Below are 144,179 nucleotides of genomic sequence, written 5' to 3'. Positions count from 1 at the left end.
AAGGCAGGCCTTGGCAAAGTGTCTGTTTGTCAAAGAATTGTTTTAAAACATGGCTATTGATGCATATCAATCACTTCAGTGGTTGTTCTGTATTTGTCACATTGTCTTTGCTTTGGATATACTAGAGAAAGGAGTGGGAACATTATGATTGGCAGAGGCTGAAGACTGAATAGATGGAGCTAAGCTGCTGAAAGGGCACTGGAGTCTGTCCTTTCCCCAAACTCAGGCTAAATTTTATTTATGGTTGGACTGAATACTTTTATAAAGTGTGTAACGCCTTCATTAATGCACGTCCTTGCATCCTTAAGAGGCAACGACCTGGGGAATGGAGACTGTTGCACCTGAATTTTTTATAGTTATTATTTTGCATTTTCTTGAAATACAATCCCTACTAAAATACCCTCCTGTTTAAAGATTGCCTCTCTCTCTTTTCTCAGTAGAAATTCTTCTGCCAAACTTTATTAAACAGGCTTCTGAAGGTCGGGAGAGATTTAATCTAGAGACATCAGAAAAGCCAAAGTAGAGATGTTAAATTCCTAAGCAACAAATCTGACTAGAAACCAAAACAAAAATACACCCAGAAGGACTGAATAAACTTAAGGGCTTAGTAATGGATTTGAACATCTGAATCAGTGGCTCAAACCCAGCACAGGTGAATAACAAGGGGAGTTCCACCCTTCAGTCAGTGCCTAAATACATGCAGTCTCTTCTGTAGGGATGTTGTTATGAAACTTCATTTAGTAAGACACCTGGGCACTAATCCCTTTAAGACTCCATGCATTTTTAACATTTCTTCATAAAGTCCACTGTGTAAATCCCATCTGTGACTCTTTCTGCTGTTACCTCACTACATCTTAGTTCACCTAATTTAAGCAAGCTCAACTACAGCATGACAGCATCCTACACCCTCTGACGTGTGAAATAGCACCACTGGGATCACACGGCCACAGAGAGAATTACGGAGACCCACTGACTTCTCTGGGACCAGAGTTGAGCTCTAAAAGGAGAAAATGAACAACAGCATCACCAGCGGAGAAAAAACCTCACCTACCTTCCCTCAAGGTTGTGCAGAGGTTGATTAGACAATGGATCAAATTCCAAATACCTTCATTTCTCACCGAGTTCAGTGTTTACAAAGCTCTGTGAGTACCATTTGTGCTAAGTTGTGAGAGTACATACCTGTCACAGCTGGGGAGGTTGTTAAGTAAAGTGATCAGACAGAATTGCTGGAGATGTTAATGGACCTGGCTAGATAATTGAAGACTTTTTTTCTGCTAGAAAATACCACCTTATCGAAACCCAAGCAGTCTACAGAAACATATGCTTTCCAGTATAAGTGTCGTCAGAATGTAAGACAGAGGCTGATCTACTTAACGTAAAGATCTGGAGCGTTTTGTATGGAGCTGAAGAAGGCACTTTGCTTTTTTTCGGTGTTCATCCGCCTATAATGCCTCTCCCAGCTGATGGCAAATGACTGATTGGAGTCTGCATTTTTTTGCAGAGCAAAATTTGTAATGGTTCATTTTTTGGAAAGTATATTGGAAAAACATCAGGGTAAGGATTATCTTTTTTTTTTTTTTTTCCCCACTAAATAGTTTCTTTTCTCTACAGGCCCAATTATTACCCAGAATCAGATTTTCTCCCAAAAGAACAGTTAGAAGCTTTGAAATATTTCTACTAGAAATAAGATCCCCCTCAGCTAATGCTCAGTAGGCCAAACCGTGCAGTCCTTTGTCACTCTCATGCATTTCAACAGAAATTTTACAAGGAAGACGGTTGCAGAAAAGGGTGTCATGAGGATGTTTCAAGCTGGATCAGTTGCATGTCTTGGGCTGTTTTGCACTCTTTCTGATGGCTTTCAACATAGTATATGTTATTTTGTGGGAAGAGAATTAAGCCCATTTGGGCTGAGTACCCAAGGGACTGGACTGCCTGAGACAGATAATTATATAGGATGGTCTCCAAATAAAGGAAGTTCTATATTTACGTTGGACCAGATGAATACACGAGGGCCTTTATTTTGATTTCAATAGGCTTTGGAAGATGCTTCTGCTTTGGAAATCTGCCTAGTACAGTTGATCAGTCAGCTTTTCAGAAAGGTCTTATTGTATTTCAGAGAAGCAAGAAAACAAACAAAGCCCCCTGAAAACAAACAAACAAACAAACAAAAATGAATAGCGGAATCACTTTCCAGAGCAAGGAATCTGGATTTCTGAGTCTTACCTCACTGTGGTGCCTTTTGCTCTATTATGCCAGAAGTAGTAACTCAGATATTTGTATTTTTACTTTCCAAGATTTAATATGTTTTACTTTATTTTTTTTGTTTTCCAAATATATTCAGTTACCCAAATATGAAAGTTTTTTGTCTTAGCCCCTTGTAAATGCCAACTAGGGCAATTATCCTAAGCTTGCATTGATGTGCGATGTTTCACTTGTAAGGAGACTAATCTAAGCCTGCCAGACTCTGCATCTAGAAGCATTTATAGCTGTCAAATCTAATGAAAGTCAAGTGATTGATCTTCTAGGTAGCAGCTGCAGCATCCTCCAGAAACTAATTTAATATGAGACCTGTGGCAAATCCATAGAATTAATGTTGCTTAGATGCTCATTTTACTTCTCATTTTTCCTTTGGTTTGTTTAAACACAATGGGCCAAAAGAGGATAATAAGGTTGCAGAAGCAGACGCGAGAGGAGGATTTGTCCCAATAGGTGTAAGTCTAATCAGGAAGAGCTGGAATGGATTGGCCATTCAAACAACCTCATATATTTTGAGGATTTTGTGTGTGTGTGTGTCCCCTCCCCCAGTTTGCAAATACTTGCCTGAGAGTGTCTTGGCCGTTTGTCTCATGCATAAGGGGTGCTGCAAACAATTGTATTGTTAGTAGGTCATGGATTCAGTGCTCCTGTAACTCCTGAAGAGATCACTAGTAAAAATATCTTGTTATTCGTCTTGTCATGTGGCTGATCACAGTTTTGGTTTCTTAAAATATCCAATATAACAAATCATCTGTCAGGTTGCAGGGGCATTTCCCATGATGTGGTCTGAACTGCCTCCTGCGCATGCCAGAGTGTAGGTGATACACTATAAATCACCAGCCCAGACCACAGGACTTGGGTTCTGTATGAGAAACGGGTCCTAAAAGTATCTCATTCCTTTCACACACAAAATCGTCCTGCCTGTGACCCTGTATCACGCTAGAGCATCATTTATATTATCAGTGTATGACAAGAATACAATTTAAATGTCAGTTCTAAGCGATTTAAGTCCTTTGTTCTGTTGAAATTTGCTTGCATATTAATGGCTTGTAGAGTAAGGCTAACGAGCCAAAAAAGGGGTCATTTAAATTAGGGGTTTCTCCAATATAACCCTGCTGCTTTGAAAAATGAAACAATGTATTTGTCAATGTTTCTTATTCTCCCGGGTTTTTATAATGGTCCCCAAATCTAAGACATTCATCATTTTATTATTTACTGAATAGTTACCTCTACATATTTGGGACAGTACCAATATAATGACATTCAAAAAGAGTGAAGCTGTATGGATATGTCTATGCAAAATGCTCGCATACCAATACACTGTCCTACATATGTGCAGGAAGAGTTTTTGAGACGGTTTCTAGAAAGCTGTTTTCCACGTGATTTGAATAGTCCAAAGGGCTGTGTTGTGTTATCAAATCTAAACTGCACTGGACAACATTAACCTGAGAGTGACAGGTAGAAACCAAAAAAAGAAAGCCACCGTTGGTATTATTTGAGAGGGTAAGAAATGCTCTCAGGTGCAGGTGCCTTCAACTATGCAAAATCTGAAGTACGTTTTAAAGAATAAAAATTGCACTGGTGAACTCTTGTTGACAAAAGCTTCAGGAGAATAGCCGCAGATTACAAGTACCGCGGCTAGCCAGAGATTGAGAGCGGAGGCGGTATGGAGGGGTTGATGTGGACATGACAGTGAGTGGACACTGGTGATACAGCGAGGGATCTGAAAGGGGGATCCCGCATGAGCTGGTGGGGAGGGAGACAGTGACTGGAAGCATCTCTCCATGGTGTGATCATGGCTGACCAGTCTTCTCCCTTCCTCTGCTGATCAGAAATCTGGAGGACTCCTGGCTAGAAAGCGGCCAGACTGATCATCTTTCATGGCCCACAGCGCACGTCCTGGTGTCTAGAGAAGCCTGCAGTCTGGGTGTGGGAAACTGGCCTGCAGGCCAGGGGAGACCTTCGCCTGCGCTGAACCTGCTCATATACAGCAGGACTTAGCTATAAGTCCTGGAGGACTTATATAGGACTTAGCCTCGGGGTCTTGGACATCTCTCCAAGACCTCCAAATTATAATCGCCTTTGGTTCTTGCACCTCTCATTACCTCCCCGCATGAGAAACAGTACGGGTCTTTTATCTTTCACAGGTATTGAGGGAAGGGAAAGAGAGAGAGTCAGCAGAAGGGGAGATGTATCAGCTATTAAGGGCCTGATTTGACGTCCTTTAATAAACTGCTGGCTGTGATGTGCCTACACAGCAGCAAGAACTGTCAGTCAGCAAAGATCGTCTTTTTTTGTAAAGTCTTTACCACTAGTACTAATAGCTCAATAGCACATCATGGCGAGGGAGTGGTGGAAGCGCTGGAAGGGGGAGGAGAAGGAGAAGGACATGTAGAGGGGAAATTACTGTACAACAAGAGAGAAATACCAGCTTCCCCCACTTAGCTACCAGGGTCCCTGCTGATATGTCTGTCAAGATCAGAGAGTGTTGACCGAGGCTGTACCTGTACAGTTACGTACGGCTAGACCTGAGCTCGGTCTGCAACCTGCTCCAGAGCAGAGCAGACCTCATTCCGCAGCACTTTTCACGGCAGAGCTCAGGTGCCTTTGCACAGACTTTCATCCTCCCCTTTCCCTGAGAGAGGACGAGGCTCGAGAGAAGAGGCCCTGCGATTCCCCCCGACGCATGCCAGAGGGCTTGGGGCAAGCTGGTTTGCTGCTCTGCGCCTGAGACCGAGTTGTGAAACTCAAGTCTACCAACGTACTGTAAGAGAGCTACCAGCATCAGGCAGCCAGAATGAATCTTGTCAGTCAGCTAAAAGGGCACCTTCAGACCAGAGGGAGAACTTCATTTGCCCAGCTTCAGACGTTAATAGCACGCGTTACTATCAATCTATGAATTTTAGACTGACTAGAATTGGTATTTATATTATTATTATCTAAAAGCAGGATCTTCACATTCCGGAGCTCAAAACTGAGAGATCTGGAACAGCATTCAAGCACTCTTGTTTGCCACACCTTAATTTATACATTTATAACAGAAGGAATATATTTTACACTGACTTCTCTTTGCTGCTGGTCAGTAGAAACATGCCTTAATGGTAGAACTGGCTTCTGTTCACTAAGTGGATAAATAAATACCGCAAAACTAATTTTGCGGTTATTTAGAAATTAATTTGGATCAATCAAAATGTTATCTGCTGATTTAAAACTAACCAGTGGCACAATGCCCAGCACAAAAAGTACACCTCTAGGCTTCTGTCTCCAAAATTACTAAGCATTATTTCTGCATTAAGGTGCATGGTACTGGCTGGCTGCATTGTTTTTTCTGTTGCTCTTCTCTTTCACATTTCATCAAAAGAGCAGCAGAAGTAATTGAAAAATAGCTTGGAGATTTTAATATATCTTCACCAAATGCGAGTGATGTAGTCACTGCTTATTGTGCTGCCTGACAATGAGGGCAGAACTCTGATGCTAAATCTTCCAACCCAGCAGGATAAATCATTTTACAAGCTTAAAGAAAAAAAAAAAATAGACCTAATAACTGTGTAAGATGTTTGCACAAATCATAAATATTAATTTGAAGATCTCTCTGATTTCAAGAATAAAAGAAAATCCAGATTACATTTACATATATTCATTTCATATATATTCATATATTCATTTCCACATTCTAAAGCCATGTCCTCCAGACATGTGCGTGACTTTCGCGTACACGTTTAAAGAAGCCATGCGCATAACTATTTCACTGTATATTCAGCCATCAAGAGCCATCGCAAAGTGACATTCTTGCAGCTGGTAACATTTAATATCTTTATTTCCGTTCTCCGAAAAAAAATTTTTCCCATCAGTCAGACCTAGTGAAAAATCCAGATCCTGCCATCCGTGCATGAACATACTGCTCCCACTAAACTCAATGTTTTTTCCTATTTTCTGAATAATAAACACTGTACTGAGTTACAATCATGCAAAAAAGAAAGAAAGAAACATTTTTTAATTAAGTGTATGGATTTGAGGCAAAACGCTGGATATACTTGAAACCTTTAAGAAATATGAGTCTGGAGTTCAATATTTGTATTTGGTATCTGTATTTTATTTTATTTTCAAGATCGTTTTTAGGAATTTGACTGCCATTCAGTGTGCAGAAATGAACTGCATGTTCTTTCTCTTCCATTAACTTTTCTTTTTATCTCTGAGCCAGCTACTTTTTCTTCTTTTTTGTACAATAATAACAGGATGGTACAAGCATAAGAAATAATGATCTGAAAATGCAGGAAATTGAGGGCAATTTTGTGAAAAGCAGCTGGAATTCTAGGTCGGCAATGCCGGTGCTAATTTGCTCGGTTTTGCATTTAACCTGTCGGTCTTCAGAAGCGTTTGCTTTCCTTTAGAGAAAAATAAAATAGCTCATACTAAGCTGACAGCATGAGAGAATTTTGAAAAAGTCTGCTGATTAAAGTGCATCTGAAGAAATTATGCGCTCAGCCAGTTAATAAAGGTGCTGCTATTGTGAACGGAAGCTACTGAAGCTGGCTGGCCCTGATGCAGTGTGGAACCCAGTGAGTTGACAAATAGAATGAAAAACCCGAACTAATAGATCGCCCTGTATTACACCTTAATCAGGGACTTCACTATATCTTCTGGAAAGATAACTCCGAAAAGAGAGAGACAGCCAATATGAAAAGTTAAGCCTGGCGACTTGGATGACATTTAAGAGGTCTTAATGTGGATCCACGAACTTAAAAATCAATGAGGATGTCGGCCCAGCAGCCTTTAAAGGCTCTCAGGCTAGTTAGTCTGGATTGGATTCTGATTTTTTAGTCCTGTAAGACAAGGATAACTATTTCAGCTGTTACACCATGGGTTTTACGATGTCATTACATATAATATATGATTCCTCAATTATATTCTAAAAGCTGCAAAGAACTTGGAGGCCTTACCCAACACTTTTAGGACAGAAAAGGATCATTCACTACTAGTGATGAGGAACACACTTCCACTCTGCATCAGTTAAGTTTTGGATTTTCTGGTACTTCGATAAATTGCAGAAAAAAAGTAGTTGCTAGTGAAGAGAAAAACAGACCTAAGTAGAACACTAGTTGGATTTGAGGTGGTCGTTCTTTCATTGCTTATTTAGGTGGAAGTTTCACTTTTAAGATCTGACTTGGAAAGATATGAACTTGCACTGGCAGTTATCCCATCAATATCTTAACTCCATTTATTTTAATTAAGTTTTACATTTACACTATCTTTCTATCCACAGAACACTATATATATATCAAGACAACATTCATCAGATGAAAATACCTTCCTCAAATTCGTGCAAATGAGGATTGTGTTTCAACAGTGGTCCTATCATTCAATTCTGAAATACAGAACCACAGAGCAATCCAGGTAGGAAGGAAATTCAGGAGACTATCTATCTGTTCCCACCCCTACTCAGAGCAACCAAAGTGACAAGTTAGATCGGTTTGCTCAGGGCCTTCTCCACTCTAGTCTTGAACCATTTCAAGGATGGAGGTTACATAGCCTCTCTGGGCAACCTATTCCAATGTTTGACTACTCCCATGGTGAAAAAGTTTTCCTAATATTTAACTGGAATCTCCCTTGTCGAAGCTTGTGTTTGTTGCCCCACGTCCTGTTGCTGTGCACTTCTTGCTAAGAGTTTGTCTCCACCTTCTGTACAAGCACCCACTGGGTGGTTGCAAACAGCATTAAAGACTCTCCTTGACCTTCTCCAGGTTAAGCAGACCCAGGTCTCTCAGCCTCTCCTTGTTACAATGCGTGCTCCAGCCCTGGCCAGCTTGGTGGCCCTCTGCTGGACTTACCCCAGTTTGCCAATACCTCTTGTTTCTGGGAGTCCAAAACTGGGTATGGTACTCCAGGTGTGGCTTCAGAAGTGCCCCACAGAAGGGAATAATCACTTTTCTTAGCCTGCTGGCTACAGTCTTTCTTATGCAGCCCAATATGCAGTTCACCACTGCTGACTCATATTCATATCTGCATAAAGATCACATATAGCCAGGCTTGTTTTCAGCAGTGCATTCAAGAGTAGTTCATCTGTGCATGTTTTGCACAGATCTGTGTTCACCCCAGCGTCATTACAAAATCAGCTGGACAGGAAACATCTCTCTTTGCAAGCCCTGTCTGTATTTTCAGCAATGTGACTGTACTAGCCTTTGAGCACAATGCCTTTGAGAGCTTGTTTGGATTGTCCTAGTGACACGTAGGCAGATCTGTGTGGCTCTTAATGAAGGGCTGTGCATAGACCTCCAACACAAAGGGAAGAGACTCCATACCCTGTAAGCAGGTAAGAAGCTGAGAATTTTTCTTCCTTCTTCTTTTGAGGGAAAAAGTTGCAGCAACTTGAATGCACAAAATAGCTACTGCAATTGGTGTTTACGTGTGTGTGTATATTCCATAAATATACGTTAATAAACACAAGCAGAATCTAATAACTAGACTATGTGTATATTCCATAAATATACGTTAATAAATAGAAGCAGAATCTAATAACTAGACTAAAGTGGTTAATTGATTTGATTGAGCCAATATCCCTACCCGATTTTGAACATCTGTTAGAGAACAAGGGCTATTAAACCTGCAGATTACAACCATCATCATGTCAAGCCAGAAAGGAACTAGAGAGGCCTGAAATCAGCTTGCTTGCCAGTTTCATGAATTTTTGGGGCTATCCGAGCAGAGAGAGTGAGCACTCAGGAGCACAGGAAGATTGCTGCAAGTCCCAGTTTGTGCGCTGCATTAGCCCAACGGGATCCTCGTCACACCTGGGATATCTGAGTGTGTCATGGTTTGGGCTGGATCAGCCACTGAATGAATGACAGATGCTCTTTGACCTCTCTCCCTTCAGAGAAGGAAGAGCATCTCCCTTCAGAGGAGAGAGAATGAGAGGAAGAGAGAACTTATGGGTCAAAAGACAATAATATTAGTAAGAAAATAATGAAATATATACAATATATATAAAACTGTATCGAGCTCACAGGATGATGATCATGTCACCAGCAGGCACTGGGAAAGTTCCAGACTGGACTCAGTGACGTACGGGAACTGGATTCCGAATCTGGATTCAGGAACGCAGAGATTGGGATCAAAGGCAGACAAACAGAGAGCATCCTTCTCGGATGCCGGCCATTGAATAAAGATCCTGACCCCTTTGATCCCTCAGCTTTTATACTGAGGATGATGCAGATGGGATGGAATAGCCTGTTGATCAGTTTCAAGTCACCTGTCCTGTCCATTCCTTCCCACAGGGGCGACCGCTCTGTGCTCTTGCACTCCCGACCCTCCAAGCTCCAAGTTGGTGCATAACAAAGTTAGCTGACCTTGGTTGTTATGGCAATAAGCTATAACAGCCTTTCTGTATACCATTCCTTGGCACTAACTATAAACATCGGGCCTTATCCCCCTGGCAGCAGAGACTGTCTGAAGAATATGACATTAATTTCACAGAGCTTAACTGAAAAGTAGAATTACTAAAAAAAAATTGGTTCTGTTTTACCTCGAACCAGGACAGAGAGCAACAGAGCTTTAGCCCCCAGCCCAGAGCAATTAGTGGCCAGCTCCCCATGGCATTTTGCTGCCCACACCCAGAGACATCCTCCTCCTTTGTCTCTGCTTTGTGCAAGTGTTATAATAGAAATAAAATCCCGAAGAGACTGGAACCCATTCAGTCTTCGGCACTGTATGTTTTAAGTCTTGGTTGTAATACTTTCTCTTAGGACAATGGTGTGTATGGAAAATCCAGGCAAAAAAAAGGTTTTTTTATTCATTTATCTTTCAGCACCTCCCAGAAAAGTGGTAGAAAAAACAATGTAGAGTGATATGTGGTTATTTACGTTTGGAAAAATTTCTTTCCTAAGTTAGCAGTTAGACACAGGTATAACAGCGACAGTAATTATCTACCAGGAAAGGAAAGCCTGAAGCAGCTTATCTGTTATTTTGAACTATTATATTTCAAATAAGACTAGATGGATAACACACCTGTTTGCAACAGGCTGTTGAGATCTGACCAGACATGCCACATTTGCATTTACCACTGACTCCTCTCAGGTGCTACGGAGGTGTCCCTTCTTAAGAACAAGATGTTCCCTCTGACCTTTCTACTGCAGATAGGAGCCATGCTGCAATGTGAGGTCTGTACTGCTGATATGGGTCCTGCAGCAAAGCCACTATCAGGTCTCAATGTCGATGTCCTGAATGGAACCACCCAACTGATAGGGTGCAGACCTGGAGTCTGCGGGTCGGCCTCCTTAGGTCAGGGAGAGGTAACGCCGAGGTTGGCAGTGGTGGATGGCTGCGTTGCTTCCTCATGGGAGAAGAGATGTTCTTGCAGAGTAGTCATAGTGGGCTGGACGGAGGGACAGCAAAACCAGAGATGCATGCTCCTGGCCACCAGACCTATGCTGCAACACGTTAGCTGGTCCTTTGACTGTCATAAGGACATGGGCAAATGAGACATGGTGCAATGGGGCTGTCAGCTGTCCTGTGTGAGGGTCTGCAAGCTCTGTGTGCAGCTTGGGGACCTGGAGGCCTCTGAGCCCTCATGGCCAAGGTTTGCTCCCCTCTGGCATTTGCCCAAGGTTTCCAGTCAGTCCCCTCAAATGTAAACTGTATTGTCTCTTACCTCAGGATCACCCCGCTCATTTGGATTGGAGCCACCAGAAAGGTGGCGCAGAGTGCAACCACCTGCACGCTGGGCACTGTCTCACTGTGCGTATGGACACAAGGCCTCCTCTTCCCCTTGGTGTCCTTTCACTGGTTGTGGCCCACAAGCCGTCCCAAGAGTAGTTGTGGTTATCTGGACTGCTGGTTTCCCCAGTTGCTGGATTTAAAGGCAGTGTGCGAACCGACAGGGTAGCATTCACTGTCCAACTTGTTTGCTCTGATTTTCCTGTGTGCAGTGATGCTCCACAGGGTGTAGATCTCTGAAGGACACACAGGTCAAAAAGGTTTATTTTCTGGAACTTATCTGGATCCCTATAGAATACTTTAGCCTAGTACTGTACACATGCTTCAAAATATCAGATAATTTATATGCAGTTATGCTAACAAACGAAACCAAGGTGGAACCATTAAGTCACTAGTGTAGTTACTGACATCACTTGAAGTGCTCATGCACTAGCAATAACAGGGTGACTCATTAATTTCTTACAATTAATCTTACTCTAGTAAGCTTCCACATTAGTTATGACAATAAAGATAAGCAGAAAATAAACCAGGCCTCCAAGGCCTCTCCTCTCACCCTCAGGACTTGGGAATGTCTCCAGGCAATCCCAACTTGATGGACATGCACTTGTCAGAGAGAGATCTCACCTGGCTGAGCCCTCCTGCACATACACAGCCTCATCTTTTTTACCCAAATGAAAGTTAAAACCCTTGTTTGCTTTTCTTTTTTGCCCCCTCTCCCCTGAATGTCTTCATTACGTGTGTGTTCACGCCTTGAAGTGCTGTTGCACAGTAGGAGCTGGGGGAGTGGTGGTAACCTAACAGCCATGGCATTCGCATGTGAACTCTCCAAAGGGCACAGGTCTTCTGAGAGCAATGGAGTTGTTATGATCAGCTGTCACAAAATGTCCTCAGGCAATGATTTGTTGTGAGAGGGATAAAAGAAGGTCAAGGAAATTTATAATCTGACATGCCATAAATGCAACATGACGCGGCACATACAGTTGACTTCCTTCACAGTATACACCTAATTGCAGGCATAGCTGCTACAGACAGCAATGCCTATGAAATCAGAGACTTCTGCAATCAGCTGTTAAATCACTGTAGTTCATTACTCCTGAACTATGAGACAATGAGGGAGGGTTCTCTGTAAGAGTACAGGCACTGCAAGGAAGCCTACTAGGTAGAGGACTGCTGTTAGAAGTGTAAAGTAATGCAATTTCTATCCTAATTAAGTGGTTTGGGCTAAGTCACACTACCTTACAGGCAGGACCAGCTCACATCGCACCAAGGGACAGTTACTACAGCTCAACCGAGTCGTCTTGTTTTGTGGACAGCCCTACACCCACCTTGCAACTGGGGGTTTTTTAGAACCACATAGAAGCCCAGGGTTAGGTTCCTAAACTGTTAACATGTAGGCACTGAGGTGCCCTAATTTCCCAATCAATCTGAGCACTCGTACTCTATTTAACATTTTGCAGGCTGTCTCTATTAAGTAGTCATTCACCACGAACTTAAAGGAGGGATGTCATTCTGCGCAAAGGATGGACAGAGTGATCCGTACAGAAATGACTCTGGGCACCATTGTGGAGAGAAGTTGGAGCTGTGGAAGGGACTACCCAGCTTGTCCATAACAGTGGATTTTCTGGCCGAAGCTGTGTATTGGAGATCAGCCTTGCACGCTTTGTAATAGCAGCTGTGTCTGATATTCTGCACTGAAATAGTCTTGGAAGATTTCGCTCCTTCGTCACTGTTGCAGAGCCTGTGTACAAATTTTACGTAGAGGCACAAGGACAATCTTTATGGACATAACTTCTACTAATCTCAGGTGGCTGGTGTATCTGGTGGAGAATCACAGCAACAAAACCTTATGACCAGCAGTGTCAGTTTCACCTCTCCATTTATTAGTCAATATGACCAGACTCTTATATTTCATGGCTTTAGGGCACTTCAAAAAATGAGAAACTTGATGCTTGACAGCGCTAGCTAAAAACATTCAGAACCGTGTGGATGTACATCCCAATTCTGACTCATGTAACCAACACATATGATGTCATCTGCATATTTTCCACATTGTCACTATTTCTTTTAGTACGTGCTGCCTGAGATGTGTTTGGAGGGGAACAGTATTGTCATTGGCCTCAGTTGAGAAATCTTCAGTTGAAGGAGGTGTAAATGGTACTGTCTTTTATCAAGCAGAGAAGAGAACGTCAAGCCTGGAGTGGGGGTGGCAGGGTAGAGGCAGGAACAGAACAGTCGGGTTTTTTGAGTCATTTAAAGCAACAGAAAGAAGTAACTCGCCCAGACAAGGATATAGATGGGAGAAGGTAAGTCAGACACGGAGGCAGAAGGAGCTGGACTGAAGCAGCCCAGGAGTGCAGTGTCCAGCTACCAAGCTGCGTTTACCTCAAACCACAGAGAAACCCCAAACTCCCGGTTTAACATCGCTCTCTTGCTAGCAAGTATCTGTGAAACCTGCTGGTAAAATGTGCACTCCATCTGCCCTGATAGCAGGGCCAGAGACCAGGACAAGGACAACCTGCTGTTGGGAGAAGCTGCTCAGAGCCTGTGGCAGAGATGTAGACAATAGGTACAGGAATTGAACAGCAGCAGCTCCCCGCGCCTGTGTTCAGCCGGTTCAAAGTGCATCAGTTGCAGTCTACGTTCTGCGTTGTAGTACTGATGAGGGAGAAAATTAAAGTCGGATGGAGGATTTGGCATGGCATATTTAAACCCGTGCTCTCTTTGTATAATGTAGCTATAATAGTGTTATGCTAATGTAGTTTTTAAAACAACTTTTTCCTGCAAGGTGCTGAATACTCTCTTTTTCCTTCAGTCATTGCAATTCAAGATACTGTAGCCTTGCAGGGCTGGGTCTTTTTTTCCAAGTAGAGGTAGCATTTGAGGAGGAGCAATTTCAGTTTGATTCCCCCGGATTAACATTATGCACGATGAACAGAGAAGTTAATATAAAAAGCAATTGAGATGAGTTAAGAGAATCGGAATTTTCTTTGCTAGTGTATTGCTTCTGTTTTACACCTTGGCCATTTCATTTGTGAAAGATTAATTAAGGTTCAAGTGATTAAATTAGGCTAATGTGATGACTCAAACACAATAGGAATGCAGGAAGAAACGAAAGGGAAAAGGCGTAGTAAGTATGCAACGCATATTGCAATAAGATTATTTTTGCTAGGTTATGATAATACAGTTTTATTACCTTGCGCTAAATGCATATGGCTGGAATGATGACTGCAAAATACATCTTAGAAATCTCTGTATTCAGACTAATAAAGATCTTCAGAATAACACAGAAACAGATGTCTTTATGTCTCCACACTTACTTTGTATACATGAAGTAACCAAAGCGAAATCTGTTGACACAGGATAGATTTTTAAGGATTTACACCTTGAGACATGAAGCGATGGCCTAGGTCTTCAGACTGGGAGTACAAGAAAAATGTTGAGCTCCTCATCACTGAGAGATCCCCCAGCTCCTACCTGAGCATCAGTATCCATGTGTTTCTTGTACTCTCACTGACTCTCTTGATTACCTTCTGGAAAGACTCCCCCATCTCCTCTCATCCCTAGTGATAGGGAACGTCTCTCCAGAGCAGATTTCCCATGATTTTGATCCCACTTGGCCCTGCATAACTGGAACGTGGAGTTTACTGGTGGCACACTGCACATTTTGCAGAGGACAGTGATTTAAGGGCAATTTTATAGGCAAAGTGGGGGGCAGGAAGGAATCCGTTTTACTATGCTGTTTTTTCTGGAGATTGAATTAGAAAGAAGTACAGAAGCTGGTAACTTCCTGTAAGTAACCTTGACTGCTCAGTTGTTTCTTGGGAGGGCAACTCTAATCATTAACTTCTTACCATGGGTCATGGGAGGCAAATTTGGTAGTCAGCTCCCATGACCAGGCTTAAGTCATTATAAATAATAAAACAAGAACTGGGACCTCAATAAACTTGGGAAATTCCTGAAGGACTGCTTTATTTTAAAACAAGATTGGCATGCAAGTTCTCAAGTTGAAGACGTTGAAAGGCCTCAGCTCAATATATTGTAGGAGGTTTTCAATAGGAATAGTGAAGACACTGGATGTTTGAGGAAAAGAATGTCAAAATGAGCAAATTAATTTGTGGCCATGGAAAGGAAAATGGAAAATATTAAGCATTCCAAAACATTTTGATTCAAAACTGAGTTAGTTATTTTACTGTGGTGCATTCACATTGCGTCAAGTCACTTTAAACAAAAGTGGAGCTTTCAGTTTGAAAAACATTAATGATGATTTCCACAGATTCAAATTTTTTTTAAAAATACATTTCAAAACAGGTAATTAATTGAGAACTGCCTTTTTTATGCGAGCGACACTTATTTTGATGAATCTGCATATTCTGTGGCAAGATTTAAAATTTTTCAACCACTTCTAGTCATGAAACGTGTAGGGTTCAAGCCAATGTTAAATATCTATTTTAAATTTGTGATTTCTGTTGTTTGTACTCCTCTTACGGAGACATATAACAGCTTAAAAAAATGATTGTGCCTCTAAGTGTCTCTGTTTTTAAGATTCCTCAGGCTGAAATTCTAAAATGTTCAAAAAGCTAGTTCCTTAACATCACAAAATTCAAGCATTTGGAATGGATTTGCACTTTTGAAAATTCAGGCTGTTGTATATTTTGTAAAAAGAAACCAAAAATATTTTATTCACATAAAATAAGACATTGGTTTTGTATTCACAGAAGTATTTTAAGATACAGCTTTTTCCTTGGAAGGTAAACCAACTTCCAAGAAAGTATAACTTATCGAATAATCATATTAAGCATATTTTAAGGCAACGTATAACGTTCATTCTTGTAATTTTCCACAATTAATACATTTTGACTATCACCTCATTACTTTATCTGAAGACCTAATAAATGACAAACAACATGCAATTTGTCATGACTCTGCATTTCAGTTATTTATCAAGTTTCCTCTAATATTTCATTTGACTTTATCAACTACCTGGAAGAATCAATATCTGATAGGACTCCATGGTATTTAGCAAAGTATATAAGCATGAGGTTTGTGTTGCTTCATCTCAATTTGTCACTGCAAACCATCTGACTCAGAAGTGACTCTTAAATCCTTCTGTCATTTCACTGTTATCTGATTTGCAGGAATCCAAGACTTAAGCAACCATGTCCAGTGAGGCAGAACTCATTCATATGTTTAAGGGGATTCCCTTTACCACCAGGTCTTCTCCAGAGCTTTTAAAATCCTTGGATACTTTTGATGCTAGAGAAGACGACGTCCTTTTAGTTTCCTATCCCAAATCTGGTAAGTTCTACTTGTAAATATTCATTGCAAGAAGTCTCAATTGTTTGTTTTATGTTCCCTGCTTAAACTAGTTGGGGAATGTCTGTGTACAAGAACCAGGTAAGGATGCTTGAGTATGGGAGTGTATTATTCTGTTGGTAAGTGTTCAAATTACAGAAAAATACGGGTCTTTTATCTAAATTTTGATTCTTTACTTGCAAATAATCTCAGGTGTTTTCATATTGGAAAGCAAGTAAGTATTTATTTCTTGTAAGCAAAATCTGTACTTGAAGGATTTTTCTGAGGACTTTCTACATTCAATTATGAGCAAGTCAAGAGTTGTATTGAGTTATTTGTATGGCTCTTGGCTCTATATTTATTAATTTCTTATTCCCTTTCCCCCCGCCTCACTCACACACAGAAGCACACACCAATGAGGAAGCTCAATCAGTACTTTCTAAATTTACAGACTCAAGTCTGTATGAGGAAAAAAATCCCAGGTTATTCTGAAATAAATGATTAAAATAATATAACCATAAAAAGAATATAACCACCTCTCGACTGACAAGTAATACGTCTAATGAGATTGTTTTGTTACCAATATTAACACTTCTCACAGAGTTACTTTGTACTTCAGCTATAGCCCTAATTTTTCCAATATTTATACATTTGGAGCCAACAGGATTATTCGGTTATGTAAAGTTTCTTGAATCTGGGGGATTAGAAGTGACCCTTGTGCACTAGCAAGCTGTTTCCATACACAAAATGCATGTTCCACAGATTTTCTCAGTAACAAGTTTTCCTTTTTTCCTTTTTTTTTTTTTTCCTTAAAATTACTTTTCTGCAGGCACTCACTGGCTTGCAGGAGTCATAACAAAGCTTTACAATACTCAAGTGACACTAACATCTCCCATTGAATTTGGAGATATTTCCAAACTGGAGGAACTGAATAAACTCTCATCAAAGAGAATCATCCCAACGCACTTAGACTACAACATGTTACCTCCAAATTTTAAGAATAAAAAATGCAAGGTAAGGCAAAAAAAAAGATACAAAAGCGATAAAATATGCTAAGTGTCTACTAAGAATCTATTTTGTCTCGTTGTTCCTTAATAACTGTTAAATGATTTACAGTTCCCAGAAGTGCTTTGCTGTGAATTTTGGAGACACAGCTGACCAGCAGTTGAAGGCAGCACGAAAAGAGATTTAGGCTAGGGATTGGGTTCTTCTGCTCCTGCCCCACAGCTCCCACGGGGTGATTTGTATACCAGGCACCACACAAAACACAACATCAACGTATTTCAATCAGAAATATATTATTAGGGGTGGTGGGTGTTCTCATGGCCCCATTTCCTAGTGGTTGTAGCACTGGCTTACAAAATAGTTATGGGTACTTATAGGCTGTTCTGGGGGTGGCAGTACCCTGCCCCTCCTCTTGAAGCTTTCTGAAGACCCAAAGAGATACTGGGCAAACAGAGGAGAACTGAAATGCAGGAGACAGATTCAGATCACAGTTTTGGGTGCCTCCCATGCTAGTGTAGGAGGTCTTTAAAAAATCAGCTCTGGGCATCAGATCTTAGGTTAGAAGCTCAGATCCAGACTTTTGGGACAAGGTTAATTTGGACAAAAGCCAAAAATTTAATGGTTTACACCTGTCCTGTGAATGTTAATTAGTTAAATGGTTTCATATGTTAGATATATGAGATAGTATAATGACTCATGAGTTAAAATGAACGTAGCCTCTTTGATAAAACATAAACATTAACCAGCTGTAGCAAACACACCTCTGTCCACATGGAAGTGTTTACTAACCACTACTGACTTCTGCCTAAGCAGGGACAAATACATTTCTATTTGAATGGCATGGTCACTGATGGAGGAATCCAAAAAGAAAGGGTTTTGACACTGCAAACTGCCTAAGAAAATGCTACATTTATGCGCAGAGCTCCTCTGAAATAAAGGAAGGATATTGTCATTAATAACCACGTCGTCCTCATTTACAGATGATCTACATCAGCAGAAATCCAAAAGATACCGCAGTTTCCATGTATCATTACTACAGAGAAAACCCAAACCTTCCCACCGTCGACACCTGGACGGCCTTCTTTGACTTGTTCTTAAAAGGAGACGGTAAGGATAAAGGTTATGTTTTCTCCTTGCAGCTTACATTAGCTTATTACGCACAGAAAGAGTTAAGGAATGTGAACTGTGTGAAAAATCCTCATTCATGTCGCTTTAGTTGGGTTTGGGTTTTTTTAAGGATAAATTCTAATGCCAAACTAAACAAGAGCAAATAATAGGATGCTATCTTCAGCCCTGCAAGAGACAGGAGACAATTTGATAAGCGGCTGCATTATTTCAGCACAACTGCTCTTTGCAGGTTTTTGCTGTTCTTTGACATATCTGTTGAAAAACATGTTCTCACAGACAACTTACTGATTTCATTCCTTTCCCCAAATGCTCTAAAACCCCTGACAGTGTGTTGATTCTGATGCAGATTTGCCTCTGTTAAAATATTTCCAACCTTGTCTTGCGAACCACAGTAAGGGGCTGCTTCCTACCAAGAATTCATAGATTGATAGAGGAGGTATGCGTATACAGATCCTCCCAAGCAGACGTAAGGGCAGCTGGGTTCACCGCAGCCAGCTCCTGCTCTCGGCGAGCAGGCTGGTGGGGCACGTGCTCTGTTTGAAGGTGCCCAGCCAGCTCTACGTGGCTCGCTGCTGTGACAAAGTGCGGGCAATGGGGCAGACGAGGAGACCGTCCCCAGGCTGAACTGAGACCTACGCTTGCAGGGGTGTGCCTTCTCCAATCTTGAAGGCAGCCTTGGGTGGCCCTTCCAAGGGAGTCTACATGCTTTCATAAAGCCCTCCTGCACACACTCCACCTGACGTGTTGTCTTAGTAGCAGGGTCCAAAGACCAAGGACAAGAGTGAGATTTTTTATGAGTGGCCGTGGCGGCATGGAAGTTGACAACAGGGCTCAGATACCCACTCCCATTTTTAGTGTTTTATTACTCCTTTGAGGACATGTGTTCCTGCTACACAACCATAGTGATGGTAACAGGAACGATGATAGATCATCTTGAAAACTTTGAAAGAAAAGTGCCATTGCAGTCATTATGGGCTCATATCAGAGCTCCAGAAGACAATTTGTCTACTGGCTTGTGTGGGCTTTGGCTCAGATCTTGTGTTCCTAGTTCAGAGCAGCCCTAAGGCACGTACTTCAGTGATTTGCAGGATCTTGGTTTGTTTAGTATCAACTCCGAACATACAATAGTGAAAAAAGGAAAAGAGAATTATATTAAATTTAAAAAGTATCTCCCACTTATCTGTAAATTAGTAGCCACCTTCTATTTTGTGTGTGCTTACGCATGGCATAAAAAGATAACTATGTTGGTTACAACAGAAATTTATGTAAGAGGTGATGCAGAGAGAGAGGCTGTCATTTTTGCTCCTAGTAGAAACATATGAAGGTTGTGCTGCTTGATTCAGACCTTGTAGTATTCTTGCAGAGCTAATCTCAGTTGAGAACAAGGATGAGGACACACAGAGACAGCAGTGATGCTGCCCCTGGAGTCTCTGAGGCTATACGCTGTACCCCTGAAGCCAACAGGACTATTCCATGCTATTGTTGGCCACACCACCAGCGTGTTTGACCAGTTCAGCAGGGTTTAATTGCATACCATGGAGCACACATGCCTTACAGTGCAGGAGGCAGCTACAGACTGGAGCATTCAACAAAATACTTCATTATAACTCAAAGTTTGCAACCAAAATGATGTCCGTTACAATATTATACTTTTCTGCGGGCGGTTATTAAAGCAAAGTCACAGTTCTGGAGAATGCTGGCTGTGATTGCTCTGTCCAGGCCTCTTCTTGTGGCCCTACAGGAGTCCTTCAACTCATCTTTCAATGCAGTCCACCTTGTCTTTCAACAAGAAGGGTCAGAATTTTGTTTTTTAAAAGAAAGCTGAAATTTAGCTCTCCTCCCATGGTTCCGCAAAAGAAGTATTCAGACAAAATAAGTACTATGAGTCAACCATGTTATCTGTGTTGTTGGCCAAATGATGCATTTGCATAGTAACCTCTTTACATAATTCTTCTTTGACTTTTAAAAATAATACAGACTCCCCTCTGCTGGGACAAAAATAGAGCTAACGACAGTGTGCTCCATTTAACAGACTCCTTATTGCACTTCCTAGTGAAGTGACCATATTTCTAGTGGTGATCACATTTCTAGCTGTGATCACAGACATGCAGATGTTTGTTGAGATGCTCACATCTTGTTAGGCCAGCACGTTTTCCTTCATTACTGGCCTTTCCTTAGATTTGGAGCCTATTTGTGCTGCAGAATCATATCTCAGAACAGTATCTGCACCTCTGATACAAAACCAAATTCCAACAAGAATGGTAACCTCTTTGGTCTGCAAGTTTGAGTCACTTCACAAAAAGAATTTAACCCATTTTAGAGGAATACAGGGTACACACTAAGAAGGGATCATTGCCCTAAATTTGTGAGATACAGTTGGAGTTATTGATGAATAAAATTTACATGAATCTCTTTTACACGGGCTTTCTTTTCAGTTGTCTGCGGATCCTGGTTTGATCATTTCCTAAGTTGGGAAGAACATGAAAATGACAAAAACATCCTGTTTTTGTTCTACGAAGACATGAAGAAGGTAAATATGCTCTCTTATTTCAGAATGCATTACTTGTAAATTAACATCATTAAAATATCAAAGAGCAAATTATCATGAAGAAGGAGAAAGAACAAAAATGTGAATGTATGTCTTTGGGCATATTTTATATTTGCATATTTTGCATATTTTATATCAGTGAGCTAATTCTGACTGCACTAGTTATATAAATATCAAATCCCGTGAGAGCTGCATTTCGTAGACGCAGCAGTGGGACACATATTACATGATTTTCCCCAGGCTACAGGAAGAATTTTAAGTTCCTTCTTCTTGGTCCTATGGAAAGAGCAACCAAGGTCATCTCCTGACGGCCACACATTAACCTGCTATGCCTGACATTTCAGGTGAAATTTTCAAAAAGCGATGTGAGACAACAGAACTACTCATGGTCAGCAGGACTTGTGCTCCCAGTAAAGAAGAAAATTAGAGGCAGGGGGGGTAGGAAAAAAGTTTTTATGAAAGGAAATTACTACGCAGAAAACTCAAACACCAACATACCTTAGCTTAAAGAGAATGAATCTTTCGGTACATAGAACACTTTCTCGTGTTTGCGTTAAAATAGTTCTGTTCAGTTTTGGGAAAAATAAAATCAAATCCACTACGAGGAATATAAACAAGCCATTTTGGATCCTGAGTCACTTGTTGGATCTCTAGATATAGCACCTCCAAAGAAATAAGCTACTTACACAGAAACTGAGCTTTGAGTATTTCTCTATTCCCAGTAAAATAATTCTGAGACAGGAGAATATTTTGCCTGAACTGGGAGTAAAATTGGCAGTGTAACTGTATTTGATATCACATACTCAGCATTTACTCAGTTCTGTGAGTATGGATAAGAGGGGAATCAGGTTCACTGTACCTGTCATCTACACAGTCTAATGACATGTTTAGCTTTGCTTGAAAGCAAACAAATGTATGATAACCTCGATATGTAATAAAAAGGATCCTTTTTGTATCAACTGAAAGGCTGATGATCAGCTCAGAGATATAAAAGCTTTATTTGCCTTGTACCTCAGGATCTCCCTAAGATTGTAAATGAAATTAGTCTGTTCCTGGGCTTAAACGTCAGCGACAATGATATCGAAGACATCTGCAAGAAGTCCTCATTCTCAGAGATGAAAAGCGACACAGAAAAGGAGAACAGCGATCCCAGTCACACCGTTTGCGCGCTGACATCCAACAGGAAGCTGATTTTCCGAAAAGGTAAGTTCCCTGTGCCAGGCTTAACTCAGCAGGAGTGGGAATCCAGCCAGAGGCCACAGTCCAGTCTTTCCCAGACTGTAGTGATGCTTTGGGTCAGTGCTTCAATTTGAAACCATCTTAAAAAAATCACTTTCTTTCTAAGTTCTCTGGTTGCAAATGCAAACTTATACCAGAGAAACACGGAGGAGCCTGAACAACAGTCTGACTAATATTGCTCTGTGGGAACTTTTGAGCTAAAAGGAAAGGTTCGTGAAGCATTAGTCTTTATTACTCTTTATCTGTCTCTTTTTATCTAAAAGTTGACCACCTCAGTCTTTTACAACATGTCCCCGCTGATATCACCTGCGAAGGTCACTTAGTTGACTAGAATGAGAGCAAGCGAGACACATTCCATCCGAAGGAGACTGCTTGTAGCCTTTATCCTCCATACCACCTCTTATCTTACTGAAATGTTCCCGCAAAAAGAATATGCTGACAATGACAACAACGAAAAAATGGGTGACTCAATCCCTGATGGCCTCATAGGTAGCCTTCAGACCTTGGCCAAGCTGGAATCTGCAGTAAAATCTTCAACAGTGCTTGGCTCACATGTAACTTCAAAACACCTGCAGAAGCTGTTTTCTTGCTCCTGACATTTCAGACGTTTCCTCACATTTGGATAATAAGTAAATCAAAAACCGTCATGTTTAGATGGAGTTTGATTATTTTTCCTTATTAATTTTTGAACAATAATTGATAGTTTAAGAGTTGTTTCAATTAATAAAGAGGGAAATGGTACCTTTTGCTCCTTCAGAATGTTTTTACCAATGAGCTGAAGCAAATGCCAAAATACAATGTCAGTAAAAACCAAACAAAAAAACTCAGATACACTTTTCTAAATCAGTGAACTTTGACGAAGATACGTTGAATAATTTGAAAAATCCCAACAGTTTCACTTCCAAGTAGTTCCTATGCAAAGCCCAGGGGTTTAGCTAGTTTCAACCAGTTTACAGAAGATTTGTTTGTATATATTATTCTTCAGGCTCTCTTTTCTTGTCCTTACTGTCTGGAATGCTATTTTATTCAGCAGTTTTAGGATGCAGGGTCTTTAGAGGATGTACATGTGAGCACAATTTCCTGTTTGCTCAAACTGGCTAACAGTTGAAACACTCTGTGGAACATCAGTGTGCATGGTCACCCACAAGCAGTTAACTGCCCGCTTAAGTAGTGGGACATCTCATCCGTAGAAAGCCCTAGAGATTAGGAGCAGGTGTGAGGATGGGATTCATCTATCAGGTCGCTCTGGGCTCCTTTTTTAGAAGTCTCCTTTAGCCAACGGAGACATATGGCTGTTTTTGGGGCACCATTCATTTGAGGAGTTTTAGATGGTGACTAGGAGGTAACCATTTCCTCTACTGACTATGAAAGAGCCCAGGTGGAGACCTTAACTGCACACATCTAAGGTGCGGCAAGAGGCCTCTCTGCTGAGATGACCAAGAGCTCTAATTCCACCTAGGAAACCTACTGCCCTTCGTGTACCGCTTAGTGGTGTTGGCACTAACCAAGTCTGAGGCTGAGGGTCCAACAGCCTTTATGGCTGATGGTCCAGCTACTTCCATCAGAGTCTCACCAGACCGATAAAACAATTATGCATGATCATGACCTACCGCAGAGACTATGGTTAATGATGTATTAGTAATTTGTGCCAAATGCAACATTCACAAAACTGGTCTGCCTTTAAATCATTTTCTTCACCATATATAGCTAGCCTCACTGTTCTTTTTCTGCTCCTGCTCTCCTAGGCACTGTTGGTGACTGGAAGAACCATTTCACTCCAAAACAGAATCGAAGGTTTGAGGAGATATTTAATGAGAAAATGAAACTCAGCAAAATGGCAAAAAGTCTCACCTATGAATTTTGACTCCGTGTGAAGAACAACATCCAGTTATCAACAAACACAGACAGAGCAATTGCTGGGAGATTCTAAAAATGGGGGCTCCCATTCAGCTTACGGGCTTCCCAATAGAAAGGACTGTAAACATGAGATTTTGAGGACAGGAAAATTCTGACACGATGCCAGAGATGAACTCAGTTTTCAGCGGGCAGATGTATACGGTTTTACAGAGTCAGGTGTCAGATCCATTTTTCTACAACCAAATCTACTTTATCATTTATTTATTTTTTTCTCTAGTAAGCACAAAAATGGACTTCTTAGATTTGATTTAGGAATTTTACCTAAGACGTTAAGAAAAAAAAACCAAAACAAAAACCAAATCGGTAAGAATCTAGATATGTAAAAAGTCTAAAAACACATAAGAAAATGACCAAGGATTTGACCCCAGACTTGCTCCATCCCTGATCTACCATGATTTGGAAAGTGCCTGTCTTACCGGACTTTGTTATTGATGCTGAAGTTGAAAACCACAGCTGTACATTTGAAGATCTGAAGTGAAGTTTGTTTATATAATGTCTTTTCTTTTTTTTTACAACATGTAGTTCTTCGATGTAACTTATTTCTGGGTTAAGTACTGTATAGCGTTTGTGTTTTAAATGCAATTGATATAAATCCGTGTAAATTTCTGCGTATCGTATGTTAAGGAACTATAAACATGCTTTTTTGTTTCGTTTGACTTTCTTCCTGCAGAATGCTTGTTTCCAGTGTTTTGATGAGAACCATTTTATTTCCCAGTCCTTGTGCAATAGAACTCCACAGTTCCACTGCGGCAAACAAGCCGCTGCTCAGAGACAGTTTAATCTGAACACCACTTATTTATTTACCCTGCCCTGATAAGACAGATTTTCCAAGAATCAGCTGTCTGTGTTCAAATTCGAGGGACTATTCTAGGCACTCCGCGAAGATTTTTCTTCTGATTTATTCCGTGGTGTGTTTTCTGCCCTCACCTTCCATTTGCTTTGTAGGCTAGCTTTAAGGACTCTTCTCCCCAAACTAGTTCTCCCCATCCACCAGCAGGCAGAAAAAAACATAGCAAAAGCTGATTGAAAAGAAACGCACGCAGACAAGCACGATTACTCTGCTTTGACTCCTGTGTGCTCCGAAGGTACGCACCTGTAAGGCAAGCTCATCTTCTGGGCGGGTGGTTTCTGAAGAGCTGAGGTATGGCCTTACGTACAGTGACCACCAGTGCTCTCTCTCTAGCTGCACGTTTCACTCTGGCCACACGGCCCTTTCATTTCATACTTTGCTTGTGCAAGCCGACGTCAATACCTACCAATTTTGCACCTGCGCAAATGATACAGAAGTTACATGCTGAAGAAATCAGCGCGAGAAATGCCTGCTTGACTGCAGGCCCTTGCCATTTGCCGCTTCAACACAATTTAAGGGAGATGCCGCCCTGAGCACTGTTTTATGCAAATGACCCATTTGGAAAACAGAAATCAGTCGGTGTCGCTTTGCTCTTCTGACACTAAAATCACTCACTCTTTCTCTAAAATGCCACGAACCACTGTTGCCCTCCTTTCAGGTGTCATTCTTCCACTATTAACAAATGACCAGAGATGAACTAATGAAGATGCTCGAACATTTCACTTAAAGACTTATTTTTTCTAGCCCTTTGATTATGGAAAAAAGCCAAAGGGTCCTTGGGCAAGTGAAGTTTATTAACTGTATTAAGAAGACTGCTGTAAGCATTTATACGTATATCCACAATATGAAACTGTGCGTGAAGGGACAGGGTGAGGACGTGTCACATGGATCAATGAGGGGGTTAAGGCACACAGTCCTGAGCCGGCTGAAGGGCTAGCGTTAGAATATATGGTAGCGAGTGTTTTGCCAGCTCTCCGCACTGCACTGCGGAGTTAAAAGGTCTTTCAAAATAAAGCTCCTCTCAGTCACACTTTGTACTCACACGGCGCTTTTAATCTCCGCATACAGCTTTACTCAAGCTTTACGCAATGCAGCCACACCTGAGGTATACGGCCGCAACCGGATGGCAGCGAGTAATAGCCCGAGGAAGAAAGCGGCTTCTGCCAGTACAACTCTGGGGTAGCAGGTCCATCCTAAACCCAGGGCAGTTGCGGACAGCGTAGCAAAACTCGCCTACGTCAGGGGTCCGGAAAGCTACGCTGGGCACTGTTACTAAAGGACGGGGGTGTGCGACGGTAGCTCCTGGCAACCAGGGTCTCCCAGCAGCTGCTGCGCCTACCATTTCTTTCACCATCTTTCCTCCTGCTCTCCCCACTGGGCTGCTACTTCCCCTCCCCCTCCTGACTGCAGCAGGGGGATTCAAACTGAATTTTTCGAAGAATTGCCAGCCCGGCTCCACAAGTCATTTTGGCAGATCATGGAGATGTTCAAAAATTTTCAAAACTTCCATAGTGAGGTGTAAAAATGTCTCTTCCCCTCGCTGTTTTTCTTTCTTTTTTCCTATGGCAGTTAAAACTTTCAGAGAGAGAGAAATTTCAGCCCTACAAAATGTTAAAATACTGGTCCAAAATGTACCTACACCACAACAATACTAGATTTGGAAGAAACAAAGCCCTGTGAAATCTCTATTACATGTAAGTGGTTACAATACTGCTTTCCTTTTCGGATCATATAGTCCACCATCCTGAATAAGTGTTCTTCTGAAGATTGACTGAGGTATAGAGAGGTCAGCATTAAACATTTACGCCATCAGAGGTGAGATGTGAGGTTTCTACCTGCTCTTGTTGAAGTTAGCCTGCATTGCTTGCTACCCAGGATTACCTGGCCTTTGGGTCAGATGAAAAAGAGAGCAAGAGCATTTGGAAGGCCAGAACTCTTGTGAGAGGAACAAGTGAATTCCAGGCCTTGCTTCAAGGACCTTTTCCCTGAAAACACCACACAGCTATCTTCTAAAGTAGCTCTCAGAGAAGAAAAGGTGCTCAGGTAAACATCCCAGCAACCTGACTTAAAATCACGTTAGTTCTGACACAATGGGTTTGATGCCTAAAGCAGTTTCTTGGAGGAAAACAATTGACTGGTGAAAAAAATCTCTCCAAATAGCTTCAGGAACGCCTTGTAAAAGATGCAAGTGAGTCTGGAGAAGCGAGGGGGGAAGAGCAGGCGGGGGAAAAAATCTGAAGCCAGGAGTCATAGGAAAATAGAGAAGACTCGGGGCAGGAGATCAACTGGTGGGTTTCTGCACTGGGTCTAAGTAGAACAGAGATGCACAGGGGATCCAGACAGGGCTTTACTTGTAACCATCTGTCAGCTGAAAAAGTAAATGTGGAGGACCAGAGGGAATTTCCGTGGGGCTTGCTTCACAACCAGCCGATAAGAAAGACAGTGACAGACCACAGACAAAGAGCAAAGGGCACTCCTGCTGCTAAGACCCAGTGGGGACGAGACAGGAGGAATTAAGCCTGACAGAAAGGGCTGAGCGTGAGGGTGAAGGCAATTGCTGAAGGGCCAATTTCAGAAAGGGGGAAAAAGGACCGAGTGGCCCTATCACTCTTTCACCAGTTCCAGCCTCGCAGGTGGCCACAATCCACCTTCTTTCAAGGGACCAGCAACCACGAGAGACAATTCTGCAGCAACTTCTCTATTAACTTCGATAGGAGACAGTCCTCCCTTTTCCTCAATCTGTCTACCTGTCCTGCATACCACCGACGATAAACTGTAGGAAAGCACAATGAAAGACGGTGGGTGTGCGTGGTCAGACATTGCCCTTCCTGGGCTCCTGAAGCTTCTCCTTGGCCAAGAAGAGAAGCATGGTGGCACCTTGTGGCCCCAAACAGGGAGTAAGCAGGAGCACCTGACAGCTGCTCGAGTGAAAAAGCCAGCAACAAAAAAGCATGAAGCCACAAATTACATTACTGTGCCTCCTTTCGGCCTCTTTCCAAACTGGTCCCACAGGCCGACACTAAGTGGAGAAATAGCTGTCTTGTGAATGACCAACACCCCACGGCACCAGAGACATGTCCACCCTGGTGCGGGCTCCGCAGCCATCCAGGCTTTCTGCCAGCAAGAAGGGAAGCAGCACTGCCTCCAAAAGGAATAGAAATGTTTGTTCTTCACTGACATCTATTGACCGCAGTGTTTTAACTGCAAAGCTCTGTGCAAGAATTGGGCATTCGTTTTTGCAAGATGCTGCGGGGCTCAAAAGCAGAAGCAGACTCTGAAGGGAGTCAGACATGGGTTTGAGGGTGGTAGGTCTGTCTCTGCGTACTTAGGGACAGTCCTGATGCACAGCCGGCGTATGAAGTCCTTCCTTTCTGATTGCCAATGTCTGCAAGAAGGTACCCGGGAACAATCAGTCCACACCACTGAGAATCTACTAGCAGCCACAGTAGAGACAGGATGATGGGACAGATGATGGCATTCACGCGTATGCAAATATTGACGCTTAGGAGTAATAAAAGCAGATTCTGCCTGCAAGGCCTTTCACTAAAACAAAGGATAACTGTGGTGTATTGTTCTCTGTCATTTGTGACCTTGGTAAGCTACTTAGACCTAATCCAACAGCCAGGTAGGTATCACTGTGCTGTTCAAACTGCACTTGGTTGCCTAGCTACTTAAGAAGGATGAGAAATTCATCAGACTACAGCATTGCCTACTGTCTAAGTTAAGGATTTACCTATACTACAATTAAAAAAAAAAAAAAAAAGCAACAAACCAAAAAGGTACAGCAGGACTTCACTGGCACGTAAATGAAATGCAATATAAAGCTAGATCATCTATCTCTGTACTGTCCAAGCTCAGACACCAACGACAGCCGCTTAATTGAAGCAGGCCAGACTTGAGCTCCCCTGCTTCTTGGCAGGGGCATCAGCACAGACGCACTGCAAGGCACGCGTCCAGTTAGCTCGTTGTTCTCTACATTGCCATGCACTGCCTGCAACTTCACCCTGAAACCCCCTGAAATCTCTTGGCTCTCATTATAAATCAAAGTTGTGCTTCCTTTAAACAAACAAAGAGGAAACTTGGGGAGCCTCGCTCTTACGAGCTCCAAGGTGCTCAACGACATGATGGTAAAAACCTGGCGGTGTATGAAGCATAGAAGAGCAAGAAGTAAAAAGCAGCATGGCTTGCAGACAGCCCAGGTTTTTTTTTACAGTGGGAGTGCACAAAGACACAAGGATGTTAATATACTGATGTGGCGAGTCAGAACTAGGGCTTGGTTGTATTCTGCCCGTAAAACCCCTTCATACTCCAGTCTAGCGCAAGTGTAGCTCCAACTCCTTTAAGAAAACACATGGCAGCATTCATAGAATTGAGTGAATCCAAAGGCAGATCATGATAAACATTCTGAAGAAATCTTTAAGTTCATTAAGTCAAGTGAATGGGGGTGTTTCACGTTTGTCTAGATCAGATTACTTCATCCCATTCTCAAGCTTTTTAGCCCAGGCTTCACCTAATCAGTGGCAACACTTCAGTCGGGCATCACTGATCAGAAGGGTCAGTGTCTGGGGATGCTTGCCCTGCCAACTTCACGCTCCATTGCACTGGACAAGATGGAAAAAAAGGTAGGAGAATAAAGGTAGTCAAACTCTTACGCGGACTGTACAGGCAATAAAAAATTGTGCAACTACAGCCTTAGTTAAAAGTTACATCCCTGGGGAGACTATCTCCATGTTTAATACAAGAGAGCAGCCATGCTAGCTCATTTATACATCAATTTAGCCTAGAAACTTGCCTGCAAAAGTATGTGAACAAATAGGACAAGCATGCGATACTTTTCCTGAATATTTTCCCAACCTCCAATTAGATTTTGTCCAAGAACTTCCTAAACAACATACCATTGGTATTTATGACCAATGGATGACGATTCAGCTGATGTCATCATACTCTTACAGAGTTCTGCCCTATTTTCAATGAGTTCTTAAGATTAGATGATTAATTCCTATCGGTAACAGTAATGCCGTGTCAGAGCTACACATTAACATTTTAGAATGAACCATAGATGTAAGGTTAAGTATCATGAAGTAAGGATAAAAATGCACTTGGGTATTTCCCATACAAGAAACAGGAGGAAGAAACCAAGGTTCAGAACCAGAGGAACCACATCAGGTGTCAGACTCACGGAACACATGGCCAAAGGCTGTTTGAAGTGTGCTGAGGTTTATTAAACGTCTGTAATTGGAAATCCATGAGCTGCAAATGTTTTGAGGCCACAGGAAAACTGAACTGTAAAGCTCTGCCAAACCAAACCTGGCAAATTACATTCCTCAGGCATCTGCTTTCGGTCACTGCTAGTTTCTTCAGTAATCTTTCCCTAGCTCCCTGTCCCTTAGTCTTACAGATAGCTAACACAACATACTTCTTCCAAAGTGAAGGATTCTTACTTGGTTATTGCTTACACTGAACCTGAGTCTTTCCTTTCAACATCCATTTTATCCTCCCACAAACCTTTTGAGTGCTGCAACCTTTTTAACATGTAAGAAACAAAACACGCTGTATTCAAGACACATGCAAATCACTGATTTATACAGTGGAATACTTACTTTTATCCTTTTTGTTCTATGTCCTTTTCCTAATAATTTCTGAACTTCAGTTCGTTTTTTTAACTGCTAGCACACACTTCAGACCAACAGTTACTTTTCTGGATTATAACTGGTCGGTAGAAATGGCTATCTTTTATATACATTAGGATTGTTGTTTCTATTAAGCTCATCTTATTATAGATATCTGCAGGAAAATAACAGAAGATTGGTGAGGAAGACTGCACACACACTCAAGTGACTTGCAGCTGGGGTGTCGAAAAACACATATACCATACTAATTGTTGTTTGGCCTTGTGTGTTGGACAAGTAGAACATGTGTTTAGATAACACAGTCTTGTGATAGACTTAGAGGCACCCTATCGAACACACTTGAGATTCCTGCCCTGCTGTGGGAAAGATCAAAGAACAACAGTAAACTACGCCTGCGCGAATCCCTGAAATACAGGCAAAACCAGGAGGTTTGTTGATCCTCTAGCGTGGACCGAGCTCCATGGTGCTTGTGTCTACATCCCCACTTGTGTGCCTCTGCCAGGGTGCTGCTTCAGGGATCCCTGGATTGGCAAGGTAACAAAAATAAATTTACTCTTCGCATTTCATCCGTGTTTTTGTGTTTGTTCCTGCATCTTGCCTGTGCCAGTTCCCACAATATCTATTCAGTTTCATCAGCCCTGCTTTTTACTAACCTGAATAATTTGGTATCATTGCCTCCATACTGCTCACTGCTTATTCCCTTTAACACACTTTTTACGAAAAATTAAAAAATCCTTCCATCTGCAAAAAGAAAATAAAGGCAACCCTTTTAGGGGGAAGCGGTCTGTAATGCTACAGAGGTGAGGGAGACAGCTATAGAATGGGAGCGCTCCCAAATGTTTCTCCTTCCTCCAGTATCTCTAGCAGTGGGAAAACTCTATTAAACCAGAGCCATACACATAAATGTACCTAGGATCAAAAATGGGGATAGGCAAATCTGTCTTAAGAATGAGAAATAAACTTACCATCCAAGGATTTTTCGGACAAGTACATTAGTGACAAGTTTTTCTAACTCATTTATGCAACAGGTTCACAGATAATAAGTGTTTTTCTTCCACAGACATACCTTATTATTGCTCTTATAATGGTGACATTTAGGATAATTAGTCCTGCTGGGTGTAACTACACTCATTTGGAGTTATTTCTGGAAAGAGGAAATCGTGTTTTAAGAGAATACTAATAGAAAATATAATTAAAAAAAAAAAACACAACAAACTTCCTACATAGGCTCTGGAAAAGCTATGTGCTCAAAGTTTAAAAGTAATAAGAACTTGAAATGATCAAGTATTATAAAATCTCTCTGATCTCAAAAGGCTGAGTTCTATATGATTCATTTTGATTTGAAATGAACTAAGGTCAGAACACGTTGGATCACCCTACAGCAAATAGCACAGAACTGGAGAGTAATATATATTGAATAGGACAAAGATCAGATAAAAATAAATTAATAGAGTCAGAAGTAGGTGAAGGGCTAACCCCTACCTCTTGTGCCAAAGTTAGCAAACGTGATGACAATACGCTACCATCCATCCTTCTCCCCTCTCTTCAACTCTCCTGGCAAGCACCACCAAACAGCCCAAAGCAGTAGAGATCTCAAGGCCTAATCAAAAAGGGAACTCTATGAAAGAAGATCCTGCCAAATAATCCTCTAGATGTTCTGCTCAATTTACAAGATTATCCTTCTATAGAAACTCTGAGGTGGCTTTGACAGCTCAGAAAAGAGAGAGATGAATCCTACTTTTTTACAAACACAGGCAGAAAGCACATAGTGCTGTGAAACCAGCTACTTGAAAACATGAAACATAGGCAAGTGAAGAAGTTTATTTAAGGGCGTATAACCACACACACAAACCACTTAAGATTTGCCTCCAAGACCAGATCAAGACGAAGATTTTGAGCAACTGACTCTGTGTGCATGTGATCAAGTTGGGCATTAAATTTGTCCACTTTCATGAGGTATGATCCTTTCGTGTGGCACATGAACTTGGAAGTGTATGATTTGCAGTATACAAATTCATCGTAAGTCACCCCATAAGCATTCTCTACTCAAAAGACTAAAGAAAACTTTATTTCAAATTTCAGGCAATCAGCTATTTTCCATAATAGCTTATTAAAATTTATTACATAGTTTACTTCTTTCAGTTTCACAAAATCATGATACACCAGCCCACATTATCTAGTATCTTTTTTGGAGTACACCTGGCAGTTTTAAGTGGAAAAAATAGGTGCTCAGGTGACCAAAAGAGATTATTCCAAAGTTAGCCCAGTGTAACAAAAAAGACCACTGAAACCTACTCTGAGTGAACTACACACCACTAATGAAAGGCAATCATGGTGTAAGGATATGTACTGAAACAACAGGCATTGGCAAGAGATACTACACTTTTGAAGCCTGCCTGGGACCTCGGATTTCCCCTTTAAGATGACTGTTAGTGATCTTCACTATCTCTGCCTCTGTGACCTCTAAATCCTTCAAATGATTGAGGATCTTATATAAAATCAAGGGGAGTAAATCAAGACATCCCTCATCCTCCTCTAGTTTATAGTTAGGCACTCCCTTGGCCTTTGGGCAATACAAATCTGAACCTTTCAGGCAGTGGATCACACATCTCCCATATTCTCAAACAGGCTTTATTTTGTAAATAGTCTCTAGAGCTCTTTTATCCTTCATATTCTTCCTATAGGCCCAATGCAAGATTATACCACATTTTTCTAAACAAGAACTTGTCAAAGGGGAAACACTTACATATCAGCTACCATTTCTTTCTGCTCATTACCAACGCTCACAAAAGTGCTTCTGCATTTATTTTTGATACATGTAGAAATTTTGGGTAGAGATCCAATGTATGTGCAGCACATTCATCAAGCAGATGAAACATTAGAAGAGTTCTTGATTCAAGCAGTAAGCTATAAACAGTGCTGTGCTGCCAACTCTTACTTCTATTAAAATTGCACTTACTCATATTTTTGCTTTCTCGTTAGAAAAAGCGGAATGGGAATCAAGTTCATCACAGTCAACTTGTTTAAAGTTATCTACTCACGGGAAACCGTTCCTGAAATCAAAGTCAGCAAGTTACTTGATGATGAGGTGAAGTAACCAAAAACGTGGCCAGTTCTATATGACATCATCAAACCTGAACTGTTCATCCAATCTGGACTTCTGAAGCTTTACCACGTAGTCTATACAACTAAAATAATTCATCTACTTATACCAAAGTCTGTAGTTCTGTCCAAAATGTGGCTCTCGTGTTACCAAAGTCCATGAGATTTATCCAGCACAGAACCCTAAAACCTCACTGAAAGGAAATACTTAAATGATAACTGAGAGCTGATTACTACAGGAAATTATGCATCCGTTAACCTTGTTACTGTAGATAGGTGGTAAAAGAATTTCAGTTTAAAATTTCGCTTTGTAAGAGGAAGTAAACACAAAGTTATAAAGCAATATATCAGGTGGTACTACATTGGGAGTGTCTATTTAGGAGAGAAATAAAAATAAAATGACAAGTCATTATTGTTCACCTCGGTCGTAATAGCCTGTGTACCACAGAAGTAAATAAAAAGTTAATCAGAGGGCAATATACCAGGTGATACTCTATTGGGAGTGTCTGTTTTACCAGAGAAACAAAATAAAATGACAATCCATTATTATTCAACTCTGTACTAATTGCCTGTGTACCATAGGTAATTTTTATTTTTAGCATAACCCAAGGCAGAACTTGACTCACTGATAAACACTACAATTGAGAACTGATGCATATTTTTAGTGTCAGTTTTAAAAATTTTTACAGATACTGAGTTCTTTAAATCAAGACACAGTAAAAATTGTATTTGCCATAAACAAACACACATGTTCACCAGCTTTAAATTAAGATGCTAAAAATAGTTTGAATATATATTTATATAAACTCACAATCAACAACTACATTTTGGTTTTTTTTAAAAACAGCAGTTACTTTTCCATACAATAAACATGAAAGATTTTATTATTTTTTTTTAAACTTATTAGTGGTTGTAATAAAGCTTTCATAGAAAGAAACAGAGTTTCTGCAAAGTAAATATCTCAAATTTAGCAAAGCATTTGGGTATGTTAATTTAAGCATTTCATTAAACCACATTATAAACAGATTCAAAGATAAGAGGCACAATTCCAAATGCCATTTAATTATTTATGAGCTTAAAACTGAACACAAACTTTAGTGCTTTTCTTAACTACTATTAATATTAACTGGTTTTACAGTAACTGTGCTGTCTTTTAAAAATACAGGAAGAAGTTTGACAGTTATTGTAAAATAACTGACCTCTCCAGCATATGCTAAAACTCTTCCTTACTAGGGACAAATCCTGTAAAAAGCGAGCACACAACTACAGAATCATGTTGACATTTGATGGAGGAAATCTTTGATTTTTTTTGATAGGCAAAACTGACAAGAGTATTTTTTTGAAAGCATGAATTACAAATCCCCAAGTCATGCAAAATTATTGTTCCCTGAAAATATTCAGATTATGAAATAAAGACACATCATTCCTGTAGGACAGGTGTAATGATTAAGAGTAGACTTACAGGACACTACCTTTTGTAGCATTCCTTCCATTGTGCTTAAATGGCTTTTAAAATAATCATGAATATGATCATGATTACCAGCATACAATCATGACTATCAGCACTTAATCAAAGTGGGGCATTACATTAGAGGAAAACATCTTTTTAACTCTACTGCAACTTGAAAGATAAGCTATCCTTTGGGATACAGACTTACTGAGGAAGAGGAGAAGAAAAGCAGGACAGACCAAATGTGTTACACTTTTTTCATTAGTTCCTTATTTCCTCTCCTGCTGTTCTCATTTCCCTCCGTTTTCTTTCCTGCTGAACTCATTTCTTCCATTTGCTTTCTTGCAGAGTTCGCTTTTTCTAACAACAGGAATATGTGCTCTGCAAACTCCCGGATAGCTCCGCAGCCACCACTGCTTTTACAAATATAACCAGCAGCCTTCTGAGCAACTGCACAAGCATCGGCAGGCACACCACTCACGCCAGCTTTCTTCAGGCATTCCACATCAGACTCTTCATTTCCTATTGAGGAAGATGACAGACAAGGCAAAACATCACAGAGGGGAAAAACTAAGCAAGCTTAATATTTTTCTATGTACATATTAATCTATTTTTTAAAAACCTGTATTCTGGCCACAATTTTCACCTCAGCAGCTCAACAGTACGTGTGAGCCAGTTCTCAGAAAATTTTAGTGATATGTGTAAATGCTGATCACGCTTCACACAATCTTCGGGCAAAAGAATGGTATGTTTAAGAGTAGTAAAATTATTTCAGCAACTGAAAAAGCATTTGCAGGACTATATACTTTTCAACTGTCACTGAAATGTAGTTTTCTACATAATCACATGGCTTTCAGTTTTAATTCTGTCCATTTCTTGTTTCCATTTCAGAATATAATCTATACAATATCCATCTGAAATGAACTAGAATCAGTTCAAAATTGTGAGCTGTAACTGTATGCTTGTGTAATATAAAAAGCTTTCCTAAATCTCATTATAAAAACAGCTAAGACTTCCCTTGCCAAATTAGACACTGATTCATCAATGCCTTTAATATTTAGATGGTACTCTAATAAGCCTTAAAATATGTCCCTGCTTTTGTTGATTGTGTCCTGTAATTTGCACATCAATCCCATTAAGCTTAGTGTATTAACAAAGAGCAAAGTATTCTGAAGTTGAGAGCAGCACTAAGAAGTTTGTATTTGTGTATGGTGTACAGATTTTAATACCCCAAAAAAAGACAACAAAGGAACTGACCTAAGTAAGCAACTTCTTTCCAGCTCAAACCTATGTCTTTTTGCCAGTCCTCCAGGACTTGCAATTTATTTGTTGCACTAACTTTTGCTACACATCCCAGCTGCATGGCTGACAGCGTTTTTGAACAATCTCTATCAGAGATGAGGCGTACCTATTAAAATAAAGTCAAGTTAGAGTAAATTCTACATACAAAGATCTAAGACGTGTAAGTTGATTTATTTATTTAAAAAAAAAACAAAACACAGAAGTCTTGCTCATAGAAGCTCTCTCAGATATCAGAAGAATGTTGAATAACTAGTTTCTTCAATCAAAACTCAGAGCAGAAGCGATTAACATCCAAAACCCCATTAAAGTCTTGAAGCTGTTTTGGGAAAGTGAAACACTATTTTCTAGGCTTCCCTGAGGTTCAAAAAAAAAAAAAAGAAATTTATATTTGTCTTTTTAAATGCAACATGTACCAAATAAAATACTGGATATCACAGTACAGTGGCATGCTGACTATCCATCTAGTGCAATATTGGCTAATTAAGTTATAGTAGGGAATAAGAGAATTCCCAAGGAAGATTTCTGTAATATTTGTAGACTATTATGAAGTATTTTCCATTATGCCTCTAATAACATCACTTTATTTACAGAGCATTTATTTCAGAGCATCAACAGAATGCTAAACAGACTGAAGGAATATAGCACGCTAATCTCCGAAAGATCATCCCAGATTTTAAATTTCAGAAACTATGTACAATGTAGGCTAAAAAGAAGATAATTACAGCAGGATTTTTTAAATCTGACACAATCCCTCCAGTCTGCATGCCCAAGATGTGGACAAGCTTATCTTCCCTAATTGCTTTTAAATACTAACAAATACTTGGTACTGATTTTAAGTACAGAATGGACAGGAGTGCTGCACAACGCAAGAATGTATCAGCAATATATACTAGAAATACACAATGTGCAGCACAAAGACCAGGAGGTTTTTAATGAAAGATTCCAAGTCACGGAAAATATGGAAACGGGCTCCCACGGGCAACAAAACAGCGATTACAAGGTTCCTTCGCCTTTTGCCTCACAGAAAACGAAACAGAGGGAGTTTTGAAAAACCATCTACTCCATTTCACTGCCCCAAGGCAGCAACAGCTGCATCGAAGTATGTCACGAATGTCTTGTCTAACCTGTTATAAAAAAACCCTCTACAATAGAGACTGCAAAAATATATCTGGAGAAGTCTACTTGGGCTATAGCTGCCTTTGTCTTATCCATGCCTATCTCTATCTGCAACAGGACTGAGTTACAGTTCTTCGAAGGCAGCCTAAATCTGTACTTAGTTCTTACCCCAAAAAATTCTTATAGCTATATCAAAGGCAGCAGCACAGACAGAAAATAGCCAGCAGGCTAATTTTACATAAATGCAAGCAAATATTCAGATCAGAATTTATTAGCAGAAATAATAATAATAGCAGCCGTGTTAAAATCTGTGTAGTTTCAGTTTTTCGTTTACACTGAATTCTTACAACTTCAAAGCATGTAAATTATGGTTGAAACAAATATGCAGACTAAAGTGTTTGGGCAACAATCATGGGTAATCTAGGATGAACCGATTAATTTGCCTGGGTATTTCTTCCTCTTCTATAGCCAAGAGGTAACAACACATCCCTGCTTGATAAAGCTGACTTCTAATAAATGAGTGTCTAGACTACACAGAATGCTATGACTGGTGCTAGCAAAACACCATCAAAATTTCTTTGCACATTCTTCTCTGACAAAAAGAGAAGATGCTATAGCCACTACGAATGAGACTGAGAAATTTCTCAAAACACTTGTATTCCTCTAAAGGATCCAAGAACAGTATTTGTCTCAACCCTAAACCAATGTATTATGCCACTCCGTATTACGTACTCTGAAGAAACTTTAACTTCTACGCTGCAGGGTTTTAGAATCTTTTAATGTTCAGGTTACATCAGAAATAAAGTCTCACACTTCAGAACAACACTTACCTGGATTCCTCTTTTCTTTAATAGATCGATACCAACAAGATCTCTATAATCGTAGGAGACCATTTCCTTCTGATCTTCTGTCACATAAATGCGACCATTTGTCAGGCATCCATCAATACTGCAAACCAATAGCTTCACCTCTTTTAATGGCTCTTTGCCAAAATATCCAAAGCTAGACAAAGAAGTCATCTTTTTAGGGTGGAAGTTTTTGCACGCTCCAAACCAAATATTTCAAATACAATTGTGATCTTCAGATGGAATAATCAGCTTTGAAATATTTTTTTTTCTAATGTCTTTTCTCATCATCTTCCCTCTCCAACTATATTCTCCCTCTTCAAAGAAAAAAACCAGAACAATCCAAAAGACAGTTCGGTTATGCTCTCCTTTTAAAAATTAGGATGAGATTTTTTTCCTTAGCATAAGAGGTTATTTTCTGTATTGTTTATTTGGGGCAAAATCAAAACGGAGTAAAGGATGAAAAAGGCACAGAAAACATATTCCATTCCACCCATGACTTGCTTAAAGAGGTGCAGAGTAGCTGGAAAGAAAAAGGCAGCTGGCAAGATGTAATCAGTTCATGTCTTCTACATGTGCATCAGTAAATGTGTTCCAGAACATGGAAGCCTAGGACAACTCAGTTGGAAAAGCCAGAGATGATGCTAACACATTGCTATGGTATAGTGGGGCTTACGCTTTTCCCCGAGTTGAACTTTTTTTAAAAAAACAAAACAAAACCAAAATATATAGCAAAGGTGATTCAGATGATTTCAATAGAGATCGGAAAAAATGATGGGCAGAAATAAAGTTGTTCAATTATCTTTGATCTCGATTACTTACACTATGAACTCACATGACTGTACTTTGAAACAGTGAGCGATACCAAAGAAATATAGGAATAAAAAGTGCTTTTACCTCAATACTCTCTGCTCTGCAATAGGCCAGTCAATGTCTATATCAATATCCACGCTGTGCTCTGCACGCATTTCATAGTAGGCCATTTTACCACCCTAAATAAAATAGAACCCATTAAAACATTCTGCTTGCGTTAATACAAATACAAAACTGTACAATTTAGTACCATGTAGCTAAGTATCTGGTTACACAGTGGTCACAGTAGCTTAAATACAAGTGAACTATCAATAATGATGTTTTTGCCAGTGACACAGAACCAAGCATTTGAAACAGCTTTCTATACGCAGTGGTTAATAAGTATTTTCATTTTATAACTAGAGAAAGCATGCAAGAAGGATGTTATGCATTATAGTCATTATGCCACACTGATTTCACTAGGTCTTTTAATACAGTAGAATAGTAATATCTTTAGCATTTCCTTATTAAGAATACGCTTATTTTGTGTTTGCTAGCTACACAGAGACTTAATTTCCATTGGAAAAATATCTGCCACACTTCAATGTAATTAAAAAAAACTAAAAACCCTGATCCTCAGAGGGCCCAACCTTCATAAAATGTAGAATTCAGCACAATTGTACTATCCAGATCAACGCTTGCAAGTCCACACAGCACCAGCTGACAATGCGTGGGTCTGTGCAAACTACACACACCTAAAGCTAGTATCGCTGCATTAGCGAGGTGCCTGGAAAAGAGAGAAATAAGAATCTGGTATTCTTACATACCTAGTAAGGCATTCCCATTAGAAATATGGAAATACCTACATTAGGCTTTTTTCCAGTTCTGCTGACAAATACTGGAAATGCTCTGCAAGATTGAGAACTTGTCTTGCATGTGAAAACTAAGAGATTATACTTGTAGACAAACGAAGTGAAAGCTGAGGTAAATACATTTGTTCTGCATTACTACATTGGGACGTAAACATCAGAAAAGAGAAAAAGAATGTTTAAGTTACAGTACAAAATTGGCATAAGACTAAACTAGCCAAGAATACAAGTTTGTAGATTATATGAAAGGCCTATGACACTGCATGAAGGTCAGTTTCACACCACTAAAATGAATTATAAGATACACACTTAGATCGTGGCAAACTGATGTGAAATTCAGTGTTGTATTGTTTTAGGCTTATAGCTATATAGTGCTCAATATTATTTGTATAAATTTGTTTGCCGTGGAGGATGCTGTTACTGGAGCTGCCCTAGGTACAGCTAGCCCTCTTAAGTTACACATAATAAGCAAACTGTCCTGAGGTCAAAGTGCTGTTACTTCATACTGACTGCATCAGAAATAGAAATACATTATTGAATTCAGAACCCTCTATAACAAGACTAAAAGATGTATTATTCTAAAGAGCATGAAAAACAGCAGCACTAACCTGCAGGTAGCCTTTCTCAATCAAATGCCTCTTGGCAAAATAAAATGAACCATTTTCATACAGCTCCCCAGGCCAATCTTGCCTCCGGTATCGTTTTGCTGGATTCAGGTTTTGTGGCTCTGTCATCTTGTTTTCTGTGAACAGAGAAAAATGACAAAATAAGTTTTCCAGAATCCCTCTTCAAAGTCACTTAACTTTCTTGAAATAGTTGAAAAATTACGGATACAATTCAGTCACCAACTTCTTTCATTATTGCCTCTCATTGCTTAGCTTTATAAAGAATCACTGAATTGCTTGCTCTTTCTTGGAACTGTAGATAACAAATTCGATTGCTAGCAGACGAAAAGGAAATTTTTCATTCCAACTTAAAAAAACCCACAACCCTCCCCCACCCCGAGAAGTTGTCAGCTGCAGAACTGGTTACTAAAAGGAGTAGGGGGGGACATTCTTCAGACTGTCTTTGCCAGTATGAAAGAAACACTATACTCTTTCCGTACTCTCCTAGTACACAACAGGAAGGGGTTTAACTCTCAGTGAGGGTAAACACCAAGAAAAGCGTTCAGCTACCTACGCCTAAACCCAGGAATGCCCTGAATGAACTTCGAGAGCTGAGAGGACCAACCTGAAACCTGGAAGGTGAAAAAAAGAGAATATAAGAAGAAATTTGGTCTGTGAAAACATCTTGGCCACTTCCCCAAAATACTTCCTATTTAAGGATACACATTTTATTAACTTTTCATAAGGGCTTTAATCAGTGTCCACAAATAAACAAACAAGTGTCTTTGAACAAACACAATCTCAGAAGATCCCATATTGTTGTCAATGCCAGTAGTGCAACCAGCAGAAAATGAACGAAGACTTCTGCCCTTGCGGCACCCAAATTCACGTGCACAAAGGAGCTAAAATTCACCAGGTCGCATGGTCTAGTAACCACGAAAAAGTTAGAGGGCATTCTCAAACACCCAAAACATCCTGAGGCTTTAGTATATATATACACCTTGTATTTCATAAATACACTAGAGCTTTGTGCTCAATGAAGTAAACATTTCCAGTCAGAGACACACGCACCTTTCGCTTTCAGCTTGCATCAATATTAAACCTTAATGCAGAAGGAACAATAGAAATACACAGGAAAAGATATAAAATTCTTTTAACATAATCAGTACTTTGAAGCCATCTGAAAAAAAACAAAAAAGGAAAAAAAAAATGGAAAAGAGTACAATACTAAACTGTATAAAGCTCCTGCGAATCACTGTCGCCTGAAACACCGCACTCCTGAAAGGCCATTTGCTTTTACCCTTAAGCTACTAATGTTTGCACACTATGTTCCTTGTTCTCCTCGCATATACTCCTTGCAACTCAATGATTCTTTCTCTCTCGCCACATTAAAAGACTTAGATGTCATTTTATACTATGGAATTATTTGCTCTTCTAGGTAGGCCTTGAGGCTTTATTTTAATAATCAACTTACAGAGACTAGGTGGCACACAATCACTTCAGAAAGCCACACAGTACATCTAAATAACGTTTAGTCTTTCACAGATGTCCATTCTAGCATCTCAGGATGTGGAATTTCACTTGGTTTCACTAAAGTGCAATCCACAGAACCCAAAACTGACGTCCACAATTTCAATACTCCTCTTATACAGTGTCACATTATTTCTCCTCTTATGAGGAACAATGAGAATGTTCAAGTTATCTATTTATTCTAAACAAAGGCCTAACTTTTATTCCAACTTATCTCTAATATCAAGCTTCATTTATTTCACATGGTCTTTTACAGCAAGATGTTTAGTAAACTCATATAAAATGTTTCAGATGAGTTTTTTTTTCATCTCAGCAGAATAATTGTAAGGTCTGAGCAACACATTCATTTTTTAAATGTGGCAGTATCTCCACTAAACGTTTTGAGAAGAAGCAGCAAACATTTCTGCCTTAATCACAGAAACAAAACCAACACAGATAATGTGTGAAGTAGTTCTTTGTACAAGGACGAAAGGTACTTCTACAGCTACAACAAGGTACAATCTTTATTTGTAAGTAAAGACTTCAGTCTTTAGTCATCTTAGCAATTGTAGCTTAGAGGCATATTTTCTTGGCAAAAAATAGTCATATTCTTATGTATGAGCTCATTAACATGAGTTCAGCCTTCATGACTCAAAGACAGCTTGCAATCTAACATAAGCCAAATTAGCAGGCTGAAACAAAAACTAAGTCTCCAGGCTAAGAGGTTGCCATCCCATCTTCACTAAGACTTTACCTCACATTATTTGTCATTTGCTAGTTATTGCATAGTGAAAAAAAACACCTTCCTAGTTAAGACAGGACCTCAGCGTCATGTCTACATGCACATGAATACTCGCCAAGCAGAAGTTAACATGTAAAATTTTGGGGAGCTATATTTTGAGCCTAGACAAATTAATAACATTTTTATTTTCAATATCTTATCACTTTCACAAAACAATTACAGAAAGGCTGAGCAATGTAATATCAGTAATATCAAAACAGCACTACTGAAAAGGAATTTCTAATCCATCTCATGCCTCTCCAAGAACTCAGCCCCTGCCTCTGGTATAATTTCCTAATGTAAATACCGTGGGTACGAAAATAAACCATTTGAAAAAAAATTTTATTAAATGTAACTGTAACCAGAAACAGCTAAGTATTACCTCCTTTTTTTACCTCGCTCCATCTAAATTGATGGCGTCTCACAACAGAGAAGACAGAATCAAACCCCTCCTTCTGGATCAGATCTGCCACTTTTATAAGATCACTGGGATGTAAACAGGGCGATGTTGCTTGAATATTTCCTACAATATCAACCTCTAAAGAAAAACAAACAAACATTTATGAAACAATGAATATTTTTAATTGACACAACCACAAAGTCTGGTATGAGTGGATGCCACCAAAGAAAAGGAGAATCTTTTAGTCTTTACTAATTAAAGGCTTTACTTATTTTTCTAGATAATAAGTACATCATCCCTCTGGGGCTAAAACATAAAAGCTCAGCACATTTCACTACTGATTTACCATGATGATGATTAAGAAACTCTCTGATAGCTTCTAGAGAAGTTGAGGAGTCTTGAGAAACTTCAGGGCTTCTGCGATGAACTTGAGCGCCAAACTGCTTTGCAACCTTCTCAATTTCATCGTGGTCTGTAGAAACCCATACACTGTTGGCAGACAGTGACAGAAATTAATATAAAGGATTGTGACGAATAAATCTCAGCATTGTTGACTTGCCTGCCATAATCTAACCTGAACAATACCCTGGCTTATGTATGTACTACACCTTTCAATGAAATGAACTAGTTCTTATATTTGCGTTAGTAAAACTATCCCTGCCAGTCCAACAAGCAACTTTTAACAATAGGGGTAACATACACACATTCACTAGATTGTAAAATCTCAATCCTGGGCTGCATTTCAATGTAATACTGTAGGGTGCTTGATCTACCTTCCATGTAGGAAGCTTAAGCAACATAAAATTCAGAACTGTTCCCAGAAAAATCCAGTGTCAGCACACCACAATTTGTTAGGCATGCTAACAAATCAATGAATTGTGAAAGGGTTGAATGAGGCATTCAAAACCATTTAAGATCTCAGAAACAAGGCTGACAACAAGTAAAACTGCCACATACTTAGAAGATTAGCTTATTCTGCAGGTGTTTTAAAATGTGTTAATTAGGCTCCATATAATCCCAGAGAAAGAGCTGTTTAAGTTACAATCACATATGTTTTTGGCACAGAAAACCTTCAATATTGGTAAGGCAAGACTGCGATTGTTCAGGGATAATAAACACTTACAAAAGGAAGGGCTAAGTCTGAATATTATGTGATGATAAACACTGGATGAGCACTATGAAGCCACTGCTGCCATCATTGTGACAAAAAAGCATGTGAGATATAAAAACAAAAACTATGAAAAATAACCCTTCTCTCAGCAACACTGGCATTCTCACAGATAGCAAATGGTGTTTCAGTTAAGTTTTTTCATCCAAAGACATCATGAGACCATCAGAATAAAAATATGTATGACAGAGACAGCAATGTCAAGTCACACCCATGTGAACAAACGCAAAGAGATATTTTCCATAAACTGCTCAGGCTAGTTAGCTTAAACATACACTCCCCATTCAACCAACAGGGCTTTATTGTGTAACATGTAGCCTGTCAGCACAGCTGTTTCAAAGGTGACTAGAAAACCCAGCGTACTTCCTTCTAATACACCTGTTATGCCCCAAAGTTAAGCTACATAACCCCAACTGGCTTCCTGTTGGGCAAAATCAGATGCCAAATAGAAAATGAGGAGGTTGCTCCAACCACCATATCCACCATAGGTCATCAAGCAATATGGATTCACATGCATTAAGTAATTATCAGTAATCTAGGTCAGAACTGGTTTTGACTGCTTCTTTATTAAAAATAAAACCAAGTCAGTGATGCTTCCTCTGCTTTTCAGCTACAGTAAGAAAGATTTTCCAGAACAGACAATGGTACAGCAGCTATGAGATACAGAAGGCTAGCACTTACTTCCAGCTCTGAATCTAGCTGAGCTACGCTTCTACTTGAGTACATCAAGTCCCTGCTCTGAACATAATGCAACAGGTTTGCATCGGGAACCTGCATCTAGGTATGCTACATACCAAGTGCATCCTAGCTGTGCACTGGTTTTAACTTTCTACACGGATACTGATAAACTTAATTATCAGTGTTGTTCCGTCAGAAAAAAAAATAATTTGTAACGCTCATATTCTTAACACTAACAACATACTTGTTTCTATCTAGGTCTAACTATTGCTACCAAAGTTTTGTGCACTTTGACACAAACCGAGCTTCTGTTCTGCGTCACACGGGCACACACGATTATTTCTTTCCACTTTCCACATTTACGAGGCTGCCTCTGATGGGCTGTGCCCAGCTGCGGGCTCCCCGATACAAGGAAGGAGAACAGGAGGAAGCCCAGCAGAGCGCCGGCACAACGACTGGGGCCTGGGAGCCCACGCGTGCCAGGAGAGGCTGAGAGCACCATCTTGATTCAGTCCTACCAAGAGGAGGCAAGGGGGTGACTTTATTGCTGTCTTCAAGTACCTGGTGGGCAGGTAGAGAGGAAAAAGAGAAACTTTTCCTGAACGAGTGTAATAAGATGACACAGACGGCAAGAACAAAAGTGCTGATTAGATATCGCGAAACAAGTTTTCAGTCATAAGGGTTACCAATCACTGGAACCGGTGCCCGGAAAAGCTCTGGGGTCTCCCATCCTGGGGTCTCCATCCTTGGGGATACCCAAACTCAGCTGCACACGGTCCCAGCAACCCCAACCAGCCCAGCTCTGGCGGGTCCCACCAACCGACCACCAACCAAACTCATCCTGGGATTCAGCCATTCACGGGAGACTACCGACACCCTGGCAGTTTCATTTAACGCAGCCACCTTCATAAAGTAACAACGTTAACGCCTACTGGCGGACATCGTCAACTAGTGACTCCCAACCACGAACAACTGAATAACTTTAATTTCAAACTACTGTTTCGTGGAAGACTTTGGCTCCTTCGCAGCTCACCCTCACCAGGAAGGGAGAGCGGCGGGCGCCCATGGCAAGGCGCAGGCCGCTTGTCCCGCACCGCGCTGGGGCCTGACCCTTGCCTGGGCGCCATGCTAAGGTCCCCCGCGCCTTCAGGGGGGATCTCCCACCGCACAGCCACCTCACTCCCCGGCCCGGGGGAGACCACCAGTTCCCCCTCAGGAAGAAGCCAGGTGGGAAGGGAAGGGCTGCCCCGGGGAACCCTCTGCAGGCCGGGGCAGCTCCCCGGGACCCCTCGGCGACCCCCTCCCGGGCTGTGACACCCCCCCACCCCCGCCATGTCACGCAGCCCACCCTCCCGCATGCGCACCTGTGGAAGACGCCGGCGTCGCTGGCGGCGCGCAGCACCCAGCCGATGAGCGGCACCCCCGCCAGCAGCTTGATATTCTTCAGCGGGATCCCCTTGCTGCCGCCGCGGGCCAGCACCAGAGCGGCCAGGTGGGGGCGCGGGCCCCCCGCCCCCGCCGGCAGCGCGCCCGAGCAGCCCGCCCCCGCCTCCATAGCCGCCGGCCGGCCTGAGCGCCCCGCGCCGCTCCCGGCTCACCCGCCCTTCCCCTGCGCCCAGCGGGTATGCTGGGAAGTGTAGTCCTCCTCCGGCGGGGCGGGGCGGGGCGGCCGCTCGGGCTGCTGGAAGAGATGAGAGGGGAGAAGCTTTTTGGGGGGATGAGAGGCTCTTGTGAGGTGTTGTGGCGGGTGTGGGGGTCCGGCACCGAGGGATACCTGGGTTTGTGGGAGGCGGGAGTGAGGCGCCCTTCCTCCTGCCCGTGGAGGGAGGCCGCCTTTTTGGCGGGGGGTGCCCCGCAAAGCCCTGTCCCGGGGGTGGGGGCTCCCTGTCTTCTCTGGTAGTGGCTTCCGAGGCGGGATGGAGGGTCCCTGGCGCCCTACGGTACGAATGGGGGCCGGGTATTTCTGCATTAATACTCGATGTAGGTTAAAAAAAAAAAAAAAGCTAGTCAAAGGTGCGGCTGCGTTTCCTGCCGGCGCTAGCGGAGGTGGTCGGCTCCGGTGCAGCGCGGAGCTGGGCCTGTGGCCGGAGAGCTGCACGGGCACCGGTGTTTCGGAGATCTAGGGTTGTTTTTTTTTTCGTCAGCCACCAGCGTAAATCCTCAAAACTATAGTGGCTTCAGCTGCGTGGCGGCCTCCCCGCCCGAGGAGTGCCGGCAGAGGGCAGGGTAGTCACGCCGGAGCCTTTTTGCGTGGGAGGGGAAACCTTCCCTCCTTCCTCCCCGCTAAAAAGCGTGTTAAAGCATGGGGACACCCGATGTAAAGTGACGCGAATTTACCTATAGCAACCGGATGGGTAAGTTGAAGTAATACACTACCAGTACGAGTCTGCACAGGGATTTGGTTTTTAATATAATTCGGAAAACGGAAAGTAGAGGCATCATAGCATAGGCACCGTAAAGTCACTCCTGGGGAGTCACGGTGTCAGTCTGTAATGGAAATGTGTCACATGCGGTTCACTGTCCTCATCTACCACTGCCAAGGGAAACACTCCCAGGTATATTCAGCTGTAGGCAGGCGTTTAAGAAGGATAATCATTGGGGGTTTTGTGTTTGCTTTCTGAAGTGGGCACCTGTTCAGAGAAACCCAGCAGAGATAGACAGCTTGCTCTTCTACCATGCAGATCAAGGGAGCACCTTTCAGGCCTCTTTTTTTTTAATGTGAGATTGAAACTAGTAGCTGTAAGGTGCTAAGTACCATACTTCTTGCGGGCCACTTCCCATGCACCTAATTTTGAATTATTTTTTTTTACCTCTAGAGTTTCAAGCCTTTGTCCCATCTAAGTTCCTACCTGTTTAACACTACGCTTCTGTCAGAGGCTGCTGTGCCCACAACAGACCGAGTTCAACAAAACGTGTGCCTGAACAAGGCTGACCTCAGTGCAAAGTCTGGTGGTCTTGCTGAGAGCTGCCAACTCTGCTGGACAGGCAGGTATCTCCAAGAGGGTCTAAAGAAAAGTGCTGTCGGTGCTAACTTTGTAGCCTGGCACAACTAGTTTGCTAGATCCTACCTGTCAACCCTTTTAGACATAGACATAACAAAAAGGAATATCAAATCTCTTCCAAATTTCTGAACAAACACAACAGCTACAGGGTATGCTTCTGTTGAAACACAGGTCATTTTTGTTGAGAAGAAAAATATAAGTCCGTTTGAGGTCAGTTTTACGGACTCGCTTTTACTTTAAATCATATGACTTTATGCAGTTCTCTGAGAAATTCCTTTAAAGTAGCCAGAGGTAGCACCTGTCTAGTGTATTATCTTACAAAGGAAATATACAAGGCTTTAACTGAAGAATGAGAAATCATATGCTATATTAAGTCTCTTTCAGAGTTTCTTAGATAATTGTTAATACAATATTCAAAATACCTACTTGTTAAGTAGCAATGGGTTAAAAATATGTATTTTGCTTCATCACATTGTGAAAATTGGATTGTTTATCAATAATAATATTTCAGCTACATAGTTCAGTACTTTCTCATAGTCCAGGAATAACACAAGCAGGGAGCTGAGTTTGGATTCAACTTTCATTTACAGAGAAAAGAAATTACATTAGAAGATCTGGCATACATCATAGATCCAGATGGGGTTCATCTAGGAAGAATTTTTGTACAAGTCTGGGCATAACTAAAAGCTGTTTATTCTTTTTTTTTTCCTCTTCGCATCAAAAGCAAATCTTTCACTCACAGGGCTGAAATGGTCCTCAAGCAAGTATCTTAAATACCTCTGTCCTTCTTCATAGGCATGTATCTAACCCAGTCCTAAAGACTATCAGCAATCACTATCAGTATCAGTATAACTTCCATCCCTGGAAGCGTTGAAGGCCGTTAATTCCTGTCTTATCTGACACAGATCTGGATAATAGATTATTTCCTGTCTTTCTTCAGCAGGCATATGCATATTTGAAAACAGGAACCATCTCAACTCTTAGACGTTTCCTTTTCAGGATCATACCTGTTAGTTCAGTCTTTCTCCTAGTTCATATCTTCCAAACTTATGATAATCACCATTATTCTCCTGTGGACTGCTTATAATGTAGTACTCAGAATTAAGCAGAATATTGCAAGTGAGTGAAGCAGAAGGATTACTATTTCATATACCCTGAAGGCTGTACTCTCATTTATACATCTGTATGTAATTTTCTTGCACAATATTGACATAATTCAGACAGTGGTTCACTATGACCTAAGATTTGTTTCTGCAAGAGCTGTTGCATAGCCAGATACTTCCAACCTCTGTCTTTGCCTCTGACTGTATCTGCCTAAATGCAGTATCTTGCATTTATTCCTACAGCAACCAGATCTGTCCCCAGCTTAAAATATTTTCACATAAATGGCTTTCCCCTCGTTTATTTACATGAAAGCCACGTGAGACGTTGTCAGGAGTTTTACTAAGCTGAAGATACCTGGTATCTACTCCATCTTCCTCTAGCCACAGGCCTGGTTTCGTAGATTGGAATTACACTGACTTGACTTGTTCTAGGTAAGTTATTATTGACTGCTATTCATAGAATCATAGAATAGTTTGGGTTGGAAGGGACCTTTAACAGTCATCTGTGCCCTCCTTCCCCCCTGCAATGCGCAGGGACATCTTCAGCTAGATCAGGTTGCTCAGAGCCCCATCCAACCTGACCTTGAATGTTTCCGGGGATGGGGCATCTGCCACCTCTCTGGGCTATGTGTTCAGTGTTTCACCACCCTCATTGTAAAACATTTCTTCCTTATATCTAGTCTAAATCTACCCTCTTTTAGTTTAAAACCATTACGCCTTGTTCTGTCACTACAGGCGCTACTAAAAAGTTTGTCATGATCCTTCTTATAAGCCCCCTTTAAGTATTGAAAGGCTGCAATAAGGTCTCCCCAGAACCTTCTCTTTTCCAGCCTGAAGAACCCCAACTCTCTCAGCCTGTCTTCGTAGGAGAGGCGCTCCAGCCCTCTGATCATTTTTGTGGCCTTCTTCTGGACCCACTCCAACAGGTCCATGTCCTTCTTGTGCTGAGGGCTCCAGAGCTGGACGCAGTACTCCAGGTGGGGTCTCACCAGAGCGGAGTAGAAGGGGAGAATCACCTCCCTCGACCTGCCGTCCACACTTTCTTTTGATGCAGCCCAGCATATGGTTGGCTTTCTGGGCTGCGAGTGCGCATTTTCAGCTCATGTCCAGCTTTTCACCAGTACCCTCAAGTCCTTCTTGGCAGGGCTGCTCTCAGTCCCTTTGTCCCCCAGCCTGTATTGATACCGGGGATTGCCCTGACCCAGGTGCAGGACTGCTAATAATTGCTTTGATTTCTTTTATGTGCTTACCAAAAATGTTGATTATTTATTCCAGCATTTTTTTCACAGGATCAAGCGTTCAACTAATGGCCCAAATGCATCTCTATCAAAATTTTAGTTCAGATCAAGAGTGCATTTCTGAACTGAATCTCAAATCATGTAAACTGTTACTGTGTCACAGCAGTTGCTAAAGCAGACAGAGTGGATAGTTCTCAGGCTCTTCCTTTCTATCCAGTTTTAACATAGGGGACATTTTGTGCTTTCTAGTCTCAATAATTCTACCAGGTTCTGAGATTTCGTCAGCCAGCTGCTTCAGTATCCAAGGATGAAACTCAGCTCTGAGCTACTTTGTGTGCATATTACTCACCTAAATACATTCTGACTCGTTTCTTCCATATTTGTACTGACGTTTTGCTCCTGAAGGGACCGTGTGGGTAACAGCACTCAGGGAGATAAGAGCATTTGCTATTCTAATAATAGAACAGAGGAGAACAAAACAAAGAATATACTACTTTCTGCTTCTTTGGAACATGTACCCTGTTTTATGTAATCATGAAGTGGCCTGCAGGCACAGGTTTCCCAGCACAGGGGAAAGGGTTTCAGCTCTGTCATCACCACTAGCAAGTGCAGCACACATTCCCACATCATGTAACGTGGTCAAGGTCTTGTGACTGCGCAGCCTGCCTGCCCCTCGGCTTATCATGCCCAACTCTCCCTGAACAAGTAGGGCCAAACTGGCTCATTTCAAGGAAATACTGGTATACTAGTAAAATTAATGGGAATAAATCTATTTTCAAAACATGTTCCATGCCATATGATTCCATTGGGGATAATAAAATCTGTGAATTTCCTTTCTGGCCACTGTTCAATTGCTATAAAGTACCACATTTTAGTTGCTCTTTTAAGTCTGTTCATTCAAGTCTGTGCAAGAGCAAATGAAGAAAACTGGAGGCATTCAGTAGGTCTGAGCCGAGGTGTTACTGTGATCACTGTTCAAAGGTTATAATCTACTAACAGGGAGCGCATCGTGGAACTTTGGCTATTAATTGGGGAAGTGTTTTGTTCTGCAGTGTGTAACTGTTATTAACGTGTATCAGGCATGGCTGAACAAAGAACCTCACTAGTAATGATGGCTCGGGTCTGCTTTCAAACTAACACCCTCTGAATTGCCGGTGAGGAGATCTACCCTGCCCTTTCATCTTCTGAATTGCCAGTATTGAGACCGGCTTTGCCCTTTCTGACATTCGCACTGGTTGTAGCACTCTCTGTAGGCTCAAGACAGGAAAAGTATGGAAGAGCGATTCTCTGAAGCTCACGTTGAAGCTTCTTGAGCAGAGCCTTCAGGTGTGTTGGTCACAGCCAAATGCCTTAAAAACAATGGCCAAACTGCTGCTGACCTAACTGGGGCCAGGATTTAATTTTGTGTGCATGGAGTCTAATTTGGTTTACGTTAGCAGGGCTCCATAAGTAACAGGTGGGTCTAGTTGAAGGGTCCTGTCTTTTTCTAGGACATACCTAACTTAATGAATACTACAGAAACAGATAAGAAAGACTCAATGGAAGCATGTAGTGGAAGCCTCAGGGATACCCTGCATCTGGGTAAACTGGGAGTAACTCTTTCTTGGCCTCTCTACAGCAACAGGAAAGTTCAGGGATCCGGATCTCCCTTCCTGGCTCTGAACCATGGATAGCTCCAGGGAAATCCGTGGAGTTATGCCGGAGTCAAACCAGCGTAGAGGAAATAAGGAGTGGGCCTGGGAATGTCTAGCAAATTACCTGTTCCTGTTACTGGGAGCTTCATGCAAGTGTTGGGCTAGTATAGTCTGTCCATATGTGAGAGTTAGGTGAAGAAAGGTTAACATATGTTTATAAACAAGGCCAAGGAAGTGTTCAAGGGTCTGAGATTTCTTAAAAGCAGACAGGAAGGAATATGATTACTTGGAGCTTGCATTTGGCCTGGTGTATTACTTGGACTTTGCAGAAATGAAATGAAGCAAACTACTTCCTGCTGTAGTACTGCAGCGTACTAAAATGCACTGTGTTTAATTCAATGCCTGCTGACAGGATTGTGTTCCCTTTTGGCAATCTCATGTACACAGAAGAAATCAGAGAGAACTGAAAAATGTATATTTAAGAGTCATTTCAAACTGCTGAAGTGATGTCTTTATTATTATTACCAAGACTATTACATTATTTGACAAATGGTGTTGACATTACCTGTCTGGCTATAAAATAATTGTTAATTCTTGTAATAACAACACTGATTTATATTTAATTTTTACCATAAAAGAATCCAAACAACTTTGTAAATCAAGTCAATGTTTCAGATGTCTACACTTATACATAATTTTTGACTTAGATTCATCCTACCTAAATCCAGGTGTCTAAATGAAGCAATAATCCAGAAGCTTGAATACCTCAGGTTCTTTGTGTAGCCAAAGTATATTGTTGAAGTATCCTTCGAAGGTACCTTTAGAGAACAGTTGAAGGCACCTAAACTCAGACAGGGTAAATCAGCAGCTTTCCACAGCTGGAAAATTAGTTTTAGCGGTGCTAGTTATCCCACGATACTCAACTTTTTCCAATGCCAGGTTAGTGTGTCCTGATCACAGGGAGTTAAGCCTTTAGCTAGATGTGCAAGCAGAAGGAAATTTTCCCCTAGTTCAGACTTGCAAAGACCTTTGTCACCTTGTTTGTTTTTATTTTTTTAAATTTTCTTCCCTGATCCTCCCAAAAACCTTCCTCAGAAGTTCCCTCCTTCTTAAGGGACTTAGTACATGAATGATATTTACTTCCTGTAGTTGGTGGCTTTTCACTCTTTTGATTCTAAGATGTATCTCTTGTTACAGTGTCAGGAAATTTCATGGTTTGGCATTTTGTGATTTTTGGACTAACCCTCTATCACACTCGTGAGCAGGTGATTTTTTCTAGCCTATTGTTCTTACTTCTTCCCTCCAGAGAAGTGGAGGGAAGTGGGAGAGTAGCTGAGTCACAAAAATATGAGATAGTTGTTGCCAGCTGGTAAAGCAAAGGACAACAAATCCTGCCTGGTTTTCCTTCTTAGGCTGAAACCGCAAAGAAATGTTGAGGGAAATGGAGCCCTTTAATCAAAAGAAGGACGAACTGAAAGGGGACATGATAGTAACCCTCACATAAGATTGCTGCAAGAAAAAATCTTTGTCATGTCAGTGTACTTAGGACAAGAAGTTACAAGCTTGAGTTACACCACAGGATATTCAGGCCAGCTATTAGAAATGGTAATCAGAAGGGCAATTACCCACCCCTGCATTGCTTAGGGAGGATGTGGCATCTCCCTCATTGGCAGCTGACACTGGCACGGTGTTAGGATTTGTTCTAGGTATCATTGGGTGACCTAAATGATTTCTTTAATTCTTTTGCACCTCCCTTTCTTTTTACTTTATTAAAATTATGATTTGCAAGGAAGACAACCTATCGAAGAAAAGCGAGAGAGAAGAAAACCCCAAACCCACTGTCATACACAAGTGTCAGAGAAGATTACAGTAGAGAGGAGTTAAAAGAGGTGAAGGAGTCAATGGAAATGTGAATATATGTAAAAAAAAAAAAGGAAAGTTCATCATAATGAAACCTAGTGATAGATCTTAGAGAAAGAGAACTTTTTATCTATTTACAGAATTTCTATGTAAGTCGATGTTATGCACTAACATTCCCTCAAATATTTCACTCACTCGCAGTCCCATATCACAGTTACAAGCACGTACATGTGTGTTTTTCTGGCAAGGATCACTTGTGTGCAACACAGATAGCAAAGGACACCGTCTGTCACGTGTTCATCATTTCTCTGGGGTTCTTCTTGATTGACAACAATGGATTTGTGTTTTGGCAGATCTTTGATACCCTTTAGGAATCAATGGTTGTTATAGGGCAGTCCTTTGTTTCTGGCTCTTGCTTACTTCGGCCTCCATAAATCTTAGGCAAAGTTGCTGGTTTTGCCCATTTTTTCTTGTTTGTTTGAAACGTATGTCCGTTTTTCCAACAGGTCAATGGGAAAAGAAATGCTCTGTGTCATATGTTGCAGCCTTGTTGCCATCATCCTGTTGTGAGGATGCAGCATCTTCTGCTGACAAGTCATCTTGTCCTGTGGTCTTAGAGTGTGGGTCTTGTGGACTTGAGGGCAGGCCTTTTGGGCTTGACCTAAACATCGCATTACTCAATTTTACTGCTGAGAACAATGTTCTGGGAACGGTGTCAAGGGAATGGTGTTCTTCATTATCAGTACAGGCTATTCCTTTACCCCTTGTCCTGCTGTCTCATCTGGTACTTTCACACACATATGTTTCCATTCATCTTGTGTTCATAAGACTCTTAATGGTTTTTTTGTTACAAATCTCTACAACTTTAGCAGCCAGCTCACTCATTTTATCTGCACACTGGGTCATTAAACAGTTTATCTGCCAGAGTCCATAAACATCCTCAATCTGCTGCCGCTGTTTGCCCACAATATATGTCAAAACTATTTATGAAATTCATGTTTATTTTACACATTAACAAATTCTTTCACTTGAAGCACAGGAATGTGTATATAGTGCCTCCTTTTTGCCTGACACTGAACATCCCTGACTGCTGCTAATGGTTTTGGTCTGCCAAGTGCAAGGCTTTGCATGTTGCTTCTCAGTAGAAGAGAAATCCACAATTTGAAATTGTGGCCTAATCAGAACAGAGCTTGCTTTATTTATACCTAGACTAAAGCAATTTATACCTTCCCCTATCTAAAGTAGCAGATTTAATTATAGATTCACACAGCTCATATCTCTTCTGAAATTGCTCCTGTAACATAGCCTGGTATAACCCCACATAAGTCAGAATTAGCAACCCGAAGTAGTATTCACGTGCCATTCTGGCAGCTGTTGGGAACAGTGCCATTTAGTGCCATTATTATAACAGCGTTAACACCATGCGGTGCAGAAGCAAGTAATAATCAACTGAGAAAAACATCGTCAGAGGTGCAATAAGAACTCCGCTTAAATTTCCCTTCTTACTCTAACAATGATGTCGAAACGCGTCCGTGGAGAACTCAGAAAAATCACCAACTATTTTTACTGTAGACAGATTTCCAGGCAGCTATCTGTGATTATTGCACATGAAATAGCTTCTGCAGATGCCATTATGCTATTACTGCTTGCAGTTTCTAATTACGGTATTTTTTAATTCTTTTACAGTGGTGTTGAACTGGAATTCCTATTCCTTACAGGGTAATAGTTACAGGTATAGAGCAGATGGTAGTTTCCCTTTAAGTGAAATGAATTTCTTGTGCACGCATGTTGCTCGTCTTCCTTTTAATGTAAACACCCTCCCTCTCTCTAGGCCTCAAGTTGGATGGGAAACAAGTACAGTAAAGTGTTGTTGATTGGACCAGTTCCTATTTCCAGTCTCATTGCTGGCTGATGACCCACGGAGCAAGCCCTAGATAGAAAGTACATGCGCAGCCTGAACATAATCATGTGGGGTCAGATAAATAGTCCTCTTATGAATCGTAGAAGACTGTACAAAAGATCAGGCAAGAGATCAGGGTCTCCTGATACTACCTTTGTAATCCACACTGTTAGGAAATCTACTTTCCACTCCTCAGTTGCTTGCGCAACAGCCCATAGAGTCAGAAAGTTCTTGTTGCTCTCGTGCCCCCGTGTTTAGCTAACCGTCTTCACAGACCCAGAGATATTTTGTGTCACATTTCCGTTGGGTCACTTGCCTCATCGCAGCTGCTGAGAGTATTACAGAGCTCAGGTCTGCACGTACAATCTTCCTGTTTCACTACAAGGGAAATTTTTGGAAGATGGTTCTCACACTCTTAACTAATGAGTTAGTGAACAGTCATTTCGAACTACCCATACAAGCACAGGAGCCACATTTCACTAGTAGTTGTTGCTGGAAAGGCAAGTCATTGAATCTGTCTGTATTTGTAGCACGTGCAGCTGTAGAACATTTGTGATAAATTTTGATTTTTCATTAACCCTCCCCAGAAGTAGTACTGTGCTGATTGTGGAGTAAAGAATTATTTTATTTTGCTAATGAAGACATAGAACATTCAAAATATCTGCACTATAAAACAATTTAAAAAAAAAAAAAAGCAGCTAAAATTATGCAAATTTTGATTGTTTTAACCCTGACTTGTAGTGATAACTGGTTCCCTGAGGTTCCTGCTGAGAGAAAACAGGTAGCTGAGGTGACCAGTATGGCCAAGAGGTGACTGAAGTGACCCCAGGTGACTCATGTGCACTGGACTTTTTGCATGCTGTGTACTGAAAAGAAGTTGGGCACAGAAACCTCTGCTTTATACAGACAGACATTATCTAGCTGTCTTATTGTCTTCAGTCTTAACGATACAGTTTTCGTACTCTTTCCATTGCAAGTTTTTTGTCATTTTTCAATAAAATCTCTGAAAAACATTCAGGCATTTTTCGTCATGTTGGACTAAAGCCTCAGTCTGTCCTAGGACATAACCTCAAATCATATTCCAAACCACAGTCCAAGCCTAGTTCAGAGCTGGCCTTTTAAATATTCTACCATTCAGACCTACTTTGTGGTCTGCTTTCAGCTCTTTGGGTTACAACATGCATGTATTACATATCATGTGTTGTATAACACGTCTTAAAACAATTTAGGAGATTCACAATAGCTTGTTCTAAGCGATCTGAAAAAAAGACCTCTGTTCAAGCACAGGACTGAGCTTTCTTGGGACGTCTAAGGCAAATCAGACATCACTTCTGTACTTTTTCTCTAAGGAAAGGACTTGATGCAGTGAAACCCTACTTCGGAGTCCTGGAAAACATTAGTAACTATTGGCAACACAGCACTTGCAAGAGCTTGTCCAATTAAATCTCTTACCTGTTACAGTATTTGAAATGCATCACAGCTCCTTTAGCTGTCACTAACTGAAAACTACCTGAAAATATATCTTTGACGTGGAAATAAGTATTTTTCTTAGGCTGGATGAATTATGTTCAGGCAGAAAGTGTAGAGATAGCTGCAAGGAGATGCTGTTCTGGAGCCAGAGTTCCTCCTGGTGCTGACAACAGCCAAGCTGACCATGAACATCCAGACATAATAAAGTATTTTCGTAAATTAAGTAACTGCATCATCCAGTACATTCCCCGTCTTCTTTTACTTCAATTAATCTATATCTCTCTTTTTAGCTCTGGAAGTTTCCTCAGAAAATTTGATTCTCAGGGGTGTCAGGAATCTGCATCTCCTCCCAGCTTCAGTGGGAGTGTACTTAACAGTGTTAGTAGTAGCTCTCAAGAAGGTAAGTTAAGATTTTCAAAATATGAGGCCTAAAGTTAGCATCTTGCGTTTTGAAAATGCTAAAACAAATGTCACAGGAATTAGAAAGATAATTTTTTCATGCATAAGACTTTTCACAATTTTATCATAATTTTCATCTCAACAAATATGAGATACTAAAGACTCTCAAAATGCCAGAAAAAAGGTTTTTCAACTTCTTCCTCTGTGTTTTGCTATTAAAAAGAGGGAGGAAATAAAAGGAGAATAAGATAGAAAGAAAAAAAAAGCCAAACTCTATTTTTCATAAGTAAAAAGTAGAAACATTACAAAAATACTTTGTTGGTTTTTTTTTAAAATGAGTAAAACAAAAGCTTCTCAAACCAAAATTCCAACCAGCTCTACTAGTCACCAATTTCCTGTCCAGTGGTATTGGAACAGCTTAATTAAACCTGGGCTGGGTGGTAAGGGTTAGGCAGCGTACCAATCTGAGAAACTTTACAACACGGCTGCTCCACAATGGACCTGCTCATCTTTATCCTTCCTGAAAGTGACCAGATTCCTCTCTCTGTTTTCCTTGGATTTCACCTTTTGAGTTACTTTAACCAAATATCCAGTTCAAGTGAAGCCACGTTGTCCTACAAGAGGGTGTGCTCAATGAAGGTAAGAAGGATGCACATCTGTATTTTTCTTCAAAGACGCAAATGTTCCTGGAGACATCCTCAAAAGCATCTCTTCCTTTCTCTTCCCCTGGCTTTCTCTCACAGTTTCTTTCTCTGTTCTGTGGAATAACACAAATCAGAATATCATTATCTACTTTTTCCACCAACATAGTATTGCCATAGCAACAGATAAAGGGAGTTTGGGTGGGTTTTTTTTACTCTAAATAAAAGAATGCACATGCACATCAGACACAATACAACGTATGAAATGCGTATTGGACAAACCGCATTCGGATTTCATAAATTCATATATCCATCTAGGATTTTCTGAAGAGGGAAATGGGAGTTTGACCTCCTGAAGATATCATTTCATCTGTTTAGACATAACATGTCATATGTATATGATTCTTATCACTAGTGGCTGTTGCCTTATCTTTCAAATCTAAAGGCAATTATACTCGACTACTCTCAGGCATCCCTCAGCCACATTCTAGCAGTTAGTTGCTGCATGTTGGCTCACAGAATCTGTCTCACTGTAGATAAAAACCCACCCTTTAGTTTGAAACATCTGCTGGATGATGATGCATCTACAGACCAGATTTGGATCTGAGTTGTACAGCTGGAGTGATAAGCAACGCATTACTTAACATATAACACACTCATGCACATATGCGAGCTTGGTCTTCCTGTCCCTGAGATAGCTGGGAGAAGGGATAAATTAGTTCATCAGAATAGCTGTATGCAGGAACACGTGCAGTCAATTTACATACCAATTCACAAACTGAAAATTTGGATAGAGTGATTCTGGTCATATTTGTTCGATGATCTCCAGATTGCCTCAGCATGTCAGCGTTTCATATGCAAAGTTACAAAAGAATCAGTTGGTCCATTTGCAATGAGATAGTGCTCCCTATCAAGCCCATGGCTGCTACAGGGACGAGATATAAAACAGAGAAAGAACACTGATGAAAGTCTGTTTAATTCCCTTTTACATTTCTCAGACCATTTGCTTTATTACAGTAGATAGAATGTAAATCTCCCTTAAATCATATTAATAAATCTTATATTGTTCTGCCAAGAGTCTGCCTTGAAGCATTATACACTTCAGGGTGGTGTTCTACTGCTACTGTTCTACAGGAACTGCTATTTTCACCCCCAAAGACTGTTTTATTTTCTATAATTTTGTACCATATGGTATTATCTTGTTGCTGTCTTGGAACCAGACCAATTTGTGTAGTAACAATTTGTCCCACTTTTTCTTTACTTATATTAAAACCCTTTGACCATGCTATCAAACTGTTGTCACAGGCTCATGATGAAGTATTGTAGAAGTACCTTAGATATATCCTACTGAGGAGCTTCAGAAAGTGTTTTGGGAGAGCCTGTGGGGGCACCATTCCTTGTGACATAATGTCTCTGCAGTGTGCTTAATGCTGGATAATTTAGGAAGTTTTTACTTGTTTTCATTAATGGTCTTTTGTGTCTTCTGCTAAGACATTGCCTTCCACTGCTGTGCCATTGACATGTCGTGCTGTAAAGAAGTGGTTATTTGAAATTAATCCTTTTGACTAACTTTTATTTGAGATTTTAATCCATATAAGCATGGGATTTAATAAAGTTCTGTGTGCCGTAAGATGGACTTTAGACTTACATTACCGTTTCCTGATTTCCAGGACGGGTCACAGATGACATCAGCAAGAAGAGAATAAGAAAAGATCAGAGATCCAGGGCATCAGTATTTAGTACCCACTAAATACAGAGGTAGCTAATAATGCAAAGAATACGGCAGTGCATATTAAAGCCTCAATTACTACACTTGTACTGCAGCAGTTAAAATACCCAGATGACATATATTATTAACTGAAATACAACATAAAGCGTGACCACAATGATTTTAAATATATTCGGGATTTGCCTTTTTTATTAAAGTAAATTCTAATAGAAGTTCTTTTTTTTTTGTTCCTGGAAACCTGAACAGAGACTTTGTTAAAAAGCTTCCAGCTTTGGGATATGCAACTTCAGAGACTGGAGTATGAGGATTTTGATAAAAGGCAGATGTGGGACCCTTTACAGTTGAATGTTTTTTTGAAAAGCAAGGCAACTGCCCTACATATCTTGCCTGAAAAAGAAGATATGGATCTTCTTAAGGATTGAATGCATCCTCTTATGGTAGAGGCCTTTTGAAACGTATATTATATATGGTGCAAATAACAACAAAAAAAAGCAGCTGTATTTTGTATACAGTGGATGTCAGGTTTCAGGGTTAGTATAGGCAAATGAACTTAATCTTTTGCTGTAAAAGAGATTTCTTGTAGTTTTGATGATTCATCTTTCCTTATGCTATACATTTATCTCAGCATAGAAAAAGCAGTGCTAAAGCATGACAGCTTCTGGAATTACAATCAGAGACGGTAAGGGATGTGGGAGAAGGACTGTGTGGGTTCTACCAGGTCTAATAAAAGTGCTGGGGATGACTTCTACAAGACACTTGTCATGATTATTACCCTTTTATCGTATTCTCTTGCTGTACGCAATGAAGTATATACATGCCAAGATATTTCAGGCTGAACATTTATTTCCATACCTCAAAGAAGAAGAAAAGAACAAGATACAGGGTAAAATTTTCAAAAGTGCTCCAGTGATTTAGGTTCATTTCCAAATGTAGCACAGCATGAGCAGCAGCAGGAGTCCACTTCCTTAATTCTACCTGCGTGAGAGTTACTTAAGCCTGTAACAATCATGTAGACTCTCTCCTTTTCTATGGGGTGAGACAGTCATAACCAGAGGTGAGTGAGTTCCCACTACCTTATGTACCTGTTTTGGGATGAAAAGAATTGTCACCTGAAAATGTGTTTTTCTCTCCAAATGCCATATAGAGAGTGTAGGCAATGGGCAGAGACATAACCGATCAAATATCTGCCATCTAACCTTGGGCGCGGCAAGTTCTGTGTTTAGTATCTAACTCCTCTTTCAGGCATTCACACTGAAATTAGACACCTAAACATCTTTTTCTCTCTGACTACTATGTAACTAAAAGCCAAAATTTGTAAATGGGACTAAACAATGTAGGTGCCTTGGTGAGTTCAGTGGGAGAAAACGAACCTGTTCCTAGTTTAGTCCTGTCTTGTTTGCAGAGAGGATAAAATCCAACTGGTAGGTTTGCTGATTTAGAAATAAGCAAAGATTTTCTGGGCAACGCACAAAAATAGTCCAAATTGTCCAGTATCAGCCTAGTAGGCACAAATTCAATAAAGTGCAGATAAAAACAAAGACAACCCTCTCTTCCAACTCCACACACAGAGACACATAGGCAAAATCCACAATATCATTGCAATTTGTAATACAAGTGGGTCTATGGGTTTGGTAGAATTTAAATTATAGTATAAAAAGTCTCCTTAATGATATTTAGGATGAAACTCCTCTACCCTTAGGGGATATGAAAATCTTACATTGTTCTTGACAACTCTGAAAAGCCCTCCAATACCAAAAGAATAGCTCTCAGGTTTTGTGGTGTTTTTGAAGAAAAAAAAAAGAGCGTAATACAAACCATATGTATTTTGGTTGCCAATGTGACTGATATTTTTTTTTTTTTTTAAATCAAAACCAACCTTTATCAAACAGAACAAATAAAAGCGGAGATCTGAGAAGTTATATTGTGTGTAGCATCTAAGCTGCAACTTAGCATGCAGATTCAGCCAAGATTAAGAGCTACCAAGACAAATTGTAGCATTGCGTTCGGTGCCTCTGACTCTACCATTGCGCCACTAATGCGCGGTTGTCCATCAAAGATCAGAAGGTTTGTAAATCCCTGTTCAAGTCCTGGAGCTTTACACACCTTTTATAGTGATGAACTCTTGAGGTCTGGGCTTTTCTTGTAGTTCTCCATATAGAGTTCTTCTCTACTTAGGTCACTCTGTTGAACTTTTGCTGTATATATTTTCCAAAACAGTTTTCCCCATAGAAACCAGGAATAATAACTTTAAAAAAAGCTGTGGAAAATATTTCAAATAGTACTAAGCTTCTACTGCTTCCCCCCTCCAAGCTTAATCACAGTGAATATTTAAAAGGGACAGAGAAGTTATCCAAAGACCAGGCTGCATTTTCCATTACATTAAAAAAAATAAAATAGAAAATGGAGTCTTTGCTACTTCATTAACATTTTCTTGGTAGATCCTTTTTTTTTTTTTTAGATAAAATGAGCAATGTGTAATTAAAACAAATAGAGCGAACATTTATTTTTTTTTAAATAGGGTTGTAAGCGTAAATAAAATCAGTCTTGAAGCTGTGTCAATCTGATCTTTTTATATCATGGTACGAGTTTTATGACACAGCACTGTGGGGATTCTGTCACTGTGACAACTTTTTAGAAGTGAAATAAAGACTTGATAGACCACAACATATGAGTTACTCCAAACATTTGCTGTATCTTGCTATATTAGCATAAAGCCCTGGTATAAATTATATACGTAGGTTTAAAGTAAGTCAAGGAATTTATCCCCACTTGCTCAGCAAAATATCCAAGAGAGATTTTCTCCGAAACAGCTACTTTAAGTGTCAAGACCACACAGGAGTGAAATGATGGGTGATTTCAGCTCTTCACTTAAAAAATGGGAGAGACTAGGAGACTGCATGCAGTTACCCGAGTTCGGCTAATGAGTGGTAGCGGCTAGTGTTAATTGTGACTTGATTGCTAGTGTTGGTGTGCCATAAATGTACACATAGAGGGAGGGACTGCTCTGCACTATGGAAAATGGCAGAGAGAGCTGTTGTCAGCTGAAAACCAGAGTAGCTTGTTATGCGAAGACTGCCCAGCGTACAGATACCCTTCCCTTCCCGTGTAGTGAGTTAAATAAACCAAGACAGTTTGAGTGGAGAGTGCTCAGCTGGGAGCTATGGCAAATGAGCCCATACCCACGGCAGCTGTTGGGTCATTTTCCTCACATTGGTGAGTCCTAATTTATTAAAACCTTTTTTTTTTTTTTTTTCCCCCGCTCCCGCTATTCCTCCACCATTTGGGTTCCTTTGGGTTTAGCCGGTCAAGCCGACGGAAGCCCACCCCAGCGTGGAAATCACTGCCAGCTGGGCCGTGGATTTCGACCTGCCTCGGAGCGAGGAGCCAAACCCCAGCGGGTTCCTTAAGATGCGCTTGGAATTTTTTGCACTCCCCCCCTTTCTCCCTCCCGCCCCCCCCCCCCCAAGCCATGAGGTAAAGCAGCTTCTGTCCTTAAGCTGCCCATCCGCCACGCTCACGTACGCTCGCTCCCCTGTCCCCGGGGGGGGAGGGCGGGCGGACCGGTCGGTGCCCGCCCCGCGGGGGTGACCCCTCCGCGCCGCCCTGATCCTCCCGGGCCGCCGAGGGAGCCCCGCCGCCGCGCAGTGAGTGGGCGCCCGGCGGGGGGGAGCGGCCGGGGCCGGGGCGGGCGGCGGGAGGGGGGGCGGCGCATCCCTCCCCTCGCCCCGCCGCCGGGAGGGCCGTGTGGCCGAGCGTCGCTTCCCGGTGCAGCCGCCTCCGCGCCGGGGTCGCCGCCCCCGTTGCCGGCGGTGGTGGTGGTGGTGGCCGGTTCGGTTCCGCAGCGCTGGCGCCTCAACCTGCGCCCCCGGAGCGGCTGCGGCTTCGGGAGGTGGCGGTGGCAGAGCGCTCCTCTGCTGGAAACGGGGTGACATATTGTACGTGGGGGATACCTGAGAATCGGCCTGTGGTTTTTTTTTCCCATTCGCTTTTTCCATTCACTTACAGGCCCAAACAGACCCTGAAACGTTTTGAATTCTCGTTATTGCTTTTTTTTTTTTCTTTTTTTCCTCTCCCCCCTAGCAAATTGAAAAGCCCAGATTGAAAAAAAAAAAAAAAATCGTTTCAGAGCAGGGCAGAATGTGTTCTGGCATTATTTAAAAGCCTTTCGTTTTTCTTAATCCCTTTAAAAACGCATTTCAAAACATTTTAGCTTGTCATGTAGTGGAATGAAAGCACGTTTAGAAACAGCAAAATGAAACATGATGGTTGCTTCCCCATTCATTTTACCTTCTTTTTTTCCTTCCCCATTCATTTTACCTTCTTTTTTTCCTTCCCGTTTAAACAGTTTGGTAGAAATGACAGAGCTGAACGACAATGAACAAATTCTCCTGCTTTGGTAAAAAAGAAATTGTGACCACAAATGCTACTCACTTCTGTCTGAAATCATACATATTTTCAGAAGCATCACGTGACAGTGCTATTTTAGATGATGATTGGATGGGTTAAAGATTTCATTTTATCTTCTTTAATGAAACATAAATATATGGCAGAACGCAGAAGCTTTCAATCCACAATCTTTTTTCTAAAGCATTGAGCATTAATACATGAAAGGGAAGGGGGAAAAAAGCAAAAAAATATAAATGCAAGTGAAAAATTTGAAGCGCCGTAGAGGGCTGTTGAGGACTGTCTCGGTTGCTCGGTGTAATGCGATGTTGATGTTTCAAGTCAATGGGAGATAACAGAAGGTGCTAATTTTCTCTAGATCTGAGGTTTCCACTTTTTTTGTCCCACAAGGTAAGAAATACCAGAGAAAAAGGAACGAGCTGGGTTTGCCAAGACCTTGATGAGTCCTGCCAGTGTTTGGCCTCAGCCATCCAACTACGTTCTCAGCTCAGAGCTCACTGTAATCCCTTTCGTGGCGTGAAAACATCTGTGACCGCAATCCATTGGAAACTATTTGCTCACCAGTGATCGAGGTGCAACCCCAGGATTCTGCAAGGTCTAAGCAAATTCTGTCCCAGGGGCCTCCAGCTCTGCTACCTAATGACTGAACAGCTGTGCTTAAAACCGCCCTGCGCTACCGTCTGTCCCGTGAGGCACCACCAAGTGTCGGATCTTTGCTATTTGTGGCTCAAGTGAAACTCTCCTGATGGAAAATCTGAACCTTGGTATATCTTGGTTCAATGGCACTGCAAGCAAATGAGCAAACCAACCAACTGACTGCATGTATGCTCTCTCAGTACTTCTTTCTCTCTAAGTAAACATAGACAATATATTCTGCAGCTAAAATATATTATCCCTTATAAATAAGGGCTATTCTATCGAAAACAATATTCCTGCTATGAGCATCAAATTAATTTTGAGTTTTATTTCAAGTTTTAAAAAGTCTGTTTCAAAAGAAGCAGATCTGTGAGATCAAAGAGTGGGATTTGGTCTGTATTTTGAGCAGAAGAGTCTGGAGGGATCTAGGGTGAAGTAAAATATCTGAGTAGACTTCTCTTTTCTCTTCTGCTCAAGATGATGGAAGACGTGCAAAATTATGTTGTCAAATTCAAATTATCCAAGATTAATATGGAAGAATTCAAAAGCTGAATCTCTGCAAGCCTGCCAAAAGTTAGACTACCTTGTCTAAATCAATTACTTCAGAATAACCATCTGCTAATAGTCTGTGCGCTGTAACTCAGCCTCTTGGCATCTTACTACTCCAGTGAGGGAAAAATGAAAATAAAAGCAAGCAGAAGAAATCCCAGGGGACTGTAGCTTCAGGAGGCAAAAAATTGGTGCTTTTTGCTTGCCTGTCTCTTCCCAGTTTCCTGCCCCCTTCAGCGTATGAGAAAGACAAGAAGAGTTTGTGCACTTTGGAAACTCGATAGGAGGCAGCAGCTGATCTTCCCATCACCAGCCTAAAAATAATCCACTCCAGGGCTTGGAGCGGCTTCACTAAGTGGAGGAAAATCCTGCCATCGGGATGATATTGATCACATAGCACAACCGAGTGACAATTTGGGTTGGTATTTTGTGTTTGTGTTTACAAAGGTAAGCTGCAGAGTTTGATCTAACATTCAGCAACCAAACGGGGCATGCGATGACCCTCCCCCATTATCTCCCACTAACCACCTCCTCCTCCTTCCCTTTATATCTGTGGGACAGGGCTGCTCCTTGTTCTTTCCTGGGATTACAACTCCAATCTCTTTTTTTCCTTTTCCTTTGCCATTCGCAGGCATTCTCAGCCTTTACCGTCCCCTCCTGCTGATGTTTTCTTTGCTGCTGTTCACAGGGTTACGTTTCTTTTTTTAAACTGTCCTGTCTTGGCATGTGAAGTCGAAGGTTTTACAGCAGGCAGTGTAGCACGCTGATGTTGGAAATCGCATTGTGTTAAGAGGCTTACCAAAAAGGAAAAAAGCAATGTATTAGATGTGTGTGAGACTGCTGCAGATGTTTGTGTGAAATGCTTTTCAGCGCCAGCAGCCTGTTTAGCACCACTGCCGTTGTGATTCTCTCGGTGTTCGGAGCCTGATCCAAAAACCTACCGAAGTCAATGGGATTCTTTGCATTGACTTCAGTAGCATTTGGATCAGGCTGCTGGTATATGCCAGTTAGTAGTGCGGATGCTGACAAGTCTCAGAGGTAGTTCATCACCTTAAGGCCCGAGGTAACTGGGACAGCCAGGAAGCAGGGGCTATCTAGAATAGGTGGTCACAGCTTAAATAGGAATAAAAAGGAAAGTGATTGTTTTGTACAGGATCATTTTTGATAAAATAGATTTTAAAGGGGCAGCACTTTTTGCCATTACCATAGTGGAACTCTTTGCAAATAATGCATAGACTGTAGATCACATAGACTGTATGATGTCCAGGGCTTTTAGGAAGGTAAGAAGAACAAACTAGTGGGTTTATAGCTGGAAAGAAAAATGATTCAGAGCACTAACCTCAAATCTGTGGCAAAACTGAGTTAGGCCTTCCATTGTGCTTATCCGAACCTATAAATTCGTAATTTGACCTTCGTTAAAATTTTCTCTGTGAAATTCGAGGAAAGACAAATCCTTGCTTTTGTAATGACTTAATTATTCAGAAGATAAGAACTAAGTAGTTTTGTAAAACCATGTACTTTCTCCATTCTGCATCTGTATGCATACACATATCTATATATATGTGTATAGATATACATGTATATGTGCATATATGGGCATATAATGCACATTATATGTAAGACCCAAAAAAAAAAAAGAATCTGAACCGAGACCCAGGTATGCTTTGTAAAATTATGTATTTTAATTAGGAAGTGCAGCTATTGACTTTATTTTATTTTTTTTTAAATATAGCAAGAGAACTACTGAAATAAATGTTTTTCAAAATATCCTTATTTCCCCCAAACAAGGTCCACCTGAGGAGTGTATTTATACTCTTTTGTTTATAGTCATAAGTATCTTGCAGAGCATGCTGAACAGAATGATAATTCAGGTAAGATGAAACTCTTGAATATGAAGACTTTTAAGTGCACTTTAAAAGACCCTAAGGTAATTAAAATGTCTTTCATAAGAATTCTTACAGTTTTGCACTTGGGGAGGATGTTCTCATCGTTTTCATGGAAATTTAAATTATCTGCTATTTTCCCATTGTCTTCTTCACAACTGCTTATGGAAAATATATCTCAGGAACTGGCTTGGTGCCCTGAGAATCCCCATTTATGCTTGTTAAAATGAGATTTGTAAGTGTTGGGTTCAATGCTACATCATATTAATGTTTACAACTTTGGCCTTTTTTTTTTTCTTCCAAAAACCATTTTCTTATTCACAGCGAATATTTATTCTGGAACCTCTTTTGTACTGATTTCTGTTTATTATATTATGACAATGTCAGTACACCTTAACCCAAAATCAGAAAGTCTCAACTTGCCAGTGATGGGGGTTTTAGGGTGAACATTTAAATGGTTAAAGGACGTAAGTTTTTTTAGCTGTTTCATTACAGGATGATATACTGTTCAGATAGTTCACATCCTCATTAAAGTAAACCAACAGGGAATTGGATTCCCAAGTGATGTAAAGGACAACTGAAACTTGCCTTCCACTGGCACCATCATGGGCCCGTCCTCCTGATTGTTCTTTCCATTCCCCTCCTCTGTGAAGTTTTGCTTGTGCCTTTAGCCTGTAGCTGCCTGTTCAGCAAAGGCTATTTTCAAAGGGAGAAAGAAAAAATGCGTCTGAAAATTTCTGTCCGGTTCTAGAGTTTGTAAAGACTGAAGTTAAAGTGAGAAATTTGTCAATAACTTTGAAGGGCAAAGGCCTTCCAGCCTACAAGTGTTAAAATGAAAAACTACCTGGTATTTGGCAGCCCTGTTAGGGTGCTGAATGTGGCTGGTACCTTCCGATACCATGTGCTTTTTATTGGAAGGTCTTGATCATGTCACTGCATTTGCTCTGACTGAAATGCTAGGTTAAACCTAGTATCCTTGGCAACCTTATTATAAAGTTTAAAATTCCTGCTGTAATAAGTAGTGACGCAAATATATTATGATGTACTCACTTTGGTGTAATCACCCCACTATAATTTCTTGTCCTACTATTCAACAGAAAGGGAAATTATCTCTGGGAAATACATTTTTTTGTAGTGACTATGAATAGCATTGTCTTCTTAAATGAGTGTATGACGATCTCAACACTTGTTCTGAAAGACTGCTACTACCTGCTGAGAAATAGTGGTCAATAACTTCAGATGACCAACAAATTTCAAAACAACTTGCTACCCTTTCATCTGTTCTCTCCTGAATATTCATGTTTAGGTTATGAATTTGTGGGGGCAGTCGGACTGCTCCCATTTTTTGCAGACATTGCTGTTCACTAGACAAAGCCATCTGCCTGTAAAGAAGCCTTCAGCTCCAGAGATTACAGCCTGAACGTGAGCTTAGAGAAAGCGTCTTGGCAATCCATATGAGAAGAAGAAGCCTTTGCTTTCCAGTGAATATCCCTTTCACATAGATAAAGATTAGCTAAGAAGCTAGTGGGCATTTCTGAGCTGTTACACCCCATGGCTCATGGGTCCCGCATGAGCTAACTTTGAAATTGAAGTATGGCAGCTGCAACAACTCAGCACCTACCTCAAGCTTGCTGTGAGCAGGGCTTCTTATCTTGGGAACAGCACCCTGGTGATACAAGACCATTAACTCTAAGACTGAGCTAATATTTGCGTGGCTCCCCATTAGCCAGTGTAGGCTACGGCAAAGCAGGCAGCTGCGTCCAGCAGGGGACTGCTGAAGATGATAAAACCACCTGGCTTTGCTGCTTAATTCGCCTATGTACAGTTTCAGGAAGCCCAGCTTTGTGCTGCTGCCGGTGTTACCGAGGAAGGGCCCTTGGCAGGTGTAAGAGGGCAACTGCTGCTAAGGAATGTGATAACCTCTCGGAGTCGCAGCAATCACTGCTTTTCTTCAGCACTCGACAACAGAAGTCTCGTCAACTCCCCTTGTGTGGCTCTGCAGCCCAGTTTTTCCTCTTTGATCTCTCCTTGCGTACTTACTGTGGCCTAAAAAGTCTGCCTCCTCCTCTTTGGTAAAGAGAAAATCACCTTTGGCTACACTGTGGGAAACCTCGAGTCAGCTCTCGAGGTTTCCAGCTTGCTTGTATTCCAGCTTGCTTAAGGCTAATTCAAAGGTCTTCAGCACGGCTATTCGCTATAGGGTTAGACTGTTGTCCAGTGTGGTCAGCATTCTGTCTTTGGCCATAATCAACAGCTGGTGCTCGGGAAAAACAGAAAAAGTCTTCAGCGTATTTAATTATGTACTTGTACAATGCTCAGTGCTGAGTGAAACAAACAGCATTTCCTCGCATAGGCAAGATACTTCTCTACAGACCTAGTTCTGACTGAAGCCCCGGACTGGCTTACTAGAAGAATTAAAGCAATGGAAGAAGAGTTTAGTTATTGCTAAGGGAACCAAATTTGTTCAGTGATCAGTCATAAAAGTCTTCCATCTTCCTTTCTAAATCCAGTTGCAGTTTTGATGAGTTACAACAGTAAGCACAACTGCAATTCTTCATGGTTTCTCTAAATGTGTTGCTCTTCCATTTCACGTTTTCATGAAATGAAATCTTATGGCTTTACAGAAGAAGAGGGAATAGTGCCTTTTCACTCTGCCTTTCATTGGTTATTTGCAGTCAAGATCTTTGCTAGCATGGGATCTGAGTGTGGGCACCAGAAATTTTGCTGTTATATTGTCAAATTTTCCTTCGAAGAAGACTGAAAGTTACAGTTTCCGTGGATGAGAAATTTAATCTGGAAACCTGTCATGGTCCAACCCCTGTTAACTTTGGTGGAGGTGCGCAAGCATTGTTGTGAAACGCCCCATACTGTCTAGAGAAATCAAGGACTTGTTCTTCTGCCCTAGGGGCTTTTCTTTCTATCCTTCTTTGGAAATGAACGCAGCTTGTTAAACCTTGAGGCCAATGAAAATGAGCTTCTGGAGGCATGCCCTGATGCAGCAGAAAGTAATGGCTAATTTCAGCTTCGAACCAAGTGGGAGTCTCACTCTCATTGACTGTAAATGCAAAGCATCCTCCCTTACATGTCACTAAAGTTTCATCCAATATATTTTCCCTATCTGTGAAAACTAGAGCAAAGAAGTAGAAAATACATGACACGCTTTACGCCTGAGGTCACGGGCCTGTGCATCAGTGCATCTCCAGAGCCTCCTATGTATGTAAGTTTTCTGAAAAACAGAGCGAGGTCCAGTGGTTTGATTCACATGGGCAGAACTGCGGATGGTCTATTGGATCTGCCTTCTGCACCAGAAACGGATGGGAGGGGAATGATGAGGTGGTTTCTTGCTCCCTGTGAGGCACGCCAGAAATAAAATTATTTCTTAGAGCTCAAATGTACTGCAGTGTATTTTCATACGCCACTCTTGAAGATGCAGAGAACTACCAGTAGCCTGTCTGTCTAAACACCAGAAAGTGTCTATGAAAGTTGGCTTACATCAACAGGTGCAGAGCGTGAGTCCTCCACTTCCAGTCACAGTTCATTTCTAGCACACTGGTGATGGACAAATGGATGGAAGAAAGGAAACAAGGGAGGAAGGAAGGATCACTGGACTATTAATGCTTCCACAGTTCTTACCTCTTCTATTCCCTATTGGTGCCATACTGCACTAGACGTGTGTCCTGAAGTGGGTGCTGCTAAAAAGGGAAGTTCTATCTGGTGAGCATTTTATGAGACCAAATCATAAGCTGCATTGGGTCAACACAGCATCATGACACTGATCAGAATGATAGATTTGAAGCCTGTGGAGGGTTAATGAACATGGTCACAGGATATGCTGATTAATGATGAATTGTTTTCTGATTTAAAATCTTGGGAGTTTATTGTCAATTACCCTATCTTATTTCATTAGCAATGCAATCTTTTTTATTTTCTGGGTTTTTTTTTTTTTTTTACTAACTAACCAACCTAGGCTCATTGATTTTCTCTCTCATTTTAAGAGAAGACAATTAAATTCTACCTCTTTTTTGAAACTGACCTGTAACAAAAGTATTGTGAATAGACTGCTTATACCTACGCTTCAAAATTATCATCAGTATGATGGGCACTGCTCTTTACATCACTATTAACCAGATTCTTTCCTTGGCCCTGCCAACATGCTAAGGACAGTTGGTTTCAAGAGTGTGTTATTGGACATACTGCATCACAAAACTAGGCACAGCACAGATTCTTGTGAAGATTCAGATGTGATTCTTGAAAGATTCGTCTTTTTCGAGAGCTTTTAGAGACTATTGTTTGAAGTGCACTATGAAACCTCTGCAAACTGATGGCACGTCCTAGCTAGCGGATAGCACTCTCCATGCAGTTAATAATCCTTTCTTCCACAGGACCGTCTACTGCCTATATTCCATTTCCCTTCTGGAAAACTGGAAAAACAACAGTTCCCTTAGCTTCTCTTGGACATGATTTTAATCCTTTCTCCCAGATTTATTTTTGACTAGAAGCCAAAAGCTACGCTGGAAGTCAGTGGTTCAGTGTTCATTTGAACCCAGGATCCTCCTGCCTTTCGGTACCAATCCAACCACTAGACCACAACAGCATCTTACGCTGTCTCAGAAAAAAGTCCTCTTTGTGGGAAAGGGAGGAAAATTCCCAGCAGAACTCCCTTGGACTTCTGACCTTCGATAAAAATGAGGAAACAACAGTTTTGATTTTCAAGAGATTATCATTACTATTACGTTTCTCTTAAAGGAGACATGTCAAGCTTTTACGAACTAAAAACAAACATTCTCTGTGTAGTTTTTTGAAAAGTTCCATATTTGTTTTGCTAATAACTCCTCAGTCTATTCAGACAGAATTCATATTAACATAATGTTTCTTTTGTGTTACTAGTCATACGCATTCAGTAATATCCTTTTACATAAATATAAAATGATAGAATGATAGTGGTCATATCACTCTATTCATTATAGAGAATGGGCCAAACTGTCCATCAAATTGTGTTCTACTGAAGATTGAGTGGGTTGCCTGTCAACTTTTTCACCCCAGTAAGTACACGCATGCATTTTTGCAGGGTGTGACCCACCGTATGACTCTGAGTTATGCTTAAATCCTGGCAAACCTCAGCCCATACATTGCTGATACGTTTGGAAAAGGGACTGGATTTATCGCATTCTTTTCAATGAAACTCTGTTACAAATGTCACCGATGTATTTCAGTATGGGTTGTGCTTTTCAGGTCCAGCAAAAAGTTAGTTAAAAGAAAAACGGGGGTTTAGCAGAGGTTCAAAGTGCCTCTTTGAACTCTGTATTCTTTTGAAGGTCTGTGTTTCTGCTCTGTGGAAGGGAGTACTTCAGTGGTTTATGCTTACCTTGTTACGCTTACCTTGTTTAAACAACTATGCTCATAGAACTCATCTAAACTATTTGAGACAAGAAGGAAAGCCTTTTTATCCCCATTCAACTAACTTTTTTTAAACTCTCTTCATGCATTTTTTGCATGTCTGTATTGTTCTGATTCCGCCAAAGTCATTAATGCCAATGTTGTTGTGGAAAGATGCATTCAGCAAAGTATACATATACTTTGCTGAATCAAAGATGTTTTTTTTCCAGCTTAGTATGTAAAATTTAGAAAACATATGTGAGCAAATGAGTTTACACAACCTATTCTACAGCACTATGTTGCTGTGTACAAGCCTTGGGCAAAGAAATCCACAAGGAAACATTTTGGTTGCAATCCTCTTTCATCTTCTTATAAAGACGAATGAATAAATAAACAATGTACAGGTTGATAAAAACCAGAAGCTGGCCATGACTCTGGGTCATACTACGGCCCACACTCTGCAAGCATGAACGCATGAGCTTATCTTGGCACACAAAAATAATCTCATAAGAAATCATGGAGGTCAGAGAACTGCTTAGTTGAGGCTAAGCATGTGCATAAGGATTTACTGCCTTCAATACAGCCTACTTAGAATAAGAGTTTGGCAATTATCTGTAATGACTATTGTATATGACCATTCTTCTATGGAACAATGAAGAAATACGAAATATCAGTGAATGTAAAGCTGGCAAATCACAAATATCAAAGGTTCAGAGATTGCACTGAGAATGTAGTGCAAAAAATCATATGAACGGGGATATTGGCTCATCAGAGAAGCAGTAATACACGGGAATCAGCTTATGTGCATTTGAGTTTTCTTATGAGAAATGGAAATAATTTTTTTTCAAAACTTTCCTGTTCTTTCTCTATATTCTCATAGAGCATTTGCAGCATAACATCTATGCACATAGTGAACACTGGAAGACATAGCATAGTGTAGTTAATAAATAGTACTTATAATAAATAGTAAATATAAATAAATAAAAATAATATTAACTAAATATAAATAATATTTATGTAATATAAACACAGCCTTCATTCTCATGTGCTTATATGTGACGGAGCCCAAAAGAATTTTCAGAATACAACTGAATTATTCTCTGTGGGTTGTTCAATGCGGTCCTTCTTTATTTAATCTCTCTGTATCTCTTTATTTAATTTGTTTTGTGTTTGGCTAAAAGGAACGCTAGCAGTCCTGGTCATCAACTGTGCTCTCTTTTTAGTCGTAGTCAGACCTTCTGGAGGCGATGAGGCTCGCATTTTGTGGTAACGACAATGCTTCAGCCTATAACATCAGTGCTGGTGTCCTAAGAAATGTCTGCTTTGTGGATGCCCTCAACTTGGTTCCCCATGTCTTCTTGCTATTTATCACCTTCCCAATTTTGTTCATCGGTGAGTTATTCAATGGAGCCGTGCAATCCTACAAACACTTAAGCATGTATTTATACTCAGTCATGTTTATATGTGCTTGGAGGCCTGTGGTGCAAACTATTGGATGCTTTGCATTTATTAATTTTTAAATAGAAGAGACAGAATGGCTTGACCCAGAGGACATGACGCCAACCCACTTGAAATGTTGGGAATTTTAGATATAAATCTGAACTAAACAGCATGAAAAATGGATGAGAACCAGAGAAATCATATCCAAATGCTTTGAAACTTCTCTCTGGAGAAGTTTTCTTCAGATTTGAAATTGGCAACTTGCAACCTTTGCTATAATTAGATATTAGAAGACTTAGGGCAGTGGGTCTGAATTCCCTTCAAGTCACGTGTATTTCAGAGAATGTCCAAAATGTGCAACATGGATCTAAGGCTAGGAGAAGCATTGGAAACTTTCAAAACAGAATAATTACTTTTTTTGCCAAAAGAGCTGTCAAACTGTGGCATTCTAACTGGTCGTAGAAGATAAAGACACTGAAGAACCATCAAAAGGCAGTAAGTATTAATAAAAATAAATATTCTCCTGACAACAGCAGGAGAAATGGCATGCCAGTTCTTCCATGTTGCCTTCCTGGTGTCATGTGTATACATAGTAATACATTTCTTCCACGAGGAAGATTTGAATTTGGGACCGCATCCGAACTGGAGTTTTAAGGACTTCCATTGTGCAAAAAAACTCTCAAGTGACTGACCAAGTAATAGGCTACAGGAAGCTGTAGGCTAAGACACCTCGGTACCTACAATCAAAGGTATAACAAGATCCAGTGACTGAAAACTAATTAAGCAAGGGAATAAAAAACAGGTTCTAACAAAAGAATAACTAAAGACTGGGAAAACCCCAAGGGTTATGGAGAACCCTCTCCAACAGCGCTGGATCTTTACATCAGTGCTGGCTCTTTCTTTGAGATGACATGCAAGTCATCCGTGAACTAGAGGGCTTTCTGCAGAAGAGTTTGATGGAAACTCAATGCAAGGTCTGAGGGCAGAGAAAATATTTTACAACATTCTGTGTTATGCATCAAGTGGTAGCAGGCTGCTTTAATTTTTTTACAGGTATTAGCCGATTGATTTTGAAATAGTATTGCAGCCACTGAAAATTCCCTCTATTTTTTTTAACAATGTTAGGAAAAAAACATAATAGCTGAAATTATATGGTATGTATATACGTATGTATGTATGTAATTCTTGTGTTTTCTATTTTCTACCTTGATTATCAGGACAAATAGTTTTTGAGCAGAGCATTAAAAGCCAACTGGAGTCCACAGTATTGACTGACTCCAGAAAACGAAAATTGATGATGAACCGTGTTTGTGCAGATGTGTGGGCAAAGAGGAAATAAAAAGGAAAAGCAGCTTGGGAGAGACAAAGATAGGAGCGAGGTCAAAGAAAGCCACATTAGATCGGGAAAATCTCAGGAAACTATAGAAAATGCTGGAGACAGATGTGGGGAAGAGAGAATATTTTGTTCCTGCAGTACTTTGCATATTAAACAAGGATGAAATGGTGAAATCCTGGCAGTTTCCAAGAAAGGATCAACCCGGACACTGGCTTATGTGTTTCTAAGTCACCTCTAGTCACGATGAGATGCTGCATCCTTTTGTGTCAAAAGCATATCCTGGATTTTAAACTCAGTCGGTTTTGTTTTCTTTTGTTTTGTTTCTTTACTTCCCTGAAATGTGCTGTTCTTGGGATTCTCTACGGGTCAGGAAGTCTGGTCAGGGAATTTCAGGTGTTGTCTTACAGTAAGAGGGACGCGTACAACCATTTGGGCTGACTGACTCAGGACAGCCCCATACCGTGGTGGGAAGGGACAGAAGGCAAAGCAACATGCCAGGACAAGAGTCGCCATCCTGGTCAGTCCCCAGCTCCCCCCAGCACTCTCTCATCCCTCACGTCCTTGGTGTCCTGCTTCTGGCCAGGTTGCTGGCCTCAGAGACAATCTTGCCTGAAAAGGATAGGAGCCATCTGAGGTGATGACATGGAAATAGACTTCAAGATGAATTTGTTGATTAAATCAGCCGAGTCCTGGTGCTGTGCTGGAAGCTTTAATGTGCCAGGAATGTACAGGGCAAGGAGGCTGGGCTGTGCCTGCCTGAGGAGCGGAGACTGCGAAATTGCCACTCAGTATCCCCTGAGACAGCGCTCCCCACTAGGCCTGAGACAGAGAAAATAAATTTTATTGGTTTGAAGTAAATATGTCTCTTTGAGGCCTCATTGGAGGATTTAACTTTTATATCAGTTGAAAACTTTGCCCACTCTTGTCTGTGACTGGGAAAGACACAACGATGCCATCACTTAAGATCTGTTAGTCTCTGTTGTGTGAGGGTGAGACTGAGATGTTTCGTTTGGTTTTGTCATCTTCATTCTTGGCCAGGGACCTCTTCTCTTTGTGATTGTGGGAAATCTGTTGTCCTGTTGTCTACAGGGTTAGATCAAAATTAGGGGGGGCCTACATGGCAGCTCAGATACTCCTGGGTCATTTTATTAGTAACAACAGCCCCCATAGTCTTGTGGGGGTTTTGTGTTGATTCTATATTATTAAGTGTGACATATGGATTAGAATAAGGAATTGATAATGAGATCATTCACTGGCTGGCTCTATGATAACCTTCCTCTTTCATTACTATTATTTCCCAGGCTGGGGAAGCCAAAGCTCCAAAGTCCAAATTCACCACAATACCTGGCTGCACTTCCCTGGACACAACCTGCGGTGGATCCTGACATTCACCCTCCTGTTTGTACATGTGTGTGAAATAGCAGAGGGCATAGTTTCTGATACGTAAGTGATGGCGTTTGGTGGATAACCAAGCTAATTGCATTCGTCATTGTATAGTGTTAATGTGTGATGGGCTGGCTAGTAAGGAGTTTTTCCCCAAAAAAGATGGCATCATTTCACGAACTGTCTGCATTTTAATGGGATGAAGGTGAAACGCTCGTTCTTAGAACTTTGTTATTCTCCTCTCAAGCTATAACAGCAAGTAAATATTGACAAAAATTAAAGCATTCACATAAGAAAAAATATTTTTCTGTCTCTAGGAAAGTCGTATTTGTCCTCTTAAGCAGATTTGCAGAACAGTTAGGAATGTAACAATGGTGAAATAAGACACCAAAGTCACTAATTTATACCTTACTGATTTTCAGACAAATGAAATCTCGCCATCTGCATCTCTTTCTACCAGCTATAATGGGATTTGTGGCTGCCACTGTATCCATAGTCTATTACCATAATATTGAAACATCTAACTTCCCAAAGTTACTGTTGGGTAAGTCTAAGTCTGATATTTATGTACTCTTACAAGACCCAGTAGTTTAGCCAAAGTCAGCTTGCGTAGATTGAAGAGGATGGTGAAATGTGTGAGAATATTAAAAGAGAGAGGAACGATTCTCTGCTTTTAGAACTAGCATTATTGTTGGAGTTATTGCGCCTTTTGTAAGGTACACACCGAAAAATACTTTTTTAAAATGATCACAAAATAAGTTGTATTTCTCGCATGAGCTTGCAGGTATTTTTTAACACTGCTCATTATCTTGAGGCAAAAACCTGTCTTCATTCAAAAGGGCTATTTTAAAAGGCCGCTTTTAATACTAATCAGATCACAAACTGTCCTGTGTGGATGGCTGTTTGCCATCTGTTGCAGTTGATTCTGAGATTACACAGCCTACTGTCTCAGTCAGGAAATGGTCAGAAGAATTTGACTAGACATTGCAGGATAATGTTTCATACAAGCATACTGTCCAACTTACCTATAACTCAACAACCTGAACAAGCTATTAATAGATACAAGCCAGGATGCATGATGTAATTAAACTGTGTGAACTCTTTTTCGAACTGAACACGTTTTCCATATGCTCACCTGGGATGCACCCTGCTTTTTCAAAGAGGCAATATGATATTTGTCAAGTTAAGTGGCTTTTACTTCATTTTAGTAACAAAGTTGGCCTGCAGATGACCTTCAGTGGACTTGTGTAATTCTGTGAAGACCCACCATTGTGGATCTCTTTGAAGGGTGATGGCCCAGGAAAGAAAACAGCGACTTTGGGAAAGGGAGTACAAAGCGATTCTCTTGAACCTGAGTTTCTGACTTTGCCTGACATCACGCATGACCAGCCTGCAGGCTGGTGATATAGAGGATCATCGTGCTGCATTGCACTGCATTGCCTGCACTGCCATCGAATATTTCTGTTTGAAAGAACTAAAACTTCTGCACCACTGGTGTGATTAATTTTTTTATATTTTTTATTTTTTTTTTAATTATGCATGTGCACCTGTTTTACAGCTCTCTTTCTTTACTGGATAATGGCCTTTGTCACTAAAACGATCAAGCTTGTCAGATACTGCCAGGATGGTGTGCCTTTTTCTCAGCTGCGTTTCTGCATTACTGGAATTATGGTCATTCTCTATGGGCTACTGATGGCTGTGGAGATCAACGTCATTCGAGTTAGGGTACGTGGTTTCTTTATCAGGATCTCAAAACATATGAACAGTATCTTGGGGATGAAGATGGGATTTTAGTCCCAGTAACTCTGGCTTGTGTCAAGTTCAGGCTCAAGTTTAGCATAGCCGTAAATGCCTGGTTAATTCTATAGAAATCAGTGGGACCTGGCACCTCCTTAAAATGTATGTCCTTGATGGGTCCCCTGGACTTGGTGTGTATGTGCGCCTGCATATATGTATACACACAGAGGGCACATACGTATTTGTATAGATAGATATACATGCGTATTTGTGCATGTAAGGGTGTATGTGTGTGCATATGTAATCCATGCTGTATATGCTATGTTAATGCACATAAGCTATACGTGTAGTGAATGTAGAAGTTAGCGTACATTCTTACCCGTGATAATTTAAAATCTAATTATATCCTAAGAATTCTTTTCTGTTGGTGGTCTGGTAGAGGTAGGTAGTACTGATAGGGTACAGAGCTGTGTCCTTATCCCGTATTGCTCGATTTCTTGCCAGTTACGCTGTCAAAATGGAAATGCTCCTATTTCCATGCAAATTTATATTTAAATTCAATGTATAATTACCTTTAAATGCAGATTTGACACTGTAGTTGTGTTATACATAACTTCTACTAAAAATTATCATTAATAAGATAATTCCTGAGCACATGCTATCTATTTTCTCCTCTCCAGAGGTATGTATTTTTCATGAACCCTCAGAAAGTAAAGCCACCAGAGGATCTACAGGACCTGGGGGTGAGGTTCCTGCAGCCATTTGTGAATTTGCTCTCAAAGGCGACTTACTGGTGGATGAATACTCTTATTATATCTGCTCACAAGAAACCTGTGGACCTGAAGGCGATCGGAAAGCTCCCGATTGCAATGAGAGCACTGACAAATTACGTTTGTCTCAAGGAAGCATATGAGGAACAAAAGGTAACCAAAGATGCACATGTCACTCTTTGGCCTTAGAAACTATAGCATCAGTTTGAATGGTTCCTGCTTATATGATATCCTAGTTTTATAAATTTTTAACTTAGGACTGTTTGTTCCAAGGTGAAACTTGGCTTAGGAAGTTCCAATCCAATGGTTACTGTTTGGTTTTAAGTGAATTTACAGCCGGGGAGAGTTGCCAGATTGAGAGCAACTGGAAACTAAAACCATAACAGACTGATCACTTGCTAGATTTCATTTTAAAAGTGAAAGCTTTGTTTAAGTCTTAGCTACTCGTAACAGCATCTTAAATTAGAAGGCATTCTGTCCATAGTTTCAGCTGGAAACACTCATCTTCATTTTTTTTTCTCCAGAAAGAGAAATAGCCAAAAACACACGTCAAGAATAGCCAAAACACTGGTGTCTTGACAGTGTTTTACTCACCAATCCAAAACAGCAGCCCAAAACAGGCTGCTATGAAGAAAATTAACTTCATCCCAGCCAAACACACTACAAAAACCACGGTTAGGCAAACTCACTCGGTAGGGCAGGAGTTTCTGCATGCATTTAGGCAAAACTGTGATGTTTCATTTGTGCTTGAAGATGGTGATTTCTGCCAAAAGAAGAAAGGTTCTGTTTTGCAGAAAGGAGGAAGGATTTGAGAGACTGCCTCCCTGGGTTGTACATACGTATCAAATCTCAAGTATAAGCAGAGAGAATACAGGCATTCAGAGGCCACTTACGGAAAATGTAGCATGTAGTACAAAAATCATATAAATCCTGCTCCTGCACACACCAGGTAAACGTGTTGCCACGCGGTGTATGGGTGAGAACTTCAACGCGAGGGGAAGCCGGGAGGAGCAGCGATCTGCTCCCAGCAGCTGTAGGAGCTGCAGGCTCCTTTCTGTGCCTTCTCAAATGAAACCATAATCCATACGATTGTTTCTATTTGAATAGTTGCTTCTCTTTCCTTCTGTAGTCGATGCTTGCAGACACTAAGGGACCAAGACCCTTCTGCTGCTTTAAGCAGAAAACTACTGAGTCATTGGAACTGAGCTTTTCACAGCAAAGGAGAAGTGCATCCCCTAGGCCAGCTCCTTAAAGAAGCATTCAGAGCCTAAATCCTACTTAAAGAGACCAAAGAGTCTTAGGCACCTACATGCCCCAAGGGTCTGTGTCTCGGTGCCATTCTTAACGCCAGGCATGATGACTGGGTGCAAGCATTTGTCTGTCTCTCATTTACATCTGCAGATACTGTGTGTGCCTGCACAAATATGCTGTTCAGATGCCAAAAGGCACGTTCAGAGTGCTGTTGCCCATGTGTGTGAATGCAAACTTTCAGCGGGTAGCTTCTCTCGGTGGGCATCATGCACGAATGAAGACTTGCATAAATGTACCCATGCAGCTACACGCGCCTACGTTTATAAACCTGGCTTACACCAGATATTTCGGTTTCCGTAGCTGTTTAAAGCCTTGAGATTACCACAGCCTCTAGTGCGCTTGTGCTAATATTCAAAAACAGGCTGTAACCGTAAAGTAAACTGATACTTTGTAGATAAAGTTAAAGTAAACCAAAGGGCTAAAGCCAGTCCAAAGAGCCAGGCAGTGGAACTTTCTGCGGTTCACTCCCACGGAAAAATGCATTGCCTTGTGCGTGGTTGGGCCAGAAAACAGAATTAGGAAAATTCTTCAGGCTGGAGCGTGGTCTGCGATCTGGGAGAGATGATATGTCACTGTCTCTGCTACCAGGGTGTCTTTGACGCTAATCTTGCGCAGCTGGTGAGGGGAGCCCCCCCAGCATCCTCTGGATTAAGTGGGGTTACCCCTGCCTGTGCCTGGAGATAGCTGATCTCAGCTGTGCTCCATGGCCCTGCAGAAAGCAAGTTTCTCTTCCTTTCCAAACCCTTCTTATTGCTCCTTGATGGAAGATGCTGAACATGACCGTGAATATTCTGTATTGTAAAATTCCATTGAGACAGCTCATGTGACGTTGTCTTGCTATCCCTTCTACGTGCTATGAACATTTAAATCAGCTGAGGTTCTCTACCAGATAATAGCATGCGGGAATTGAGTCACGTTATATTTTGATGACTGTTTTCTCAGAATCACTGTTTTCCACACGTGTGTCCCAAGCATACAGGAGTGTAAACTAGAGGGTCTGAGATTAACTTTTTATGGCTGCTATGTTCTGCTAAAATAGCATATTGCCAGTTGTGTAACTGTGAAGTCTGTGAACACGGGGTTCAACCTTTTCTTGTTTTCTTTGATGTCAGCGGACAACTCCTGAAATCCATATTCAACTATGTAGACAGAATTCTTCTGGCTCCTAGCATATAAAGGTTTGCCCACTGACACATGAGACCTAAGCTAACACTTCTCAGTGACAAATCTGAATTCGCTGTTCTGTTCTAGGTAATTTTACATTTTCAAATGTTCACCAAGCCGTTCTTAGCATTATGAATACATTCGCTACTCGAAATTCTGTAGTTATAAGTAATTTTTTCAAAGCATCAAGTAATTTAATTTTCATTTCACTTTCATGCTACGTGTTATTTTACAGAATTTTAAAGCCAGTTACCAATAATTTTATTACAATATCAAGTAATATAAACCAACACGATACAAGGCTAAACAACTGGTGATCGACATTCTAATTGGCTATTAGTCTGGTCGTTGTTACTGCAAAAGACATTCCAACTCTTACAGTAAGACATAGGTCACTTGTTACTGGTTTTATAGGTTGTTTGTGTTTGGCAACACAGCGTAACACAGCATAGCATAAGAAAACAACACAGCATATGTTCTTTCAAATTAGAATACACTATAAAACTACAGGTAAAACAAGCTTTTTTGATAATTAAGCTTACTTATATATGCTGTTTGATTTTTCTTTCGAAACAAAGTATTGCCAAAACCCCATATTCCAATAGGCTTTCCTCATCTCATTGTTTCCTGCCATCAGTAAATATTCTAAAAGATAGGACATGCTATATTTGCTTGCTTTTCTGAACAGTCTCCTATAGAAACAGAAATACCTCCTCTTACAGTATTTTTATTGTACCTTTCTAAGAATCCTGAGGAAATTCTAACTGTGGGTAGGAAGGTTGCTTCTGCAGAATAACCAGTGATGCACATCATGCACATAGGGTTAGACCCATGACCTTAAATTCAGATATTCTCTTTAATATACATTCACAGTTCCTACTATATTAATGGACATTTTGGCTGAAGATAAAGAATTCTCTAATAAGTTTAAGAAGATAAAGAAGTCCTTAATGATATGCAATGAAGTTCTCACAGCCAAATTTTTGGACCAATGTACTATGTGTGGGTAGTAATTGTCATATAATCCCCCCTGCCCTCCAAATTTGATCCTTTTTCTGTTATTGCTTGGCATTTATTTTGGTTTCTACACAAGGGGTCTAGGTGTTTTAAACACATACTAATGCATTATACATCTTGTATCCCAAAATAGATTTAGCACATTGATACTACATTTGGTTTACCCCATCAATCAAAATCTGGTGTAATTTGCCCTAACAGTAATAGAAAGTTTTACTTTTTGGATGGTGCAACAGAAAATGCAATTTTTAAAGTCAAGGACCAACCATCAGAATTTCCTATACCTGCTATTCGTGTGCCACTGTGGCTCTTACCTGTTATGGAAAAAAAGAAATGGAAAGAAAGTATGTTAGATAGCTAGAAATTACAGGAACAGAGCATTGCCCTTCAGCATCAGGCTGCCGCATGTACATTTTTTGCCAAAAGACGGCAGATGTGTTTTCCTAATAAGTTAGCTTAGCTCCTATCAAGCTGTTAAAGTGCGGATGGTTTATTTAAGGAGGATGACAGTAGCCCCTGTAGAGCAGTTTAGCCCCTTTTGGCTGGGAGACTCACACGAGGCCCTTGTGCTCTTTCCCTCATCAGAAGAAGCAGTTTCATTCTTACCACTTCCTGAAATGTTAGCTCTTATTTGTCCCCGTGCTGCTCATTTCTCTGTACTAAGCTCCTCGGCATTGGGTATGACCAGCCTGGCATAATCTTTAGAAGCCAGTAAGCAGCTACCTGGCCCTCCTGTACACTCGTACATTTTTGGCACCGTGGACATATTCTATCTCACCGTTGAAGTGGCGTAAAAGGAAAAACAGAGAAAAGCGGAAAAAAAGACATGAGGCAGCCAGGCGGGGTACAGACATAACTTGCTTTTCTTTGGTTAATTTGCTGGGGCAGGGGGTTGTTATTACAGGGCTATACTTAAAATGTCTCTGTGAACACTCAAGAGGGCTTGGCTTGCGTTACAACTTGCAGGCATCTGCGCTACTTGAAAAATGACAGATGTTTTTTTCAAGTGTCAAAAGCTGTTGCCTGAAGCGCAAGGAAGCACTCTGCAGACCATGGATCTGTTAAGTAAAGCACCGCCTCTTCTTCCGATTCAAAGGACCTCAGAAATATCAGAACTCCTTTGACTAGATAGAGAGATATCTGCTGGTTGGTGCTTTAGGGCAAGAGTTGTGATACTGCATAGATTCACAGAACTGAAAGTCAGAAAGGACCCTTAGTTGATTTAATCTTACCTCCCAACATAGCCTGTTACTTTCACCTTTTTGCACCCAGTAATTAGTGATCGACTGAAGTGTGTCTTCCTGGAAGGCATCCAAGAGATAGAAAAAAATCCAGATACGTTAAAGTAAACTATATTGGTTTTGGTGTCTGTCCACATTTTTCCCTTCAATCCCTTTCTCACATCAGAAGCCTTTACTGGATCAAGTGGTTTCACAGCTACTGTGAAAGCCAAGATTACCCAAATGATTAAGAGCTTGAAAGGTCAGACCTTTTCCTGAGCACACATGCGACAAGGAGCAATGGCTGCATGCCAGTACGGTTGATCTGTGTTTGCATTCCTGTGTTCACACGTTTGGAAAAGTGGTAGGATTTAGAGGCGAGGAACCACAGTTACCAAGAGGAGGCAGAATTTGGATTTTGTGTGAAGAACGTCTGAAGTCTGTTGATACATGTACATGTTTGCTCCCTCACCCTTCAGTAACCTTTTGGGCATCCAGACAGGACCAAAATGGAAGTTGCTCTGTACAGCCCGGAGACGTCTTCTTGGTGCATTGATACTTGTTTCTCTGTTTTCCAGAAAAAGGTAGCAGACCAGCCCAATCGGAGTCCCTCCATATGGTTAGCCATGTATAGTGCTTTTGGACGACCAATTCTTCTCAGCAGCACGTTCCGTTACTTGGCTGACTTGCTGGGTTTTGCTGGGCCATTATGCATTTCTGGCATTGTCCAGGGCTTCCAGAATACAACCAATAATACAAACACAACAGAAAAGGTAACCTGACAACATGGATTGAAAAGCTTTATTTGGTATTAGTTTTAGATTCATATCAAGTATTTAATACATCCGGCTGCACGCTTTTATATGGCTATGATCATCATTGTATTATTTCTTTGTTTCTTTCAAGCAAATTGTGTATTTTTTTTTTTGGTGAGAGACTGTCAAATTATAAACCTGAGCAGTGGAAGCCTTTGGTGTAAAAGCAACACAGGTAGTGGACGCTTCCCCCAGTTGCCCAGCTTTCTGCTCCTTGGTGGAGTCATCCCTGCAGTTCTGGGGCGAAGGAACAGCTTTTCTGCTCCTCTTCAACTGTGCCTCCTCGTTTCAGGCAGGGCACTCGCTGGTGGTGCTTCAGTGATGCATCCAGCAAGGATGAGTCTGGGAATTTTGCTTAATTTCTGTCCATCTGTCCGTTTGTAGTTCATTGGCAGGTTTGAGCTCTCTGAAATCTGTTTTCCACTGGGAAGCTGAGCGTAGTCACTCCCTGTTTGCGACTAATTATGCTGCTTGTTGGTGTGATGAAATGCATTGGCACATGTGAGAAGTTGAAAAGCATCCACTTTGCTCAGTGGCATCCTTGATACTAGAGATGCACAAAAGATGCTAGTTCACAGCTCATTTCCATTTTTACCGAGACTGAACTTTTCAGAGATCACCTCTAAGCACCGAGCAAGTCTCTGATACAGAATATTTTCTATCATATGAAAAAGAATTTATTAGTAACTAGTGAAAAGATACAGGTAAAATTATTTTACTAGCTGACAGCAGAGACAATACGATGAAGAAATTTTCCTGTGTCTTTCTTCTGATATGGAAACATCTCCATAAACTTTATGCAGTGACTATTTTGTATTTGAATGAGCAGATAGGTATGTAATGGAATAACGTTTTCCCCTCCAGATAAAGCACTTGACTGTCATCACTATCCAAACATCTTCTCTTTGGCTGCCCACTCCTGACATTAATTTTCTTGATTGATGGTCTGAATTTGGCTTTAGACTCTCATTCAACCATTGCACTGAAGGAGAGTTTAATTGTGCAGCTTATCAAATAAAGTCCTTTATCATCCTTGAACCTCCATGTGTTGGATTTGAGCCACAGAGTTAAAAGGAAAAATGCATATTTTGCCTTCAGAAATGCAGGGGGGGTGGGGTGTGTTTGCATGTTGAACAAATAAGATGTTTTATCTTTAAAATGATCATTTCTGGATCTCAGATTTAGGAATCTGTACCTTGTCTGCTTCCTTTATCTTTTGTATTCTTCAGTGTAGTGGTTTTAATTGTGGGTTTTTTTAAGTTTTAATCAACACTGGCTAAAGGGAAGATTAAAATAATTGGAGAACTTGAAACCACTCCAAGGGCCTGGCCTGGTGACAGTCACTGTTTCTCTTGGATACATTTCAGAATACATTTGCTTTTGATTTATGGATTTTGATAAACTTTCTCTTGGTTCTTCATGCTGTTACGTATTTCTCCTTTAAATTTTTTCTAGTTTCAATGAATATGAACTGATTGAATTTTATGCTTATTCCCCCTTAATTCCTGAGAACTTTATATCCATTTGTAAAGGTATCACAAAGTTATTTTATTATTGATATCCGCACTAAACATGGTGAAATTATATGCATCAGAACATTAAGAGAAGAGCTTTCAAATATATTTATCTAACCAATTGTGCATTTAAGCAACCCTTGTTTCAAGGAGTCTTGGGACGGTTGAGCCACCTAGTCCTATTATTTCAGTGGGATTTGGGTGTCTTACAGACACTGGACCTTTTGAGAACACTGTTAGGTGCTTATTGGGTGCCTTTTGGGTGTCAGCTGCCTGTGGCAGAGGGAGGAGTGTGTGGTGCGGAGAGCCTGGGGTCACTGCAGTGAGGTGAACCTGGATGGCTCGGGGCACCTCTCTCCTGCCTGCAGTCTCATGGTGGATGACAGTACTCCACAGCAATGAAGGAATTTTCAAGAGGGTAGGTGTGTGGCTTACTTTCCAATATTTCCAAAAACTTTAATCTCAGAACCAGGCTGGGTATTCCAGTTGAACACGCATTTTCCTTCTTCTTTTTCTTTTTTTTTTTTTTTTTGGTGTGTGTGTGTGTGTGTAAGAATTCCAGTACATCCTGCTTCCAGCTGGATCGGAAATACCAAAGGAACAGCCTTCCTTGCAGTATTTTTGTACATTTGTTTCCCTTTCTGCCTGAAACAGAGCATCACTGTGAACATAAAAACTAGAAAATGAAAACAAATAAAGTGATTTAAATAAGATTTTTTTTTCCGCTGGTGAGGCATTTAAACCTCTTTTGGTGGGGAATACTGGCATATATATTCTTATTTTATTCGGAACTCACAGGTATCGTAGACTATATTTCTAGAAGGAATTGTTTCCATAATATGCAAATGCAACAGAAGTAGCTAATGCCATAAAATAAAAAATATTTTCTTGCAACTTCTTTGTGATGCGTATGGAATTAGCTTTATTTTCTATTGAGTAGCATTCTATCCTACCAATCACTAGAATCCAATGGAAAAACTAAAGATAAGGCAGACATGGTGATCTCATTGTCCCTTTCCCGCTAAAAACAATTCATTTTAGAACTGCTGAAAGTTAAGATCCTAAGTCTTTGGAACATGAGCAGAGCATCCAATTTGTATCCAAATTATTTTGATTCATAGGACAATAAGAAATCTGATTTCCATAACTTTCCCATAATACCACCAGTATTTTTTATTCTAATGCAATGACTGAATTTCCTTGTTTCCAGTGTCTCAAGAATACGCAATCCCTCCTATGCCACTTTCATTATTTTTTCCTTTCTTTTCAGGTGAAGGATCCATCAAACTCATATCTTTCCTCAGAGGAATTCCTCAGGAATGTTTATGTTTTGGCAGTTCTTCTCTTCCTGGCCCTTATCTTACAGAGGACATTCCTGCAGGCATCCTACTATGTGACTACAGAAACTGGCATCAACCTACGAGGTGCTTTACTGGTGAGCAAAGATGTTCCCATGATCTGCCAAGAAATTCACTAACAATAGCTCCAGCCTTGTACTTTAATTTGCCTTGTTCTTTATCTGAAGACTCAGTTAACAATTGTTTGAGGGAAGATATGCACTGTATTTTCATACAGAAAACTGGAAAAAGTAGTATCACTGACATAGCCAAATTCCTTTTGCCAAAATCTAAACCCATCATACTAACATGTAGAAGTTTAACGCGCACTCCCTGCATGTAAGAACGCATCTTTCCAGATGACGTTAGGTATATGAAGAGAAGCAGTGTCGTTCTGGCTCTGCATCTGCTTCGTTCATTTGCTTATGAGGTTACTTCTGCTGACTGTGAACGGAGTCATCTGCAGAGTATCTTTGGCTGAGCCGTGATGGGAACATTGTCCATGTGTCATGAGTGGTGGTTCTGAATATTTATGCCCTTTTGCACAGAGCCCCGTGGGATGGGACAGGAGTGATTAATCTGCAAAACTGTATCTCTAAAACCGGCATCCATTAACCCCCTGCGAAAGTCATGTTTATGAACTGGGGCCAGCAGCTCCAGCTGAGCACGTGGGTGGGTTGTAGCAGGGATCTCCGCAGACCAGACTCCATGGACAACAGTAGCAGTGTGTGCAAAACAGAAGCTGGAACTGATGTTTCGCCTGATGTAACTCATCATAGGAATATCATCTCAGCGTGGAAGCTCCTTTTTTTTGTGCACACTGTGATCGATGGAGCCGTTTCAAACATTGCCTGCCTTCTCCCACGATAGGCCGTATAAACTTGGTGAAGAAAGAGTACCTGATTATTTCCTTGTGCTTTTGTGACTCCCACTTGACAAAATAGGGACTTTTAGGACCATATGCAGCTGCTGTAATTCACCATGGTCTGTAGGCGTTTCTGATTAATTCATAGAATCATAAAATTGCCTAGGTTGGAAGGGACCTTGCAGATCATCGAGTCCAGCCATCAACCTAACTCTGACAAAACCATCACTAAACCATATCTCTGAGCACTATGTCTACCCATCTTTTAAAAACCTCCAGGTTTTTAAACCTCAATTCTACAGGATCTACCTTGCTCATGGACAAAACAGGGCAAAGAGCACAAATTATTTAAAGAAATTCCTTGAAGATGCAGTGTTTGATATTTGGTCATAACTGTGAACTGGACTCACAATATTTGTCTTTAAAATTCTGGTAGATATAAGCCCTGGTTAATTTTAAACCCTCTTAAGCTGCTACAGATGTTATTAAAATAGATGGCCAGGTAAAGGAGAGAAACCCAAAGAAACACATACCCACCCTGACCAAAACTTCATAACATGAGCTTGACTATCTTACCAGAAACAAGGACCTCTCTGACAAACAGTGTCATAGAAAAGCAGGCTCGCCAAGTGTTTGTTAAAAAAGATCTTCGCCCAGTCTCCTAAATTTTGATGTTTTGTTGTCATTTTGTTCTATTTTAGGTCTGCGTTAAGCAACAAACCTTTAAAGAGGAATTGGAGTTTTTTTAAGTCAGTTCTTTCTCTTGTGCTTTCTCTCACTCTGTCTCCACCTCTCTCTCTGTCTCAGGTGAGAGACTGGGAGAAGGGCTGTCTTAGGTAAAGACTGATACCGCAGTTTGAAACGTCCTGCTGCTACTGTTGTTTTATAATTATATCATTTTCTTACCTTCTGTTTTATTCCTTTCCCACAGGCAATGATATATAATAAGATCCTGAGGCTTTCCACATCCAACCTGTCCATGGGAGAGATGACGCTGGGACAAATCAATAACTTGGTTGCCATAGAAACAAATCAATTAATGTGGTTCCTGTTCCTGTGCCCCAATCTGTGGGCAATGCCTGTTCAGGTAGAGCATCAAAGTAAGGGCCTGATTTCAGAGATCCTCCAACCTGGTTGACAAGAGTATATGTCTGTGAGGCTACTACAAAATCCAGAGGGGAACCTGGACTTCACACTCATTTGCCAGGAGGACTAACAAGCAGAAATGTGGCCCATCATCTCCTTCAAAGGCTGGGAGGCTGTCTCTCCACGGGGCGGTAAAGAGAGAGGATTTTTTTCGAGCAGGGTTTCCATGTCATGGCTGTGATCTGTGACTTTAGAAATGATGACCTGTCATCCTTTCCCTGCTCATATTTCTTCTACTACTGACACAAATCATTGCTTTCATTTCTGCCACTTGGCAGCAGCACAGGCGTCTGACCAGCGCTAAGTATTGCATTTGCAGTTTCCACTTGTAACTACGTTTTGTGGCAGGAGCGAAAATCAATTGAATCCTGTTTAGCGACAGACAGCAGCACCGACAGTGCGCTGCACGAAATGCTCAGAGAAGCTCTCATCTAAACAAGCTTAGTTCCTGTAAACATCTGGTTCTTAACAAGACTGGGAAAGATCTGTAGGCAGATCTGTAGGAAGTAAAGGTAAAAATGATTAACCTGAAAGGAATCTTCAAAAGTGCAAGATGACTTAATGACCCAAGCCATGCTGATTTTCCATAAAGCTTGGCCTCCCGTAGCACCTTCAGAATTTTAGCTTGAGATGGGACTGTCATGATCCTTACCTGTAGGTGATCCCACTGACATTAAACAAGTTTAAAAAGGAACAGAAGCCACTCTTATAGTGAATCTGTTTTGCTGAGGTTCCTGGAACTATATCGGTAATCAATTATATTAGTCAGCAATATTACTACTACTAATGGAAACAAGTATTGGGTTTATGTGTCTATTTTGGGATCGAGTAGGGTTTAGAGACTCACGAAATAATTTATGGAGAAAAAGACAAAAAAGTTTGCATGGTAACTGAACTTAGAAATAACACAGAGGGTTTCAATTTTAAGTCACTAGTTCGTATCCAGGTTTATTTGGAAGTGTTGCTGTTAATACTTTGAATGTTATTAAATTAACAGGTAGTCTGATTCCTGTGGCTAGTGAATAATAATATGTAGCCTAAATTCACCACTCATTTGTCTCTTTAATAAAGTCTCTGTCTCAGCCACTGTGGAAATGTAACGGCCTTCCTCACCGCTACTGTAAAAGGCTGGTTTGAGGAAGTTGTGGTTGATTTTGCTGGTTCCTATAGTTCACCTTCAAGCATTCAGGAGGCAGGGAAGACAGGGTAGCTTGACCGTAGATTTTTCCAGGAACGAGCATAGCATCATGCATGAATTTGCACATTCTGAAGAACTCGGTGAGTTAGCATCTGTGGCCTAGACTATAGAAGGCTCTTTCTGCTCTTAAGCTCTATCAATCACAGTGATTACCTTACACTTTGGCTTCAACGATAAAACTGAAAGGGAATACTTACTTGGGAATACTTACTTACTATTTCATTCTCAAAGTATTATGCAGCTGACACTAATGACACTGGCGGTGCGGTAATATGTCTTTCTGCTTGATTAGCTCAATTGGCTGCCTTTTGGAAAAAAGAGGGAAGAAACCAACTATTGGTAACCATAGACTGGATTGTAACAATACCACTCTGGAAAAGGTGGTGGGACTATCCTGTCTTGCCTTGTGCAAAGGGCTTGAGCTTCAAGGGATGTCCCAAGAAACAGCAATTGTCACGGCTGCTCCCTCCTCAGTAGAAGAGCTTGTAGCAAATACTGAACTGACATCCTTCCAGTGTGAGCCAATATAGCCATAGCGTGCTGAAGATTGTGGTGAATCTTAGAAGATACATGGTGTATCTACCAATTATGGCCTGTTACCAAGAACAAAAACTCATTGCAATATCAGGCCCCCAGGAAGCACTTCAGTTTACCCCAAGTACAAATCGCTACCTGCAACCTTGTATTATTCTGCTAAGAAAATGGCGTGTAGGTATGCTAACTGACATTACAGAAGCCTGAAAAGCTAAATAACACTTTCAAAACATTGAACTCCACTGATTCTTATTGATGATACTGTATAATAAAGAAGGCAAATTTAAGGACAGAAGTGACTCACTGAAGAGGTAGCAAAAATACAAACATACGGAACTAGTCCTGTATGTCCTGTTACTGAGGACATCTCTGTACCATAAAGTGGAGCTTTTAATAAAAATATTTATTTAGTAGAGCTTGTATTTACACGGGAACCGGAATCACGGTATTTGTATCAGAGCCATTCCCAGGTAAACCTCTGTGGGAAGCGTTCCCAAACTCTTTGTAAAGTTAAGGTAGCGTCTTGGTATTTTCCTATAGAGACACATGGTATTGATGCACAAGCTCAGGAAGCTCAGGTTTGTGTCACTCCCAGCACATCTGCATCCTGCTTCAGTGCCTGCCTTAGATGTGCCTCTGTCTGCAGTTGCAAGAGGACCACTACGACAGAATGCAACTGTGATTCATGACCATCCTAAGACCTTTGAATACTTCCAGGGTGATGTAAGGAGCTCTAGCGTAAATAAGACTTGAGGCCAGTGATTCTGTAAAATGCCTCAGGGCAAGCACCATAATTTTAGTGCTCCTTTATTTCTGGGGAAATCTGGTCTGGAATTAGGACTACCAGGCAGGAACACAAACTATGCAGTTAATGTCAAAAATAAAGGCTTCTGGGTTCATTTCCCACACTTTCTAAACGTGACCTTCTGAAGTATGGGCTCAGTTGGTTCCTACGAACCATTTAACTGTTTATTAGAAGAACAAATATTTTTTTTATTGCTATCATTCTGGCATATTGAAATGTACTTTTTTTTTATGTGTTGCTTTTTTCTTCGTAGATAATAATGGGGGTGATCCTACTCTATAATTTACTTGGAGTGAGTGCCTTGGTTGGTGCCGCTGTCATTGTACTGTTAGCTCCAATACAGTACTTCATAGCTACGAAGTTGGCTGAGGCTCAGAAGAGCACTCTTGTAAGTAAATTATTTCAGTGCTTTTGTGATCCAGAAATGAGAACAGGGAACCAGGCATTCTGGATTCTCTTCTTGCTATTCGTGAACATTCATGGCGGAGGTTTGGGCAAGCCAGCACTTAATTCCATCTTCCCTCCCTTTCTGTTTTCTGTGGCTCAGTATCTCCTCCTTCCTAATGTTTGTCAGAGAAGAATCTGATAAAAGTACGTGGGCCTTGACCTGCCTTCTCCACAGAGAGTATTTTTAACCCAACGAGCACAGTTTCATGTGAATTCGGTTACATGAAAGGGTGTTATTCTTACATTCAGATTTTGTATTTCATGGGATGTTAGCAAACAGTACAAATGAGTGATAAATTATAAGGGGACAGTATTAAAGAACGTGTACAACCCCGCTCTGAAATGGCTAGAGACTTTATGCTTTCACCCCAAGCTTTGATATTCTCTAAAAATCAGCTGACATTGCTGGATAATAATCCTAAATTCTTCGGTGCTATAAGTTTATTTTGCTGTTTAATTTAGTTCACCAATTAGAAATGTTTTCTGATACTTTGTTTAATTTTTAACTTTATTCTCATGATCCTTGATGATCCTTGAACTTTTCTAATCCACCTTTGATGTTTGAGACGTCAAATATTTAAAGATCTTTGTTATCTTGCTGTTCAGTAAGCAAGTTATACATACATGGATCTAATTTGCCGCACACTTCAATCCCGTTGAATTGTGCTAATTTATACCAACAGAGGATCTATCTTTGCATAATTTCAGAAATAGTCTGAATCTTTCTTTTTGATCTTTTCTGAATTCTTCTGACTCATAACATCTTTTGGGGTTATGATTTTACCAAAATGATTATTACTGCTTTCTGGTGGGGGGCAATTGGCTAAATATATCAATAAACATGTCATGAATTTTCATGACCAGTCTGTATAAATCCCAGAATGAATCTTGTATCAGCAATTACACACCCGTAGTCTTCTGTCTATTGTCACAGACACCATTGACCTACTAATCCACCTCACTGGGTTTCACCTTCTGTTTGAAGGATTTGGATGTTTTGGTTTATTTTTCTTCTCAGAACAGGATCACTTAATTTCCCCTCATGGTTGTAAGCATTTTAATATCTTCAAAGAATATGGAATTTTATATTGTTTTACTCAGTATGGCAACTGAAAGCCTGTACAAAATCACAGACAAACAAAATTAGAAATCTTTAATGAATTTTGCAACAGAAGTGAAGGGAAAAGAGCATTCTCATTAAAACTACAAACCGATGTCAATTTCTTATCCTTGCTGTTTTTTTTTTTTAAATGAAGGACTATTCTACTGAGAGATTAAAGAAAACCAATGAGATACTAAAAGGCATTAAGTTATTAAAGCTGTATGCCTGGGAGCACATATTTTGTACTAGTGTGGAAGAAACGAGAATGAAGGAACTCACCAGTCTCAAAACCTTTGCGCTTCATACATCTCTTTCCAGTAAGTCACTATGTTTTTAGCACTCGGAAATGGATCCTGTTCTTCATGTCAACATTCCCTCTGACTTCAAGTAAAGCAAGATACAGCTGTGCCTATGACACTTTTTTTCTGTGTGCATGTGGTATGTGATTAAAATACAAAGGCATAACAAATATATAACACAAAATCTTGAAAATATAGAGCATATCTTGTTGATCTTTTTATGCAGTAAGTTTTCTGTCACCTTCATTATGACATGACATTTATGAATTGTTTTACAGTAAGGAAGTTCCAGATAATATTAGCAGCTCCGATAACACAAAGATAAATTAGCGTCTGAAAGAAATAGTATTTTCTGTAATATAGAAGAGCCAAGAGGGTAATGTTTTCATTGTGTTGCATAATAATTGTGCACATAAACCTTTTTATCCTCTTCACTAAAGTATACAAAGGAGATAATGTCTTGGTTTATTTGTTTGTGCGTTTAAGAATTCTCTCTGTCCTGGAAAGAAATTTATTCCTGCAGAGGAATTTTCCTTTGGGAGTTTTAATTACTTGCATTGGAAATAACTGGAGTCTTCTAGTGCCATACAACTACTTGTAAAATTGTTTTTTCTTATTTCGTATAATCTGATGCCTATTTTATTTCTCTTTCACAGTTTTTATGAACGCGGCCATACCAATAGCAGCTGTTCTTGCAGTAAGATACCTTTTTTCCCACTTTTTCATATAAAAGGGGAGAGAAAAAAAGAGGGGGAGAAAGAAAGATAGGACACCATTGTTACTATAGGAAATACTCCTCATAAAACCAGTAGATGAGTGAATGTGCCCCTGCTAACTGTAGGATAGCATGACACTGGAAGTGCCTATTGCCAGAGCTGGTATTTCAACAGCTGTTGTTTGTATTGGTAAAAAAAAAAAAGAAATATAAATTTTTACTGTAAGAAAGAAAGAAAAAAATCACTACAACTTGAAAGAAGATGCATTTTGAGAAGCTTTCATTTTGAAGGGGTTTTGGGTGGCTTTGCTTCTATTGTCTAGCAGCAAAAATCGTCCCTGTTTCAAAATGCATTATAAGCCACCATTTCAGTTTTCAAGAAAGGGTACTCTGCAGTTTAACGAGAAATAAATTTTGCACATCCTCTGGACAGGTTTAAATCTCAACCTAATTAACTAGAGGAACTATGGCATGCCGGTCAGTAAGGAGTCTTCATAGACCAAATTCTGATGTCATTACTCAGAGTATGCTGAGAGTTTGTACCAGAATTGGATTAAATAGGACCATAGTTCTGCATCTGTGAAAAAAACCATAAGGTTCATTAGATTCTTACTGATTTTTCTGGGTTGTGTGTTTCTTCTAAACCCTGAACTAGATTACAGAACTTTACAAAACTAAATGCTTTGATTTGACAAAGATTTTTTTTTTTCATTCTTAAATATGTATGTGTCTTGAAATCACTGGCAAGTTTTAAAAATCTTTTTCACTTTAATAGAAGACAACTTTCTCTTCAGTTTGCTAGGATTCCGAATAAATTGAGGTATATAGTTATTGACCTTAGTTGAGAAAAATATTTTGCTTGCTGTCCTTGTCCATCTTTTTCAAGAGTCCCTATCCTGACATGTTCTTTTACTGATGTGACAGACCTTTGTGACTTACGCATATACCAATGAGAAGCCCCTGCAGCCTGCCCAGGCTTTTGCATCACTGTCCCTATTTCACATCCTGGTCACACCACTGTTCCTGCTCTCCACTGTGGTTCGTTTTGCAGTCAAGGCTATCATAAGGTAAGTGGCCCTTCTAGTTTCTCCAACTCTTGAACACCTACATTCAATAATACAACAGGGAAGGTGCTGGAGAAAAAGGTTGTTTCTCCCTGCTCATCTAGAAGGGGCTTTAGAGGTGGGAGTCCGATGTTCAGAAATGGGAGAGAAATCAGAGTAACCCTTTCTTTTTACTGCATGATACAGAGAAAAATAAGTGTTCTGCTTTTTTTTTTATAATTTCACCAAGTTTGGCAGTCTGTATTTAGAGCCAGATTGTCCTTCCTTGGGATATGCTTCTCTTCTCACAGTGTGGCCGCCCACCATAGCTTTCACCCACTGCTTTTCTGGGCTCTTGTCAACACAGAGGGAGATGAGAGCGGTGTGAAGCTATCTAGCAAGACAGGCCCTGCTGATGCAAGGAAAAGCAACTGGCTTAACTCTATCTCCACAGAGGGTGTATTTGGCTTTAAGTGAAAATTCAGTATTGTCCTGCCTCTCATTGTCTAGCACTAGCATGTACTGTCTTAGGAAAGAGAGTGGATGGAGGAACACTGGACACTGAAGGACTAGTTGCACAAGGGAAACTGAGCCCTACGGGACTCCTCTTATAGAGGAAATTCTGTTCCCCTAAATGGCAGTGAAGAGACGCACGAGAGGAAGCGTGGCAAAGCAGACATGTGGGATTTTAGTCTGTGAGGGTTAGGGATCTGCGTGGCAGGACAGCGAGGAAGTTGGCATGAAATCGAAAAGATTGTTTTAAAAAAAGAAAAGGAACTCAGAAAATGTGTTGTTTCATCAGTAACTTATATGTTCCAGGCATTTATTTCTGCAAATAGCCCAGCAAAACAACTTCCTTTGTCCTGTGCTATAGAGCACTTAATCTCAAGGGAGCTGGTTGGTAGTAAGTCAAATTTCAAGGCTTTTGGCTGTTGCATCAGTGGTCTGTGTGGAAAGACTCATGGGTTAGTTATGTAGACATACACACTGCCAAGATGTCCCAAGAGGCACAAACTGACACCTGACTGGCAGTAACATGTCATATGCCAAGTTCTAGCAGGATGTGAAGACCGGACTAACCTTCCCCCCCAGAAACATAGTTATTTCTTGCCAAAACTGAGGCACATTGGCAAGGTATTGCATTGCTGCTGCCACTGCCTCTTTATGGTGGGTAACGATAACAACAAATAGCAGTCAAGGGGACTTCAGGCTCCACAGCTGTCATTTGCCAGTACCACACTCACCTTAAAAAAAAAAAATATCATTTAATAGGATTTATTTCTACCAAAGCAGCAGCAGGGCCACATGAAAGATTTTCCTGAGGTTGAAAATGATTTCTGACTAGTGGAAAATCTCAAGTCTCCTGTATAAATCATCCCAGCCTCTACATCTCTGCACTATGTTTAGCATAGCCCTAATATCAAAATGGTGTGCACATTTTCCTTAGCACTGCTGGCCACCCCTCAGGACATTATTTAAAGACCATATTTGCCAAAACAAACTTTACCCTTTGGCAAACTTATTTCCTAACATCTTTCTCCCATGAACATCATGTCCCCCAAGTGAAGAATGAAGAATGTGTTCTTGGCCGTTTCACAGCTCTGTCATCAATCAAATACATGTATATGAGTATGCACTCGTTTGTGTTATGTTTAAGTGCTTATACTTTGGTCAGAATCTCCATTTTATTGTAAAGAGCAATTCTAGTACCATGAAAGCTTTTTGAGGGTACCTGTCCTCATTCAAATGCAAGGTAATCGTTGATGTCTTCTTAGGCAGACAATCAGAAACGAGGTCTCTTTTTTTCTACAAGAAGATAAATTCTTCTTATGATGCACTTATGTAAGACTGAAATTCTGATATGGGATTTAGACATGTAAATTTTCCTTTAAAAATAGGATAGGAACAGGTATACTGGCAGGAGGAAATAATGACAATTGCAGTGCTTTCTTGCTAACTCTGGCTTGAACGTGTCTTGATAATTTCATACAAAATGCTCAGACAGGCCTTGAAACAGGACTGCATTCCCATTTGCATATTAATATTCAAATCACTGATCTGAAGTCATATGTCTTTCTGCTGTCTCAGTCTCTGGCACAATGCACCTTGATTTTAGTTTTTGCAAAATAACATAGCTTCACCATGATCGGTGGGTGCTTTTTTTTGTTCATCCCTTCCCCAGAACGATAAAGAGCCAGGTGCTTACGGCACTCTGAAAGAAGTGGGGAAGAAAGAGCATCAAATCCTTCTGCGATGAAGAATGAATTCAACCTGGGTGCTGTATTTCCCAGGGGACAGTTTTAAGAAGTAGGGAAAGAGAACTCTTGCTGTATTTCTCCACGGGTGGCTATGGCTGTGCTCATTTGTGGAGTATTCAGTCCTGTTTGCATGCAGCGTATGCAAAAGCTGTGTTCAAGATGCACCTAGTGCATTGGCATTTTCAGAGAATGTAGACGGGTCAATGACTCGTTTATGCATCCCGACGGTGTGTAGGCATGAGAAAGCCAGCAACAAGAAAAGCCTGCTGAGATTGAAAGCATTCCTTCTCACATGACTAGCTCTTCTCTTCGTTCCCTGCTACCAATGTCCTCTTCCACATAATTTTTCACTTGCCATTGGGGGGACAGGCAGTCCAATAGGAAACCAAAAGTATGCCATGAACTTCTTTTGGAACACTTCTGATACATCCTGCTGGCTGGACTGCACAAAAATGGAAATGTATACACGGAAACTTGGGTTTATTGAACTCACTGTTCTGTTTTCTTTCAAGTGTACAGAAGCTGAATGAGTTTCTCCTGAGTGATGAGATTGGAGATGACAGCTGGAGAGGTGGGGACAGCTCTGTAGCTTATGAATCCTGTAAGAAGCACACGGGACTTGTAAGTTCTGTTTTATGACACTGAATTTCAAAGCAGAGAGGCCGGAGCGGAGAGGCCCCATACAAGGCCAATGGCCTAGCTGATAGGCCTTGGGAGTTTTGGCTTCTAGCCTGACTCTAACATTAACCAGTTTTGCCTCTTCTGGGTGGGGATTTCTGTGTTTCTGTGACATTAAAGGTTCCCAAACACATTTAAGCATTGCTGAAGTGCCAGTAGCAATAAAAACCCTGGAACGCACCAGCACATTTACACAGGGGTCAAATTCAGCCTTCAGTTTTTATAAAAGGCCCAGGTGCATTTACTGTGGTTATGGGGTTTGTACTGTATATTAGCAGTACAACCCATCATATATCGGGCATCTTTAGGTAGGACCGATTCCTGCTCTGGGAAATTCAAAATTGGAGGTGGGAAAAACAACACGAAACTTTGTGAAGTAAGAATGAATTCCAAAATGCTGTAGTCTGGAGCGCTAAGCATATAGTGAATTTGAGTAAAATTTAAAGCGAAAAAAACCCAAGGGAGGGTCTTTGCCCACAAGCTAGCGGGGGTCACTGACAGAGCTTTAAACCAGGCTTGAGGAGGGAGGGGGGCAATATCAGGCTTGCCCATGACAAGCTGTGGGACAACAGGCAACGGTTAGAGGGACAGTGTGCTAGTGAGGGCTTGCAACCTGTTCCTCTGAGACGTGCTGGCTACACTGCAGCACACTTGAAGTCTTATGGAGATGAGACAGGGGCATCTGAGGTAATAGGAGGGATATAGCAGTGAAATACCCCAAAGGAATTAAGGGATGTTCCTCTAAGAATGTGACATGGCTGACAGTCCAGCTGAAGTGCCTCTACACCAATGCAGGCAGCACGGGCAACAAACAGGAGGAGCTGGAAGCCACCATGCTGCTAGAAAGCTACAGCCTAGTTGTCATTATTGAAACCTGTTGGGATGAATCCCATGACTGGAATGAGGCTATCGATGGCTGCAGGCTGTTCAGAAGGGCCAGGGTGAGGAAGGAGGGGTGGAGGTGTTGCCCTCTAATCAAGAAATGGACTGAGTGTGAAGAGCTGTCCCTGAAGAATAGCCATAAGCAGGTTGAAAGTCTATGGATAAGAAAAAGAGATCGAGGCAACAAAGGGAACCTTGTGGTTGGTGTCTACTACAGGCCACCTGATCAAGGGGAGCCTATTAATGAAGCCTTGTTACTCCAGCTACAGGCGGCATCACACTTGCAGGCTTTTGTCCAGCTGGGGGACTTCAACCACCCCGACATCTGCTGGAAAAGTAGCACAGTGAGCTGTAGCAATCCAGGAGACTCCTGGAGTGCATTGAAGATAACTTCTTAAGCCAGGTAATTGACAGCTCCCCCAGAGGAGATGTGATACTGGACCTCATGGTCACCATCACAAGTGAGCTAATTGCTGATATCAAGATTGAGGGTAGGCAGCCTGGCCTACAGTGATCATGCACTGGTGGAGTTCACAGTCCTGAGGGGTATGGATCAGGGGAAGAGTAAAGTCAGAACCCTGAATTTTAGGAAAGCAAACTTCCAGCTCTTCAAGGAGTTAATCAATAGGACCCCCTGAGGAACTGCCTTCAGGGGCAAGGGAGCAGAACAGAGCTGTCAGATCTTTAAGGACGCTTTCCGTAGAGCCCAAGAGCTCTCGATCCCCAGGTGTAAGAAATCAGGAAAGGAGGGCAAGAGACTGGCGTGGCTGAGTTGAGACCTGCTGGTCAAACTAAGGTTAGAGAAAGAGATACACAGGCAGTGAAAGTAGGGACAGGTGTTCTGGAAAGAGTATAGTGACACCGCCCTGTTGTGTAGGGATGGGGTCAGGATGGCCAAGGTGTGGATGGAGCTGAACTTGGCAAGGGACGCAAAGAATAATAAGGGCTTCTGTAATTATGTCAACCAGAAAAGGAAGGTCAAAGAAAGCGCACCCACCTTGATGAGCAAGACTGGCAAACAGGTAACAACAGATGAGGAGAAAGTTGATGTACTTAACCATTTTTTTGCCTCAGTCTTCACTGGCAACCTCTCTCCCCTAACCTCTTGAGTGAATGGAGCGCAAGGCAGGGATGGGGGGAGCAAAGTCCTTCCCGCTGTAAGAGAAGATGAGGAACCTGAATATACATAAGTCTGTGGGACCTGATGAGATGCACCCCAGAGTCCTAAGGGAATTGGCTGATGTAGTTGCCAAGCCACTCTCCATGGCATTTGAAAAGTCATGGCAGTCAGGTGAAGTCCCTGGCGACTGGAAAAAGGGAAACATTGCACCTATTTTTAAAAAGGGTAGAAATGAGGACCCTGGGAACTACCTGTCAGCCTCACCTCTGTGACTGGGCTGATCACGGAACAGATCCTTCTTGAAGCTATACTAAGGCACATGGAGGACAGGGAGGTGATATGAGACAGCTAGCATGGCTTCACAAAGGGCAAGTCCTGCCTTACCAACCTGGCGGCCTTCTATGATGGAGTGACTACATCAGTGGACAAGGGAAGAGCTATGGATGTCTTCCATCTGGATTTCTGTAAGGCCTTTGTCACAATCTCCCACAACATCCTTCTCTCTGAATTGGAGAGATATAGTTTTGATAGGTGGAGTGTTCGGTGGATAAGGAATTGGTTGGATGGTCACATCCAGAGGGTAGTTGTCAACATCTCAATGTCCAGATGGAGATTGGTGACAAGTGGTGTCCCTCAGGGGTCTGTATTGGGACCAGTACTGTTGAATATCTTCATCAATTACATAGACAGTGGGATTGAGTGCACCCTCAGCAAGTTTGTGGATGACACCGAGCTGAGTGGTGTGGTTGACACACCTGAGGGATGGGATGCCATCCAGAGGGACCTGTACAGGCTTGAGAAGTGGCCCTGTGCAAACCTCATGAGGTTCAACAAGGCCAAAAGCAGGGTCCTGCACCTGGGTCATGGCAACCCCCAGTATCAAACTAGGCTGGAGGATGAAGGTATTGAGGGCAGCCCTGCCAAGGACTTGGGGGTACTGGTGTATGAAAAGCTGGACATGAGCTGTCAATGTGCATTTGCAGCCCAGAAAGCCAACCATATCCTGGGCTGCATCAAAAGAAGCGTGGCCAGCAGGTCGAGGGAGGTCATGCTGTCCCTCTACTCCACTCTGGTGAGACTCCACCTGCAGTACTGCATCCAGCTCCAGAGCCTTCAGCACAGGAAAGACATGGACCTGTTGGAGTGGCCACAAAATGATCAGAAGGATGGAACACCTCTCCTATGAGGACAGGCTGAGAGAGTTGGGGTTGTTCAGTCTGGAGAAGAGAAGGCTCCGGGGAGACCTTATAGTGGCCTTCCAGTACCTGAAGGGGGCCTACAGGAAAGATGAGGACAAACTTTTTAGCAGGGCCTGTTGTGACAGAACAAGAGGTAATGATTTTAAACTAAAAGAGTGAAGATTTAAACTAGATATAAGGAAGATTTTTTTTTACAATGAGGGTGGCAAAACACTGGAACAGGTTACCCAGAGAGGTGGTGGATGCCCCAACCCTGGAAACATTCAAGGTCAGGTTGCTCTGAGCAACCTGATCTAGTTGGAGATGTTCCTGCACATTGCAGGGGGGTTGGACTACATCACTTTTAAAGGTCCTTTCCAACCCAAACTATTCTATAATTCTATGATTCTATGATTTAGGAAAAGATATTTTTCTTTCATGTTGACATTTTTCTAAAGCTAGATATTTCAACTGTTTCAAACTGATTACATCATTTGAAATGTGAGTGAAATTTGAAGACGGCAACAGAAAGAAAGGATTAGCACAAAAAAAGTTTTATTTTGAGATGAATTAAATTAGTTTGCCAAGCAGAAACATTTTTCTCGTTTTTCTGGGTTAAAAATTGTAATAAAGGAAACAAAAATTAAATTGTTTCAGCATTTATTTTGTTCTCTTGTCCACCTTTTGCCCAGTCCTACAGACAGAGACAGACAAAGTCTAGTGGGAAAAATAAAGGTAATATCTGTAAAGATTAAATCAATCACTGTATAGCCCAGCTATAAGGAATCACTGAGATTATGCCCATTGAGCTCAATACAGTGGTGCTTACAAATACACGGGTAGCTCTGAATGAGCTAGCTCCACAACCACTATTATGCATTAGCGAGGTACTCTGCACACGCTAGTTTGATCTGCTTCTCACTCCTGCAGCTTTTCTGCTTCCAAGACCCAAACTGGTAACTCTGCATGCCATTACACTTTTACTGACGCAGCTTTGTTAGGAGCCACCTCAGGTAAGGCAGACTTTACCTGGTGGTTTGAGGAGGAGGACAGAGCTGAAATTTGGGATGGTTATGCATGGGAAACCAAAAATCAGATATTTCCTGTGCTGTGTTAAGGGTGTTTAAAACATTGCACTACGTGCATCACAGTAGCGTGTCTTTATTATCACATATATTGAAAAACACTGGTTTCTTCTTGTGACCTAGAATGGTGGTAAGAAAGGGAGTGGATTGTTTGTTTTATAGGGAACCAAATGCTGTCCTCTCTTGACGATTCCAACTTTTCTCCTTTCTTCATTTCACTATGCAGCACACCAAGGCCATCAACAGAAGGCAGCCCTTGAGGTACCAGCTTGAAAGCTATGAACAGACAACGAGGAAGCAAACACGTCCTGTGGAGATAGATGATATTGCAATCAAGGTGGTTTGAAAACATCATCTCATTCTTTACGAGGAGCAGGTCCTCCCGCAACAGTACCATTTGCTGCTGTTCTTCCAAAGGCAAATTGTCTGTTGAAAGAACAAGCACTTTAGCCAAAAATAAAATGAGGGGAATTCACTTCAGATCAGCTCTTTATAGCAATCACCCGTCTTCTTATGAAACAGAGGCATGAGTCTAAAGGAGCAAAAGACGGATAGATAGATATGCAGATAATTTGATATGCAGAAATTAATATAGATTTTTCAGACTTTCCCTTCATGAGTTTATCTTTCACTCAAAACCAAGATCAAAACTTCTGACATTTATTGTGACACATCATTTATAATGACATTAGTTTAAGTCATGTTGGCCAACTTTTCCCCGTAACGTGTGCTCTGTGCAAAGAATGTTTCGTGGCCCTGACAACTCCAAAGGAAGTATGGACAAAAAGGCTAGGGCGCGCTGGGGCACATTTTTCTTATGTCCAGCATAAACCTTGTGAATCTTCAGTTTCCACGTTGGGAATACATTCACAAGGGGCCATATATCCCAATATGCAGAATAATTCATTCATTGATAAACTGTGCTATTCAGATTGTCACCTGTGAGGTCTTGTGATTGTTATTCTTAGTCTTTATTCTTATACTTGACAGCATGGAAGTATTTGGTAAATACAGTTCGATTTAAGATCATCCCTTTATTGCATTTCATACTGTGTATCTATTTGTGTACATAACTCTTCTTAATGACAAAATGTTCTGAGTTTGGCAATCTTAACCAACCTAATCTGCTTTTTTTTTGTTTATGAGCATACCTCACTATGTCTATTAATCACTGATTTCTTTTAGTAACGTATTTAAAATCTAAACTAGACATTCTATTTTTTTTTTTTTTACCTCATGTGTTTATATATCTGACATGTGGTAATTGTTTTGTAGGTGACCAATGGATACTTTTCGTGGGGAAGTGGTTTAGCTACGTTGTCCAACATAAACATCAGAATCCCAACAGGTAGGATAAACGCACACCTTAAACATGAAATATGTAATATCGAATTGCTACTAATTCCATTTCTTGATGTTGTGAAAAGCACAAAGCCACACATTTAGGTTTTTGTAGGAAAAAATGAAGATTAAAAATGTATACAAGGTCATGAACTGTATTGGTCATATAGCTATATCATTAACCTAATGTACTATACATAAACAAAAAAATACATGGTTTTTATATATTTATATAGTTTATATAGTTTTTATAACAGCAGGAACAAAGTCGAGAGTAAGAAAAAATATGAAAAAGAGGGTTTAAAAAAGTTCCATTGCTATTATTTTTAATAGGCAAATTAAAAAAAGGAAGAGGGAGAACTCCAGACTTGTTCAAATCAAGTGTCCATCTAACTCAGTATTTTATTTCCAGCAGTGGCTACCAGTGGATGCACAGGGACACAGCAGTCATATACTTCTCCTACCACTCTTCAACATTACGTTATCCCGGTTCACAGCTATTTTAATCTCAGATAATTCCTTGAGCCTCATGCAGTTTTTCTGTAAAGAAATCCTCAATGAATTTATTTTTGAATTAATTTCTCTTTGTCTAGCTGAGCTCCTGTCATTTCTTGCATCCTTGATGTCTTTTTTCTATGAGTTTCAGGGGTTTACAAACCATTGATTTGTTTTGGAAGACTTACATACATAGCAAGTGCGACAAGGAGCAACTTTTTCTCCATTATTATTATTATTATTATTATTATTATTATTATTATTACTACTACTACTACTACTACTATTATTGTTGTAAAATTCCTAACACTGTTGGTGTTTCATGTTATTGAATAGTCTTGTATTTTATTTATACATCCTATCAAGTGCTTAGTTTTAAAATAGCTTAATACGTTAGGCGGACACATCTTAGACATCACATAGTTATTAAGTAATTCCAAAGTACTGTATGTAATCCCAAAGTCTATATAATTTATTTCACCATAGCATTAGGCATCCTATACATGGATGAACACTTCTTTGTGCCGGCCCAGTGCAACATACAACATCAGCAGAAGGTCTCTGCTCCAAGGAGTTTACAATTTAAGGCCATGGGTTTACAAGCTGGATGAGCCAGTCTAAGAGTTTACTTCCTTTAGAAGGAATGAGACCATTAACTCCCCATCTGGCAAGAAGCTTACCTGGCAAATGCACTAGCTGGTGCAGTTAGTGAGTTCAATTAGTTTATGGGGAGATCTGAGAAGCACCATTGCCACTACAGAGTGGGACCGAAGGTAGGAAAGTGGTGGGGGGGGAAGGAGTACCGCAAAGGAGAAAAGAGTAATGGATCTTCTTTTGGTTGCAGTCACTTTATTAGCTTGGCCCAAATTTTCATGGAATCACCGCCTAAATAGTCACTCCCCACTTTATATCATTTGACCCTAAAAAACTTCAATAAAGTAACACTCTCCTATACAATGTATGATAATATATGTCAAAGCAGTAATCTCATTCCTTTGGAGATTAATGTATACTTGTACTGTCCATTAATGCGTATTTCCATTGATGAATACATGCAATATTGCCCATTTACATAGTGGATGCTAAAAAATTTAACCAACTATTTCAGGTGGCTTAGAATTGGATCTCGTTGGTCCTTGTGGACTTGAGTAGAACTGGTCTTTCTCTTTTTTTGAAAATGTTTTTGTTATTATTATTACCATAGGTCAGATGACAATGATTGTGGGTCAGGTTGGCTGTGGCAAGTCATCACTTCTCCTTGCTATATTGGGAGAGATGCAGACGCTGGAGGGAAAAGTTCACTGGAGCAAGTATGTTTTATATAGCTGTTAATTGCTGTATTCATTTAAGAAGGAGGGAGTTGGGTTTTGCTTTGAGAAATGTAAACTTCATGTCTCAGAACTGTATGTTAAATGTGGAGGGCATCACCTGCAAACCTATGAGGGATTTTCATAGCTGTTCTGTTCATGGTTCAGATCAGACTGCCTCAGGAAGGGAAAAAGACTAGTCTGGTGATTAATAAATTATAATATCTAATATATTAGCCCTATCAAGTGACCTGAATAGAAAGCATATACTATCCTGTAGTCTTCAGTGCTGGGAGTTGGCTCTGGATTTACAGTACTCACTATAATTGAAGGCACTCTTGCAGCAAATAACACCCATTATCATGCTGTCTCCAAAGCCCTTTTTGGCAAGAACAATGTGAGGTGCAATTTACTTTTGTTGTGTTTCATCAGAGGTGTTTGTAGTCTAGTAACATTTCAGACAGTAGTTGCAACTCAGGTCGCGCGAATAATGAAATTCTTCAAGAAGCATTGAAGGGGTGAGATAGTTAACATGTCAAAGGCAAAGCAGGGCTCCGGTTTAAATTCCGACCTAGATTATTAAGTCAGCGTTGTTACCATGTTACCGTACACACCTATGAAAACACGACAGGCTGGAGCTTCTTCAGTAGTGGGGTACCAGCGGTACAGGAAAGGCTATCTTTCTCACCCAGTGATGATGCTGCTAGCAGAAAAAAAAAAAAAAGGTGATATAATAACACGTGAGCCATGCTTTTCCCCTTCCCTGGTATCTGCCCAAGCCTTGCCTATGGAAGTTAGTGTTACTCTTCACAATCGTACGTGCAGAAGGCAGCCTGAGGACACCCAATACCCAAGGACTAAAGGCTCTGAAGAAGGTCTTGCTGAAGAGGGAACTGCCAGCGAGGCCGGGCCTCAGATCCACATGAATTCAGACCCAGTGAATAAGAACTTCCTACGGAAGCTAAGTGGGGCAGCAACCACACTTCCAGCCTAGGCGTGGCAAAGGCTGTGGAAGGGGTGTGCTGTAACCCCTTGTTCTTTGGTTTTTTGTTCTTTGATTTTAAAGATCAGTTCTGTTTCCTTAAAACTTCCAAGCCAAACTCTTCTTAATTAACTTTTTGAGGGGAAAGGGTGAATTTTGTCACAGAGACTAATATTTTGTTGCCCCATCGCTTGACTAGTGATCTCCTTTGTCATCTTTTTCTTACAGAAATGTTGCAGTCTGGATATTTTTGCTTTTCATGTGCTAGTATGCATGGCATTTTTTGTTCCCCAGCCATATTTCACTGTCCGCTATTCTAAATGTATGATCTCACTGGAGTAGCAGGTACAGTTGGAGCCAAGGCAAGACTAGCTTTAGTTTAATTATATGTGAGTTTAAGCTTTGAAGGAGGAAGAATATGTGACTTAGCAATTTATTTCTTTGAGACATATCATGCAGATTTTGACTTCACAGTCAGGCATTTTTTTTCCTGAGTAGTTTAAGAAAATACAAGGAGTAGAGTGTACCTTAAAATTATTCGCACAGATATTTTGAAAGGTATATTTGAGAAAGAATCAACTTTGTCCTAGAGAAAGAGAGGGAATATTAGGAAGATGAGACAAAAAGAGAAATCTTAGAAAGATACTAGAGACAGATTATGAAATACTATTTGTTTCACATTGTTCAAGAGAGATTAAGAGCACATTGCCAGTTGATTAGCTGTCTGTACGTAACCGACCAGGTAACTCAGGTTTTAACCAGCATCTCAGGCATTATTGAGTGACTTTTTTTCATTGCAAACTGTAATTTGGTACTGTGATATAGCTGATGCAAACGTGGTTCTGTTTTGCTGGTAATTTCAGACTGCCTGACAGACAGATGAATACAGAAGGATACGTCAGGTATTAACTAAGTGGATCCCATTCTTTACAAAACCATGATGAAGGTCCTACTTACTGTCTTAAATCCCTTTCCATGTCATTCCACGTGCATGACTAACGCAGCTACTGATCCAGGGGTGAAATGCAGGCTAGGTGAATTCTCCAACAAATTCAGGTATAACACCACAGTAATAGTAATGATGGATCTGATTTCAGCTGCAGTTATATTGGGGTAATCCTGCAATGCATCATTGCGAAAGCTCATCACGGGGCTTGAATACCCTGTTGCTGTTGTGGCTGTCTGCAGTGAGAGCTGCATGTCCTGCTGCCAGGGTTGTCACTGGTTTGGGATCTGAGGAGAGAAAGTGTATTAGTGTACCTTTCTGTAAGAGATCTTGGCCAGGACAAATCTTATGGGCCAGATCTCAGTTCTTCCCACTTATATGAGACATGCCTCAGATACATTACAAACCAGAGACAAGGAGCTGGCTTTTTGTCTTCCCAGTGAGCAATCAGCTAGAGTGACTTCTTAAACACTGAAGCATGAGGCTATCCAGATGCGGTGATTCAGCTGACACTCTCTCAGATCTGAGTTATTAAGTCTATACAGCGTCAGATGTGGGGAATATGCAGAGACCTCATCCACACCAGGCCCAACAGTCAGAACCGCCAGAGTGGCTAAGTGGAACCCCTTCACTTGGTATAGATTTTCTGTACATTGAACTGGTTTCTGTGCAAACAGGTGGTTGTGTACTAAGTGAAAAGCATGGGAAACACAAGAATTATGAAATAGATCCTCCCAAATGGCCTGTCCTGCCCTCAAGAAAAAATAGGAAAAGTCAGTGCTCGCTTCAGAAGGATTACCAAGTACAACTGCTTACCAAAAGGTTGCAACCACATGAGCTACTCATAGAAAACACTGAAGGGCATTATCCACAGATGGATAAATGCTCAGCCACATAAATGTCAGTAGCCAAAGTCAGCATACCTACTAGTGCTGCTGTGCTGCAGGCTTGCAGGGACAGGAATTAATTCCTCCAAACTGCTGGATAGAGTTTGTGTAGATTCTCAGTCCTTGGCTTGCCTCAAATTTCTTGCCTGTATTAGCAGAGGAAATGGTTCATTCTGCTGTTACAGTGATATCCTAGAGATTTTGTATCCCTTTTTTCTCCTCCATTTTAATTTTGTAGGCTGAGGGAATCTGGTCCTGGTTAGAGTGCATTAGTCTATTTTAAAATATACAGAGTTAGCATAAAAGTTGTCCAAACTTCAACAAGGTTTCTTTTTTACTTTTCCGTAAAACTTTGAGTTAAATACGTTCCTGATAGATCAGTTTATATGTTCAAAATCTTATAAAAATATCAAATAAACCTAATCAGTTGGGTTTTCCTACCATTTCAGACTTGAACTCACCATGCTCCATTTAGAGGAATATGTATATTTTATAGTACAGAATAAAAATTAATATAAATAGCCATATTTCAATAAATAAAGGAATTAGACCAAAGATTACTTATCCCAGTGGGCAAATAAAATACTCTTTTTAGAAATCTCAGGAGCTTCAGTTTCAGCTCACTCCCATGCCCTCCAGTTGCATCACTCTTTCAGATTCAGTACAGTAGTGAAGTACAAGACCAAATACTTAATCCCCTTATTAGTGAAGACCCCAGCTCAGCAAAGGTTTTGTATGTGTTTAATCATACATACATATTAATGAGTGTGGGTTCTCACAGAAATCTCACTCAGAATTTGGAAGAATTAAAGTGCATTTGTCAAGCTAAGCATGGAATGAAATTTCTATCTAAGGAAGAAGAGTTTGAGAAATGGAGATCCTAAAATTAGTCCTTGTTAATTCAGATAATATATTTGATTATAATGGCAAGCATATTAAATCTGGTATGGAATTGCAAGGAGTCTTGCAAGGCTTGTGCCCGTTTTTTGTTAAACTGTACTTCAGAGGGCACTCCGAAATGTATACATGAAAGCATTATCCCTTTCTCTATCATTGCAATGCTCTGCTCATAAAAGTTTGGGGGGTTTTAAAAGAGGAAATGTAGGTTTTCTTCTTTTTTGTTTGGCTTGACCTGATTTCCAACCTCTTTTTAATCTCTCATTAGGCTCCATCTTTTGCTTTCTTGTAACTTTTTTTCCAGAGAAGACTGGAAGCTTCTGCTGAATAAAGGACCAAGTCTGGTGAAGCAATGTCTGTTTTGAGCCTCAATTTCTGGCTCTCTGACCCTTCTGAGATAACCAACAGGGCTTATTCACTTCTGATGTAACATCTTCTCTGGCGATAGGTGAACGAAGGAAACACACTGATTGTGCACTTTAGGACGCATGAATTATCAAAGTTCTTAGAGAGCTGTGCAGCACAGAAGGCAACATGTCTCAGTTCTGGCATTTTGGGAAGATGCTTAATATGTGAGTCTGGCATTACAAGGGCTCTGCTATTCGAATTTTTATGCCCTTTGCCAGACTTGGATCATCTGCTTATGAGTGCAGCTGCAGTTACTGGTATCCCAGCAGGCAAGCAGACATTTCTGTCTCGGCAGTAAAATACTTCTTCTGGAGGATTCGTAGGCTATGGAGGGGAGGATTTGTTGATTTGGGCTTTTTTATTAAGTCAGGCAAATAACACATTAATATCCTTTTTCTAGGCCCTTCTAATGCCTGTTTGCATTTACCTGGCATCAACTTACTCTTTTAGGTTTTGCACTTTGCAGTGATGTGTCGCCATGCCTGGACACGAGCATCATTGCTGGTCCAGAACTGCTTTGATTGCCATTCCATGCCCTTGACATTGAAGAAGGCAATTAACAAATAGAGGGAGCTGCAAAACCATTCATGTCATTACTGCCGTTGCATGTTCTTCAAAATGTAATTACATGGATATGATCCTTAAGAAGTGGAGGTTGACAAGAAAAGCCTACGTTTTGTTGTGCCATGCATGGCTTGATGCAGCGTTATTGCTATAAACAGGTTCAAAAGGTGTTCTGATTCAAAACTGTGTTTGCACCTTGCAAAATCATATCTTTGCTCCAGGAGAAATTTGATGTAAGAGTAGTTGCCAACTTTTGCAGGTCTTTGACAGAACTGTGTGGAGAAGCTAAATTATTGCTTGTCAACCTCTTATATGCCCAGGCAATATTAATAACTTAATTTTTAATAGTTTTTACAACAGAGTTTCTAACAAAATAGCTTGCCTTTTTAGCCACTAAACACTACAGATACAAAACTGTTGTATTTAGAAAAGTTATATACTTTTAATTAGACCTTGTTTATTTTCCCTTTAAGAACAAAAAAGTCCAAAGTGAGGTTGAGTTCTTAAAATACGTACTTAACTCCAGTTTCCCTGTATATGAAACTTGCACAAAATGTTATTGTCTCTATTGCCTGCTTACTAAATGTCATTTACCATAACTTACAGTGTAAATGAAACTGAACCTTCTTTTGAAGCATCCAGAAGGTATAATTTCTGTTTTTAGTGTACCATAATACACTCATTCATTTCTTCAGAATTTCCTCAAACCTTCATCTTTGTACCCTTCAGCCATCTCTGTGTTTTCTTACCATGTCGATTATCATTTACCGCAGGATTAACTGAGAGATTGTGTTAAATCCGGTGGATCCCAATCTTCTCCAGCCATTGTACCACTACCTCCGTCTTGTCTGAAAGATGTTGAGTGCTCCCAGGTCCCGTTTGACATCACTGGGAGTTTAGTGTGCTGCATACCTTGCAAGACAGGGCCTCTAGATATAAGACATCATTACGTGTACCCTCCCACGTGTTTCCATGTTTTCTGATCAGCACTGGGTTTCGTGTTACTTATAACCCAGCTTGACGGCTGTGTGAAGGAGCAGGGCACACAGAATGCAAAGGGAGCCAGCTGTGCTCCAGCTGAAGTGAAGCAGTGTCTCCACTGCTGGCTTCAGGGAAAGGGCCTGCAGGTTTAAAAGAAAGGCAAGCTAAACTAAAAACATGTCATAAATTATAGAGAAGTAGTGGCACACATAGCTGTGGTTGGGAGCCACACCATGATTTGCTACCTGATAATCCTGAGGACATATTTCATACTAGTGCATACTGAACTGCTAAAACTCCTAAAATTTTTGGGATACTACTGACTGCTTCTAACCAGCTATTTCTCATACCCTAGCACCCTCTCTCTCAATAGCAAATCCTAGATGCTTACATGCAAAGCTATATCAAATGCGTGGTTTGAAGCAATATCATCAAAGAGACTGAGAAGGAGGAGAGGTGTGTTCAGATCCACAAGCCGGTACCAGTTCACACCTCCTTCCTCACACATCTTGGGCACCTCAGAAAAATGTCTGAAATGACATGACCTTTTTTGCCATACATAGGCAAAACAGCCAGAAGCAAAGAACAGTCATACCCCTACTGTACACATTTTGATAGGTATTTAGTCACGTTTAAAGTATGTCTAATAAATACTTGGGAGACTGTAGTGATTGCTTCCCAATCTGTATTGAACTTCCTTTTCCAATATCATGTCAGTCCACTGAGGATCTAATAGACTTAAAGGAAAAAAACATTCACTGAGAAAAATGTATTTCCTGTGCACACCATGTAAAATAATCTAAAACTTCAGAAAGCAGCAAGTCAAGTGTCCTAATGCCATTTGAACAGTGCCTTTTCACTACTTGTTTTGACGTTAGAGAAAAAAATACCAAATAACTATTCTTGTGAGAATTTAGTAATTTTGGTTATTTATAATTTGCCCTTGGTTTGAAATTGCAGTTACTAAATTGAGGTAGGTACCAGCTATTTATAGGAGAAGAGAATACAACCTACAGTGCAGAATTTGCCATCAGGGGAGAGAGTGGGTGCTGTTCTAACAAAAGCATCTAATTTAAAATTCTTCACTTTTGTAACAGTTGCTTTGCCTATGTGTTTCCTTGTATTTTTATGAATGAACATTCCTAAATTTATTTTTTTTAAAACCTGACTTTTCTTAATACGGGTACTTTGCTTTTTACTAATACTCTTATCTATCTACAGTAGAAACAGATACTCAGTGGCTTACGCAGCTCAGAAGCCGTGGCTGCTGAATGCAACTGTGGAGGAGAACATTATCTTTGGGAGCCCATTTAATAAACAGAGGTAAATATCAACCTCCTTGCAAAAACACCTGGCAGCTTCTTTTAAAGAGGTTTTTGGCTTCTCCTTCTGGAGGGAATTTGTAGATTCTGAAAAATATCAATGCATATTAACCCTGAGGTGGAATGAACTAACTTGACGGTAGCCATCTCAGTGGAAGGTTTCTGTTTTAAATTAGTCTTTCAAGGCTCCCCCTCTAAGCAGAGTGCATGTCTAAGATGTTTGTGAGAAATCACAAAGCGGCAGCGGCTCCCCATGGAATACAGCAGAAGCCATATGTGTTTTTTTCAAGCAGCTAAAGTTAGGTGAGATGAATCTCGTCTTTGGAGACTACTGACATATTTTTGTTTTGTTTAAGAGAGCCTGAGGTTGCCAGAGGACTCTGGAAATTGGGATTCTAGGCATGTTTCCACTGAGTTTATGTGCTAATCCTGCTGTGATCAAATTATTGGAGCAGCCACTTTACAAAAACACTGTATGCATGAAGATGGGGTGCCTCAAGGAAATAAACTTAATTCTTCCCTTAGAAATACAGGGGAAGGGAGTGTGAAAGATGAGGTGCACAGCTTCTGTTGTACCTATCCAGCACTTGCTTCTTGTGTCCTTCTAAAAGGTCAGCTAACAAATGCAGTGGAAAAAGTGACTTGACTTAAGGAAAACAAATTCCTGATGTTTTCAAAGGCAACACTCTCTGTTTTAAGTTATTAAAAATACATCCCATTCCTCTCAGTGTGTGCTTTGTTAAGATGTATGACTCCACTCCCACTTAAAAAAACTTAGCAATGACCAAATATCGCAAAATCCAGCATCTAAAATTTCAGGGACCAGATTCTTCAGCTACTGCATCCATCAGCCTAACTTCACTCTTATCAAAGGGGCAAGGCTGAATTACACCACTCAGGTAGTCTGATCTCAGATGCTTATTAGCAGATCAGCTGTGATACCCCACAGACCTAGAAATCTCACAACAAATTTCAAGTTTCTGCAAGTGGTTTCCTGGTTCTGGCAAGATCAGAAGCACCGTAAGGATCCTTTGTCCTGTAATATCATACTGAAGTAAATTAAGAGGCACCTAAAGGGGAAGAATAATAACTCATTGGAAAATGGCTTCAAATACTCCAGAGTCCAGCAAAACATCTCTGTGATAGGGAGGAACGTACTCAATAATTTATGTAATTGAATCTTTAAAAAGTAGGCTTGCCAATAAAGACATCTAATAAATATGCCATTTCTTACAATGCTTAGTTTACAATCCTCCGTGATTAGTTGCGGAATAATCATTTTGCCCTACTTATTTTTGCAATTATCCAACCATGACAGAGTCATAATAACTTGGCAGTGAATTTGAGCGGGAGGTTTTTGTGTTAGCAAAGTAAGTGGCTGGTTAAATAATTGTGACGACCATGTTGTTTTTACAGGTACAAAGCTGTTACAGATGCGTGCTCTCTGCAGCCTGACATTGACTTACTACCATTCGGTGATCAGACAGAAATTGGAGAAAGGGTAAATAATATGAATGCTTTTATGTCTGCTTAGCCTATGTATTAAGATGTCACTCAGACAGATTTAGTCTCAATATCTACTCAGACAGTCTAGTCTGTATTGGGCTGCCAGCCTGCTAAGTAATTGTAATTCACTAGGGGTTACTGCAAAAAACAATTGTAAACTTTTCCTTCTTCAGCTGTTTCTTAAATTGGATTTTTTGATCAAAGTCTCCTGTATTTTGCTTTCATAATTTGATGCTAGTATTGGTTACATTTTTCAATCTAAGAAGCCCACTGTGCTAAGAGAAGCTCCTCATAATTTACACTTACCCGTGATCAGTTGCTATATAATCATTTTTCTTCTGATATTATATGAGGATTATGTTTGTTTATCAACTGGATTAGCATTTTAACGAAGCTTTTTATTTTTATTGGAACTCTGTATAATTGTAAAAGATCACATTTCCAAAGTCCTATCATAATGTTTATTCAAAGATGCATATTTCTGATCCATTATATTCATTAGGGGATTAATTTAAGTGGTGGACAACGACAGAGAATCTGTGTAGCTCGCGCACTCTATCAGAACACGAACATTGTCTTCTTGGTAAGATTTTTCTGTTTCACATGGAGCATGGAAAGTTAGTAATGAAACTGTCATTCCTTTTGTTTAGCTTTAGTAAAATTTATGTTAGATTTAGAAAGCTACAGGGACTTGTGTTCAACTCCACATCCCAGTTATAGAGATAGAAAATAAACGTCCGCCAGAGGCAGCATCAAAACATGCTGGGAGACTGATGAAGGTGGGATTTCCTACGGAGATTAACAGTGGAAGAGTAGAACAGATCGTCTAACTTCTGCTTGCTCTCAGTGGTGACCTAGTGTCAACATAGTCCCACTGAAATCAGCAGGACTTCTGACAAGAAAAAGCACCATAACGCAACTACATGGGAGCAATGGACAGATTGAGGGTTCAGTAGTCTCCTGCAGAATACTGTGGATTCAGGCAAACTTTCCCTAATATTAATAGTAATACTAATTTCAAGGCATGTCAGAAATTTCTGGAGGCTACTGCTCATGAAGAGGCTGTTTGAGCCTCCTCAAAATTAACCAGGGACTTCTGTTCTTAGAGAAAAAGTGTTTGCATATCAATATCCTGACCTGAATGTTGTCTTATTGCTAGCCACACTCACTCAAAGTGAAGACCAAGCACATCTGCAGTCTAGTTGGAGGGAATTAGAATAGTTCTTAACTCTATTTTTCCTGTGCCAGTTTCCTATCAAAATTAGGCCCAGACTTGGCTCTGGATCCTAGCGTTTTCAAATTTGGATGGGAAATTTCAGTTCAGGTGTTCCTGAGAAGGATTACCCCACAGTGTCATTGTGGCACCAGCACTGCACACATCTAAACGCAAAAAGTTAACTGAGTCCATTGCTATGAACTGAAGAGCAATGGATTCTAGCTCACTGTTTTGTAGTGCAGCCCTCTGACTAGGTGTTAGTCATTAGAGAGAGATGAAATATTAGCAATGGCAGATGCTTTTCTAATTTTAAAAGACTCTTGTGTCTTTTTATAATTTCTTTTTTATTTGATTTGATTGCAGGATGACCCGTTCTCTGCACTGGACATTCACTTAAGTGATCATTTAATGCAGGAAGGGATTTTGAAGTTTCTCCAAGAAGATAAGAGGACTCTTGTTCTGGTGACACACAAGTTACAATATCTACCACATGCTGACTGGGTAAGAGAAGAGATACCATGATGCAAATTTGCTAATGATGAACATACACTTGAAGTTAGCACCATAACACTTCATGAGATCACTATTTTTCTCTGTAATAGAATCCCTCCTTAATTCCATATGTCATGTGGCTATCTGCAACTCTACAAAATATGGATTTCATAATAGAAGGAACAATTTTATTTTTACTTTATTTGTGTAGTTTTTTTGATTGGAAGGCGCTGGAGAATTGTGACTTAATTGCAAATATGACTACTACTTACGTCTTGTCCATGTTTTTCACAAGTACAGATAAGCATGGCTTATAGAAGTTGCAGTTTATGAGATGTGTCAACAAACATAAAAAGTGATTAATCAAAGACTGAATACGGTGAACACAGAAATTTGCATAATGGTAATCTCACCAGTACTGAGATCCAGTCTCTTGTGTTTATGGTATATTGCCAAGTTGACCTATTGGGTGCTTTCTCCCCTAGATCATAGCAATGAAGGATGGAATGGTCCTTCGAGAAGGGACACTAAAGGATATCCAAACCAAGGATACTGAGCTATATGAACACTGGAAAACCTTGATGAATCGCCAAGATCAAGAGCTGGAAAAGGTAAATAGGAGCATTTGGGCGAGGATGACCTTTCTGAAAGGAAATAGTTTTCAGTTAGTTTCTAAAAAAACAAACCATGTCAGGACACAAGTTTTAAAGTAGGCATTAAGGAAAAAGCCATATGAACTGTAAGGAACTTTAAGGACTGGAATAGGTAGTGTGTGGTATATCCATCATGGGTGGTGTGTAAGGACACATTAGAAAAACATCCTTTTGAAATGCTGTGCACAACTGAACCTCTGCTGGGGCAAAGGGTGGACTAAGCAACATCCTAAGTATCTCTTAGCCTTTTATTCTGCTATTGCCATGAGCATTTAGGATTCTCTAAAAACTATTTTTGAAGCTTTTATCATTCCAGAAGAGAGGGAATGAAAGAATGGAAGAAAGAGAGAGGGAAAGAAATGGACAAAGCAGGATTTGTTGAAAGATAAATCCTAAAATACTGTGCTTTTCCATTCTGTGAGCTAAATGTTCCAAATAAAGTCTCTTTGAGGTTACTGTTGGTGCTACCACAGTGGCAGACAGCTAAGCTCTCAAATCAAAAAATAAGTTTCCTTGTTGCAGGATATGGAAGCTGACCAGACTACTCTTGAGAGAAAAACCCTTAGAAGGGCCATGTACCCCAGAGAATCTAAATCACAGCTGGAAGATGAAGATGAAGGTATATTTTATCATTTCACTTTACTTACTCTATTACCACGTTTCATTGCCTTTCCATTTGAATAGCTGGCAGTTCTTAGCAATGAAGTATGAAGATGTTAATGACACTTGGTAATAATAGTGGAAAATCTAATACTTTGACCTGTTTACAATATGACTTGTTTAAAGGATTCTCCATAGATTTCTCCAAACGTTGTGTGGAGATAAAGTGTGTACCAAAACAAGTTTATTTCCTTGCTAACTCACCCTGCCTGGAAGTATTGAGGGGTGAGATAGAAGTAAAACAGTAAGAATGGTAATTAAGCAAATTGAGATAGCTCTGCCTAGTCATTGGCATAATAATGTTAGATCAGCTGTAGCCCTGTCCCTCATGAGATATCTGTTAATGGTCTGTTTTGGGCTTTTGAAATACCACCATGTGATCAAACTTGTAGCTATTTTCAGTTCCTTTTTGGATATGGAGTTAACCTGCTATTTTTCTAGCTGAGACTATTTATGGAAGACGCTTTAGGCTTTGTTCTCAAGCTTAGCTTCTTGTTCCCCCCAAGTCCTGTTGCTTTTAGAGATGCAGATTCAGATTCACATTACTTTTAAAGTGGGTTGGGGGCAGAATGGTTGGATACTGGAAGCTGGCAACAAGACCCATCAAGAACATGCCTTACTAATTCATTTTTAGTGTTCAAAATCAGAAATGAATGAAAATGCTGTCAGTTCAGGGTTGTCAAGACAAGGTCAACGTTTCTCTTCCCCAAGTGCAGCCTGCAAGGCTGTGAGGTGTTTATTCTTATTACCTGTGGGGAAAAAAAAGAAGAATTTAAATGTCATGTTTATGCACCTGTGAAATACTTATTTCCCACAGCAGAAGTCTTTCACTAATTGTATTTCAGTATAATGTGAACAATTAGCACTTGATCATAGACAAAACTAGTATTCTTGAATGAAGGGAAAATCGAACTCTCTCATGCAACAGATGACAGAGCCTCTGGACAGAAAGCTTTGGAGAGCTTTCTAGAATCTTCCATGTGACCCAAAGTGCTCTGCTGTAGCTGAATGGGTTGGGAAAGGCCTAGTCTCTTACTATAAAGAGTCAGTACTGAAGGTCTGACTTACAAAAATATTTTATTAACAAAACTGTAACAAGTCAAAGACTGACAATCTATAGAGTTGCTCAAAGAGCATAGGGAAGTCTTATGAATATATGTCTGAAGTGTTTGCTGGTTTGAAATGGCAAATTGAATTTTGCCATTAAAATTCAAAACAAAAAAAAAAAGTCAACCAAATCCAGTAAAACCAGGTATAATTCTTAGTATTGCATCCAAGCTAATGTGATCAAATTTCTGAGTCACAGAGGAAGAAGAGGAAGAAGATGAAGATGATAATATGTCTACTGTCTTGAGGCTCAGGACAAAGATGCCGTGGAAAACCTGCTGGAGATATCTAACCTCTGGAGGATTTTTCTTGCTCTTTCTGATGATTTTCTCAAAGTTGTTGAAACACTCAGTTATAGTAGCCATAGATTATTGGCTTGCTACATGGACATCCATGGACAATGCAAATGAAGTCAGGAACATTGATGATGTTAAGAGCACAAATAAGGTGGGCCATACCTTGGAGCTTGACAGGGGAAAAAAAACCCAGAAAAATGTTCTAAAGTAATTTTTGCTGTTCATCTAGAAGCCAGCAAGATTGGAAAGACAGATAGATATAGTAAGATTGATTATTATATGGGATTGATGAATTGTTTACGCTAAAACATAAGACAATTAAAATTTTATTTTAATTAAAATAAATTTAATTAAAATCTTTTCAAACATGAAAAACTGAAACAGAAGCATGCTTGAGCTTAGAAAAATTATTGACTTTTCGACAGAAGGAGTATCATACTAAACCTTTCCATGTGGCTTTTTTAACACCTAAGTCAATAACTCGATTTTCCGAAGTACTGGCTGTCCAGTGATGTCCTGCAGGAAAAAAAAAAAAAAAAAGTCTTCAAAGGTACTACTTAAATACAGTCTGCTTATAGCTGTAAATTTGGTTCATATACAAATATCTTACTGGAATCCACTTAGTAAACTTTCAGAAGGCTTAAACATATTATAGCCCCGGCAGATTAGTTTAGGATTTGCTCTGGGAGTTTCAGTCGTGCTTTAACTTAATAAAATAGAACTTTCCAACATCTCTCAAATGCCTTAATTCTTGAGAGGTTCTACTTCGGTTGTCTGAGTTTCTTGGCTAAAAATTTGCATACTTTTGTATTTGTTCAGTTAATCTATCTTCACAGTTGTAAGTACTATCACTTCAAGGTCATGAAGGGTACTGATCAGTAGGTTGAGGGACCTTAGACCTGCTAGGTCTGCTAATTATGTGAAGTTAATGAATTGCAGTTCCATCATAATTTTTTTATTTCCCAAAGATTATATTAATATAATTATGTAATATAAGTGATGTGACATAATAGCTGATTGGTACCAGGTACCTTGGGAACTTCCTAGTAGGAAAGAGAGAAATATGTTTTTATTTCTAGGATTGATGTATTTGTCATTTTATTAGACTTATCATGTAGCTGTCTTCAGTATCCTCTCTGGAGCTGGGATTGTCCTTTGCCTCATCACATCCCTGACTGTGGAGTGGATGGGCCTCACAGCAGCCAAGAACCTACACCATAATCTCCTCAACAAGATCATCCTTGGACCAATCAGGTACAGCAAAAATAATGTTCCTCCTGAAAAGCTACATAGTCAAAGCATGTCCTCTTTGTAACTGGGAGGGTACTGCTGTGAAAAGCTCTAGTATTTGCCCAGTTTCCTTCAAGCCCTCAAAAAGTGTAAATAACTAGTGAGGTAATCAGGGGAAAAAAAAAAATCTATGTCGGAATACGTGAAATTCTGCTCCCTTTTTTATCTGGCTGAAACGTGTCAGATCGCTGATACCCCGTTCGAGGCTGAGGTGTCAAAGAAGGCTTCGAGTGTGGTTCTAGCTCCAGGGCACCCAGCTCCAGCTCTGAGCAATGGGCATGGTGTCAAACGATGTGGCTTCTTCTGATGGCTGGGGACAGGTTCTGTGCACGATAACCACAGTCTCTCACAGGCAGAAGGTTGGCCAAAAGGATGCCTGCATATCAAATACAGTTATCACGGTGCTTTCATGAAACAACTGAGTCCTGGTGCAGGGGGTTGAGTAGCAGCCAGGGACAGCTGTGATCTTTGGAAGGGATCATCAATCTTGAGGGACCGTGGATGAAAGAGCAGGAGGCAAGACAGTAGGTTTTTGGAAGAGGAGATTTAAAAGTCTGGGGGGGGATGGGAATGCCAAGAGAAGCATTTAGATAGTCAGGTTGCAGACATTATGATCTGTTACGTTATTCATATTTACTTCTTGGTTTTAGAAAATGGCTGGACACAGCTCTGTGTTCTGTCTGACCAGGATTTTTATCCAAAACTGGAATTCCTTTTCAGGTAACTTTTTGTTTTTAATTTTTTCAACAGGTTCTTTGATATGACTCCGTTGGGGCTAATTCTAAATCGCTTCTCTGCTGATACAAATATCATTGATCAGGTATCAGATGTATCAATACATTCTGTTTTAGTACATCTTGGCTTTGTAAATTTTCACTTAGCTACTGAATAAGATATATTAAAATATTCAGTAGAGAAAGGCATAGGAAAAACAGGCTCTGGGAATAATAGATGATATTAAATGATAAAATATAAAGTACATGTATTTGTAGTAATGAGAGCAGGTAAACATTAGAATAAACATGGTGAGAGATGGTGGCTATCAATTTCTTCATACACAGAGTGGTTGCTTCTGTTAGAAGATCTGGATTAGCAAAACACCAGATTTGGGGCTCAAAAGAGGAAATAGGGTAGAAGATAATAACTTTAACGATATGAGACACGCATGACAAATAGACGTTCCATCCTGGCTGTAGCACATTTGAATTTAGAGCATTCAGGGAGAGGAAAGGCTGCTTTCACTATGGCTGTGAATTAAAATGTTTGGATGAGCAATAATCCTGAATGTAAGAGTGATGGGGAACATGGAAGGAAAATTAAAAGGCTCGGAGAAAGAGCATGCTCTTTCTCTAAATATTTGGAATATCGAGAACAATTTTGTCTCTTGCCTGTTATATAAATGAGGTGGAAATGGCTCCTATTTCCCCATGATCTTTGAAACACTGACCTTTAGAAAAAAACCTACTGACTCATTTTTTAACCTCTGCACATTTGAGTAGTAGACCCACAGAAACATAAAGGCTCCTGATATAAAGAGCTCAACAAGTGCAGAGGTATCATTCCACTTTTCCTAGGGTCCTTTATAGCAAAAGGCACATAGTGGAACTACCTGTGACTTTTGCCATATGTTTTTTGTTTTGCTCTAGCACATTCCTCCTACCCTGGAGTCTCTTACCCGGTCCACCTTACTCTGCCTGTCAGCCATTGGAATGATTTCCTATGCCACTCCGTGGTTCCTTGTCGCCCTTGTGCCTCTCGGGATAGCGTTTTATTTCATCCAGAAGTACTTCAGAGTTGCTTCCAAGTACGTATTAAAAAATGGTCCTGAAAATTTCTTCTAACAAAATTGTACATAAGAATTGTGATGGAATGTGAGGTTGCAGGAGCTAGTATAAGGGGGAAATGGCCGTGGCGTCCTACTTTTGATCCTGAGGTATGAGTTTAAGACATACATTGGAGGATGGTTCCAGCTGACCTGACTACAAATGGGGTATTTGGGGAAGTAACACTAGTTGCATCACTTTTGTACGCTGTTGGCTATAGAGTCAGATGAGCATGAAGTTTGTTAATCAACTCAGCCAGCTCGCATCTGGTCAAAGCTGCTCTTTGACCTTTTGAGGGTTAGTAGAGAATGGAAAATAACTGCCTGGATTAACGTCAGTCACGGCTTATTCTTCGTATTGGGAAAAAAGTCTCCACAGAAAGTTATGTCCATTGTACAGCAACATTTCATATTCAGAGTGGTTTGCTGGCCATAAAGAGTACAGTTTTTCAGAAAAAAGAGTGTCATGATTTCTTAGAGTCATGCTTCTAGTGCTAAATCCATTATATAATTTAGTAAAATATCTTAAGCAAGCCATTTGGAGTTTTTTCTTAAATTCAATCAGTCATGCTTTTTTTTTTTTTTAATCAGCTAGATTTCTGGCCAGATTCAATCCACTTTCTGATACTTGAAAACACCTGTCAAGGTGCCTGCTGAGCTGCAGGGAGGCCAAAATAACCTACCGTCATTAGCAACTGTCACTTCTGGCCCTGTCTTTGCAGTATGCACATGGCAAAGCTTTAACTGCCGTTTGGTAGCACCCAGTTGAGACACAGTGATTTTCAACTGAACGTTCCAGTACAGTTGGCTTCACAGACAATACTCTTATTTAGGTAGCCTGAGAAAGAATTTTGTCAGTTTTTCCCCTTAAATCAATGGAGCAGGAGATGCACAGAGCAACTTATCGATAATTTAGCTTTGCTTTAGCCTACTTTTCACCAGATTTCCTCAGAATTTCTAAGGAGATTTATTCATAAGAAAGCTCTATAATCAGAATTCACAAAACAAAAATGTTTAATTCTGAAATAATTTGCTCAAATTCTCTGAGATTTTTGAGAAATCTTGTTCTTTCCCCACCAGGTTTCCAAACTAATGCTGTACGTGGCAGTACACCAGGTCTCGAGGTGGCTAAGGAATCAGGAGACCTGGTTTTCATTCTTAAAATGCATTATGGTCTTCTAAGTGTCCCCCTGTACTGCTACACATAGCAGTTCACACTGTTTAAACTTCTTACTTAAAATACACAAGAGTAGGGAAAATCTGATATATTAGACCCCGGGGAAATGCTACCGTTTCTCTCCGTGATTTTACATGTGAGAGTAGTCTCCATCTGTCTCCAAACTTGTTTTTTCCGCATGCTGTACCAATAGCCATACCATGCAAGCTAGCGAGAAGTTGATCACCCCTGTAGGTCAGCACACACATACACATGCACCCATTGGCTCTGCAATTGCTGATCTTCTGCAAGTCCCTAACTATCTATCATCTCATTCGTTTTATTCCCTTCCATTTTGCTGGGAAAATATGTATCAGCAAGTGCTTTTTTTAAAAAAAAAGAAAAAAATCCATTCGAATTAAACTCTCTTAAATCACTTGTGAAGCATCCAGTGTTGATTTGTGTTCTTTCAATACACAATAGAAATTAATAAATCCAATTTATTTCTAGAAAAATAGTCTTGGGAAATGTAGGATAAAGGAATAGCTTCAGCCTGTATTTATAAGGTACTTGCAACTAACATGTACTTTCCAGGCATATAAGCTTCACTAATTTTTAGAAATGCAAATATTTACAGTATTTCTTGCAGCACTTTGACTCTTTGTTGTATTTTCCATTACATCTCTCAAAAACTTCTATGTATTTTCCATAATAAATTTGGAAAAGCATATTTATCATCAAAACATAAGCAGCAAATTCAGTTGTGTAGACTGTAGCATTCAGCATCATGGAGCAGTTATTTCTCCTGGCCTGTCTAATACAGTGTGCAAACATAGTAGGATTTTAATAAAAAGTTTAAATATCTAATGATCTGGCCACTCTTCTGTTTATACAACTGGCTGCTATGCCAATGGCAGAGTGTTACAGAAAGATGTATTTGTCTCTGTGGTTTGGAAAACATTCCTGTTTCAGGAGACTGGAACTTTTTAGACTGAAATACCACTGCTCCATGCAGGTCTTGAAAATACCATTGCTGAATAATGAGGAAATGTCTCATTCACATTATTTCTCTGTCAGTGCTGTTTCTATTTCAACCGCTGTAATAATGTTAACGTTACAAATAGAAGTTCTGCTGTAGTCTGTTATATTTTACATTCAGCATGTTGTGGTACTTACAGATACCCCAAATGAGGCAAAGTTTATTTGGAAAGGCCCCCTTTTTGTTAGACTAGCTGATACAGGCGCAATAAAATAAACTTGCAGATACACAAACTCTCTTTTATACCTGATGTAAGAGCCGCAAATAACACGCTATAAAGTTTGAAATCAACTGTTCTGAGTTTAATTTGTTGTATTAATAAATCAGAGTGCTTGAGAATCAAAATTAATAATAATCTGGCTAAAATGGACAGAGGTTTTTATCCAGGAGAGACGTGATAATGTCATTATCGCTGTGGGAGAAGGAGAAGCTCAGCCGTGACCAAAAGCTAGATTGCGGAGGTGGCTGGGAGATGATTCAAAGGCTCCTATAGCAAAAGAGAAACATGATAGCCCCATGTCAGTGTCTTTCTATACTATAGAAATGCTGTTCTGTCTGATCCTGGAAAGAATATGTGCAATACATAAACTGTCTATTCTTGTCTGTTACACAGTAAAATTGCTACAGAGAGAGATGTTTATATTGTAATGGCTGCTGTTGTTTTTCATACTCCCAGGGACCTCCAGGAACTTGACGACAGCACCCAGCTACCTTTACTCTGTCACTTCTCCGAGACAGCGGAAGGCCTTACCACCATTAGAGCATTCAGGTCTGTACAAAAAATGCTTAGAGGCAGGCTTGGGTTTTGGTCTGGCCCATACAGCTTGCTTGGAGAGTGTCTGAGGGCAAATTGTTGGATTTGGTGGACATTAATTAAGCCATCTCAAAAAGGGAAGAGGGTTTGTTTTCCCATTGCTTTGCAGTGCCTCTAAACACTTGTGCGTATTTTCAGTAGCACACTAATTGATCCGTATTGGTTTTCCGCTGAATTAAAGATGATGATTTCTTTAGGATACAGTATTTAAACTTCTAAGGTATCTAGTTTAACCACGCCTTGCTTGGACAGCAGGGAGCTTTCCTTTGCCGGGAACGGGCACTGCTCCTTCAGAGCCCCCACTGTATCCTACAAGCTGTGCTATCCAAGCGCCCCAGAATCACTTCTGTATTTAACCCGCTCCTCAGACAGGGAAACATCATTACAATGCTTGCCAAATGAAAGTCAGTATGCAACGAGGGAGGCTTTCCAAGAAAACTGTGGCAGAACAGAACTTGATCTTAATAGTCTAAAACCTAGCCTTGTCAATCAAAATCAAAAAATAAATTCCTGATGATTCAGAGAATTTTTCCAAGTTTCTGTGCATATATTTTTTTTATTCTACTTACTACATGAAATACAGACCAAATTCTCCCTGTATATTCACTACATCATAGCTGGCATGACGGTCAAAGTGCCAGCTTGATGTTGCTCCCCAGTAAGCGTAACTTGCGCTAATTCTGTACGCTGTAGAATTTTGGACAGGTGCAGATCTCACTGGAATGCTATTTACACACCTATTTGATCAGCTTAAGACTGCTTCATCACTTCATGCTACCTTTAGGACCTAGGCTATTAGTTCAGAGTGGCGCAGTAAGGACCGTCCTGTGGCAGGACAAGCAAAAACGTTGCTGTGTTGAAGAGATGTCAGAAAGCGGTCAACATGAAATGTAACAAGCTTTATCAACCAGAACGGTGTATTGAAACAGTAAATCATAATTAAGGCTGCATGCTGGTGCATGCTGAGGGCTTCTTGAAACGTTCAGAGTGGCCTTTAATCACACTGTCTCCTGAGAAAGATGAAGGAGCTTAGCACTTCTTGGGAGTCATTCAACTTTTTTCTACCTTACAAAACAGCAGTGTGGGCTTGGATGGCAGATAGCAGAAGGCAGCACTGTGAAAGGACTAGGCATCGTAACCATCACTTGGTTTTTCCAGGAACGCTGGTGCTAACCTAAGCCATTTCATTTCCCTGCCTGTGCTCCACTGTCAACCAAACTTGAAGTCTCCGGTGGTTTTTGTCAGCAAGCTCATATTTACTAATAGTCCTGTTAGTCATCCTCTGCAGTCTGAGTTCAGTATGTTCCAGGGTAAAGTAGAGCAGGTCCTCACATAACTTACCACAAAGTAGCACAGTTGGATCAGAACGCAATTTCAGTGACCTTCGCTGTTTGTCATCTGACAGGATAAAAGTCTAAAACTGCCCAGAAGATGAGCTGGACGTGGATGAAAAGATACAGATTGAGCACGTCAGATTTTCCATTAGGAAAACAGGAGTTTTGCTGCCAGAAAGGCAGACGAGCAGGATATTCAGTGCATCTTTGCTCCTCCCCACGTCATTACTGTTACCAGTTGTTGTTTTGGGGATGTTGCTTGCCATGTTTACAAGCTGTGCAGAGGGAAATAAAGTATCAGTGGGAAAAGGAGTGGGGCGGGGGGGACGGTAATACCTAAAGTACGGCAAGGTGCCATGAATTTAATACACTTACACCAACAGAGATTTCCCTCTTCCCTCCGAAAGCGTACCTCCGCTCTTAGGTGCTTTGACATCCTTGCATTGTTTTTTTTTAAACATGAAGGACATTACATGGGAAGAGAGAGAAACAAGTGATAGTGGAGGTAAGACCACTCATTTTTGTAATTCAGAAACGCTCGATGGCTCTCCCTCGCCGTAGCTGTCCGAGTTGCTTAGGCAATGTGTGACTGGCCGAGGAACCAACTGAGCTGAGTAGCTGAAAGGTATTGATCTACTGATCAATCTATAGTCTACATTAGTTGAAGGCTCCTGAAGCTGGCCAGGTAACTCCTGAAATTAGCTTTTAAGCTGACAGGTGAGCCCTCTGCTCTTGCATGCGAGGAAGAAGTGAAGGGCCACAGCAGTGCTCACCTGTGAGAGGCCCGGAAGGCTGCAGCAGCCAAGAGTCTGCAGCTGTAACAGTGGATACGCTGTGGGAAGTAAAACCTGTCTCTAGCACGCTGGCATTGCAGTCGCCTTTAGGGGACAGGCTCTGATCCAACATCCAGTGCAATATAATTGCTTGTTGAAGAAATTCCTCCCCGCTGTACGTGTCGCTAGGAGGGCCCTGGCAGCAGGTATGCGTCCTTAGGGAAGAGTTTCTAACGCAAAGTTTGGCAAAAAGTTTTGGTCTGGGGGGAGGGGAGGGAGAGAAGGGTTTAATGCTTCATCCTTTTGTGTATGAGTGTGTAATGTGTTGTAATATAACAACTTTGCTCTTGGCAGGCATGAAGCCAGATTTAAACAACGTATGCTGGAACTAACGGACACGAACAACATTGCCTACTTATTTCTATCGGCTGCCAACAGATGGCTGGAGGTCAGGACGGTACGTTCAGTTTAGTTCCAGCCATGGTTTTGAAACCTTGGAAGCAAACAGAGACTTTGCCTGATGCAGAGAAGATAATAACGAGAATTAATCTCGCGATGAGATTATACACACTGTTCCTTAAAATAGATCAGGATTGTTTATGTTAAACCCATAGGGTTTTTTCAGCTTTCTTGGCCAGAAAATACAAGTCTCCCTCATCCTTTACTGTTGTGACGTCTAGCGTCTGAAGAGAGTGCAAGAACAAACATTTACATAACTCGAAATAAGGCTTTCTCTACTACTGTGCAGCATCTGCAGACCTGCTGCAGCAGGAACTGCTTTCAAAGCAGAGCATGGCCTTTTAGTAGCTCTGTGAACTGTGCCATCATTCTGCCAGGGCTGTTTTAGGCACCACTGAGCTTCCAGGTCCTGAGGTATCTCTCCAGCACCGGGTTTAATCCCACAGCTGTAATTTAAACCCCTCCTTTGCAGTGCCCTTACTGCAGCTGTGAGGCCATACTGTTTGTGATTTTAGTGTTTAATATCACAAAAGTTGGCAGAACTAGACTCCGATTGAAAACCAAATGATAGTAGGGCACAATGCAGCCACTGCCGGTGAGACAGGCTCCTGGCTTTTTGGGGGGCTCTCCAGGGGCAGCACATGAGGAACTTTCCTCGTCTGCAAAGCAAGAAGAGGCAAGAAAAGTCACTGTGATTTCCTTATTCATCTGACACTAAAAAAGCACTGAATAAACAGAGCAGTGACCTGATTCTGCTAGATGCTAATAGTAACAGGCATGATTAATCCTCACATCAAGGGCTGCGGTCTCACCTTCACTTCCCAGTACACTGGTGGAGCAACGAAGTTGTGCTCCATTTCTTATGATGGCAAAGCTTTCCCTTGTGCACGAAGCTCTCAGCTTCCTACAGCATCCAAGATCGAGCTGAACTTGCTTCCAAATCAAAGACAGATAAATAGCAGAGCAACAGCCAATCCTGGAATAAGCTGTGGCAATGCCTGTTAATGTCTCACAGTCTTAGACTTGCTTACGCGCGGAATGAATTTGATCCATGACTATGCATCACTTCATCATAGCATTGGAAATGATGTGATCTTGCCAAGGAATAGTTCATTTAGCTCTGCCTAATGGCACAGTGGTACTAAGATCACTCAAATGTCTGTAGGATTTAATAGCAATTGTGAAGTCCTGTCCCAACTGCTGATGGAGACTCGAGGCCATTGGGCTTCTACTTCCCTGTAGACGTTAAGTTCAAGTTTGTCATCTGCTCATCAACACTTTTTATGGAGAGCTGAACTAGGCAGTCCTCGTTTCAAATCTCAGAGGGAAAGATTCCCGGCAGGGTATTATCAGACAGGAGGAAAAAAATGGATGGAAAATGCTAACCCTGTAATCCAAAGTAAACACAATGCAGAGAGCAGTGGGAGAGTGGGAATATCAGCAGTCTCATGAATCAGGCACCTTGACAACTACATGAGATCACATGTGGCATTCATTTCAAAACTGAGGTACACATCAAGAAGATGGGTCGGAGCTCCTGCAAAGCTTGTGAGAAGTCAGATATTTCTCATACAGCCTACACAGCAATTTCTGTAAAGCAAGTCATCACCATGCAACAGAGCTGAGATCCTTCAGGTATCTACCATGGAGTCACTCCAAAACTCAAAGCGCTGTGGCAGTAGCAAGGTTTAGTAGCTTGTTTGCAGCACCACAACTACACAGCTGCACTGCCTTCGGAGTCCACACTACCATATGGTGTTTCGCTGCAGGCCGTGAGTGTATAGCAGGCTTGGGGATGCCTTCACCATTGCATGATGTAGGCACTTTAAGTCAGTCTGCCCACTTGTGCCCATAAAACATGTGCATTACCTTTACAAATTCTTCGTGGACTTTGTGAAGTCATCGATACTTCTCTTTTCTGGGGAGGCAAACCCATGTTTGAGAAGACCTGAAGGGGAGTGTAGAGAGTGGACCTGATTTGTTTTAGTGGTAGGAATTAGGGGTGTCACTATGATGCTATTCTTATGGTTTTTTAATATTTTTTTTATGTGCTCATTAGATTTTTTGATACCTGCTCTTTTTGGGGTGGCTGCAATGAGATACCCTAGCCCAGCTGGATTTACAGAAAATGCTGGCCTGTTTCAGTTGTGTTCAGCAAGTTCTATTAGAGTCTTTCAAGTTGGGCACCAAAACCCCTGACCTTTTCCAAGAAAAACAACCCAGGATTAAGGACTAGGTGTCATTATAGAAATAATCCTTAGTAAAGCAAATGTGGTCTGTATCTGAAGAAATTTTCTTGTTGTTGTGTTTTAATGTTGTCTAGAATCTTTCTTTCCCTCTATCTCATTCCAGGATTACCTCGGTGCTTGTATAGTTCTGACTGCAGCTGTCACTTCCATCACCGAAGGGCCTAACTCGGGGTTTGTGGGACTGGGTCTCCTGTACGCTCTGACGGTATGTACCAAGGCAAGGCATAAGAACTTTCAGACCAACATATTAATTTTTTGATATTTTTAAAAATGCATATACATGGTTATCTTCCAGTTTTCTTAATCTTGAAAAAAACAATCTTGCAAATAATGGATTTGAGCCAAAGTTGAAAGAGTTCAGGGCAACTTGGACTTGCTTCAGGTTTTATGAGCCAATTAAAAAAACACAACCATTCCCAGGCCCTGCGTGCTCCCAAGCAAAGCAGGAAAATTAAAAATGCGTAAGAGGACCTGCTGTGCACTCTGTTTTGCACAACACAGTGTTGGTTCCGCCTGCATGTGTCAAAACCTGCCAGAAAATACTATCCCACAGACTGTCATAACCTGACTAATGTTTAACCAAAGACCAAATAAAATAATTGCTGAAGAACCAGAAATGCCATTTCTACCTTTGGAAGGAAACTACTCAGATGCCCAATATTGTCCATGAAATTCTGAACGGATTGGGGATTGGGACCTTTCGGGCTGGTAGGCATGGTTCATCATGACAGGCAGCAGTAAGAAAGCAGTGCATCATAAGCATAGAGTGAGTATGATCACCATAGAGAGTAGAAATATCACTGACTTAACCACGAGAGTGGGGACTAAAGTAGGATGAGGATAACGGCAGGAAGAATTTCTGAAATAATGGCTGGCACGGCAGAAAACTGGCTGCTTTAAGGTGCTGTTATGAAGGAGGGATATGGCTATGGGTCTAGCGCTGAGATTTGGCTTTGCACGTAAATGCTGGCAAGCCCATGATTACAACAGAAAATTCTCGGCAGCTGCCTAAGGGTGGCCTGAGATCCCCTTTGTGCCGCTGTTGCAGCACTGTGAGAGTCTGCCAGCAACTGAGAATCAGTCCCAGTGCTTCAGCTTCACTCTGAAAACATTCCTGGTAATCCTGCTTCATTAGCAGGGATCTGGAAGCTCCAAGATATCTGCATCATCTTTGGATACTTTGTATTTAGTCTGTATTTGCAAACAGATCATTAGCGCAAATTAGCCATTTGCTGAAGTCTGGCATAGCAGAGGAAGAAATTCTGCAGTCACCACGTGATCACCTGTCTCTGTCCTGCCCCACAATAACACTGACGAAACTTTGAATGCAGTCGGATCATTACCTGTGTCCCCTAACAGGTTTTTGTATCGTTTCTCTTTGGAGCTAAGAGAGGCCTGATGTTTGGACGTGGATGAGAGCAAACTGCTTGAGCCAACATTGTGTTTACAGTAGACGTCCATAAGCTTATTCTTTCCCCTTGTATAAACACTGCCAACTCCCTTGCACAACTGCGGCGAAGGTTGAAATAATGGGTAGAGCCTTTCGGATGCCAGGCTCTGCTATCAGATCTGTGATTGCAGCCTGCTACTCCGCCACAGCAGTTCTGCAGAGTGTTTAGCTTCTCCGCAAGCGTACCCATTTCCATAATTTCCCGACTCAAAAACTGGACTCAGAATGAGTGAGCTTCCGAACAACAAAGAAAATAATACCCCCTAGAATAACTCTATCCTAAGGATAAAGCAAGCAATTAAATCCTCTAAATTGACAACAAATGTTGTTGCTGAATCCCAGTGAAAATTATTTACTGTACGCCTATTGCATGAGTATTAGGTTATTGGAAAAGAAGTGGGGCTGGGTGATTTATTCATAATAAACTTCTCATTTGGCAGATTCAGCAGTCTCCCACAAATAAATGACAAAACCCTTCTCTCAGTGTGTTTTTGTGTAGGATGTTTTCACTGTCTTAAGTTGAGTTTCTAAATCTTTATTCAGGCACGTAAAGTATCTCAATTTTTAAAGGCACTTGGCAACCAACTGTTCATAATAAGATCACTTTCTCTTTTTTACGTGAGCACCTAAATACAGACTTAGGAACATCTAGGAAATGTTTAGGACATTGCTTTACAATTTGCAGACTTAAATAGTCAGTCCTGACTAGGGATCAGTTCCTCTAAGCTACTGGCTATTGTTGGTCAACTAATTATCAACTGTTACCTGCTACAAGTAATACCTTTACTATTGATCAACAAAAGGGAATAAAAACCAAGAAGGAAATAGCGTTGATCTGATAATACATTTTTTTTCTCCTATATTTCTATGCTAAAATACCTCACATTTTCCACAGAGAGAAATGAATTATCTAAATGTGCACAGAAGGAAATAGAAGTGAAATGCCCATCGAATCTCTTCAATATATTTGCAAATCTTTAGTTGCAGTCTTTGAAAGACTAGAAAATGCAGTTATTTCCAAATGGCACTTCCAATTTTGATTTTTTGTATGTTTAAAGAAGATGCCTTTCAGTTCTGATTACGAGATGCTGAGAACAAGAGATTCCCGTAATGTCACATCGTCAGACGATAGATACAACCTTTCCATATTTCTCCTTCAAAAAACAAGGATGAGTATACCGAGCACTAAATTACTATGTCATGGTTGTTTCTGTTGGAGTACGACTGGCTTATTATGTATTTGATGCTGTTGCAGTGAGTCTTGAACTGTTGTAACATCAGTAAGAGACCCACTGTGCTGAGTCAGGGCAAAGACTTTTAGAAATTTGTCCAACTTTTATTGGCAAACAGGTAGATGAACAGACAGAAGGCTGAACCTTGTCCTTGTTTTCATTTTGTGATGCAGATAACCAACTATTTGAACTGGGTGGTGAGGAATCTGGCTGATCTCGAGGTGCAGATGGGTGCAGTAAAAAAAGTACACAGCTTCCTGAACATGGAGTCGGAGAACTATGATGGCTACTTGGGTACCGCATTCTAATCTTTTTGGTTTTTAATGTGGTAAAGCGAGAGCATGGTAGGCTTGGTCATGTAAAATGTATATGCCTCTTTGGCCAAAATCTGTTCTCCTTGACACGTAGGAACTCCACCGATCTGAGTGACAAGGATAGCCAAAGGCAGCTATGAGATATGTAGCCCATGCTACTCAACATTAAAAAACCCTACCAAATGCCAGGGAGACAGAGCATGGTCCTGCAGTACAATCAGAATGTACCAAGGCACAGTTATGGATGGGATGAACAAAACATCCATGTAGCTATTCAGAAAACAAAAATATGGATACAAATTAGAAATGCACTAACAGTCACATGCTTTGCAACAAATGGGGTCTACAGGACAGGGACGCGTCGGCAATAAGACCTTGGCAACTCTTCCCTGAACTGCATGTTGCTGTTTGTACTCCACATATTTCAAAGTGGGCTTTGACTGGTATTTTGGAAGTGCTTGAACGGCAAGGCCAAAATGCTCGCAGGTCAGCAAGCTTCCCTGGAAAGCCAAGCCCCTTAGTCTGGAGACAAAACCTGCCTGCGTATTTGCAAATCGGGATGAAATATGAGCTGCGATAATGTCAACAGCTCATGTTGTACCGCAGTAACAACATCCTTCATTGCACTGCCCTTCCTGTGCCGGTTACTGACCGAAGAACATGTTACAGAACACTGCACTGACACCACATTCTTCTCTGCTCATTCAGCTTCTCCCGGTTTCATTGCCAAGAGCCACTTTGGCATCTGCCCTCTTGTCTTATGTGTCGGGATCTGGAAGCTAAGTGCTAACGTGCCCACCAGGCCGTTCCCAACTTCCCCCTGGCAGGGAACTGGGACTCCATTTCTTGAGTGGCTTCAGGAAGGTGCCCAGGCAGAAGAGAGGGAGAAAGGGGAATGTCATAAAAGGTGACCTTCTGATAGCATTTGTTTTGTTTTGTTTTGTTTTGCTTTGCTTTGTTGTTAATTATTTCAGATCCCTCTCAAGTCCCAAAAGACTGGCCCCAAGAAGGGGAAATCAAGATTGAAAATTTGTGCGTTCGATATGAGAACAACCTGAAGCCTGTTCTTAAGCATGTTAAGGCATATATCAAACCAGGACAAAAGGTACTGTGTCAAGCAATGGCCTATCATTCTCCAGATTCTTCCTTATGTGTTCCCTTCCCTAAGGTGACAGAGAGAAAGAATGACAACAATTTGCTGTGACACCTATATATGTTGATGGTCCTTTCTGAGGCCTCTGGGCATGGGTCAAGAAACTTACACTGATGACATCTTATTCTTGGTTGGGATCAGTTTTCCTTCTGAGAGTCTCACTTCTTTCCAAGTCCACTGCCTTTGCATAGAGTGAGCCTAGGTGGCCAAATGAGATTAGATGAACACCAGGCCGGAACTGAGTAAAAATGCAAGTATATTTCACATTTCAGCATATAGTGTCATTGGAGTCCGGGTCAAAATGCAGAAGCTTCAAAAATGTTCCTGGAACAAGTCCTCATGATGCTGAGAGGCAGAAAAGTGCTTGCCATGCTCTTTTGTTTCTTCCCTGGGGTCTGCCACCGGCCTGTCTTCTCACCAGTAGGCCAGTCCAGTCCAGCTTTCCCAGATGGGCTGCAAGTCTGATTTGCAGCTTCCCTCTATAAGTAACATCTTGTTTTCTTTTGCAGGTTGGGATCTGCGGTCGTACTGGCAGTGGCAAGTCATCCCTGTCTTTGGCATTCTTCAGAATGGTGGACATATTTGATGGTTAGTTTTCACTGGACTATGCTGCCACTCCTAACCTGGTCCCCCTTTATTTCTTCAGAAGAAGCAAGGAGGCTTTTTGATAGTTTATTATCCTGGCTTTCTGGCTCAGAAGATACTTGATTAGAATGGAGCTTGTTATGCCTGATCCTTCAAAGTACAAAGTGTCCTACTGTGAGGAGTGCTTGGTTCTTCCAGGAACTGTTGCACACAGATTATATTTCTTTTTTTTTTTTTTTTTTTTTGCATGTGCTCTGACAAAACAATATGCCATTTTTGAGATAGGAGGAAAAAATATGCAACTCTCTGGAGCCTCTAAATTTCTCCCTAAAGAATAACTGCATTAACTTATGATAGCTGTCAAAATGTTAGCAGAATAGAAACTAGCATTTAACAAGTCCATTCCCTTGATATTTATTTTTTATTTTATTGTGGTTTCCCACAACTACAGCAGAAACTGACTTAAGGTTTTGGAAACATTTTGCTATATTTTCACTCCTGCAGCATTTCACTCTCCCAGATAATTGGATTCGCAGCAATATGTACCCTGGCATTTATAATACATACACTTGTGTACTGTTGCAGGAATATGGAAACATAATGAAAAGTTGTTTGGGGTTTTTTTTCAAAGATTTCCATGTTTCTAATTTAGCCATTGCACGTGGAACATTTGGTAGGGAAGCCCCTGTAGGATGTGGGAGGATAAGTAACGCAGCTAATACTCGCTTTTGTTGTGGTTCTGTGCCTATATGTATCTATGGTAATAGGTTTCTGATTAATGACCGGGGTTCCTGGATATATAAATAGTGCAAAAAATAATAGTTATATTTATGGCCAACTTTAAGGTTCCTTCTACTTCAGTCTTCTTTCTGTATCTTTTCTTTGTCTGTTCCTTCTGTATCCCTGATTTTTCCCAGTGGGAATGCCTAAGTCTTTTCTAATCGAGCTCTGTTTATCCTTTGTGCATATTCCTCTCTCTCTCTCAGCTAGACCCATATTTGGCCTCTATGCTGGTCCACTTCTGGGTGGAGACCTGGCTCTAATAAAAGTTACATAACAAGATTTCGAGTAACGTTACTGGAGCCAGATTTCATTCATGTTGTCCATCTTGGTTCCTTATGGTTCTGTTATTTCTTTGAATTTGTACGTGTTCCGTGTTATTCCTCGTCTCACTTCTTTCTTTATTCTTTAGTGTTTCCCTTTTCTTGCCTTCTGTCCAAACCAACCCTCTTTTCGCTTCTGTCTTGCTTGGCTGCCCCTCATTACCTTCCTGGTTTCCCAGCTCCTCTCTAATTTACTTTTTCCCTTTGGTCTCCTCATCTGCTCTTCTCTTTTCCTTGAACACCCTGGCTTCTATGAAAAATACATTCCCCTATTCCCAATGCATGCCATATTAATTTTTCTCTTGTTAGTCCACCTCATCTTCTGCTAACCTTCTCTCATGTCCTCATTCGTGAAGAAAAGGAATTGCTTAAGTTTATGCAACCACTGATGTCTCATGCTGAAGTCTTACAACCTGATTCAGACTTTGTGAAAGTCTGAAAACAATTGGACATTGCGCCCTACAGAGGAAATCTTGGTTCCTCTGAACTAATAAAAGCATAAGACTAATGCTAGTCCAACTAGGTGGAGATTAAGTCTTTCATCGGAATAGGGCCACATAGAGTAACCTACAAAATGCAGTATCATGATAATTGGGAATGACAGAAGAGGCACACCTGCACAGCTTTGAATATCCATGTGTTTGCCAGTTCTTGGTTAGGTTCTCACTGTTGGGAGAGAGAACTGATTAACTTAACACGAGGTATTTCCCAGTTCTGAGTGCAGCTGCCCGGTGAAGTAATCCAGAGAAACTGCAGACGTGAGCCTGATTAAAATACCCCTTACCATATCCTCATTCAGTTTTCCCTGGCCCATCCCGTTCCCATAACCTGGAGGAAATTTCTGTGTCCAGGGAAAGTCAGTGGGGTCAGTAGTGCCTGGCTTTTGTTTGAGGATTCAAGGCATGAGATTCCTTCTGCCTTTCTCCCCCTCTTCTACTTACAGAGCAGCCAACCAGTTTCTCTTGTACGTTTCCTCCGTCTCCCTTGCCTGAATATCAGCAGTTGCCACACCCAGCACATCATAAATCAGATTTTTCTGATGAGATCCATATGCTCATTGACCTGAAGTAGTGACTAGTAAAGGAAAAATCCTCTTATTTTACCAAGTATCCCAGCTGTTGCAGCAACTTCTTGTCGGGGAATGAACTACTAGGTTAAGGAGTGATTAATGTGACGGCTTCCAGTAATCTTATGCTAGCAGAACAGTATGTGGCTAATTCACAACCAAACACTCAAATGAAATCGAGCTGTAGGACCAGCATGAATGGTATTACAATGCCTTGGAGTAGGACATCCTTTTTGTTTTTCTGATCTTCCTCTTGTTAAAAAGTTAATGCTACCCCATTCCTTCTAGAGTTTGAAGGATAGTTTTGGCTCCTGTTTATGGATTGCAGATACATGCAGAGATTATGCAAAAAGAAATCGTGCACAATCTCAAATTAAATATCTTCTGCTACTGTTAAAGTCAAGGGGAACAGAGAAAGGCACAGGACGAGGCTAATTACATTAAGTTGCTCTTGTTCTCGTTCTGTTTGGCTGTAAAGCTCAGGTTGCTCCATAATGAACTATCTTTCTTGTGCTATCATTTATCACATAGCACGGAAGCCACTTATTTCCTTTAAGGGAAGGTGGCGGGGACGGGGGGGGAGAAAAGAAAGAGAGCAAGGCAGCAGTGTCACTAATAAGCTGGGTTCCCTCTGGCTTGCGTTACTCCGTACATTCGTTCACCTTCCCCATGTTTATATAAAGGTGGTGAGAGATCGCAGGGGCACGCTGCCTCGTCATCTGGAGTCCAGCCCAAACTAGCTGTTTTCTCTTTCTGTCTACCTGCAGCTCACATGCTTTGTGCAATTCCCTCACATGTCTTCTGCACGTTGTTTTAAACAGGGAGGATAGTGATTGACGGAATAGACATCAGCAAATTACCTCTTCATACTCTTCGTTCCCGACTCTCTATCATTCTTCAGGATCCAATATTGTTCAGTGGCTCTATCCGGTAGGTGTATGCCATCAGGGGGTGAGGACAAGCATTGCATGGCGTATTTGTGATGGGCACTGTGGAACAGGAAGGGATGTAAATGGGAAGGAACCTTCCTAGCTCAGTGCAGTCTGTCTACACAGTCTGTCTGAGCGAAGACAAGTGGCACACACAGTGCCAAAATATTCCTTTGGAGAAGACCTGAATGAACTGTAATTGCAGTAACAAGAATCCTGTTATGGTTTTCTTTGCAGCTTTAATTTGGATCCAGAATGCAAGTGCACCGATGATAGACTCTGGGAAGCTTTGGAGATTGCTCAGTTGAAGAACATGGTCAAATCATTGCCAGGAGGCCTTGGTATGTCTGAGCCAAGTCTCCAGGAACATAGACCAATAATGAAATTATGCATGTATAAGCATGCACACATCTAAACAGATACATGGGATCTTACACTCTGAATCATCACGTAGGAGTTGGTAGGCACCTAATGAATATTCTGTCTATGCTAGAGAGAATATTCTTACTAAAAAGCTGAAGAGTAATCTGGTTTGCCACTCATTGCAGAAAAATCCTGCAGCACCTCAGCATCATAGTGGGGCAACTAGTCAGCAAAGAGTTAAAAAAAAGCATTTTACCTCTACTTCTTCAGCAGAATCTGTCTCTGCCAGCAGAGCTGTAGCTCTTGTCTAGAACACTGACAGAGGATTTTCCTTTTCATCTGGGATCTGGTTCACAAAAGGAAACTCACATACTTCCTTCCATATTAAGTGTATTTCATATTACTAAGATATTATCCTGCAGCCTACTAGATTTGCTAACTATTTGTGCCAACTATTTGCTTAATGATATATTGCTCCTTTCCCAAGAAGCTGTGCTTGCTTTTCTGAGTATTGCCCTGTTACAGCGCTCAGTCAAGATTACGCTTATTGGCTTTTACAGGGATTTTGCTTGGCCCTGGAATAGTGCACAACCAGAGCTTTCACAGTGCCCACATAAAATTACTGAGTCCTGACTGTATGAACGTAAAGCATTTCAGTGGTGCAACATTCAAAGTAACTGATTTTGTTACAGATGCAATGGTAACAGAAGGTGGAGAGAATTTCAGTGTAGGGCAAAGGCAGCTCTTCTGTCTGGCCCGAGCTTTTGTCCGCAAGAGTAGCATTCTCATCATGGATGAAGCCACCGCATCTATTGACATGGCCACAGTGAGTATAGCAATTAGCGCCATCGATGCATGGATCTGCTAGAAGAGGAGGCATCATGTTCCCTAACTGTCAGCCATGAGACCCCTTTAGCAGAAAAAACTGACAGCTTTTTTGCCTTTCTCTTGTGTTTTGTTTCAGCCATAGCTGTTGATATGGTTTGGGGATGAAATGTTTTAGAATATCCCCTGTGTGGCATTTCATTACTGAGAATCTGGGGCACAGATCAGAGATAGTATGGAATATGATCCTCTCTCTTATGTGCTTGAATACACGTGAATTAAAATGTAAAAGGATGGAGTAACTGTAGTAAGCCTTTTCCTTTGATAGGAAAACATTTTGCAGAAGGTTGTGATGACTGCCTTTGCAGACCGCACGGTTGTAACAATAGCGGTAAGTATCTATGCCAGCAAATGCTCTCTTTCCTCATTCCTCGGGCAGTTAATCTTGCCTTTCACCAGTTAAACACCGCTATTTAAAACTAAAACCATCAAAAAATAAAACTAAAACACAAGGTCAGAATATTCCCAGATACCAGAACAAGTCAAGACACATACTATCAACCTGAAATTTTCCAGTAGATGCTATCTTGCAAGCGGGCCAAACTAAAACATTTAGATATAAAGAAGGACTTTACAGGGAACTTCAGCATCTACACTGTCTCCAAGAAAGTTTGAAGGCATTCTCACTAAAAAATTGAAACTAAGCCCATGAGTTAAACCGTTATTCAAAGTTGCACCAAGATCTAGATTTGAATTTTACCTCTGAAGTCTATGCATGTATAGCATCTACAATCATGGCGCGAATTTTTAAAAGGAGCTGAGATTTCAAAAGCTTGTTAGTGTGGTTTCTCAAGTTGGTTTATCTTTTCTTTCAGAATAAAAAGTTGGTGTTGTGGTAAAGGTTTTAAAAGTTGGAATCGATGGGAATTGCTCAAAAATCACTATCTGTTCGACTAAGGGTTTATGATAATCGTTCCTGTTTTCCTGCCATTTCTAGTGCCCCAAAGTTCCATATATCTGTGCAGAGAGGTACATGTATGTGCATACATATACATGCATATGCACATACACACATACACAGTGTTCCACCTTGTGACGGCAGACTTAGTCAACAGATGTTTTATCCATGAGATAAATACGTGTTTCAACAGCTGCTTCATTTGCTTTGTCTGGAATCCAGTCCTGCGGTTAGAGATTAGAGTTATGGTTCCTGGACTCTGGTTTCAAGCCTGTCAGTGACTAGTTTGTGTCAAGCAAACCACTTAACCTAGCTCATTTACAATAGGCTCTAAGGTTCTGGGGTGAGTAAAGGCGGAAGATGCTAGCAGTAAGCATGTTCTCCTTCAGTTACATGCCATTCAAATTTTCAGTATTGTCCTTCTGACTGAAATCTCACTTTTCTTTTGCTTTGCCTTTCCGAAGTTGGTGTATCAAGCAAAATGTCACACCTTAATATTTAGCTTTGCTCACAGAATTGGCTTCATTTCCTTCCTTCTCTTCATTCATGGCTGATCCTTCCTTTGCCCACCTGTTTTTCTTTTCTTTTTTCCAGCATCGCGTATCTCACATCTTGGATGCCAATATTGTCCTAGTCCTTTCTGAAGGCTTTCTAGTTGAATGTGACACTGCCTCAAACTTACTCCTCAAAGAGGATGGCCTGTTCACCACCTTGGTGAAGACTCACAAGTAGACTCTCTCAGTCCACACTATTCACGAGACTTCTGGCTCTTTGGTAGTAACTTTTACCTCTTTAGTTTCCTTTCACTCTGCTTCCTTTCTACTGCACAGTTTCTGAGATGACAGCGTAAGAAGGTGTTTATTGCTGGGTGTTGTTGCTGGGTTTGTTTAATTACATGACTATTTACGCTAATCGTAATCTATAATGTTAGAGGAATCCACTCCATAGAGTTATCCCTGACCTTCAGCCTTTTAGTGAAATATCGTATTTTTAGAGTTCACCTGACTGGCTGTATTCATACAGCATTCAAATCAAACTCCGCCTGGTTTCATTCCTGTTACCTATGGGGCTAAAACATTGCCTGTAGCAACCACAATTTTAATTTTAGAGGGAGGTAATTGACTTACAGAAGGAGAACAGCCCAGGAGTGCCCTAAGATACATGCAGAGCAGACAGTCAGGGTGCAGAGACAAAGGAGCTGAGCGGGACGCTAAGCTACCTGACAGCGCAGGCATACCCAGGATGTTTCTCGCCCGTATTTCCTAAAGGGGAAGATGCTCGTTAGTGATGCCGTAGGATTTATTCCAACAGCTGTGCTGTCCATAATGGCAATTAGCAGACCGAAAGTGAAGTGCGTGCTTAAGTATTTTCAGGCTCAGTGCCAGAGGCTGTAAAGTAATTGGAGATCTCCTCAGATTAAAGATACAGTACAAGGACCTACTACAAATACTACGAGGACAGCCTTTCGCCAACTTGGTATGCCTTGCATTAGGCCCGTTAATGAACTGCAGTGAGAGTTATCATAATGAAAACTTCTGTACGCTTTTCTTTATGGCAGCATCGTGTTCACACCATCCTAACGGCAGACCTGGTCATCGTCATGAAGCGAGGGAACATTTTAGAATATGATACGCCTGAGAACCTACTTTCTCAAGAAGACGGCGTCTTTGCTTCATTTGTCCGGGCTGACATGTGAACAATTGCATGATGCATTTTAACAGCTTATTTTTAAACAAATGAAATGCAAATATTTTCTATTCAATGTAACATCACTTTTATCTTTTTTTTTTTAGAGCGTCTTTCTTCACACTTCCATCTTCCAAAATAATAAAACCTATTGCAATATATGTATGCCTCAAAGCAATAAAAATGTCACTTAATTCAAAAGCTATTAAACTACACACACACACACACACACCCCCCAAGAGGCAGAAGTTTTTATTTCCTGGGAAGCTGACATTTTCCTTAGACTTTTTAGAGACTTTCTTTTCTTTTATAGAAAGCAAAAGAATGCACTGCTCTTATAAACTGCATATGTTATTCTGGAACCGGCAAACAAGTCGTGCAGTTTGTCAAGGAAACGAGAGATCCCCAGAAGCATTCTGTCCCCAGAGAGGAAAAATTAAAAAAAAAAACAAACAACAAACCAAACAAATCCAAGCCCATAACACTTGGGGCAGTCTGCTGCATTCCAAAGGCATCAACTTTGCTCTTCAAGTTGTAATGGAGAAACAGTGAATAAGGGAAAGGAATTTCATCAGAAATAAGGAACTTCTTCCTGTCCTTCCCTTCAGTTTGCACTCTGTAGTTGGCACAGTACTGTTCTCCCGTGCTTATCCCTACAGCCAGTTCCTAAAACCATATTTGTTCTGCAGACTTTCTTCAATCGAAGATGCAAATCATCCTATAATTAAGCATGCTTTGATAAGCTTATAGAGGAATTTTGTACAGTATCTTAAGGCTTTGTATTAAAAATAATCTGAATTTATAAACTTGATATTAGCCAATCTTTTAAACATGTCCACTAAAATATTCTACTTAAAATGGCATGTAATTGGACAACCACTAATTGCTTTATATGTCTTTAGTCCTTGACATTATTTTTTATCCTGGGACAACATTTTTTTTCCTTTATAGATTTCTGGCATCTCTCTAAATCAGATCTAGTCCAAGAAGGTATGATTTTCAAATTATTTCTGTATCGTCAAGAATTTAGGTGAATTTAGAGACATATTTACATCATACAGCTTTGAAAAGGTCAGCCGCACTTGACTAATGCATATGGCTACATTCTGACAACTGCAGAATGGTCACTAAACCTCCGGAAGGAGTTTCACAGACACTTTCACAGGCTGAGCTTGAGATATCAGCTTCACTAGTAGTATTCAATTACATCTTATTCATCTATTGTTATAAGATTTAGGAAGAACTTGAGGTGTGCTTAAGCCTATTTCTAGTGTAATGAAAAGAACATAAGGCACAGTACATGGCAAAAAAAAAAAAGAAAAAAGGCTGTGAATTTTAGAGAAGTTGTAGGACTTAAAACTGGGGTTCCATTTAGTCTACTAGTGTAAAAATGATACAGTGGTTTATCCTTTCTTTTTTTTTTTTCCTCATCTTAACATTGGAAATAAAAGCTGTGCGACACGACTAAACAAAAAAACTCAGTCTTGAACATTTTATGAGGGGAAGTACTTCTGTGATTTCCCTGTCTACTGCTGTGAAAAGTTTTTTCTGGATTAATCCCCTGTGTTGAACTTTGTCATACAAAGAAAATAAAAAAATAAAGCAGATGTTTACAGCGGAAGAGCATGTTGTTACACAGATTTCAGAGCCAAAAGGCCAAAATCATTCTTAATTTAATTTCATTGTCTTCAGTGAAAAGCTAATTGGATTCATTGCTGTCAGACTCAGTCCGAATGAAGATGAAGTACACATAACTTCGTTTATCTGTGTGTCTTTGATCCTGATTCATTTTAAGTGGTGCCAACTAGTTCAGTGAGATCCTGCTTCCCGCTACATTAAATGGCTGCTGTGGGCCTGGCATTGTGTTAGGGAACTTTTAGTACTTAAGAGGGTCCAATAATTAGTACCTCTTTCCTCTTACTTTTGTCCCAGAGCCATTACAGGAGTAAGAAGCACCTTCTTTGCTCAGTCATCCCTACAGAGCTATAGAACTTAACACTGCTGTTGAAACATGTAGAAAAGAAAATATCTTAGGGGCTGAGAAAAACGTGCGAAAAATGCTTTTATTCATTTTGATGGCGGTGTGCAGAAATATTGGCCCTAGC

General features: G+C 40.7%; 3 protein-coding genes across 15 annotated transcripts; 2 read left to right on the top strand and 1 right to left on the bottom strand.

Annotated features, from left to right (window-relative positions):
* The first annotated feature begins 16,121 nt into the window (after positions 1-16,121).
* Positions 16,122-24,041, top strand: LOC128900350 (sulfotransferase 6B1-like). The gene is made up of 6 exons (XM_054181392.1): positions 16,122-16,260; positions 17,087-17,271; positions 18,243-18,369; positions 20,826-20,920; positions 21,955-22,141; positions 23,923-24,041. The coding sequence occupies exons 1-6, from the start codon at positions 16,122-16,124 to the stop codon at positions 24,039-24,041; spliced, it is 852 nt and encodes a 283-aa protein (XP_054037367.1).
* Positions 24,042-32,623: 8,582 nt separating this feature from the next.
* On the bottom strand, positions 32,624-46,766 carry CMAS (cytidine monophosphate N-acetylneuraminic acid synthetase). The gene is made up of 8 exons (XM_054223881.1): positions 46,556-46,766; positions 43,692-43,834; positions 43,328-43,483; positions 40,659-40,792; positions 39,287-39,381; positions 38,375-38,546; positions 36,384-36,534; positions 32,624-35,648 (listed from the first exon to the last, which is right to left on the bottom strand). Exons 1-8 carry the CDS (start codon positions 46,744-46,746, stop codon positions 35,374-35,376), a joined length of 1,317 nt encoding a protein of 438 aa, XP_054079856.1. The 5' UTR covers positions 46,747-46,766; the 3' UTR covers positions 32,624-35,373.
* A 16,908-nt stretch (positions 46,767-63,674) lies between these two features.
* Positions 63,675-143,681, top strand: ABCC9 (ATP binding cassette subfamily C member 9). 13 transcript variants are annotated; one of them, XM_054214944.1, is made up of 42 exons: positions 63,675-63,811; positions 64,962-65,393; positions 65,977-66,203; positions 74,239-74,407; positions 77,093-77,234; positions 77,597-77,718; positions 78,733-78,899; positions 79,592-79,834; positions 84,972-85,166; positions 87,993-88,157; positions 89,856-90,011; positions 92,861-92,995; positions 94,311-94,473; positions 95,112-95,152; positions 96,095-96,237; positions 98,984-99,092; positions 103,641-103,751; positions 104,690-104,762; positions 106,455-106,560; positions 108,403-108,441; positions 111,848-111,886; positions 113,444-113,545; positions 114,961-115,045; positions 115,553-115,633; positions 116,630-116,767; positions 117,244-117,369; positions 117,934-118,030; positions 119,378-119,625; positions 120,580-120,728; positions 121,515-121,584; positions 122,411-122,568; positions 125,458-125,550; positions 128,057-128,159; positions 130,514-130,615; positions 133,266-133,386; positions 134,381-134,511; positions 135,069-135,147; positions 138,135-138,243; positions 138,480-138,583; positions 139,298-139,431; positions 139,759-139,821; positions 141,947-143,681. In XM_054214944.1, exons 4-42 carry the CDS (start codon positions 74,263-74,265, stop codon positions 142,082-142,084), a joined length of 4,725 nt encoding a protein of 1,574 aa, XP_054070919.1. In that variant the 5' UTR covers positions 63,675-63,811; positions 64,962-65,393; positions 65,977-66,203; positions 74,239-74,262; the 3' UTR covers positions 142,085-143,681. The 13 variants fall into 13 exon arrangements, with proteins under 13 accessions (XP_054070919.1, XP_054070932.1, XP_054070925.1 ...); XM_054214957.1 differs by adding an exon at positions 72,607-72,681 and having other exon boundaries at positions 64,962-66,174; XM_054214950.1 differs by adding an exon at positions 72,607-72,681 and having other exon boundaries at positions 64,962-66,203.
* Positions 143,682-144,179: the final 498 nt, after the last annotated feature.

The sequence above is a fragment of the Rissa tridactyla genome, chromosome 1 (genome assembly GCF_028500815.1).
Source record: "Rissa tridactyla isolate bRisTri1 chromosome 1, bRisTri1.patW.cur.20221130, whole genome shotgun sequence".
Taxonomy (NCBI): domain Eukaryota; kingdom Metazoa; phylum Chordata; class Aves; order Charadriiformes; family Laridae; genus Rissa; species Rissa tridactyla.
This window is presented reverse-complemented; position numbering and strand designations above follow the sequence as displayed.

Excerpts from the sequence above, each read along its gene's own strand:
- ABCC9 (XM_054214944.1), top strand. The coding sequence starts at position 74,263 with ATGAGGCTCGCATTTTGTGGTAACGACAATGCTTCAGCCTATAACATC. Across the intron at positions 88,158-89,855 it reads ACCTACGAGGTGCTTTACTG|GCAATGATATATAATAAGAT; the intron begins GTGAGCAAAGAT and ends CCTTTCCCACAG. Across the intron at positions 94,474-95,111 it reads GCTTCATACATCTCTTTCCA|TTTTTATGAACGCGGCCATA; the intron begins GTAAGTCACTAT and ends TCTCTTTCACAG.
- CMAS (XM_054223881.1), bottom strand. The coding sequence starts at position 46,746 with ATGGAGGCGGGGGCGGGCTGCTCGGGCGCGCTGCCGGCGGGGGCGGGG. Across the intron at positions 43,835-46,555 it reads GACGCCGGCGTCTTCCACAG|TGTATGGGTTTCTACAGACC; the intron begins GTGCGCATGCGG and ends GTCTGCCAACAG. Across the intron at positions 36,535-38,374 it reads TAAAGAAAAGAGGAATCCAG|GTACGCCTCATCTCTGATAG; the intron begins GTAAGTGTTGTT and ends TTATTTTAATAG.
- LOC128900350 (XM_054181392.1), top strand. The coding sequence starts at position 16,122 with ATGTCCAGTGAGGCAGAACTCATTCATATGTTTAAGGGGATTCCCTTT. Across the intron at positions 17,272-18,242 it reads TTAAGAATAAAAAATGCAAG|ATGATCTACATCAGCAGAAA; the intron begins GTAAGGCAAAAA and ends CCTCATTTACAG. Across the intron at positions 20,921-21,954 it reads TCTACGAAGACATGAAGAAG|GATCTCCCTAAGATTGTAAA; the intron begins GTAAATATGCTC and ends CTTGTACCTCAG.